Below are 144179 nucleotides of genomic sequence, written 5' to 3' on the forward strand. Positions count from 1 at the left end.
AAAACTGTACGAGAAATGAAACGTGTCATAAATGTACAGGAAAGCATAAAGCAAGTGAATGTAAAGAGAAGCAGAACAAATGTGTAAATTGTATGTTTAAAATAAAAACATATAATTTAAAAATAAAAGATGATCATGATGCTCTGGATCCGGAATGCCCGACATACAAGAGGACTATCAAAGAAGAAAAGAGGAGAGGTGGATGGGAAGCCAAAAAATAGCAATTACAGAAAGAAGAGAATCAGATAATATATACAAACGCGCAAAGTTTAATGGCACATAAGGACGAGATACAGCATCAGATTATGAAGAAATTAAATCCGGCAATTATTGCATTGTCGGAGTCGAGACTGATTGCGGAAATTGAAGACAGTGAAATAAGTGTACCGGGATACAGTGTGGTTAGATGCGACGCGGAAAATAGAAATACAGGGGGGGTTGCTCTGTATGTAAGAGACGATATCAAGTATGAGACAGTAGTATTGAAAAAATTAGAAAGGATTGTGTGGTGCGTTGCAATAGAAGTAAAAGAGAAATTGTTTAAAGGAGTGTTAATGGTAATATATCATTCACCGAGTGCGTCACATGGAGAGTTTATAGGATTCTTAGAGGAGATAGTAGAAGAATTAACGATAAAAGAAGAGTGTATAATATTAGGAGACTTTAATATAGATTGTATGACAGACTCTTATTATACAAATAAACTACTAACGACTATGCAAAGTCTAGGTATGAAGCAGTATGTGGATAAACCAACGAGAGTTACCGAAAATAGTAAAACAATTATAGATCTAGTTTTTGCGAATAAAGATATAAATGTAGAAGTCAAGTACGAACCTAAGATAACGGATCATGCGTGGATAAAAGTTGTGATAAATACGAACAAGATTGTAAATAAATATAAAGAATTCAGTGGCAGGGATTATAGTAGATATAATGCGGATGAGTTTATTAAGCTAGTGGAGAGTAATTTAGAAAAAGGATATGATTTAGATATAAATGAGTTAGATATTAATGTAAAGGCAAAGAATTTAATTAATAGTATTGTAGATGCGCTAGACATCTCAGCACCTAAGAAAATTTTTAGAATACCAAAAATATGGGAAGGAAAAAAATGGTATTCAAAGGAAATAGAAGAGCTAGCGACTAGAAGAGATGAGGCGTATAGAAAAGCACTGTACGATAGCACGGAACAAAACTGGCAACAATTTAAAATAGAAAGAAATGCAGTAGTTAGTTTAATTAGAACAAAGAAAAAAGAATATTATGAAAACATGATTGATCATAATAGTAACAATCCCACAACTATGTGGAAATCATTAAAAGAAATTATTAGAGGAGGACCAATAGGCGCGAAATTTGTAGGAAAAATAGATTTTGAAATATTAGACAATAATATAGAGTGTGATATAGCTGATAAATTTAACTTATATTATATACAAAGTATTAAAGACATAATAAAATCTATAGATAAGAATTATACAACAAGCACAAATAAGAGAACTATTTATTGTATTGAAAAGAAGGGAGAGCTAGAAAAATTTGAATCAATTACGACAGAACAAGTAATAAAAATCATTAGGGAATTACCAAAAAAGAAAGGTACAGAAGAAGGAATAACTAGCGATATATTAAAAACGGTATTTTGTGTCATAGAAGAGGAATATTGTGATATAATAAATAAGTCAATGAGTGAGGGTTGTTTCTTGAAAGAGTGGAAAACATCCACGATAATTCCAATACCAAAAGTAGAGAAACCTAAGAGGGCAAGTGATTATAGGCCTATTAATATATTACCAATATATGAAAAAGTATTAGAGATAATAGTTAAAAAGCAAATTGATGTCTACCTAGAAAGTAATAACATTATAACGGAACATCAGTCGGGCTTTAGGAAAAATTATTCGTGTGAAACAGCAATTCAAACAGTTATAGATGAATGGAAATTGATTATTAGTGAGAGACAAATAGTAGGAGTTATTTTTGTAGATCTTAAACGGCCTTTCGAGACAATTGATAGAGGAAGATTACTAGAGAAATTATACCAGTATGGTATTACAGGAACAGTTCTAGAATGGTTTAGGTCGTACTTAAAAGATAGAATGCAACAAGTTCAATTTAATGATAGATGGTCTAAGATACTGATTACGGAATACGGAGTGCCACAGGGTTCGGTATTGGGCCCATTGTTGTTTATAATATATATGAATGATATTGTTAACGTTTGCTCGGAGGTGTGTAATATAAAAATGTTTGCGGACGATACCTTGATATATGTAACAGGTGAGAGTAGTGCGGAGGTAGAGAGGAAATTGAATATTGCATTTAACGTAGTGGAGGAATGGATGAATATTAATAAACTGAAGATGAATGCGGAGAAAACAAAATATATGTTAGTTAGAGGTATAAGGAAAGAATTGAGAGGCAATACTATTGTGAGATGTTTGGATGGAAATGAGATTGAGCGCGTAGAAACAATAAAGTACTTGGGCATAATTATTGATGATAGACTTAGATTCAGCGGTCACTGTGATTACATGCTAAAGAAAATAGGGAAGAAAATAAGTTTTTTAAATAAAATAGGTAACTTTATCTCGGCTTACACTAGATGTACGATATACAAGACAATCATAGCGCCTCACTTTCTTTTTTCTTTCTTTTTGTATATAATTATTTATTTATATAATCATTATTGCAATTGTTATTTTTAAAAAGTAAAAAACTAAATTGTAACGAACCACGTTACTAGCGGCTGACAGCAACCGCGAGGCCCGGCCGAACACCTGCCGGGCCGAATATCGGGCAAGCGTGCCCGCCATAGAGAACTCCACGCCACCGAGATAACGCGCATCTCGGAGGCATTCCGCCTCCCTCCTCTCGGACCAGCATCCCGGCCCGAGGGGAGATATCCTAGACAGCACACGGATATCCTAACGACATCCATAAGATGTCCTTAACAGATATTGAGGATATCCACAGGACATCTGTTTTACGTCCTTTGGACATTCTATGGACGTCCATGGGATATTGGTTTATGAAACTGGTGGACATGCTATATCCGTAAAATATGTCCGATGGACGTTCTATGGATGTCCTATGGACGTTCTATGGACGTTCTATGGACGTGATAAAAAGCGGCATTCAAAATTAAATTTTACATTAAATAAAAAAATAAAATTAGTATAAAATGTATAATATAAATATTTATTTAACAAATTATATTATTCTTTCAATAGATTATACATTAAACAATTTTAATTAAATAAGTATCATACGTATAATATTAATTAAGCAATCAGCTTAAAGTATTTTGTAATTATCATATATATAGTGTGTATCCATTGTTTAACAACTACCGTGGAACAAATATTCTTTGTATTGCAGACAATGACTGCAGCATGCGAGTGATCTCGTCTAGGCAACAAATGATTGTGACTCGTCAACTATAACAGAAATTAAATTTTATTTTTACACACACGCACACACACACACACACACACACACACATACATATATACATAGGCTACAGAGTAGACTGTATAAAATTTTATTGTGTGCCATTGGCTTTGCCTCTACCTGGTTGATCAATTCGCCAATATATTCCACCACAAACTCACCTTTAACGAAAATGATTGTGCTCGGCTGACACTCGCTTGCTCGTAGGCTCTGATTGTTCCCGTTGCTGCAATCCCTAATCTCGTTGCTGTTCTTTATCGAGACCTTCGTCGTAATCCGCGTACACTTCGCCGTCGTCTATTACCATCTGTAATTATACGTCTAGAATTCGTCGCTGCTACCGTGTACACGTAACCGTTCTGTTTACGTACGTAGATCAGAGCCTACGAGCAAGCGAGCGTCGGCCGAACATCATCATCATTCTCGTTAAAAAAGAATTTGTAGTGGAATATATTAGCGAATTGATCAATCAGGCAGAGGCAAAGCTAACGGCACACAATAAAATTCTTTGCTGGTCTCGTAACTTATAATTTCTGAAAATTTTAAGGATTCTTACCTGACTGTGTAAAACATGCCGATAACCAACGAAAACCTAACCACTACTACGGCCATATTGATTTTAAACGGCCATATTGCTTTTTAATTCACTTGTGCATGCAGATGGTGTTGGCGGAGCGAGTACAAGTAAGGATAGCATATGGACATACAAAGTGGTCCATTTTAGGATATCCCTTCAATGTCCACAAATGTATATCCTATGGATATCTTCATTAGATCCATGGACATCAGGACAAGAAATGGACATAAAACGGATATCCATAGGATATCCTGTGCTGTCTGGGATTACCGAGAGGAGGCCGAGGAGTCCCGAAAACTCCAGAGCAGCTGCCGGGGACCATATATAAGGCCACCCGGCAGCGATAGACTTCATTTCTCGTTATCCCGTCTGACTCGCTCCGACGAGAAGCTTAGACCCTACAAGCCAAGAAAACGGTGGAGTGTTCTCCGTCATTGCCGAGAGTTCTCGGCCTAGCTCGACTCCTTTCCTTCCTCGCTAGCAAGCCACGGGGTAGAGCGTGTTTTGTCTCGGCCGCTAGCTAAGAATCCACACCAACGAAATCCTCACGGCCCGGTAACCGGCACGGAGTGTTCTCCGTCTCCCCCCGAGCATTCTCGGGGCCAACGCCGTTCCCTGGAAAAGGTATCACGTTTCGTGGAACTACCAAAGTAATTCGGGGAAACAGGAGAAACGCGAGACATCCGCGCCCGCACCGCGAGCCCGCCAAATGCGCAACCGAGTCCGAGGATAACATCCCCGCGCCGCGCGCCCTCCGATCACCAAACTCGGAGCACCGAGCTCGAGGCGCGTACCACCCTCCGCCCCGCGCACTGCGATTGTCTCGCCGAGCCAAACAGCTGATCGGCTGGCTGTCACGCGCCCCGTCGATGTCCATTGTAAGATACCTTGTAAGATACATTGTACATAAACGCGCGACCAGACCTTTATATATATTTCACCCGCTGTAAATATTCGCGAACTGAATGTAAAATAAGATAAACAATAAATTGTACTGTTAACCGACGAACACGTTTTGCTATCTCCGAGCCCTATTTCGCCTTGGACTTTTTCCCGACGAGCTAAACAGTCCAGGCGAAAAATGGTCGTTACAAAATAGCGCGCACGTAGCGCGCGCCTGTGTTGTTCTAGTAACTAAAAATAAACCATAACGCACATAAAATATTAATTTATCTCAGAATATTTATTTCCATACAAAATGAAAATTATATTTAATATGTATATTTGATTGTACAATGCATAGTGTTATACTAATCTTTAAATTAGGCACAGCCGTTTTTTCCTCTTCGTGTGTGCGTGCGTGCGTGCGTGCGTGCGTGCGTGTGTGTGCAAAGCATTCTTTGCACCACATAGGTTTGCGACTGTGCGCATTTGGTCCGTGCGCATTTGGTCCGTGCGCATTTGGTCCATTTGCATCTAGTCCGTGCGCATTTGGTCTGTGTCCGTTTCATTCAGCCTGCTGTGTCCGTTCATTACTGTGCGCATTTGGGACTCACTCGGTGGTAATGCTTTTAAAATAAGGTTATATCATTTGTCCTTTAGTTTTAATATTTACGAAAAGAAATGTATACTCTTTCTTATATATATTTGGACAGCCTTTTATCACACACCTTATTATCATTTTATCTTTTTCTTTTATATTACTATAGCAAAAAAAGAATAATGCGTTTAACGCATAAGCACGCATAAGCGTCCAAGGAGAACGCTCTCATAATCACATAATATATTGTATCATACATCTCACTCACTCCTCTAGTAATCCATAGTCGTAGGACTAAAATATCCACATTCCAATCGGTAATTCAATCTGCCGCCTATGAGCTCCTATTTGTACATACTTTTCGGGTACACACTAAATGGAGAACATATAACGAGCCTAGTAGTCTAGTATATTATAAAAGTCTGTGGGCGGACCAGACTAGTCAATTCTTATGTATTTTAATCCGCTAAATTCAAATCCAAGGTTAGAATTGCTGAATTGGCTCATTTTTTCCTAACCTAAAAAAAAACCTGGTAAAAGCAATTTGAGTCACAAATGTATAATCCAGAGTGTGCAAGCTTACATATACGTAAGCCTGCATATTTTACATCATTCTTTCTTTGCTATTGTAATATAAAAGAAAAAGATAAAATAACAATAAGGAGTGTGATAAAAAGCTGCCTAAATATATATAAGAAAGGGTATACATTTTTTTTCGTAAGTATTAAAACTAAAGGACAAATGATATGACCTCATTTTAAAAGCATTTTTGTATAAAATAACCAGCTATTAATAATATTTATTAGTATTATTAAGTATCATTCTTTATATATATATAATGTGTGTGTGTGTGTGTGTGTGTGTGTGTGTGTGTGTGTGTGTGTGTGTGTGTGTGTGTGTGTGTGTGTGTGTGTGTGTATTTATTTGCAACAATATATACAGGGTGTCCCAACGCATGTGGACCACCACTCGTAAAAAGGTAGAAGGGATCGAGATGAACATACAGGTCCAATATTTTCTTGGGTTAGGTCTACAAATAATCGAGATATCAATTTTTTTAATTGTGCGAATGAGAGCACGCCGCGGCGCGCCGTAGGAAGAGCCGAGCCGCTCGAGCCGTAGCGCGGCCCACTGTGTGAAGCATTGGCTGCCGGCGGCGGGGAGAAGGAGGAGAAGCGGCGCCGCTGCCTGTGCTTCGCCTCCCACCGCACCGCGCCTAGACTCGCGTCGTTACGCACATTCGCGATTACTTGACAAATTAGGAGTTAGCAAAGATAGGAACAAATTAAAACCGTAATAAACTTCTGTGATTGAGAAAGTCGAAAGAGAGAAAGCGATGGAAACTTATGGAATCTTAAAATAATCTAATTTCTATCGTAATTGTGAATACAGTAAATTAATGATAGTTTTCGATACATTGACGATATATTCTTTCTTTTTCTTAAATATCTTATTTACAGTATCATACAACTCGAACTTTGTTTCTTATCGAATTGTATCGTACTGTTAAATCCTTGATGAAAACATTGATAAAAATTCGTAAATTCATTCGTAAAATCATTATCATAAATTCACGATTGATTCTCAAATTGATAGTTTTTTTTTCGTCTATTATAATATTTGCTACATCGAGTTCTCTCATCGTTATCTTTTTTCTCTTACACGATATATTCATAAATATTTCTTCATATTTAATCAAAATGATGCAACAATGGAACAAACTTTTCTAACAGAAAATGCGAGAACGATAGAAAATAATATTATTTCTTTAAATTTGTTCCTTTTGATTTAGAGATGGATTATAAAATAGAAATCAATTAGATTCTCGTGTTTCTATTTTAAATAAATCACTAAAAATCTATCGTAATTAATAATGCAATTAAAGATAGAAGAAACTCTAAGTTTTCTATCGTCATGAAAGAAAACTTAGAGTTGTATTGACAATACGTGATGTTGAACGTTAATCTCTAAGCATAATTATCGTAGAAGACGCATCGCCCTTAATCTATTGTTGCACGCGTCGCCCGGCCGCGCGAGTCAGCTGGTTGCTATAGGGAAGAACGTTGTCGTATTGTTGTTTATGTAGGTTCTCGAGCTGTCAAGCTCATGTATCGGAGTGTTTTGAATAAATTCCGTTTTTTTAAGAAAACGTGCTATTCTATTTCGTGCGCACGGGAGTGCGCAATTGTGTACAGAGTTTGTAGAGCTGACGAGTAATACTAAAAATATAAAGAAATGATAATTGTTAAAATTTTATTCAATTTACACACATAATGAAAGTAGAATAGTACAAACTAATGTTGTTAAACGTGGTAATATTTATTGTATTTGTGTACTACGTAGTGCTTGAGAGGGAAAGAGGAAGAAAGAGGGAGAAAGAGAGAGAGAGAGAGAGAGAGAGAGAGAGAGAGAGAGAGAGAGAGAGAGAGAGAGAGAGAGAGAGAGAGAGAGAGAGAGAGAGAGAGAGAGAGAGAGACAGAGAGAGAGAGAGAGAGGTGTCATACTAAAATGCGCGAAATACTTATCCATAGTATGTTACACTCTTTGTAATAACACTGAAAAATATTCCCTCTTGATGTAACGATTTCACGATAGCTTAGGCGCGATGCTACGATAATTATGCTTAAAAATTAATGTTTAATATCATGTATTGTTAATACAACGAAGGATTTTCTTTTATAACCATAGAAAACTTACAGTTTCTTCTACCTTTAATTGCATTATTAATTACGACAGATTTTCAGTGACTTATAATGTATTAACGATAGAAGAAACTCGAAGTTCTCTATCATATACAAGAGAAAATCCTTTGTAGTTAACCATACTAACGATACTTGACATAACATTGATCTCTGATTACCTATAATTACCGTAGAAGTCGCATCGAATAATTTATCCTGAAGTCCTTAGATCAAACGTGAATATTTTTCTATCGTGTTATTTTACAAAGAGTGTATATTAGGGATAGTATTTCGTGCATTTTGTAATTTTCTAATAAGATGGTTACGAAAGGAGAATGTATAAAGAATCAATCGTGATAAATCTTCGTTAATTGAATATTCCATAAAAAACGATAAGAGAATTTGATGCGGCAAATATTATATTATTTGCAGGATTCATACGTTTCCATCGCTTTCTCTCTTTTGACTTTCTTATTTACAGAAGTTTATTACGATTTAAATTTGTCATATTTTTATTAATAATTTATAATCTTGTCATGTAATCGCGAGTATGCGTAGCAGCCATCGACGCGAGCTTAGGCGCGGTGCGGCGAGACGTGGGAACGGCGACGACGCACAGTGGGCTGGATCGCCAACTAAACGGTCAAAAGTCAATAACTTCTTACGTATTGAATAAAAATGATTGCAATTTTGTATTTAATGATTTTTAAGGTCACTGTTAAAGAATATGACAATTGACAAAAAACAAGATGGCGGCTTTAATATGGCGCGCATAAAATTAATGAAAAATGTATTTAAATTACTGTTATGTCCAGCCTTATGGAATTTTAACTCTTTTATTTGATAGGAGGAATATTTCAGAGAGAACAAGTAAGGCAGGGAAGAACGTAACAAACACGTAGAATTCTCGTAGGCACACAAATTAAGAAAGGGTAGGTGCCTCGGGTTGAACGCACTTTTTATGACTCAACAATATAGGTCAACGTGCCGATAAGCCCGCTATAACCCGTTTCAAGTCCTGCGTCCCGGTTCAAGTTTTGAGTCAACGAATTGAATCGCTTTAACTCGGGATCGGACCAAATGCTATCTCTGTTCGGGAGGGGCGAGGTCGTTGAAACTTAAATGAATGATGAAATTAAAATTAACAAAAATGTTTATTCTAATAACAAATAAAAATGAAAATAAAAAGAAAATACAAATAAGCGCTGAAGTCGTGGTTTGACATTTTTGTAATATTAATTGTAATTGTAATTTTAATTTTTTTAACTATGTGGTAGTATAATACACGGCCAACTTGGTGATCAACTTAGCCTTTGCAAAATTGCAATTCAATTATTTTTTAAAGTTGCAAATAATAGCAAGAACTGTTTAATTCTACTGTTTATGTAAAGCTTGAAGAACATTTTGCAAGTTGACTCAGCATGTTAGCTTGTGTTAGTCTTTTGTAATACATTGATTTATATTATGCAACTTAACCTATTCTCTTGAAGTTATAGCGAGTCAAACATTTTTAAACTTTTACGTAGACAATAAAGTAAAATTTTTTATGCCACTTTTGACAACTCTAAAAAGTAATTAAATTTTACATTTGTGATTGGAATCTCGTAATAAGGACATTAGAAAATATAGAAAAAATTATACTCGAAAATGTTTGCGAGAAAAAACTAATGAAACATTTTCAAGAGACTTCTACTTTCTTCCGATCCATATATCTCATAATTAACAGTTGCTAATATTAAAACAAAAAATAATTTATTAAATGATGTAAAACAATTGTTAATTTTGGAACATGAGTATAACTAATTTTATTAAGGTATATAATATAAATATAATGTAATTTTAACAAACTTTCATTAATTTTATGCGCGCCATATTAAAGTCGCCATTTGTTTTTTAACAATTATCATATTCTTAAACAGTGACCTTAAAAATCATTAAATACAAAATTGCAATCATTTTTATTCAATACGTAAGAAGCTATTAACTTTTGACCGCTTATTTGGCGATCCAGCCCGCTGTGCGACGCCACGCTTCTCCTTCTTCCCCCCGCCACCGCCGGCAGCCAATGCTTGAGACAGTAGGCCGTGCTATGGCTCGAGCGGCTCGAGCCCTTCCTTCGGCGCGCAAGGCGCGCTCTCATTCGCATAAATTAAAAAATTTATATCTTGATTATTGATAGACCTAACCAAGACTATATTGGATTTTTATGTTCATCTCGATCCCGTCTATCTTTCCATGAAGTATTGCACACCAGATTTGAGACACCCTGTATATACATATGCATGTGCAAATGCCGTACATGTGCGTACTAACCCAGTGAACAAATTTTATAGCGGCAATATAACATGGAAGTTACATGTAATTTAACATTGTTATTCTTGTGATATGTAGGTGCTATATGACATGGAAATAACCTGTTACGTAATATTTGTTATACGCAAGTGATATAGCTATTATACATCGTTTTGGCGTTACAGTTATTCAACAAAAATTGTATAATCGTAACATAACACGTCGTATCAATGTTATTACGGAACGATGCATCGTAGTTGACTCATAAATCAGACAACATTATAACATCCTGAATGACAGATCTATTTGATAATAAAAAAAATTATTATAAAGATAATGTTTTCAAAAATAACGGTTTGTCTACAATTACTGCGCACAAAAAATGCACAAAATCTAAATTCATCATGTGCTGAACAAAAACAGAATAATAAATGTATACTATTCAATTTTTCTTAGAATTATGATCTATATAGTTAACCATCTAATTAATCATTTGAACGCTTCAAAGATTAGTGCTAAATAGATCGCAATTTCCATCAAATTATTAAGGTTATGGAAAAAGATAAATTTAACAATAAAATTAATAAGTAAATAAATTAATGCTATTTATTTTTAATGTTTTGCAAAATTTAATTGCTTTTATAAAAAATAATATAGTCGCGTCAGTTTACATATAAGTATATGTAGACAATAACAAGTACCCATATCGATGAGTCAAATTGGCGTAGCAGGTAGAGTACAAGGTTCGTAATCCTAAGGTCCCGGGTTCAAACCTAGCAGCGGCAAGTAAGAATAAAATAAAAAATAATATAATTTAAATTTAATTAATTAATAAAAATTTATTCTAAATTTAGTATGTGCTGTTGATAAAAATAATTTTAAAAAAATGAAATTTTTATTTTATTTTATTTTTCTTTGTAACTGTTGTGTAACGGTTAGATAACATGTAATTATAACATGTTATATTGCTGAGTCGGAAATTGTAACTTACATGTAAGTTACGTGTAATTTCAGAGTAACGTAACCTGTTATATTCGGTTACATTGCTGTTACACTGCTGCTATATTACTGTGTTCACTGGGAAGATTGCAGTCGGTAATTCCATCTCTCATGGTAAAAAGTTGGGACAGCCATTAAAACTCACCTTGTATATATGTATATATACATGTATACATACAAAGATATTTATAAATGTAAACGTAATATCAATAACTTTAATTATGAGTAAAAATAAAAATTATTCACAGCGCAAAAAAATTTTTAATCACGTGGATGGATCCAGATATATCTGTCAAAAAGCACTCCTGAGGCACATTAAAATGATGATTTCGATGTCGAATCGATGTCGATTCGATGTACTATTTCTCATTGTAGATATTTAAATATCTATCAATGTCTATATACGTATTTTAACGAACATCTTGTTTTGCGTGGAAAGTGGCAAACCCATGTGGTGCAGATAATTTTTTGCACACACACACACACACACACACACACACACACACACACACACACACACACACACACACACACCACATACACACACACGGGTGGGTGCAAAGAAACCTTCGGCCACCCTCCCACACCCACCTGTCCAAGTCGCTAACCCATGTGCATTGTATTGGAAATCAAGTAAAGTATACGTGACCATTTCGAACGTGGCGGTTTCGAACGTGGGTAAATTGAACTCCGTGCAATATTTCCCGTGGCCATTCCGAACGTGGCTATTTCGAACGTGGCCGTTTCAGACATGGCCATTTCGAACGTGGGCAAATTAACCCCCGTGCAATATTTTCGAACGTGGTCAAATTTACGCGTAGCCATTTTGAACGTGGCCATTTCAGACGCTCCCTTTATGATCAAACAACAAAATTTATATAATATTTTAAAAATATTATTTTAAAATTTACAAAATGTTTAATATTTTTAAAGATTTTTTTAATGTTCGACAATACACTGACGTTTACGTGTACGGTGATGGGTAAGGGGACATGCGTTTTGCTGTGCCCAACCTCGACCATCGAATAAATAAAAAATAAACAGTTTCCGACTGATTTTTGTTTTCAAGTATGGCAATCAAACTGTAACAAACCATTTAGCGCTTGAATTATTCCTTACAAAAGGATTTTGAACGAAATACGGATTAATTAGACGATCGACAATTCTTAATCTCATTCTTAATAATACGCGTGGATGGTGACGTGCGGCAAGAAATACGGAAAAAAGTATATCTAATTATTGTACTTACTCTGCACGCTACAATCCTTTTGTACTGCATGAATTCCGGAATTTTTGTACTTCATTAATAAACCTGTTAATGAATTGGCAGCCTCGTAAACAACGTTTCACGTCAAAGTGGTCGGTCATGAGGACATGGTCGGGAATAGGGACATTTACCTTATGCACAGAGAGAAAAGTTTCTTTGGATTTAATAAATTTTCTTTAAGTCAAACAAATTTGTTTATTGGTATACGCCAATGAAACTGATGTTTGAACTAACAAATACAATTGTTTGGACTTTTAAACAAAGTAATTGTTTCTTTTAAATATAATATTTTTTGAAAGAATTTAGTTTTTTCTTTGATTCAAATTCTAGTGTTATTCAACGATAAAACACTATTTGAGCACATATTTTTCTTACAAGGAAACAGAAGCTCGTGACCGAATAGGTGATTACTACTACATGCAGAAAAAATATTCGTTATCAAAACTAAAATTTAGCCATGACAACTAAGATGTATCCTTAAGATGTAATAAAAAATACGTAGGCCCAAAGAGCTCACCACGATGTCATAGGTTGATGCGTTTTTTGTTACCGTGGGTGGTCTGCTTATATAGCCTTTAAAGTGTAAATTGCATTACGAGAAAGGTGTCACGTACATCGTCGCCTAGTGGCGGTCCGCGAACTACATCGCGGCTGCTGCGACCAAGATCAATAAGATTAAATCTTATTTGAATCAAATAATGTTTTTATTTAAATTAAATATTTAATTAAATTGTTTCAAATAATAGTGATTATTCCGCCAAACAATATGATTTAATGTAACAAAACAATCCAATTTTTGTAAGAAATAAATTTTTTCCAGTGAAACAAATATAATTCAAACAAATACATATATTAAATTCAAAGAAACAGTTCTCTCTGTGTGCGTACGTATGTTCGAATGTCTCTTTCTTTCTCTTTCTCTCATGCGTGTGTGTATTATGTTATACGTATATAATGCCATTACGATTTTGATTGTAAAAAATTGTAATTTTAGTAATTGTTATCAAGTAATTATTATTTTAGTATGTAAGAATTATACTATCTAAGAATATTAGATTATAAGAAAGTGATTTTGTATTAAAACAAATTATTCGGTTTAGCAGCGCCAAGTTTTTGTAGTAAAATGTTTATTTGTAATATTTGTACAAATAATTATTTGTAATAGATTTTCTAGTTCGTATGAACATCCATTTTTATAGTTGGCGCATTTTCTTTATATCATTACTTTTGTAGAGAAAATACATTTTTTGTTCTATTTGGGGAAAAGATTATTTTATTAAAATTTCATACATTTGTAATGCTAAATTAAAATTATTTTGTACAAGAATATAAAGTTTTTAAGAGTTGTAACAAGACATTGAAGTCTTTGGAATATAAAATAACAGAATAACACAGGAAAAAGTATAGTAAATGAATGCATACATATAATAGAAAACGTGTATATTACTTATTTGTTATATGTTATATTTTTTGTTCTAATGTCATATTTGTATATGTTTTATATCAGATATAACACGGTGTAATATTATTTTTCACATGAATTTTCAATCGAATATATAACGTATTTAATAGAATAATAACAAAAGAGGTCGACAAGCAACTACCAGATTGAATATAATGCTAAAGTACAAAGTTCCTTTATTAATATTCAAAAATTTAAAAGATACGTTTCGACTTGCTTAGTCTTTATCAGTCTAACAATCTAAATTTAAATATCTAATTTTACAATATTAAAGAGTATAAATAGGAATGGTGTCAAGTAACAGTGTGAATCGTGAAAGTAGCGCATGTCGATAAATGTTGAAATATTCGTTAGAAATTTTCTAACGAATACATATGTGCATATTATAAGGATGTTTCTAAAGTTCGTAAAATTTTTACATCGTTTCTACCTCAAATCTATGATCACATCCACATAGAATGACCGTTTTGGAGCGGATGTTCACTCCAATATTATTGGGGTTTGTACTTTAGCATTATATTCAATCTGATAGTTGCTCGCCTTAATCGACCTCTCTTGTTATCATTATTCTATTATTTAGAAAAACGAGCGAAAAATATTATTATAAGTATTTAATTAATATTTATTCTATAATTTAGAACATGATTTTCGAAAATCGTTTTATTATAATCAAATGTCACAAAAAGATTATGCGGTATATAATTAATATATACAAGTGTGTGTGTGTGTGTGTGTGTGTGTGTGTGTGTGTGTGTGTGTGTGTGTGTGTGTGTGTGTGTGTGTGTGTGTGTGTGTGTGTGTGTGTGTGTGTGTGTGTGTGTGTGTGTGTGTGTGTGTGTGTGTGTGTGTGTGTGTACACATACACGGTATAGTATAATTATAATATACCTATATACATTATCGTTTTCCGAATCATTATTTCTCAGAAAATTAAACTTTTTCATACATGATCAACTAACATGGATGACTTATAGCAATCTATATATTATAATATCTCTTTTAATAGAACTTTGATCATATGAAAATGTTGCAATTCAAGATCATAATGATTCCGTTCTGTCAGACATGTCACACTCCATGTAATTAAAGTATGACCAGAGGGATTAGTTACTTCATAAAAATCTAAATAACTTTTTACTGTTTTTTACTGTTAATTTTTAAAAAGTAACGTGTTACCGTTGCTTAGAAAGTAATAATTATTTTTCACTGATAAATTAAATATAAAATTAATAATAGTTTTGATTAATTTCAACCATAATCCATACGTTTATAAAATAAAATTCGTTATTGTATAAATTTAACACCATCACTATTATCGTTACAGGTAGAAAAAAAATTACGATTGTTACAAAAAAAGGTAAAGCTGTTACAAGTAACACATTACTTCTCAATTCTTTCGTAAAACTTTACTTTATGGAAAAAATGTGTTTTTTCTACTTGCATCTCTACCACACAATGGAACGACAATGATTGTTCTATCACAGTTGAAATTCGCCTAAAAAAGGCCACAATGACAAATTATTGATTTGATAAAAACGAACTTCTACAACAGTCATTTGAGGTATTTCGCTGCCCAATTTATTCGACCATGAGGTCCACTGCTGGCTTTCGTGTTGAAAACATTCCCAAACAAGTTTGGTTGAAACATGGGCTTATTCGAACTCTCTATCGGAAAGAAATACCATATTAACTGATATTATCAGACTTACAACTTATTAACTATTTCTATATGCAAATAAACTATTATAGCATTTGCATTCCTATTTCAAAAATAGGTATATTAAAAAAATGCTATTTTTCTAAAATAGAAACTAGAATAGAAAGGAACTAATCTTTGCAGTGCAATATTTGATTAATAAGAAAAAATTGCACTATTTTTTAAACCAAGAATACAATAGCAATGTACATAAGTACTTATGTAAAAGTACTTACTGATATTTTGAGTACCATATACGCTAGGATAAGGTAATCTCAAATTTTGTTCGGTGATGTAGCGATTTCGTGCGAGATAATGTTGCCTTGTCTGACTTTCAATATTATTTCTAGGCCTCCAAAATGAGTCTGTAAAATCCTCATATTTATTGGCTGTTGTCTGACCAATGAATCCATTCAATAACAATTTAGATTGATTGATATTGGAGTCTTCATTTCTTGAAAATAAATAGAAAAAAACCATTAAATTAAAAAGCAGCAACATGTATTAATAAAGATGCATAAGCTGTTTATTGCATATTTGAATTTGACCAATAAGATCAATATGAACAATAAGAAATTACACAAAGTTTTAATATAATAGTCATATATGTATAATATACACTTGTCATTACCCATACATTTTAATTTTGAAAAATTGTTCCATTCAGTATACATTTACCGCCATCCAATAAATGCAATGAGCATGTTAAAATTTCGATAATCAAAACAATAATTGCTAAAATATACTAGAATGTATATATCACATGTAGCAGAAATGATCGTATATTCTAACAAGTCTATTGTCATGAAATTTTCAACGACATGTTTGGTAAAGTGAGTCAATAAGGCTCGATTTAGATATAGGTAATGTGTAACATAAAGTGACTTGAAAAATATTACAAATTGACCTAACAAACTTAAACACGTTTAAGATTAACGAAAAGAAAATATTTGGCAATAAAGCAATTAAATTTTGCATAATATTAGTTAAAATATATAAATCAACTTGCACACAATCATATCGTACACTGAGAAAAATTTCCAGGCTTTTTCCAATAGAAAGAATCGGATTGTTCATCGAAAAAGTAACAAATACATATTTTTTATTACATTGAACAGACAAAATATCCGTTCACAGTTTATTAAAAATCCGTGTAGAAATTTCACCTTGCATATGACTATAGAGGTTTCTCGCTACTTCTTGGCTACTGCATAAGACTGAGGTTCGAGGCTTAAAATTTTATTTTTATACCAATTGTCTTTATCAATTCTCGGAAGCTCTCTCAGAGTTGCAGAGGTCCAGGAACTCTCTTCGAGTAATAAAAATAATATGTACTACATTTTGCTGCTAGTGCATCTAGGTAAGCCGTGAGTGGTCTTCTTTTATAAACTTTTTAGTGTAAATCTTCTCACGAGAAAGAGAAGCGCTGCGCCCTCGCTCAGCAGAGATCTTGCGAACTACTCGCTGCTGCTGCGGTCAGTACGGCCGGTACAAAATCCATCTACGTACGGTACCTACCAAATACACGCGAGCTAAATCCTTTCTAGCGCTTAGCTAAGAAAAATAAACTGGAAAAACTAACCAAACGCTAGAACCAAACTAGTTTACTACGGTCAAATTTCCACACGGGAATATCCAAAATAAAATATCCGTTTATTATTTTTTTAACAGATAATCCGATCAAGTGCATTTAGTTTGGGTCAGATCTGGTCGGATATTATTTTATCGGATATTATTTTATCGAACGAAATACTTTCTTTTTATCCTATTTAAATGTAATGTCCTACTAAATTGTCGGTATATCCTATAAAATTTTAACGGATAGACCTATGGCACATCCTTTTTTGTTCACATTTTATTGGAAATTGCATTTTAGCAGTTTAGAATATTGATCATTTTTGTTGAATTTTCCGATTACAAAATGATTGGAAAAAGACTAAAACGGTTATTTCCAATCAAAACTATTGGATATTTTTCTTAAGATATTTTCTTAAGATTTTCTAATGTAAGATTGTTTCATTCGAATATAATTCTTTTCAAATGACATTAAGTTAAGCACATTTATTAAGTGGCTGGAAATTACATTCTATCTGATTTGCAGTTGTATCAAAAAATAACTGATTACTAATATTACGCTTGCAACAAAAATTCTGTAGATTGGATTTCGGAATTTTATATACCTGGATGGCAAATTTGTGCTCTGGCCTGCGACATATCGAGCCACACTAAGATAGTGTTGTTTTGCCGAGACTTTGCGCATGTTCTTGGTTTGGTTGGACTGATTTGATTGATTCCTCGACATTCTCGAAGGTGATTCCTTCCACGTTGGTAAGGACCAATTCGCATTGCTATGCAAATTGTCGGATTGTTGATAGTTTGCATTCCAATTGGCACAATTTTCCTTGCATACACGATTTGGGATTAATGTCGCGTTTGGATTTTCTGGCACAATTTTGCTTCTAAGACGAATCAGTAGATAATTAGATTAGAGCTAATCGGAGAATGACATAATGGAAAATTGTGTGTGCGTGTACGGTGCGTGTGCGTGTGCGGTGCGTGTGCGTGCGTGCGTGCGTGCGTGCGTGCGTGCGTGCGTGCGTGCGTGCGTGCGTGCGTGCGTGCGTGCGTGCGTGCGTGCGTGCGTGTGTGTGTGTGTGTGTGTGAAAAATCGTGCAACGCACCCTAGAAGATCAGCAAAATTGTCCTCGTCCCATTTAGAGGCATTACTGTGATTGTTATGATTTAGCAACGGTAAGACTGCTGCCTGCTGTTGTGATTCAACAAGCATCTTTTCTGGTGCTCTAGAATAAATTTCATTTCACTACAATTCGAACATTTAATAATCGAAAAATTAAAAATGTAGAATTTACGTAATTATAGTTCTTCATATGTATACATATAGTATATTATTTTCTTCATAATAGAGCTGGTATAAATGGTGTGACTGTGTATTTTATATATACTCATATAGATTATAGTAAATTGTCTTACCTCGATTGAATTAAATTATTAATGACATCTTCCTGAGAATAATTGTGTTGCTTGGGCGCAGGAGGTGGAAGATTTATTTTATTCATAACGAAATCTCGTTGAGATACGACACCAATTTTTTTACTATTAATGATATATGGATCGCCGACTTGAAAATATGGATATCTAAAATCATTAATTGTAACAGTAACTACTGGATAATTTTAAATTGTTTAAGATTTAAAAAAATTTTTTTTCAATGGTTTTTAAAAGATCTGATAAATGTTAATAGGGTTTGAAATGTTTCAAAAAATATATCAATGTGAATTCATTTGTTTTAAGGGGTAACATCAGTGTAAAATTTTAAATTATTTTTGGGGGAGTATTAACTTAAAGAGCAAATTATATAGGTTTATTTTATACGCTTTAAAGTACGTCCATGAATTTTTTCAAATGTTTTTGAAACAAAATGGCAGTCGTAGCATGATTCAAGGACAGATAGTTTTTTTTTAGCGCTTTACCCTTAGGAAAATCTACTTTAAATAAAGTTAAAGTTTTTGAAAGTAACCTTATAAATTTAAAAGTTTACTGAAAAAATTTTTAGGTAAGCTAAAGTATATAAAAGGTTACTCTAAAGTGATTTAAAAAATTTTAAAGTACGTAAATATTAACTTTAAGAGAATTTTAGAAGAATCAAAGATTTTAAGAACCGACTTTAAGAAGGATAAAAAAGTATTTTTTAAGTAATCTTAATAAATCTGAAGTGATTCTAAAATAACTCTAAACTTTAAAGTTTTTCTACAATTCTTGACCTTCAGTTTAAAATTCTATGTAAATAAACTTTATAGAACATCCATTTTATGCTTAGTTTTAAATTTTTAATTAATTTTTAATACTATCCTTTTTATTAACCAATATTACATGGAATTATAATTTATATATAAAATTGCAATTAATAATTTAGATAAAATTGCTTATATCAGAAAAATCTATTACACGGATTATAAGAACATTTTATAATATATTTTAGACTTTTCGTACATATATACTTTTTAATAATATGTGTACATATTTTAATTTTAAACTAATTTAACATTGCGCTGATATCACTTAATAAGACAAACCAAATAAATTTACATATACTGTCTGACAATGATTCGTTCCTAGGGACCTTTCACGGGGTAAGCACCATGAGTAATTCTTACGTTTTTCTTAAATACTCCGCGAGGGATGCCCAGGAATGAATCATTGTCAGGCAATGTACATAACAATTCAGACATTTTACTTATGTTGCTCTCCTTACCAAGTTTTTCTTGGTAAGATGTTCAGGAACAGGCGGAACCATTAACAATGGAACAAAATAGCAGCAGCAGGCAAAAAGCAGATGCTTTTTTCTGCTACGTGAAATAGCAGCACAAATAAGTAACCCACTCGGAATGTAATGTTTCTAAAATATTTTATTTGAAATGTTACACTGTATACAGCAATATTACAGAAATATTTCACGACTATTTCTGCAACACTTCTGCAATGTTTCAATGTCCGCGATCATTTCAAGTGCAATCTTTTTGAAAGATTTTAGTAATATTTCGATAATATTATTGAAATATTTCAGAAACATATCTATGCAGATAGCAGAAACATTTCAGAAAATATCTTAAATACATTTTATCCAAGAAATTGCAGATACACTTAAAAAATATTATGATAATAATAATTAAAACAGGATCGATGAAATTGTTAAATGTGAAGATAAAAATGAAATTGTCTATATAATTGGTTTACAGCGGGTTTTGCAAATATGAAAGCAAACTTTTTTATCTTGTCTCAAAGATTTCAGAAATATAGCATTTGCATTATTACAAAAATATAGTGCAGATTTACTTTTAAAATATTTTACATGCAAAGTTACAATTAAAATGTTAACAAAATATTTATGTATCATTTTCAAATATTAGAATATTTCAACAACATTACTTGCCGAGTGGGAATCCAAAACAACAGGAAGTTTTACAACAAATCATACAATCAATTAAATAAAAAGGAAATAAAAATTTACATATATGTTTTGTTCAGAATTCAGTATATATTGAGCTCGCACTATCGTCGCGTCAGGTGGCAGCATCTATCAGACTAGGCTAATCTAGATGATGGAGCGCCGCGCTAGCGTACCTCGCGCATGCGTCAGCTCGTCTCCCGTTTCACTTCGGTAGTTCGGTACGTGTGCTCTATGGCATCGCGTCGGTTTACGTTTTCCATCGACCGTTTCGACATATTTTAAGGAGATCCTAATGTCGTCTGTTTTACCGACAATTTTTACCAATGCCTATCTTTTTATTGCATTTACAGAATTAAAAATCCTTCTCCACAATTAAAGTATAGACGATAACGAACGTAACGAAAAAAATTTTTTAATTGTCGGCGTCTGACGTGAACTCGTAACAAAATGTGCTTGATATAAAAGTTGTGCACCTTGTACGTATAAATCAAGTCAGGTCCGGACACGAGTGAACATTAAAGAATAATACCATGCTTTCAGATTAAGCGTAGGCGTCTTAATAAAAAAGATACGCATTGGTAAACATTTCGTGTCTCAAAAGAGCAATCTGAAAATTTTTTTAAATTCTTGGTATGAAATTCAATTCATAAGCTGATATTAATAATATCTGATATAATAATATTATAAATTTTAATTCTGGAAAAAGATTTCTAAATCTATAAAAGAAATATATACAAAATTTTGTTAATGACGTGCACAAATGACTCTTCAATCGAGGGCGATAATGTAGAATCATTTGTGCACGTCATTAAGAGGATGCTAAAGCCGTGTGTTTTACCGACATTCTGTATTTATTACTTAATTTCGAATTGAATTTACAGAATTGATAATCCTTTTACACTTTTAAAGTACGTACACAAATGAACCCGGGAACGATTAGATAAAGACCAAAAATGCAAAAAAATTTTTAAAGTTTATTTGGTCATAAAAATATTTGCTTCAAAATACAAGTTATGTAGCTTATACGTACAAATGAATGGTGTTCCCGGGTTCGGAATAGATTGAGGAATAAGATTATAATTGTCAATTTACGATTACAAGCCGTACAAAAAAGATATTTTAAAAATAAAAGCGCTTAAATAAATAAAATTTTTGATTACATAAATATGTTTTTTTACGGCTTGTAAACGTAATTTGACAAATATAGTCTTATTCCTTCTATTCCAAACTGCGAGACACTATTTATTTGTAAGTATAAGCTATATAACTTGTATTTTAAAGCAAATTTTTTCATGAACAAGGATAAATAATGACTCTGCATTATCGACCTCAATCAAGTTTGATGGGCAGTTTAGCATCCTTTTAACAAAGTTTTGTATATATTTCTTTTATAGATTTAGAAATCCTTTTCCAGAATTAAAGTTCATGTATTAATATCAGCTTATAAATTGAATTTCATACCAAGAATTAGAAAAAATGTTTTAGATTGCTCTTTTGAGACACGAAATGTTTATCAATGTGTATCTTTTTTATTAAGACGCCTACGCTCAATCTGAAAGCATAGTATTGTTCCTTAATGTTCATTCGTGTGCGGATCTGACTTGATTTATACGTACAGGGTGTTGCAGCAACATATAGGTCAGTATGACGGGTTGCCTATTCATGCAGACGCGCACGGTAATCCACAACTGCGTAATCTTCGGCGCATTATGATGTCATTTTGACTTCATCATGACTTCATGTTCTGCTTCTGCAAATTTACTGTAGCTACTCTCGCGACATAATGCGTCGAAGCCTACGTAGTTGTGGATTACCGTGCGCGCCTGCACCAATAAGCAACCTGTCATACTGACCTATATGTTGCTGCAACACCCTGTACAAGGTACACAACTTTTATATCAAGCACATTTTGTTACAAGTCCACACCAGACGCCGACAATTAAAATTTTTTTTTTATTTTTCGTATAAAATTGTTATATCCGCACATTGTTATCGTCTATACTTTAATTGTGGAGAAGGATTTTTAATTCTGTAAATGCAATAAAAAGTTGGACCTTGGAACAAATTGTATAATTCTGTCGGTAAAACAGACGACTTTAGGATCCCCTTAAGCTCGATTCTACTCGTGGGATCTTTGAATACTGATTCAGAGACTGCTCAACGGAAGGACTCATCTAGCGATGAAGAGAGACTCACTATCATCGCTCAGGTACATCATCAACGAGAGACTCAAGCTCACCACGCTACGCGCACGCCGGCGTCGCGGCTCACGGGTATTCTGATCACCACCGGTAACAGATTAGTATAATCTCTCCCGTGTAAGTGAGCAAGACTTGATATCATTTGTTAAACTCATTATTGTGCTCAGTAAAGAACAAGCGTGTGCATGATGTTATTTTATATCAGTGATCTTAAATATACGACAGCCCAGATTCGGTCTGAGTATTATATGTGACTTCCACGTCAGATCAACGTTGTATTATTTATTTGAGCATTGTTCCACGGCGTCCTCTCATCCTGCTTTTATCCGTAGAGCTAACTAGCAAACTTGTCGCCAAGTCGCGAACATGTTTGAAGTAAATGAAACAATTTAATAGTCGAGACACATTTAATATTTGTACTTAAGTACAAATAGAAAGTATAAATAGAAAATTAGTTTTGGTATTTGTTTGCTGTAAATGCAACAGATTAACGAATGCTAAAACTAATTTTTTATTTATACTTTCTATTTGTATAATACTTACGTACAAATATTAAATAAATCTTGACTATTAAACTGTTTAACATTAAACATATATGTAAATTTTTATTTTATTTTCATTAGTTTTATTAGTCTTATTTTTAGTCTTATTTCTTTAAATTTTACTTTTATTATTAAATATTTTATAAGAAATTTCTTTTATTATTAAAAATTTTATAAGAAAACTTCTTAAGAAGTAAGTTTCATTTTTGAAAGTAATTTTTCTTGAAGTAACTTTTTAGCTTATTTTTAAATAAAGTTTAAAATGTCCGAATTTAGATATTTTTTAAGTTTTTTTTTTTTAAGTATTAGGTTTTTTTTTAGGTTTTGTGAAGTAAATTTTTCTAAGGACACGGCCCGACAAATAAAAGTCATCAATCGTGACCTAGAATAAAAAATTAAAGTTTTTTTTAAAGTTTAGTTCAAAAGCTAAAGAATAGCATAGGAATTTTTCGAAATATTAATTATTTCCTTTGTTATAAATAATTGTCTGCGAAATTTTTACGTAAAATTTATAACGTTTAAATGCGTGCCATTTTCACAAAAATCAATATTTCGAGAAATGCCTACACTTTTCTTTAACTTTTACACTTAGTTTTGAAAAAAATTTTGAGTTTTGGTTATTCTAGATTGCGATTGGCGGCTTTTATATGTCGGCTCTATAAAGCGCTCCAAAAAAAGTACCTATCCAATCATGTTACGGCCGCCATTATGTTATAAAAACATTTAAAAAAATTCATGAATGTACCAAAAGACATAAAAAATTTTTAATTTTAATTTTAATTTTAATTTTATTTTCAATTTAGTTATTAAGTCTTTGTTTCCTTGTTCCTTAAAAAAAACACTATCGTTACAACATTACAAAACTTGTAATTCTTTATTTTTTATTCCTAGCAATTAGAAATATATAACAACTATAAAACAAATATTGATGCTTTACTTTAGATAATAAGAGAAAAGTGCGTGCGTGCGTGCATCATACAGCACATGTAGATGCTAAGAATGTTCGATATTGCAGTAGTACATTCTGAGAACATTCGAGATATGTACTACTATTTTCTGAGAACATACTGAGTACATTCCTATTTCCGCCTTCTTCTGCTTCGTAGAATATACTGAGAATATTTTGCAGTAAATACCAAGAATATCACTAGTATCAACGTAGAACCAATGATAAAATATGCACGGAATATTATGTTAACTGGGCATCGGGTGATGACGACGATGACAATGACAATACTCACGTGGAAATTTCGCCTTGCATATAGCTAGGTTCTGGATAGTTTTTCTAGATTCTGTCTAGCATCTATCTAGAAAAAATGGCTAGTACCAAGCTGTATATGTAACTTTCTGAATCTTAGCCCCTAAATATATAATCTGTCCCGAAAGTAGCTATAGTATTTCTCGCTCTTTCCTGGCCACTGCATAAGACCAAGGATAAAGGGTTAAAATTTTATTTGTATATTTTCTCAATTCTCTGAAGCTCTATTCAAGGCCCAAGGGATTCTGTTCGAGTGACAAAAATTATACTACACTTTGCTGTTAGGTAAACCTATTGAGCTCACTATACACATCGAGAGATAATTTGTTGCTGTGGGTGATTTTCTTTTATAAGCCTTTTGGTGTAAATTTTCTCACGAGAAGGAGAAGCGTCGTGCCCTCGCCTAGCAGCGATCTCGCGAACTACTCGCGGTTGCTGCGGAATAATGATATATATATATATATATATTAGTGATGTAATGAATGTGCGATTTTAGACATTTGCGAATGCGAATGCGAAAGCGAATATTGACTTGCACGAACCTGTCGGTTTGGTGCAGTCAGTTGGCCCGCGCGTAAGACTGCAGCGCTAGTGTAGCAGTAGCAGTGTCTTGCCGGAACGCAGTCATTGTTTACGTTTATGAGTTTTATTTTGTATAGTACGTATTATTTATTTACGTAATATTATTTATTTGCGTAATATTTACATATTACGTAATTACGTATAGTATCTACAGTGCTTACAGGTAAGTTCTTATACTTGCCACTAATTTAATAGGTAATTAACCTCAATTAACCTCAGAGTTTTACTTTAAAGTAATTTATCATGTATTTGTTTATTTTTAACTTTCAGAATACATCATTGAAAATGAGCAAAAATAATTCAAGTCCAATTTGGACTTATTTTTTACTCTCTGATACTGATCATGCAAAATGTAGAATTTGCAACAAATTAATCTCGCGCAAAGGGCGTAGAACTAGTGCAATGCGAAACCATATGAAATCAAAACACAAACAAGAGTTTAGCAATCTAGAAGAGCTCGAAAATAAAAAACGAGAAGAACTTACTATTTTGTCTAATTTATCACCGCATCAGATGTCGAGAAAAAATGAACTTAAACAAAGTTCTATTGTCGAGTGCATAGAAAGGATAAAAAAATGGGATAACAAGAACTCGAAGTCTCTTCAAATTGATCAATTGATCAGCGAAATGATCGCATTGGAAGATTTACCTTTCAATTTTGTCGAAAGTTTAGAATTTCGTAAATTGATACAGCATCTTTGTCCTTCATATAACCTCAAGACACGTCAATATTTTACAACATTTTTGTGTAATCAAATATATTCGAGAGTAGAAAAGAAGGTGAAAGAACTACTAAAACAGTTCGAGAAGATGACATTTACAACAGACTTATGGTCGGATTCTTCTTCTGGAGTGTCCTTATTAAGTTTGACTTGTCATGGAATTACACACAATTATAAAAGAAAATTGATAATTTTAAAAGCAAAGGTGTTCAATGATGGTCGCCACACGGGCGAAAATATAGCCGCGAAAATTGAGAAAATGTTATCTTTCTGGGATATACCTATGAAGAAAGTTCTTTGTATAATAAGAGATTCTGGTTCGAATATGAAAAAAAGTATGTCTTTATTACATGTGAAAGATATAGATTGCACAGCCCACCAAATACAACTTATAGTTAAAGATGGAATAAACGCACAAGAGATGATAGGCGACTTAATAAAAAAATGTAAAAAAATAGCGATGCATTTTCATCATTCAAACACCGCTCAGGATGAATTAAAAGCATTGCAAGAAAAACTTGACCAGCCAAAGCTCCATGTATTACAGGATTGTTCTACAAGATGGAATAACGTGTTTTACATGATACAGAGAATTTTACAAATTAAAGACTCATTATGTCTTTATGCATCTTCTAACCATAAAATCCCTCAGCTTACATCTCATGATTGGAGGTTCTAGAAAAACTGATTAAATTATTAAAACCATTCGAAGAAATGACAAGAGAGCTCAGTAGTGCTAATGTTTCAATTTCGTCTGTGATTCCATTAATATCCTCTTTGAAAAATATAATTGACAGTCTAGATGAAACAGATCGAGAAATTGGCAAAAATATATGTGTTTTAAAGTATGAACTAGTACGGCTTCCGTTTCCGGTGCGACTAGTGAGAACACGCGGTTACTTCGTGAGAGCTTTATCAGGTGCATAGAGAGAAAATAGGAGGTGAGAGTGAGTGAGATAGAAAGAGAAGGACGAGAGGAATAAGTGAGAAGAGAGATATAGGGATAGGGAAAGGGCGTAGGGAGAGAGGAGAGGATAAAAAGTAGGTAGCGAGAGGTGAGTGACGGGTAAAGCATAGAATAAGAGTTAAAAGAGAGAAGGTAGGAAGAGAGTGATAGTTATTAGGCATAGAGAGTAGGTAGATAGAGGGGATGAGTGTAGACAGACGGGGAAGCGTAGAGGGCGGGACAGTGGGGAAAGAACAGGGAGTAGGCAACTGGCTAGAGAGGAAACAGAGAGAAAGATGTAGTAGCATAGAGGAGTATGTGAAAAGGAAAAGAGAGGGAACGGACGAAGAGAAGAAGGAGGAAGGGGGGAGTCCATTCCATAGGAGCAAGAAAACGCCGAGATCACCGACTAGAGCAGGAGAGATAGGGGAAGTGGAAGAGGGAAAGGATGGGTGAGAGGGGGAGGGAAGTATGAAAGGGATAGAAGATTTAAAGAAAATGATGGAGAACATGTGGCAGGACCAAAAAAGAGGGAATGAGGGGGTAAGAGGGGGGTTAAAAGTGTTAGAAGAAAGAATGGAGATGATGAGAAGGGAACAAATGGAAAGAGATAAAAGAGGCAGGAAGAAAGAATAGAATTAATGGGTAGAATTGAGGAATTAGAAAAGAGGGTGGGAGAGATGGAGGGAGGAGAGAGAGATAAAAATAGGGAAGTCGGGGGAGGGATGGAGGAGAGAATGAGGAGGATAGAAAAGGAATGGGAAATGAGGGAGAGAAAAGAGAGAAGGAGGAACGTGATAATTAGGGGGTTAGAGATAAAGGAGGGAAAGAAGAGAGAGGCGGTGAAAAGTTTATTGAATGAGATAGGGGTAGAAGCAAAATTGGAGGAAGTAAGTAGAGTGGGGGGAGGAGAAGGGAGAGACATATTGTTAGTGAAATTAGAGAATGAAGAACAGAAGAGGGAGATAATAAATAAGAAAAAGATATTGAGGGGAAGAAAGGAAAGAATAGGGGAGGACTTAACATGGAGGGAAAGGAGGATGAAATGGAGATTAGAGGAAATAGCAAGGATGGAAAGAGAGAGGGGGAGAAGAACGTGGGTGGGTTATGGAAAGATAAACCTAGACGGAGAGTGGTGCTCGTGGGACGAAGGGGAGGAGGTATTAAGAAGCAAGGAGGGTAGAGTGAGGGAGAAGGGTCAAAGGGAGGAAGGAAAATAGGAAGAGGGAGAGGGGAGGAGGTGGAGTTAGGGGAGGGAGAGAGAGAGGAGGGGGGAGGGGGAACGGGAGGAGAATGGAGAATAAGCTATTGGAACGTGGCAGGATTGGTGAACAAGGACAGAGATTTTTGGAAGGGATTAGAAAGATGGGAGGTGGTAGTATTGCTAGAGACGTGGGTAGAAGAAAAGAAATGGGGAAAAGTAAAGAAGAACTTGCCGAAAGGATACAAATGGGGGGTACAATTTGCCGAAAGAAAGAATAAGAAGGGAAGGGCGATGGGAGGTATTTTGATGGGAATAAAATTGGAATTAGTAGAAAAGGGGACGGAAATAGAAACGGAAGTAGAGGGGATGATGGTAGGGATAGTAAAATTGGAAAGGGAAAGATTGAGAGTGGTAGGGGTATATGTAAATGGAGATATAGAGAGAATTTTGCAGATCTCAAAAAAATGGGTGGTGGAGAGGGAAAAGGGGGTGGAAACGCTTATAGGAGGGGACTTTAACGCGAGAACGGGAGATAAGGGAGGAGGATGGAGGGGGGAGAATGGGAGGGGGAAGAGGAGGAGAAAGGAAGAAGATCAAAGGATAAGAAAATAAATAGAGAGGGAGAAAGATTAGTAGAATTTGTAGAGGAGGGGGGGTGGAGTATATTTAACGGAGGGATTAAAGAAGATGAGGAAGGGGAATTTACGTTCACGGGAAGCAGAGGGAACACGATTATAGACTATGTCATAGGGAATGAAGAGATAAGAGAGAAAATTATTAGGTTGGAGATAGGGGAAAAGATAGACTCGGATCACCATCCAGTGGAGGTAACACTCATAGGAAAAAAAGGGGGGAAAGAAGGAAAAACAAAGAAAGAAGAGAATGGAGAGGATGGTGGGACGAGGAAGGGGCGGAAACTTTTAGAAGAGAAATGGGGGAAGTAAGTTTAGGGGAAGAGAGGGTTCAGGAGGAATGGGATAGGCTAGAAGATAAGGTTAAGAGAACAGTGGAAAAAATAGAAGAGGAGAGAGGAAAGGGAAGGGTGAAAGATAGAGGGTGGTGGGACGAGGAATGCAGGGAGGGAAAGAGGATAGCAAGAAGAAAACTGAGGGAATGGAGAAGGGGGAGGGAAAGAGAGCAGGAATATAAAAGAGCGAAAAGGGAGTATCAGGAATTATGTGGGAGGAAAAAAAGGGAAGAAACAGAAAGGTGGATATGGATGGCTCAGGAGGCGAAAACGGAAGGACAAGTGTGGGAAATAGTAAACAGGGAGAAAAGAAGGAGAGGGGGGGTAAATGAGGGAATTGAAGGAAGGGAATGGAAGAATTATTTTATGGAATTGCTGGGAGGAGTAGAAAGGAGAGTAACAAGAGGAAGGAGGGAGGGAAGAGAGAGGGATGAAGAGGGGGAGATAAGAAGGGAGGAGGTGGAAGAGGTAATAAAGAGGTTGAAAGGGAAAAAAGCGGCAGCGATAGATGGGGTGACAAATGAAGTATGGAAATATGGGGGAGAAAGAGTGAAAGTATGGATTTGGGAATTCTGCAATAGAGTATGGAAAGGAGAAGGGTGGCCGGAGATATGGAAAGAGGGGATAGTGGTTCCGATACTGAAGAGAGGAGAGGGGGTGGTGGTGGAGGATTACAGAGGAGTGACGCTGATGCCAACGACGTATAAAATATACACAGCGATATTAGCGGAGAGGTTAAAAGAAGAAATAGAAGGGAAAGAAATAATACCACATAATCAGACAAGTTTTAGGAAAGGAATGGGAACGATAGACAATATATACGTGCTGAATTATTTGATTAACAAGCAGATAGAAAAAGAAAAAGGTAGATTGGTGGCACTATTTGTAGATTTGAAAGCAGCGTTTGATTCGGTGGATAGGAAAGTACTTTGTGGGGCAATGAGAGAGAGAGGGATTAGAGAAGGATTGGTAGAGAGGGTGGAAGAATTATTGAGAGAGACAAAGAGTAGAGTAAGAGTGGGAGAGGAGGTAAGCAGTGAGTTTTGGACGGCAAGGGGGTTAAGGCAGGGATGTCCTTTGAGTCCAATTTTATTTAACGTGCTAATAGCAGATTTGGAAGAGAAAATGAACAGAGTGAGATGGGGGGGGGGGTAGAGTTGGGAGGGGAAAAGGTATACACATTAGCATATGCAAAATTTATGCTTCTTCAAAAAACATTAGAAAATTTTATCGATTAAAATAGAAATGACAAGCAAATAAATTGTTTGTTTCAACTTTATATTCTTAATTAAAAATTAAATAATTAGGATATTTATATTTTTCCATTTTCGCAATAGTTAACAAGTTAGTGACTTGTAAAATTTTCTGTATTAACCCGGCCTACCGGCAAATGCAAGCGCGCTGAGCGCACGGCCGCGGCGGCCGCCCCTCCCTAGCGCTTGAACCTTGAGATTGCTAGGCGCGCGGGGGGAGTTGTTACAACAAGCAACAATGGGTGCGTTCGGGGAGACACTATTAACGCTACAAATGCTAACGCTATCTGAACTGTTCGTGGAGCCAATAGCGCGGTAGTGATAGCGAGTTCCGTGAACAGCTATAGCGTAGCAAACACTGTTGGGCAGTTGATTAGCCACTGCCAGCAATATTAACAAAATGTTTATATATATATTAATAATTATTTATGTTAACAATGTTACTTAGTATATTTATTATTATTTATATATATATATATATGATACTTATTTGTTTACATTTATTTTATATTCAATATTTTAATAATTATAAAATGATTATTAAACAATTAAATTTTTCAATGGAAATTGAAATTATTGAAGTTCACAAAATAAAAATTATTAAAGTTATTTACGATCTTATTAAATAAATTTTTTAATTTTTAAATAAATTAAATAATAATTAAGAAGTCCTATATATATTTCTCTTTAATTAAAATTATTTTATATGTAATAAAATAAAATAATTTAAACAATTTCCTATAAATTTTTATTTTGTTCCATTTTTCTATCTCAATTCAAAATCAAATTAATTAATTATTAATTTATATTTATTTTACATAATATTATATGTTTAAAGCTTATGCCTAATATAATTTTTTTATGTAAATTTATGTTCTTTTGCACTATGTCGTATACTGTCGCTCTTGAATTGCATTAATTATTTGAACTAAAATTTTAAAATAATATATGATTACGTTATTAATTTAATTGATAATAATGATACTTAAGTCGTTTACATATTTGCAATTGGTACAGAAAAGGATTGCATTTTAAGACAAACAGTACATGCAGTGTAATGAATCAAAATAGCATATATTATTATATACATATTTTGATGAAAAATAATATTAAACTCAAAGATCCAGTCTTGATCATCTTGATAGAAATATATTAATGAAATATTTCACAGAAACTTTTTTATTTGATCCCTTTTTATTATTTATTAAGATTTATTAAAATGCATTAAAATTTATTAAAAATTAATATTTAACATTTATTAAAATTTATAAAATTTATTTATATAATAAATAACAATGTAATAAAATAAATTTTATGAATTTTAAGAAATTTTAACAAATTTAAATGAGTATATATTAAGGAATTTTAATATATTTTAATAAATTTAATAAATTTTAATGAAACAGATCTCCTCTCTCTCTCTCTCTCTCTCTCTCTCTCTCTCTCTCTCTCTCTCTTTCTCAATGAAGAGAGATTTTTAATTAAATATTTTCATTAGGACATATAAACAATTTCTTATTTTATTCTTTCAAGATCACGCATAAATTTTCTCTAACCTTAAAAGAGAGATAGCACGTGATGTTTAAACAGACAATGGTGGGGATTGAGCCAAACGCTATCCATGCACTACCTCTGAAGCAGTAGCATAGATAGCGCGCGTTTATGACCCGTTTATGTCAAACCCTACGGACAGTGACGTCATCATAATTTTGATAGCGCTATCCAGCGTCTCCGCGAACAGCGGTAGTGCTGCGTAGCGCTAATAGTGAACTCCCCGAACGCACCCAATGACTACGCACAAGCGACGCGTAACGCTAAATTCTCCCTTTGAATTATGATAGTTCCTTACCTTTTTTAATAAAAATAAAATTTTCTAACGACAAAAAGTATGTGTGTACGTGTACATACATGTGTACAAAAAATATCAGATCTGATGCTTAAAGAAGTGATTACTAAATTTATTTTTTAATAAATAACGATTATTTTTAATAAAAAATATTTTTTTCATGATAGTCTTAAACGTCGTAAACTGTCATTATAAATTTTAAAAGAAGCTGTTATCATATGCTCGAAATAAAATTTATGCTTCTTCAAAAAACATTAGAAAATTTTATCGATTAAAATAGAAATGACAAGCAAATAAAATGTATGTTTCAACTTTATATTCTTAATTAAAAATTAAATAACTAGGATATTTATATTTTTAATAAAATTAATTCTTGTACATACATACGCGAGCTAAAGAATAATCATTTTGTGACAGGAAAATGATTATGCCTTAGTTCCGCGATTTTATATCACTATTACTATTCACGCTGATTACTATACACGTATACGTAAAAAAATATGATTCTAGTTTTAAAAAAATCAATTATTCACTTTTAATTGTATTTTTTTAAATAATTATTTTATCTTTAATGACTGAAAAGAGTATTCTGTTGATAATAAACACCACACTTTACATAAAACAAATAACGTTTAACATTTTCTCGTATGTACACACACATACACACACACACACACACACACAAATTACACACAAATTACAAACCAATTCTTGAATTAAGGAATAATCATTTTCCTGTCACAAAGTGATTATTCTTTAGCTCGTGTATGATGTATCCCCCCCTCCACACACACACACACACACACACACACACACACATACACACACACACATTACAAACTAAAATTTTCTTAAATTAAATAAATATTGTTTATAAGTTTTCAAACATTTAATAAATTCATATATTCGTAAATTTATACGGAGAAAATTTTATAGTAAATTTATGTATGATTTTATTATTTATGATAGTAACCACGAATTGTAAGTAGAAATTTCAGAAAATTATATCATATAAGTAGTGTAAATATTGTCGTAATTTGATGAAAAACATAATAAAAATTTTCATAATTCCTCCTTGGCCCGCGTTTATTATTTACCATAGTAATTTTTACCATAAAGTTTTTTCCGTGTATTATAAATCTATCACAAGGATTAATTTTATTAAAAATATAAATATCTTATTTAATTTTTAATTAAGAATATAAAGTTGAAACAAATTTTATTTGCTTGTCATTTCTATTTTAATCGATAAAATTTTCTAATATTTTTTGAAGAAGCATAAATTTTGTTTTGAGCATATGATAACAACTTCTTTTAAAATTTATAATGACAGTTTACGGCGTTTAAGACTATCATCAAAAAAATATTTTTTATTAAAAATAATCGTTATTTATTAAAAAAATAAATTTAGTAATCACTTCTTTAAGCATTAGTACTGATATTTTTTGTACACATCTATGTACACGTACACACATACTTTTTGTTGTTAAAAATTTTATTTTCATTAAAAAAAGTAAGGAACTATCATAATTCAAAGGGAGAATTTAGCATTACGCGTCGCTTGTGCGTAGTCATTGTTGCTTGTTGTAACAACTCCCCCCGCGCGCCTAGCAATCTCAAGGTTCAAGCGCTAGGGAGGGGCGGCCGCCGCGGCCGGGTGCTCAGCGCGCTTGCATTTGCCGGTAGGTCGAGCTAATACAGAAAATTTTACAAGTCACTAACTTGTTAACTATTGTGAAAATGGAAAAACGGTAAGGATCTTTCTGTTCAGTTTCATGCGCTCTACCTGCTCATAAAAATCCCATAAAAAAATACCAGACACCCTGTATATATACAGGGTGTCCCAGAATAAATAATTTTTATTTTACAGAGTGAAAGAGAATAAAATTTTAAACTAAAAGTTCCTTAAAAAATTTTGGCTTAGACTATTATTTACTAAATCATTAACAAATAAAGTTGATCAATCAGACGGCGTGCGGCCGGTATATGCAGCAGCGTAGCGTGCCATGTGGCTCCACGGGCTCTCCACGCGCTTATTACACATTCTCTTACTTAAAACTTTATTTTTATTTTTTATATTAATGAATAATTAAATAAATAAATATATTTAAATTAATAAGTAAATAAAGAAATAAATAACTAACAAGGGAACCTTGCGAACCGAAAATTCTGATTTTAATGAAACTTGGCACAAATGTAGAGAGGGTAAATACATGAATTTAGAAATTTTTAGTTGGTGCTTATAAACGGTTTGAAGAAGTGAAACCACCCTTCAAAGATGAGATATTTTTGCGTTTTCTCGATATATCTCGTAAACTAAACAAAATATAAAAAAATGTTTCATACAATAGTTTTTCAGTATAAATATCTCTATTTAACTATGCTATTTATTTTTTCAAACAAAATTTTTTTTAAAAAAAACTTCAAAAAATAAATTTTTTTTTGGAAAAATAAATAGCATAGTTAAATAGAAGTATTTATGCTGTAAAACTTTTGTATGAAACATTTTTTATTTTGTTTAGTTTGCGAGATATATCAAGAAAACGCAAAAATATCTCAACTTTGAAGGGTGGTTTCACCCCTTCAAGCCATTTTTCAACCAAAATAGAGAATTTCTAAATTAATGTATTTACCTCCTCTACATTTATGCCAAGTTTCATTAAAATCAGAAAATTTTCCGTTTGATCTTATAAACTGTTTGAAGAAGTGAAACCATCCCAGTGAACACAGTAATATAGTAGCAGTGTAACAGCAATGTAACCGAATATAACAAGTTACATTACTCTGAAATTACACGTAACTTACATGTAAATTACAATTTCCGACTCAGCAATATAACATGTTATAATTACATGTTATCTAACCGTCACACAACAGTTACAAAGAAAAATAAAATAAAATAAAAATTTCATTTTTTTTAAATTATTTTTATCAACAGCACATACTAAATTTAGAATAAATTTTTATTAATTAATTAAATTTAAATTATATTATTTTTTATTTTATTCTTACTTGCCGCTGGTAGGTTTGAACCCGGGACCTTAAGATGACGAATCTTGTACTCTACCTGCTACGCCAATTTGACTCATCGATATGGGTACTTGTTGTTGTCTACATATACATATATGTTATAAACTGACGCAATTATATTATTTTTTATGAAAGCAATTAAATTTTGCAAAACATATTAAAAATAAATAGCATTAATTTATTTACTTATTAATTTCATTGTTAAATTTATCTTTTTCCATAACCTTAATAATTTGATGAAAATTGCGATCTATTTAGCACTAATCTTTGAAGCGTTCAAATGATTAATTAGATGGTTAACTATATAGGTCATAATTCTAAGAAAAATTGAATAGTATACATTTATTATTCTATTTTTGTTTAGTACATGATGAATTTAGATTTTGTGCATTTTTTTGTGCGCAGTAATTGTAAACAAACCGTTATTTTTGAAAACATTATCTTTATGATAATTTTTTTATTATCAAATAGATCTGTCATTCAGGATGTTGTAATGTTGTCTGATTTCTGAGTCAACTACAACGCATCGTTCCGTAATAACATTGATACGAGCGTGTTATGTTACGATTATACAATTTTGTTGAATAACTGTAACGCCAAAACGATGTATAACAGCTATATCACTTGCGTATAACAAATGTTACGTAACAGGTTATTTCCATGTCATATAACACCTACATATCACAAGAATAACAATGTTAAATTACATGTAAATTCCATGTTATATTGCCGCTATAAAATGTGTTCATCCTTTCAAGGTTGAGACATTTTTATCTTTTCTTGATATATTTCGTAAACTAAACAAAATAAAAAAAAATTTCATACAAAAGTTTTATAGCATAAATGCCTCCATTTAACTACGCTGTTTATTTTCCGAAAAAATTTTTTTTAATTAAAATAAATTTTCAATAAAATTGACTTTTATGTATATAGCATTTATAAAGTAATTATACTATCTTATATACTACGTTTTATTTATAATATCTATGTGTATATTATGTATGTTATATATTATCTATGCACACGTGGCCATTTCGAACGTGGCCATTTTGGACGTGACCGTTTCAAACGTGGTTGTTCCGAACGTGACCGCTTCAAACATGGCCGCTTCGAACGTGGCCGTTCCGAACGTGGCCATTTCGGATGTGGCCGTTTCGGACGTAGCCGTTTCGAACGTGGGCAAATTGAATCACGTGCAATATTTCCCGTGGCCATTCCGAACGTGGCCGTTTCAAACGTGGCCATTTCGAACATGGTCATTTCGGATGCTTCCCTTTGAAATGTATCCTCATTTTTTGGACACAATATCACTCTATCTGGATTTTTTCTTATCCATGGTAATTCTTTCACTAAATACTACTGTGATCAAAAAATAAAGTGAATTTGTTTATAAAATGAAAAAAATCTTTATTTATTCTTCCAAATCAATTTCATCGCCTTCAAAGTATTCCCCGTCCGACACAATACACTTATGCCAACGTTTTTCCAATCCTCAAAACAGTCAGAGAATTCTTTTTCCGGGATGGTCTTCAATACTTTCTTCGATTCGGCTTTTATCTTCTCATTCGAGTCGAAGTCCTCATTCGAGGAGCAGTCTTTTGAGTTTGTTGAACAGCCAGAAATTACACGGTGCCAAATCAGGCGAATACAATGGTTGTAGAACAATATGGGTCAAGTTTTTGGCGAAATGTTCTTGAAGAACCAATGCAGGGTGAGACGGTGCATTATCGTGGTGCAAAAATCAAGAATTGTCTGCCCATAATTTTGGCCTCTTGAGGCGAATAGCTTTACGCAAACAACGCATAACACTCAAATAATATTTCTTGTTAACAGTTTGGCCTGGCGGAAGAAATTCATAATGCACAACACCGCGATAATCGAAAACTCTCAACATGACCTTGATTTTTGAGCAACTTTAGCGCGGTTTTTTTGGTCTTGGTTCACCTTTTTCATGATATTCGCTCGATTGGTCGGTTGTTTCCGGATCGTATGCATAGATCCAAGTCTCATCTCCCGTAATGATGCGTTTTATGACGTCCTGATAATCATAAATCGTTGTTTCACAGATGTCAACACGACGTTTTTTTTTTGTTTTTTTTCAAAAAAATTGAATGTTTATGGAATCAATCGAGATTTGACGCGTTTGAGGCACAAAACATCTTTTAAAATCGTTTGGATTGATCTAAATGAAATGCCCACAGCATCAGCAAGATCTCTAATTGTCAATCAACGATTTTCGAGCACCAAATCTTTCCTTGACGTGGCTTTCATCGATTGATGGTCGTCCGGGAACTGTCCGTCTTGAACTCGTTCTCGGCCTTCTTTCAAGTCTTTGTACCACTTGTAAACATTTTTTTGTGACATTTTTTAGCCTTATCACCAAAGGTCTTCTGCAACATCCTCAACCGCGGCAGAATATTCATTCCGCAAACAAAATTTAATGCAAATTCTTTGCTCAACAAAATCAAACAGTAAAAATCGAAAAACTCACTTTTGAATGTTTACAAAAACACGTGTAGCTTTGTAGCAATTGAATATATTAACATAAAACTCTGAATAGATATCAAAGACAGTACTACCAACCCACAAAAAAATAATTTCATGATTTTATAGTATCCATGAAGTTTAAATGAAAAATTTACCTTAATTTTTGATCACAGTACTATCGCATTTATAAGATATCCCTTTATTACAAAATCCTATGGGATTTCAATTATATCATGATGTAGTCCATCTGTATTTGATAATTTACCATCTCCAAGTTGCATCAACCATTTTGAAAATTTTTTTTCTTTTGCAGTTCTTTGCATATTTTGCTGCAGTTTAACCTCACTTACATTCTTTCATAGTGGATTATATTTTACTGTCAATTCTAGTATAGCTGCTTTATTTACATGAGGCACTACTGATAGATTTTGTCTAAAATCTCCTGCAAATAAAATAACTTTTTCTCTAACATTATTTTAAAATAAGTAATATTTTCTATAAAAATATTTATTCGACAAACAATGTTCAGATATAAAAATATATATAAATATCTTTTTTTAATTCTATAAATTATCTTTTTTTCTATTTTTTACGTCGTCTTCTTTACATATTCGTTTTTTTAATGTATAATATAACTTTCTTTCCTGTTTCTTTCTATCGTCCACTTTTTTTCAAAATTTTGACTTAAAATTAAAAATTTTCCCATCCATCTTCTTTCTCTATAATCTTTTTTTTAAAGACATTTTGATTTTGTACGAATAATTTCTAATTTATTTATTAATGTTTTTAAATTTGCTATATTTTTTTTAGCTTTTTAAAAAATTTTTCCTTGCTTTTTTAAAAATATACAATTAAATTATTAATAATTAACCTTTTTTAATAATCTTCGATTGCTATATCACTCTTTCCTTTTGATTTTTATAAATGTAATTTTTTATACAATTTCTCTAAATTATTTATATTTCTCCTTTTTACATAAATTTACATCGTTACTTTCTTTCCAAGTTGTTCCTTTCCTACTCTTTTATTTCTAATTTATTTATAAACGTTTTTAAATTAGCTAAACTTTTTTCAGCTTTTAAAAAAACTTTTTTTTTAATATACAATCTAATTATTAAGAAATTATCTATTTTTATAATCCTTGATCACTATATCACTCTTTCCTCGTTTATATAAATACTAGCTTTTTCGCCCGCGTTTCGCGCGGGCTCTAAAGCTCTTACTTCATGCACACACATATATAAGTGCTGCGTCTGTTTGTCCACGGTACTTATATAACACTAAAATGTAAGCCTAATAATTTCTATGTCCATCCATTTGCTTTTGGTATTCAAATTTGACATTTTTTGATCAAAAATACACGCCCGTGTGAGTAGTTTGCAAAAATACAAACTAACAAACATGCGTACTTATCGTATAATACAAAATCATTAGTGGTGCTATTTACATCAGTACATCATGCCGTACTCAAGCATGATCTTATCCAATACATGTTTTTACAAAACTTTTCATAATGAAGATTATGTTATAAAACTTTCTCTATAATAAAAATTTTAATCAATTTATCTATATACAGGTTGTTTCATTTAAGGACCTACATTTCTTAAAGTTACGCCATTCATTTATAAAACACCTTCCTGTATATGGAAAATCCAAACCCATAGCTACCATCCTCAAAAAATTTGGAATTAAATGAGATTATTTGCAAGTGGTTCGGGCCACAAATGACGGCGTAGTTTGCGGTAATACAGATAAACGCATATTCGTTACTAATTTGTATAAAGAAAATTTTGGAAAAACCCTGTTTATATAAAAAACAAACCCCTAATTTTAATCCAAAATTTTAAACAAAATGAGACTAATTGCACGAGGATTGGACATCAAATATTGAAAATTATCGCGGACATACAGACATACAGTCAACTGAACTTATATACATAAATTTTTGTAAAACCCTGTATATGTAAATAACACATATTTACATTGATTACTTATGTATTCATTTCCATATTCAGGTTGTTTCATAAATGTTTGGCGTAATTTTAAAAAATGTAAGTCCTTAAATAAAACACCTTGTATAGTGAAAATCCAATCCCATGGTAGCCTTACTCGTTAAGTTTGGAATAAAATGAGACCATTTGCAAAAGATTCGGGCTACAAATGACGATGTTGTTCGCGGTTATACAAACAAACGTTTATCCGTTATTATTCAATATATAATTTTTTGAAAAACTGTATTTCGAAAAACCAAATCCATAGCAGCAATCCTTGTAAAATTTGGAATAAAATAAGATCTTTTGCATTAGAATCGGACCACAAATAACGAAGTAGTTCACAGGCATACAGTCAATCATTTATACGTATATTTTGGCCTATCATTTTTTAAACACCCTGTTTTTGATAAATTTGAGTCCATAGTAGCCATCCCCGAAAAAATGCTAAATTTAGATACCATTTGCATTAAAATCGGACCACAAATGACGGAATAGTTTGCGGCATACAAACTTCAGTCATTTTTACGTATATTTTGGCCTATCATTTTTGAAACATCTTTTTTTTTAATTTGAGTCCATAGTAGCCATTCCCAAAAAAAATGCTAAATTTTGAGACCAGTTGCAAAAGGATCGGACCACAAATGAGGGAGGAGTTTACGGGAATACAGACTTGAGTCATTCATACGTATATATTTTTGCCTATCATTTTTGAAACACCCTGTATTTGAAACATTCGAACCTATAGTAACCATCCCCTGTACAAATGCTAAATTTTTAGACAAATTGCAAGAGGATCGGCCTTCAACTGACGGTGTAGTTCGCGGGCAAACAGACTTCAGTCATTTATACGTATATTGAAGCCTATAATTTTTGAATCACCTTGTTTTTAAAAAATCGGAGTCCATAGGCGCCATCCCCTGAAAAAATGCTAAATTTTGAGACCAGTTGCAAGAGGATCGGACCACAAATGACGGAGGAGTTCATTGGAATACAAACTTTAGTCAAAAAAACGTATATTTTTGCCCATCATTTTTGAAACAATCTGTTTTTAAAAAATTTGACCGCATGATAGCAGTCTCCGGAAAATTTGCTAAATTTTGACACCAGTGGCGTTAAGATCGGACTACAAATGACGAAGCAGTCTGAGGAGTTACGGACATACATACATCACGACTTATATATATAGATATTTTTTAATAAAATTTCTCTAAATTAATTATTATATTTCTTTTTTTTTACATAAATTCACGTCTTCTTTACGTATTCATTTATGCAATCTATAATGTAACTTTCTTTCCAGTTTCTTCCTTTCCTCCTCTTTTTTTTCAAAATCAATTTGGACTTTAATTAGAAAATCATCCCATCTATCTTCCATCTCCATAATATTGTTTTAAAAAATATTTTATTTTTGTATACATTATTTTATATTTATTTTGAAATGTTTTTAAATTTACAAAACTTTTTACAGCTTTGTTTAAAATTCTTTTTAAAATATGTACATTTGAAATATTAATAATTTACCTTTTTTTTAATTCTTCAAAAACTATATCACTCTTTCCAAGATTTACATTTTCGTCATCATCTGTTTCATTTTTTAGAGAATCTTTTACATTAGTACTCTTATTCTCCTTCATTTTAATCAATTCTTCCCTTACGCATTCAAATACAGTTGATTCATTCTTTTCCATTATGACATTTAATATATGAAACTATCTACTTAAATATTTATTTATTTGATTTTTCACGGATTAAAAACTAATTTCATAATTATAGTCAATATTACTCGTTTCGATCAATTTAACTTTGTGCGTGAAAAATTTAATTTAATTTGATTAAAAATATCTTGCACTTACGGCTATTTGCGAGAAAATTTTATTTTCTAAAAGGCATCTTTACTCAAATTTTAAAATTGAATATAAACAACCCAGGTAGCAAGGTGACGTTAATACGACGTCAATAATTCGTCATTTAAGGTCGCAGACGTCATGTTACCAAATTAAGACGTAATAGTAACGTCATTTTTTGACCTATTAATTATGTCAGTCATTTATCCATCCTACAACGTATTTCCGACGTCATATTCTTGACTAATTAATAACGTCAGTTAATTGATCATTTTACGACGTATTAATAAGATTTTATTAGTGACTAATTACTGACGTTAACTATAATTCTTTGTAATAATTGACGATTTGACCTCAAATGACAAATTATTGAGGTCTAGTGGACGACACCTTGCTACTATCATTATTTAAAGATTGATTAATAAACAACATTATTAAAATTAACATAATATTTTATATAATTAATACTATCAATATTTTAGAATCATCCCAGGCAGCACATAATATTTATGATAAATATTTATTAATATTTATTAATATTTATTTTTTCAAAATATTATATAAATATTTTACACATATTTTATATATACGAAGAAAAAAATCTTTATTCAACATATTAAAATATAGATTAAATATTTTATATAATATTTATGGTAAATAAAAGATAAAGATTTGTATAAGTAATATTTTGTAAATATTTATAAATATTTCATAAATATTTTTATAATATTTATGATAAATCTTTATGATTTGTCAAATCTAAGACCACAAAAATATTTATAAAATATTTGGATAAATATTTATAAAATATTTAAATAAATATTATAAATATTTTATAAATATTGCGTTTTGTCTGAGGTATAATTTAGCTTTATCAAAAAAACAGAGCAAAAACATATTTCTATAAGTTATTCCACATGTTATTTTGCATATGTAAAAATCAGGAAAAAAACTGTAAATTTATATTTATTTATAAAAATATTAGTTAACTACAAGTTTCATGTTTCTCGCATCTATTGAACTGATCTATAACAAATATGTATTCATGATCATCAACTGTTCATGGATCATTACAAAGGGCTAGGTAGCGTACGATCTTCGAAGTCAAGCAACGTCGACGGCGGTTCAGAGTTGGATGGGTGACCGCGGAAGTTAGGCAATTCCAAATGTGACTATGGTGTGGTGGGTCGTGATGCTTGTTGAGAAACAACGTAGATTTTTTTTTACATTATAATTATGTTATTTCGATATTTTCATAATGCAAGTACTGCATATATAGGACATGTACCCGAAATATTTTCTAAAACGTCAAAATAACGGCTTTTACTACCTGGAATAGTCATAAAAATGACGTTAAAATGTCGTCTTTATTAAATGTAATCTAAAAACCTATGTTTTGTCATAAAAATAACAATAAAATACCGTCAAATGTACGATATTAGCTTTTTGAAAATGACGTCAATAATATGAAAATAATGATGTATTTTTGACGTCAATATATGACGTCGTTAAGATGAGACAAATGTACGTCAGTTTTACGACATTTAGACGTCATTTTATCTCGACATTATGACGTCTGGTTCGTCATAAAATGACCAAAAAATGCCGTCAATTAGACCTACCTGGAAACATAGTGTAAGGACTGGAGACTAGATTTAAGTCTCCCGCCTAGCTAGGTAATAAGAACTCACAGAGGTTACTAATTCTTTTTTAGATGGTTTATTCCCAAAACGAATTTTACAACTCCAAAATGCCGACGACGACCCAAAACCACCACTATCTATACCACTATTTAAAACGAACGAACACACATATATATATTACGATCGACAATGCAACCAATCGAACTATCGACCGTAATTCACGGACCAATCGGAGATCCTGTAGGCCCGAGGACCAATCACTATGCACGCCTACGGTGGCGCTTGTGGAGAACACTATCAAAGCGCCACCGCCAACAAGACGCGAAAATCAAATCACAGTTACTTCCTTACAATTGTCATTATTCGCTTTAACTTTGCTTTAAACATTTAATCGCGGACATACAGACATACAGATACCCGGTACTTATATATATAGATTAGCTTTTTCGCCATCGCTTCGCGCGGGTTCAAAAGCTCTTTCTTCTTTCCTTTTTTTGCGAGGGTAGGGGGAAATGCACCCGTCTCGTTTACCGTACGGCCGGGTCGTGTGGGACTCCCAAGGTTCTTTGCTTTGCTGCTGTTTCTCTTTTTTTTGTTTCAGTTGCATTTTGCATCGTTGGACTACCCACAAAAACTCCCTCCCTGTATTCTTCTCCTTGTTTCTTTTCCCAAAGATATACTTCATCTTTTCTCTCCTTAGCTGTTTTTAAACTCTTTTCGTCCTTTTTTTCTTTTTTTACATTTTACCTTTTTTTTATTTTATTTTCCTTTAAAAATTTTTTTTTCTTTTTTTTTCTTTTTTCTTTTTTTTTTATATTTAGTTTACTTTATAATACTCTTCTGTATATTATATTTTTTGTATAACTTTTTTCCTTTTTTTCAATTAGTTTTCCTGAATTCCCTTTTTCCTCAATCTTTTTACATTTTCTCTTTTAGTTGCTCTCGAAAATGCCACATATATGTAGTTGTCCATGTACAAATACTAGGTTTGTTAAATATATCCCTACTTTTTCTAAAGTCTGTCCTTGTGATTTATTTATTGTCATTGCAAATGATACTCGTATTGGAAACTGTTTTCTTTTAAATTTAAATGGCAATTTTCAATCATTTTTTATTAAATCTATTCTTGGAATAATGACAATTTGTCCTCGTGCTGGTCCTGTCAGAATTTCTGCATATGTTATATTATTTTTTAATTGCGTTACAATTAATCTTGTTCCATTGCAAAGTCTTTTTTTGTATTTAAATTCCTTATTAGGATTATTGTAGCATTAATTTTTATTTTAAGTTGATGTACTGGCATTCCTGAAAGTGTCAATGTGTTTAAAAATTCACTCAGGTAATTTATTTGCTCTTCAGGACCTTCACTTATAATTAGGGTTGGATAAGTATTATACTCGATGTATTATACGAGGTTTTCTTCATGTATTAAAGCTAGTATAATATGACGTGAGTTCAACCATGTATTATACGTATACTAATATGGTTCCGGCACACAGGCAAGAACCGACGCGGTAGCCAATCAATATACCGTTTTTCTTTAAGAAATGTTTTGGCTGCTACATCAATAATAAAAAGAAGTAAAACAAAGAACCCCGCACAAAACATACGAAAATTTGGTCCCGGCCAATTTCGATAAAACTTTGTTATTTTGTACTTCAAGTACAACATTATGCTGATCAAAAGTGATCATTGAAATGACCCAATCCTATGAGCCATTTTTGAGACAGAAAGGTTCAAAGTCTCAGAAAACACGGCCAATAGCCCACATACCTTAGCGGCTTGTGTTGCTCTAACAAGGGGACCTTACGGGTCATGGAACACCGATTTTTTTTATACTTATAGGATTTTAAGATCAGTACCCGGACTTCAATTTCCTAAAGCAGTACGATGCGCTTCTCAAAAATACTCGAGAAAATCGATTTTGAAGATTTCCGATATCTGTAAGTACAGAAAATTTTAACCTATTGTCAGAGCCGCTCGTAGCCGAGCGCACAGAGCTCTAGTTTCGTAAGCGCGTAGTCGCTGGTTCGATTCTCGCTCTGGCCTCAATTTTTTTTTCATAAGTTAATAAAGTTTTTTTTTTAATCCTATATCTTAACATTTATCAAATTGAAATGCTAATTAATTATTAAATATTTATTCGTTATTTTTTAAATAAAAATTAAATTGGCTCATGTAATACTGACGAGTAATGTCAAATGTATTTATTATTAATATATTTTATAACATACATGAATTAATAACTCATAAAAATTAAACAACCATTTTTATAAATATTATTTTTGTTTTTTATATTATTTTTGTATTTACTCGTAATCTCTTAAAAAGTATTTCATTTTCTTTAATGTTTTCCATTTTTTGTACCAAATTTTAATTTATTATAAATATTCGCAATTTCAATCAAGTAGTAATTAAAAATAAAAAAATGTTAATTTTTATTTAAAAAATAACGAATAAATATTTAATAATTAATTAGCATTTCAATTTGATAAATGTTAAGATATAGGATTAAAAAAAAAACTTTATTAACTTATGAAAAAAAAATTGAGGCCAGAGCGAGAATCGAACCAGCGACTCCGCGCTTACAAAGAGCTCTGTGCGCTCGGCTACGAGCGGCTCTGACAATAGGTTATAATTTTCTGTACTTACAGATATCGGAAATCTTCAAAATCAATTTTCTCGAGTATTTTTGAGAAGCGCATCGTACTGCTTTAGAAAATTGAAGTCCGGGTACTGATCTTTGAAGATCCTATAAGTATAAAAAAAATCGGTGTTCCATGACCCGTAAGGTCCCCTTGTAAGTTGGGAGCGTCCCAGATGCGCACAGTAATAAACGGACACAGCAGCCTGAGTGAAACGGACACAGTAACAAACGGACACAGACCAAATGCGCACAGAGCGAAACGGACACAGTAACAAACGGACACAGACCAAATGTGCACAGAGCGAAACGGACACAGTGCGAAACGGACACAGACCAAATGCGCACGGATCAAATGCGCACACTGCACATGCGCACACTGCACGTGCGCACGGACCAAATGCAATCCATGTACATTGCAAGCAGTGAAAAGTCCACATAGGTTAGCGACTTGGACGGGGTGGGTACGGGAGGGGGGCCGAAGGCCCCCCTTGCACCCCTCCCCGTGTGTGTGTGTGTGTGTGTGTGCGTGCAAAGCATTCACTGCATCACATGGGTTTGCGACTTTCCGTGTATGCATTTGGTCCGTGCGCATGTGCAGTGTGCGCATTTGGTCTGTGTCCGTTTCGCTCTGTGCGCATTTGGTCTGTGTCCGTTTCGCACTGTGTCCGTTTGTTACTGTGTCCGTTTCGCACTGTGTCCGTTTATTACTGTGTCCGTTTGTTACTGTGTCCGTTTCACTCAGCTTGCTGTGTCCGTTTATTACTGTGCGCATCTGGGACTCACTCGTACGATACATCTACTTCATTTTTATGTCAAACAACGCGATTTGGGCCATGTTTGTAATTTTTTATAAATTTACGTAGAAAAATTTATGGAAAACTGCAAACATCTATGAAAATTTACAAACATTTATGAAAAATTAAAAACATCTATGAAAAGTATAATTTTTCATAGATGCGTTGTAATATTATAGAAAATCACAATTTTCTACCCAAATCTATAAAATATTACAAGCATGGCCCAAATCGCGTTGTTTGACATACAAATAATGTATCGTACAAAGTTGTAATTATATCATAAAAATTGTAGTGTTTGCATTTTTTGCGTAAAAAATTTAAAAAATATTTTTATTAGTGGTATTAACGTATCCAATTTTAACATTAGATATGTTGTAAAAATATAAAAATAATGATAAAAATATTTTAAGTATATATATTACATGCGGTCATAAAAATATTCGTAGAATGTTGTAGGACTGTAAGTAACTGTGAATAGTTGTGATTTTTACAACAATGTACAACTTCTACAATTAATTACGTCGCTCATAAAAGTGCTCGTAAAAAATTGTAGAAACTCAAAAATACTACATTAATTACAAATTGTCATGAATTTTTACAATTTTTATTAATTTGTAGAAAGTTTTGATTTGTTGTAAAAAATTTTAATTTTTTATAGAAATGCATAAAAAATTGTAAAAATATTTCCACCAGGGAAGACAATTCTATTTATTGATTATGAAGTGTATTATTTTTTACATATAATAAAAGATTGAGATATATATTTAATTTTAATATTTCAGAATGCTGCAATTTAATCCATATAATGTGATATTTTTACTCGCTATAACTTTGAATGGTTTGGATTATCCGAATACTCCAATAACATCGCAGGAAAGACGAGTAATTGAAAAAATTGAACGTATACTATTAGAAATAAGAAATGAAGAACAATTTCAATTAGAAGAGGAAGAAACTTTAGATTTTTATGATAAGTATGAGGTGCCAGAAGCGGAAAAAGTTAATTTATTAGAGGCGGATGAAGAAAAAAATCTATTTTCCAGAAGAAGTTATTTGTGATTCAGTTGAAAAAACAATATCAAATGACTATAAGAGGCAAGCCGTGGAATACTGGAAAAGTGGTAAGACAAAACCAAGATCGCTTGAAGGAGTTAAGCAAAAATTTAGACAAGTTACATCGATACGGCAATTACGACGATGGGAAAACTATTTCATCCAAGGTGGTAGTAGGCCAGAAAAATTGAAAAAAATTTCTCAATACACATTTTAATGAAGCACTTAAAAGAAAAATCATCATTCATGACAATGACATCGCTGGATGGGCTTCTCAAGCACAAAATAAAGAAAATGTGGCAGCATTCAAAGCTTCAGAGAAATGGGTACAAAGATTTAAAAAAATACATAATATTGTATCTAGAAAAATAACAAAATTTGTTACAAAAAAGTATTATCAAAACCTGATTTAGAAAAGAAATGCGAGACATTTATTGCAAATGTAAAATATTATATTAATCGATTTGGCGTGGAAAATATTTATAATTCAGATCAGAGTGGATTTCAGTTAGAATTTCATTCTGGTCGTACTTTAGCTCAAAAAGGTATTAAAAACGTAGAATCTACAGTACAGTCTATATCAGCAACCACGCATAGCTATATAATTCAACCGACTATTTCGGCTGATGGTAGATTATTATCACCTCTTTTCATGGTATTAAAAGAAATTACAGGAACATTTGGTCCGAGAGTACAAGAAACATCATTCAACGCGCCTAATATCTTTGTTACGGCTTCAAAATCAGGCAAATTAACATCAAATCATGTAAAAACTTGACTAAAGGAAGTATTTTTTTCGAATGTCGAGCCACAATCAGTATTGTTGTTAGATTCGTGGTCCTAACATAGTTTCAGAAACTAAACCAGATTCTGCAACAGATATTGTTTTCCTAACTATTCCAGCCGGTACAGCGGGAAAAATACAGCCATTAGACGTATACGGATTTCGATTGTGGAAGAATTTTATTAAATACTTTTCTGATACTATTATGTTGTTAGATCTGACTTTAGATCTTCATAATAGAAATAATATCTTGAAATTATAGTCATTAACACACCATCAGTGTTGGGTAAGATACTTTTAAAATGTATCTCGATACAGATACAGATACTTATAAAAAAATGTATCTAGATACAGATACAGATACACAAATCAAAACGTATATAGATACAGATACTCAGATACTTCAAAAGTATCTCAGATACGTATCAGATACTCTTAAATTATTCAAATAAAAAAATCTGAAAAATTTAAATGTTTGTGCGCAACACGAAAAGCGCATTATAAAATAAATAATTACATTTTTGTGTTGCGCATAAATACCTGTCGCTGAACTCTTACTGTCTTTTCCAAATTTTTTATTTGTTTGTTAAGTAAACTTGCGTTTCTCGTCTTTTAAATTATATTTTATTGTAATAATACACTTCTCGCAAAAATTAAAGGAACAAAAAAATTTTCTAAATTTTTTGCCAATTTTCAACAGGCTGTATTTTAGTGAAAAATGGTCGTACAGGAAATAAAAAAACGTAGCTTTTGAAGCTTGAAGACTCTAGTTTTAGAATTTTTTGGTTAAAAATTTTTCTGAGCACCGGTAGCCATGCAATTCTTGGATAAAGCACGAAGAAAAAATTTTCAAAATTTTTTACATTTTTTTTTCGCTCTACGGGCATGAAAAAAATTTTTCGAGCTAAACCAATGCATAGGTCGCATAGCCTATTCATTCAGCTTCAATTTGCTTTTTTCGGAAGTCAGATACGACTATTTGTCTTCGAGATATCGAATTTTGAATGCAAAAGGACCCTTTTTCACTCAACTGCCGATATCTCTGAAACTACTGGTCGCCTAGCGAGCTGACGAGCGGTTTCGTTTTCTGCAGAAAATTTCCTACAAAAATCTGTCATGGTTGATTGAAAAAAAAATTTTGTCTCACCTGAAACGGTAACGTGAAAAAAGAGCAAAAAAATGCCATTTTCCCCTTTATTGGTAAATCGACTGTGTCTTCGACAATATTGGGGCAAAAGCTTAGGTTAGAAGAAAATTTTACAGTCTAATGTACCCCAAAGACCCCCCTAAATTTTTAGATCGATTGGTTCAGCGGTTTCCCCGGACCGATTGATTGAAATTTTGAAAAAATTAAGGGAACAAGACTTTGTTCCTTAAATTTGACCTAATCTTTTTAAAATTCAATAATTTCATTTTTTTTTTTTTACTTTTTACTCAATTTTGAGTTTTTTGAAGATTGAGTAACAAAAAAAATCCCAAAAATTTTTTTCAAAAATTTCGAAAATTTCCAAAAATTTTTTTTTGAAAATTTAAAAAAAAATTTGAAAAAAAATTTCTTTTTTTTCGTTTTTAAGAAAATCAAACTTTTTGACGAAAATTTTGATTGATGATTGATTTACCGCCGGCATTAGCGTTATCCAAAGCATACCACGTGGAGGTTGCACGGTCGGATTTACGCTTCTTTTGTGCTTACGCACGTGTGTTAATGATTCTTCGAAAAAAATGAGACCCCGTGGTTCGTCAGCTCCACAGTATTTTGCGACTCCAAACTCATTTTCTAAAGTGTGTGTGTGTGTGTGTGTGTGTGTGTCTCGTGTTCAGTATCGAGTGTTCCCGCCTCTACTCCTAATCACAGCTTGCAATCTTTGTCGCATATTCGAAATGCAATTTCGGATCATCTGTTGAGGGATCTGACGCCAAATTCTTATCAAAGCGTTCTCTAATGCTGCCAAATTATTCAGATTCGGATAATTTTGACGCAATCGGCGGCCCAATATGTCCCAGACGTGCTCTATCGGATTCAGGTCAGGACTCATTGCAGGATGCCTCAACAATGTAATGTTTTTGAATAAAAATTTTTGAAAAAATTTTTTTGGATTTTTTTTTGTTACTCAATCTTCAAAAAACTCAAAATTGAGTAAAAAGTAAAAAAAAATGAAATTATTGAATTTTAAAAAGATTAGGTCAAATTTAAAGAACAAAGTCTTGTTCCCTTAATTTTTTCAAAATTTCAATCAATCGGTCCGGGGAAACCGCTGAACCGATCGATCTAAAAATTTAGGGGGGTCTTTGGGGTACATTAGACTGTAAAATTTTCTTCTAACCTAAGCTTTTGCCCCAATATTGTCGAAGACACAGTCGATTTACCAAAAAAGGGGAAAATGGCATTTTTTTGTTCTTTTTTCACGTTACCGTTTCAGATGGGACAAAATTTTTTTTAATCAACCATGACAGATTTTTGTAGGAAATTTTCTGCAGAAAACGAAACCGCTCGTCAGCTCGCTAGGCGACCAGTAGTTTCAGAGATATCGGCAGTTGAGTGAAAAAGGGTCCTTTTGCATTCAAAATTCGATATCTCGAAGACAAATAGTCATATCTGACTTCCGAAAAAAGCAAATTGAAGCTGAATGAACAGGCTATGCGACCTATGCATTGGTTTAGCTCAAAAAAATTTTTTCATGCCCGTAGAGCGAAAAAAAAATGTAAAAAATTTTGAAAATTTTTTCTTCGTGCTTTATCCAAGAATTGCATGGCTACCGGTGCTCAAAAAAATTTTTAACCAAAAAATTCTAAAACTAGAGTCTTCAAGCTTCAAAAGCTATGTTTTTTTATTTCCTGTACGACCATTTTTCACTAAAATACAGCCTGTTGAAAATTGGCAAAAAATTTAGAAAATTTTTTTGTTCCTTTAATTTTTGCGAGAAGTGTAATAATAATATCAATAATGTATGTAATATGCACAAAATCTAATGATTCTATAGACTAGATAGCAAAGTTATTTCATACATAAGTACTATTTGCGCAAATCTAAATGACGCTATCGACAGTAATAGCAAATCAAAAATGACCTTAAAAAAACATTTTTTTCCCAATAAAGACAAAAAGTACGTGAAAATGTATCTGAAAATGTAACTGAAAAGCAGTTCAGATACTGTGTTTTGTATCTAGATACAGATACAAATACTCTAATTCAAATGTATCTCAGATACAGGTTCAGATACACAAAATGTATCTCTATACATGTATCTAGATACATGTATAGAGATACTACCCAACACTGCACACCATCAATTCTCGTCGCCCAGGTTTCAAAATATATTTAAATATGCGTGGACTAAAAGTGGATACGTAGAGAATGCATACGATAAAAACCTGCAAGCTATACCGAGAATAGCTATAGAATTTGAAACACCAGTAGACTTTTGTTTTAAAAAGAATTCTAAAGTAAAATGCGATCTTTGTGACGAAATAGCCATTATAACATGTTCTTGGTGTAGAAAATCGCTTTGTATAACACATTTTTTCCACGAACATCATCTTTGTAATGAATATGTGCTGTTACGTCCGGCAGGGTTTTAGGGAGCGTACGAGCGGAATAATAAGGAAAACGAACGAAAACGGATATTAATTTAATTCATTTATTTCCGATAACACCAGTCTTATTCGGGCCGGGATTACAGTATCCGACCTTACTGGTTTAATTTCGAGTATTACGGGCCCTCGATAGCCCGATTGGAAAGGAGTGCCTTGGCCTCGGGGCGTCCCGTTAATCGCGTCGGCCGTAGATGGCCTGGCGTCGGGGGCAGCCTCTCCGGAAGGCGGCGTTGGCGGTTTTGGCGGCGCTGGCGCGCGAGCCGAAAAAAGCTCCCGAGGTGTCGGGAGGGGTGCCGTTGGCGCTCTAACTAGCCCCTGAGGGAGTGGAGGCAAAAACACCCGCGGGTCGAACACTCCTCCGGACTCGTATTCTGCCTGGAGCCGCTTCAACTGAATACGGCGTCCGGCTCGCCGTGCTCTGCCCATTCTATACGCAGTAATGCCATTTCTATTATTAGCGCGCGTAAAACGCGTGGTTTGATATCGACAATTAATGAGGATGGGATGGGGATCTCTTTATTTCGAGAATTATTTAATCGCTTGATCGCCTTACAATTGAGATGGCATAAAAGATTCGCGCTGAAATGCTCAGTCGGTCAGAGAGAGAGAGAGAGAGAGAGAGAGAGAGAGAGAGGGTCTGCGCCCGACCCCTCCGAGGAAACGCGGAAAGCGCGTTCTCGCGGGGAGGATCGGCGTGGCCGCGCTATCGGGGAAGACGCGCGGACGTCGCAAGTCCACCCGATGCGCAAGCAAATCTCAATCTCCCCTCCCCAAGACACTATCGCGGTTATCTACTTTGGAAAGAGAAAAAGAAAAAGAGCACAAGAGAGAGAGAGAGAGGGTCAACGTCCAATCCCTTTGAGGTAGCGCGAAAGGCGCGCTCACGCAGGGGGAACCGGAGTGGCCGCGCTATCGGGGAAGACGCGCGGACGTCGCGAGTCCTCCCGATGCGCAAGCAAATCTCACTCTCCTCCGTAGAACTCTTCACTAGGCAAAGAGAAAAGAAAAGAAAAAAAAAATGAATCGCTCAAAATTCGAATTAATCACTCACTTTATATATAGAACAAAGGGGTAACAGCGCTGAACTCTAGCACCTTTACACACTTTTTCGTACTCTTGCTCGCAATCGGATCTATATAATAATATAAAAAAAAAGAAGAAAACGTAAGAGAGGGTTAGGAGCGGAAGTTGCCGCCTCGATTCACACAAATTGAGTATAAACTACAGAAATAATCAAAAATCCGAAATTCACTATTTTAATTGTCACTCGAACGGCTAAGTCCGGGGTATAATCTCGCGGAAATAATCAAAAATCTGAAATTCACTATTTTAATTGTCACTCAAACGGCTAAGTCCGGAGTATGATCTCGCGGAAATAATCTAAGTCCGAACTTCGCGATTTGATTTCACTCTCGAACGGCTAAGTCCGGAGTATGATCTCGCGGAAATAATCTAAGTCCGAACTTCGCGATTTGATTTCACTCTCGAACGGCTAAGTCCGTGATCACGATTTCAATTCTCGCAGAAATATTCTAAGTCCGAAAAGCAACTCTAATAATGACACGCTACGTACTCTCCGTCAGAATCGAGAAGGCAAATCCGGGTTTCGCCCGAAAATCTCGCCTTATATACTTCAAAGTGAGGGTAATCGGGGGTGAAGAGCTATGAGCGGCGGGTCGTAAATTACCGACGCCTGTCAATTATTTCCGCAATTAGTCAATTTTTATGTTTGATTCTACTTCCGTCGGATGGGATTCCGTTCCCGCGCTCATATTCTCCACTTGCGCGGCGCGGGACTGTCGCCCACTCTTTTTAATCGAACAAATTCCTAACTCCAGTTTTTCACTACGGACCTCGGGATACGACGCTCAGCGACCACGGAGGTTCTGCGTGCTCCTCGTCGCGCCCGGAGTCCGCTGGAGTTATTTATCGTTAATTAAGGACGCTCGGCCATCGCCGCCACGCGCCGAATACTTCCCCACGATCGCGGGTGCACAGCCACGCGCAATAGTAGAGTCCGTCTCCTCTCTAACGAATCATTATCAAGTTAATTTAATTAATTAACTTATGCGGTTTATTTTATCAGTCTGGGGCTGAGGTGCCTCAGAATAAATCTCCCCCAAAAAAGGGGTCGCTTCCCTTTGGAGATTTTACGTTTCCCTCGGTAATTTGCTCATAATTAGCGTTTTAGATTAAGCATGCGTGCCATCCGTATGGACCGCATGCTTACGGCGCGTGATGCCCTGAGCCCGGCATGAACGCTAGCGCCTAGCTACCAGGCAACACGATTTTTCGGCGCGGTGCTCCGCATGCTCGTAACGGACGGTGAGAATGATTTAACCGGACGTAACAGTGCCATAAATATAAGACATTTATAAACATGTTTGATAAGATTTTAGCAGTTTTCCTTACCCATCCAATAAATATTGGTATTCTTTTATTTCTGCTTAATAAAAATTTTATATTGGTATAAAATTATATTTGTAACAATTATTTCAATCTTTTTTCACTTTTCCTTTATTCATTCTTTCATTTTTATTTAATAATATTTTTTAATTAATATTTCAAATTTATTAAATTATATATTATATTATCTTTATTATCAGAGCGTGCTACGTGCATATAGTGTAAATAATATAATTATGCAAATAGTTATTGTAGTTTATATTTTATATTTTTCTCTTGATATTATATATTTTGTTATATTGTATTTGCAGTTTTAAATGTTAAAAAATATTTTGCTTCATATTAATTTATATTCGCATTTGTAACAATGAAAATGTACGTAGGCACATACGTATATATATGCTACTTTTGTTATACAAGGTGTCTGGTATTTTTTTATGGGATTTTTATGAGCAGGTAGAGCGCATAAAACTGAACAGAAAAGTCCTTACCGTTTTTCCATTTTCGCAATAGTTAACAAGTTAGTGACTTGTAAAATTTTCTGTATTAGCCCGGCCTACCGGCAAATGCAAGCGCGCTGAGCGCCCGGCCGCGGCGGCCGCCCTTCCCTAGTAGTCTAGTAGAATTAGACTTTTTTTGGGAAAAAATTGGTAACTCAGGTTTGACTGTGCGTAAAGCACAATTAATATGCGTAGATTAAGATAGGTATGTTTGCCACTCGCAAAAAGCTGGGGGTTATTACAAAATTACGGGTTGAAGTAAGGAAAAAGTGGTTTTTTGCTTGCGCCTCGTAAACTAAAAGCGGAATCAAAAAAAGTTTCAAATAAAAGTTGTAGGTATTAAGTAGATCTACAATAATAAATTTGGTTCATTAAGATCGGTCAATTAGTTTGGTTATAAAGTTGAAAAAACCATGAAAAATGGCCATTTCTTAAATTGTTTATAACTTTCTTAAAAATTAACTCAAACATTTGAAATTGTAGAAAAATATAGCTTTTATGACGATAAAAAAGTGTACTAAATTTCATCAAAAAATATTAACAACTTTTCGAGTAATCTCAATTGTTTATCCAAAACGCGCCCCACTAAAATTTAATTTCTACATTTTTGAGACCATGCACAAACCTGAACCAAAGTTTTTTCTCTTCTTAAAAAGTTGCACTATTATATATCGGTATTGCGAAATGTGTGCAATGCAATTAAGTGTCTCAAATAAACGTGTAAAAAATAAGCCTTATTAACAATTATATAACTTTTAAAATATTAACGCTATCAACATGGGGTAAAATGCATTTGAAAGGTGCGATTTTTCTTTAAATTTCAAAAAAAAGAACTTTGTCCTAGGTTACTCAGAAGCCGAGATAATTTTTTTTCTTTGAAAAATCACTGTTGCTACAGTTATAAATATTAAGAGCTGAAATTTTAACAGCGTCTTATTAAATAGTTAAAGTATCCTTTCCAAAAAGTTCGAAGCGATTCATGAAGATTAACCACTGTAAACGTGTTAACAAAAGCAGTATCACTCGAGAGCGGCGGCCGGCGGCATGCGCGCGCGCGCTCGTCGGTTGCTAGCGCGTGGCCAGGCGAGCGCGTACAAAATTGATCTGGCGCGTTCAAATTACTTGAATCGGCAATATCTCGGGAACTAAGCGTCCTAGAAAGACGATTTTTTTTTTAAACTGGGCTATCTCGACGAGACAAGACTAATGAGCTAAACCATTTTCTTATATCTCCTAAAATAAACGTTCTAATTAATTTTTTTCTTTTTTTAATTAATTATTTCACGCGTTAAATACGTATAAATAATTTATATATCTATGCGGCGTATGCATATGCCTTATGTTATTATAATTTAATTTTTTTATTTTTTTTGTTGCAAGGAATATGTATGTTTTTTATTTTTTTTGCTAATTTAGTACAATTAACAAACATTTATATATTAAAAAATTAATGTTATATTACTAATATTTAATTGTAAGTTAACGTTCATTTAATAATAACATTAATGCAAAAATTATATTAAATTATGCAAAAAAAAATAAAGAACATACACATTCCTTGCAACAAAAGTGATAAAAAAAATTAAATTATAATAACATAAGGCATATGCATACGCCGCATAGATATATAAATTATTTATACGTATTTAACGCGTGAAATAATTAATTAAAAAAAGAAAAAAATTAATTAGAACGTTTATTTTAGGAGATATAAGAAAATGGTTTAGCTCATTAGTCTTGTCTCGTCGAGATAGCCCAGTTTAAAAAAAAAATCGTCTTTCTAGGACGCTTAGTTCCCGAGATATTGCCGATTCAAGTAATTTGAACGCGCCAGATCAATTTTGTACGCGCTCGCCTGGCCACGCGCTAGCAGCCGACGAGCGCGCGCGCGCATGCCGCCGGCCGCCGCTCTCGAGTGATACTGCTTTTGTTAACACGTTTACAGTGGTTAATCTTCATGAATCGCTTCGAACTTTTTGGAAAGGATACTTTAACTATTTAATAAGACGCTGTTAAAATTTCAGCTCTTAATATTTATAACTGTAGCAACAGTGATTTTTCAAAGAAAAAAAATTATCTCGGCTTCTGAGTAACCTAGGACAAAGTTCTTTTTTTTGAAATTTAAAGAAAAATCGCACCTTTCAAATGCATTTTACCCCATGTTGATAGCGTTAATATTTTAAAAGTTATATAATTGTTAATAAGGCTTATTTTTTACACGTTTATTTGAGACACTTAATTGCATTGCACACATTTCGCAATACCGATATATAATAGTGCAACTTTTTAAGAAGAGAAAAAACTTTGGTTCAGGTTTGTGCATGGTCTCAAAAATGTAGAAATTAAATTTTAGTGGGGCGCGTTTTGGATAAACAATTGAGATTACTCAAAAAGTTGTTAATATTTTTTGATGAAATTTAGTACACTTTTTTATCGTCATAAAAGCTATATTTTTCTACAATTTCAAATGTTTGAGTTAATTTTTAAGAAAGTTATAAACAATTTAAGAAATGGCCATTTTTCATGGTTTTTTCAACTTTACAACCAAACTAATTGACCGATCTTAATGAACTAAATTTATTATTGTAGATCTACTTAATACCTACAACTTTTATTTGAAACTTTTTTCGATTCCGTTTTTAGTTTATGAGACGCAAGCAAAAAACTACTTTTTCCTCACTTCAACCCGTAATTTTGCAATAACCCCCAGCTTTTTGCGAGTGGCAAACATACCTATCTTAATCTACGCATATTAATTGTGCTTTACGCACAGTCAAACCTGAGTTACCAATTTTTTCCCAAAACGGCCCTTTTTGAAGCTAATTCTACTAGACTATAGCGCTTGAACCTTGAGATTGCTAGGCGCGCGGGGGGAGTTGTTACAACAAGCAACAATGACTACTCACAAGCGACGCGTAACGCTAAATTCTCCCTTTGAATTATGATAGTTCCTTACCTTTTTTAATGAAAATAAAATTTTCTAACGACAAAAAGTATGTGTGTACGTGTACATACATGTGTACAAAAAATATCAGATCTAATGCTTAAAGAAGTAATTACTAAATTTATTTTTTAATAAATAACAATTATTTTTAATAAAAAATATTTTTTTCATGATAGTCTTAAACGTCGTAAACTGCCATTATAAATTTTAAAAGAAACTGTTGTCATATGCTCGAAACAAAATTTATGCTTCTTCAAAAAATATTAGACAATTTTATCGATTAAAATGGAAATGACAAGCAAATAAAATGTTTGTTTCAACTTTATATTCTTAATTAAAAATTAAATAACTAGGATATTTATATTTTTAATAAAATTAATTCTTGTGATAGATTTATAATACACGGAAAAAACTTTATGGTAAAAATTACTATGGTAAATAGTAAATGCGGGCCAAGAAGGAATTATGAAAATTTTTATTATGTTTTTCATCAAATTACGACAATATTTACACTACTTATATGATATAATTCTCTGAAATTTCTTCTTACAGTTCGTGGTTACTATCATAAATAATAAAATCATACATAATTTTACTATAAAATTTTCTCCGTGTAAATTTACGAATACATGAATTTATTAAATGTTTCAAAACTTATAAACAATATTTATTTAATTTAAGAAAATTTTAGTATGTAATGGTGTGTGTGTGTGTGTGTGTGTGTGTGTGTGTGTGTGTGTATGTGTGTGTGTGTGTGGGTGGGTGAGTGGGTGAGTGTGTGTGTGTGGGGTGTGTGTGTGTGTGGTGTGTGTGTGTGTGTGTGTGTGTGTGTGTGTGTGTGTGTGTGTGTGGGTGGGTGAGTGGGTGTGTGTGTGTGTGTGTGTGTGTGTGGGTGAGTGGGTGAGTGTGTGTGTGTGGGGTGTGTGTGTGTGTGTGTGTGTGTGTGTGTGTGTGTGTGTGTGTGTGGGGGGGGTGTGTGTGTGTGTGTGTGTGTGTGTGTGTGTGTGTGTGTGTGTGTGTGTGTGTGTGTGTGTGTGTGTGTGTGTGTGTGTGTGTGTGTGTGTGTGTGTGTGTGTGTGTGTGTGTGGAAGGGGGGATACATACTGTGACGTGGTAGCTTGGCTGCCACGGGTAGCAGCGTCCCTCCCCCGTCACAGGCTGCGGAATCGCGCCGTACGGGGAGAATAAGCGAGAGGCGAGAGGGGATTTCCAGGGGGAACCGCGACGGGACTAGCGAGCGTATTAGTAATGTTATATATTTTTGGTTTCTTTGCGCGGCGACTGCCTCTCGATGGAGGTCGGCGAGAGAGCGAGAGAGGAAGAGAGAGAGCGACGGCAATGCGGGGAAGGAGGAAGGACGCCACCGGTGCCCGGGAGAGACGAACACGCGGCTCGCACGGGAACTCGGCGTGGCCCGGGAAAGCCACGGCCGGAGCCTAAAGCGGCGGTGCCCGCCAACGTCACGACGGAACATCTCGGAGGGCTGTGGAGGAGCCCGGATGAGACCAAACGCATCGGGGGAGGCGTCAAGTCCTCTCGCGGGGAGTGGAGGTCGCCGCATGCGCTGCCCCGGCTCGGGCCGTGGCCCAGCGGAAGAGGGAAAATTTCGCGGGGCCTGCCAGGCCCCCGGAAGGATTGCGGCGCGCACGTCCCTGCGGCCGCAGGACTGCGCGCCTTGCAGCAATTGGGTCGCGGCGCGGAAACAATGCGCATGACTGAACGGGGGGTCGCGGCGTCGATCCGGGATCGACCGCGATCCACCCCGCTTTTGCGTGCGAGCGTTCTAGGCGTAAGGTCGCGTGCTGTGCCCCGAAAGGCGGAATTATCGGTGTGGCGTGTGCGAGGCCTCAGCGAGGGCGACGGGACGAGCCTGGAGACGGGGGAGGACATCGCCTGGACTTTATCGATGAGGTGGCCCGCCAAAATAGTTTCGTGTGAGCGGTTGCTGGCTAGCGGGGCGTCCCCGCGTCCGTTCTGCATCCGTTTTCGTGTTGGTGCGTGATTCGCGTGGGCCGCGGGGCGGTCATACGTTCGCGTGGTTAATTGGGGAATTGGCGGATGCAAGCGGGCGGGACGTCAACGCGCCGAGCCACGGGGAAGACGGGTGTAGCGACGCTCGGGTTCCGTCGGAGATTCCCCTCGACCGTGTGCACCGCAAAGCCCTCGCGCGAGCGAGTATCGTGTCGCGAGTAGCGGGTGGACGGGACTTCCGGTTTCACGACGGGGTAAAGTGCGGCCGCGGCCGGCGATTGCTTTGTGACCCTCGTGAGCCACGCGATCGTGTTCTATAGTTGCCGGGAGTGTCGGCACGTTCGAACGCCCGAAATTCATTGTGCGCGGAAGATTCCGCCGCCCGTCCTTGTCGGCCGCGTGCCTACCGCGGGCGCTTCCCGCGCCTCGTTCGCGTTTCTTTTTGGTTTAATTCGTGCCGGGGCGCCGCATGGTCGGAACGCCGCATGCCGCGTCCCGTGATATTATTGTTCCTCTCTGGCACTTATTTTTAATAAAGTCGTTATTTGTTAAGCTCGGAGTCTAATTTTCTGGTGTGTCGTCCACCCCTTCGTGTTTCTGCCGCCGCCTGCTCCCTTACGATCTACCCCGCCCCTCTACCGTTAGGCAGAGCTGGTCGAGATTGTCGCGCGAGGATCGAGGACACCTTGGCGTAACGATTTTCGCGAATTGACGCGTCGTCGAGCGCGTCTGGCGCCCAGCACTTTCTCGCGATAGCGTGTGGCCGAGATTCGAGCGCGACAAGCACGGCATCGGGGGTATCGGTTACCCTATCGGTTTTGCTGCTTTTTGCCCGCTCATTTTCCTGTCACAAAGTGATTATTCTTTAGCTCGCGTATGTATGTACAAGGATTAATTTTATTAAAAATATAAATATCCTAGTTATTTAATTTTTAATTAAGAATATAAAGTTAAAACAAACATTTTATTTGGTTGTCATTTCCATTTTAATCGATAAAATTTTCTAATATTTTTTGAAGAAGCATAAATTTTGTTTCGAGCATATGATAACAGCTTTTTTTAAAATTTATAATGACCGTTTACGACGTTTAAGACTATCATCAAAGAAATATTTTTTATTAAAAATAATTGTTATTTATTAAAAAAATAAATTTAGTAATCACTTCTTTAAGCATTAAAACTGATATTTTTTGTACACATGTATGTACACGTACACACATACTTTTTGTCGTTAAAAAATTTTATTTTTATTAAAAAAGGTAAGGAACTATCATAACTCGAAGGGAGAATTTAGCGTTACGCTTGTGCGTAGCCATTGTCGCTTGTTGTAACAATTCCCCCCGCGCCCCTAGCAATCTCAAGGTTCAAGCGCTGGAAAGGGGCGGCCGCTACGGCGGGGCGCTCGACGCGCTTGCATTTGCCAGTAGGCCGGGCTAATACAGAAAATTTTACTAGTCACTAACTTGTTAACTATTGCGAAAATGGAAAATAGGTAAGGACTATTCTGTTCAGTTTCATGCGCTCTACCTGCTCATAAAAATCCCATAAAAAAATACCAGACACCCTGTATATATGCATTTATGCTTTATATCGTGTAATACGTTGCGTATTATATAATTAAGATTAATCCATTTTTATGTTTTAATATAAAAATATACGCAGAAGAGACAGTTATTGAGTGTGACGCGACTAAAGAAATAACGCAACACTACTTCTAGCGCGGCACCTATAGAGCGAAATTACTATCTCGTTTTGCTAATAATTGAGAATGATGGAACCCATATGTTATTATATATGGGTGGATTCGGCTTTTAATGCTCTTTAATTTTTGTTCTTACAAAATATTTAAAATGTTGAAAAAAAGGGGTGGGGGTGGGATAAATTAAAAAGTTTGAAATTTTGTAAAAATATAGATATACTATTGTAAAGAGTATAAAATGCCATAAAATTTTTGTATAGAACATTTTTTCATAAACCTTATATTTTCAAAGATATTCGCAAAAAACGAAAAAATAAAAATTATTTTTGAGAGATGGTTTCAAACCCTAAACGTCGAGATACGCAGATAAAAAAAAATATGAGTGTAATATTTTTTTATGTTCTACAACATATCCAAAGTTCATTAAAATCGGTGAGGGACAGTTCTATCCGTTCCCTTGTAAGATATTTCCATCCTCTGTACCATTTTCTTTTATCTGTTTTACAACAATTGCTTAACACGATAAAAATCTCATTACTCCATAGGTTCAATCATTCTGCAAATTCTCGTCTTCGTTTTCTTCATATGGATCATTCACATTCACTATTATATTAAGTAAACTTCTGTCAGGATACTTGACGTTAGGTCGATGCTGAGCATAACCTAAATACCACACAATACTGGTAACGTAAAGCAAGTTCCTAGGGTTCAAGCTCCAGACTGGCAGGTGCAGTAATACCCTAATATTGGCTCTTCATTTTCATCAATAGCCTCATCATTTATGTACGCAATAAAAACCTGATGATTCGTTGCACGACGAAACCTGGAATATACCCTTACTCGAATGAAACCTGTTTCGTTGAATGCTTGATCTAACTGTAATTCCCCATCTCCTCTATCTACTTTGTCCTGTATATATGAAGGAACAAGGTTCACTTGATATATACCAATCGTAAGATCATACACATCATCTAAAGTTAGGATCGGAAAGTCAAGTACTGCGTTTTCATCCATTCTCACCCACTGACCTCGCTTAAATCGAAGATTGTCACCTTCTACGCTTTAACAATGTTTGGCAACGTTGAGGCTTCTTTCAATCATCTCTCTTGCTGCTTCAGCAGAAGCTTGTTCCATAATAAGTGATGGATGATATTTATTGATTATTGCAGCAGCAATTAAATAAAAATCATAAAGATGATGTATATGTGGCATAATGATTGTTGCAGAGAAGAATTTAAAAATCGAACAAAAGTGACCATTACGTACCTCAGCAACCCACCTATTTTTAGTGATCTTTCGAGTCATATTTGCATCTTCAGTGGTTAGTTGATGTTGGCCAGTGTTTAGTTTAAGCACTAATAAAAGATCGAACTTGTTCTCGGAAACAGTAGGACAACAAATGAGGAAAAGAGAGAGAGAATTACTTATTTTCGGCTTCCTTCCTTTATTCACTAAATTAATTCTGATTAACGCTTCACAACTCTCAGGAGGTATCAGCGTTCTTCGTTCTTTTAATGCTCCGGGCCGGAGATCTCGTGTTCAAAGTTTCACACAACAGTTCACCGAAACAATTAAGCGATATCGAATCAGTACAGTAAGGTAGCACGTGTCGTTATTACGAAGGTACATTCCATAGTGACTGACGCCGATTTTCTTCCACGCGGAGATTCGGAGTTATCTCGACGGTTTCGGGGGCGCTTCGGGGCTCCATACACTGCTGTCCTCGCGCGAGAAATTCGTAAGTCGTTGACAGTAGCGTACGAAGAAAATACGTAAATCCCAGTGCTAAATAAAGTTCCATAGAACATAGAATCTTGAACAGCCAGGTTCCAGTAGCGCTGGCATCCAGCAATTGATGCCTACTTGCTCTAACCATGGTACAATATCCCGATACCCTCAATCAACCAAAAAAATATCTCCATTTTGAAACCATTCCCTCACGATTCGAGCATCTTTTTCAAACTCTCTCTGAAGGATAGCTGCATTATTTCGATAATCCGAAAAGTAAGGCCCTAAAACAGTTAATATATAACCGTCCGGTCCAACGATGACGGTCGGCTTTATCAAATGTCTGTGCTTATGCAGAGAAAATAACTGACGCAAAATTCGGAAATTCTTGCTCTTTTGCATGTACCCGTACGTGACATCGACTGCTACAATGGCTCGTGGTATTTCCGGTGAATTGTAGAGCTCATTAGAAAATTCAGTAACGTGTCTTTCAATAAACACTGGCCTTGTTATGGCTTGGAATTCTGTGGAACGAATCTGTGGAGCAAAGATTTTCTGACAATCGCCACCGCTAAACTCACAGCTTGTCTTGTCGTGTAATCAAATATAACTTTCAAAAAATCATCAGATAATCCTTGTCTTAGCTTACAGAGGAACATCAACAAATCTTTCTTCTGTATATATCGATAACCTCTTCTACATGAGACTCTGTTGCAGTACGTAAAAAGTTCTAAGAATTGATCCTTGTTCACGGATGAAATGCATTTAAATTCATTCTCAGAAAAACTGCTTTCGCTTTCAAATTTATTTTGATTTTTGGCAACATTACGAAGTTGCTGAAGAAAGACTTGTAGCTGCGGCCCTTTGATCACATATGGCCTGTTTACCGATTTCAACCCAGCAAGCAACAACCTTGGAAAGAGATTTTCTGCATCAAAATGATAAGCACAAGCCCTAACATTTTCTGGGGGAGCGTCCCAGATGCGCACAGTAATAAACGGACACAGTAACAAACGGACACAGACCAAACGGACACAGTAATAAACGAACACAGTAACAAACGGACACAGTAACAAACCAACATAGACCAAATGCGCACAGAGCGAAACGGACACAGTACAAAACGGACACAGTAACAAACGGACACAGACCAAATGCGCACAGAACAAAACGGACACAGTGCGAAACGGACACAGACCAAATGCACACGGACCAAATGCACACAGACCAAATGCGCACACTGCACATGCGCACACTGCACGTGCGCACGGACCAAATGCAATCCATGTACATTGCAAGCAGAGTAAAGTCCACATAGGTTAGCGACTTGGACGGGGTGGGTGCGGGAGGGGGGCCAAAGGCCCCCCTTGCACCCCCCGCGTGTGTGTGTGTGTGTGTGTGCGTGCAAAGCATTCACTGCATCACATGGGTTTGCGACTTTCCGTGTATGCATTTGGTCCGTGCGCATGTGCAGTGTGCGCATTTGGTCTGTGTCCGTTTCGCTCTGTGCGCATTTGGTCTGTGTCCGTTTCGCTCTGTGCGCATTTGGTCTGTGTCCGTTTGTTACTGTGTCCGTTTCGCACTGTGTCCGCTTATTACTGTGTCCGTTTGGTCTGTGTCCGTTTGTTACTGTGTTCGTTTCACTCAGCTTGCTGTGTCCGTTTATTACTGTGCGCATCTGGGACTCACTCTTTTCTGGTACGTAGATGTTTTGTACCAGGAAAATGTTTACGCGACATGCTATTGATAGCCTGCGCATGTTTCCCACGGCATTGCATATCAAACAAGAACTACTCCTTGTTTGTGATAACATTTAATTGCAGCACAGCTAGATCAGCTTCGATTGCAGCTATCTCGTTCAATACCGACTGATCACAATTCAGACATAATCTTGTTTCATCATTTATCTCAAGAGGTGGAAGATTGTTAGCATCTCTTCTCGTGATAGCGATTTCATGTTTTTACACATTCTGTTCTCCAGTTATTCGATGCAGTTGTTGGGGATTACCAGCTGCATTGCAAATGTAACACCAGAATTGCCGACGAAACATGACTGCAGGGTCTCTTAAACGATCTTATATAAGACTCGTCTGCTTACGTAAAAAAAGAATGATATTGATAAATCTTCATAAATCTATGAGGATGTAAATGTTACCCTAAGATGATAGATTTTCAAAGATAAATAGAACAAGCAGTCTAAATACAAATAGATTATTTGGGTGCTAAAAGCAGCTATCTGTGAAACTCTTAATTATCACAAGTTGAATAGATTTCGCCGTACAGCGGAATAAAGTAATACGTTCGTGGTTTGATTAATTCGCAAGTAGCTAGTCAATGCTGAGAATTGAGAGCTATAATAAGAAGGAATCAATTTCAAATTGTCTTAATAGTCATTAGACTCTGAAATATCTGACACAACAATAACTCGTGGACACATGGACATGTACAATACGAATAAGTACAGTAGACTCTTGATAAGTTGCCACAAACAGGGCTACGCCACACACACACACATACACACACACCCACACACACACGCGCGCGCGCTAAGAACGGGTAACGCTTGCACATGCACACGTACACACACGTGCATATACACATTTATACACACAGCCGTACATATACACGCACTCACACAAAGACATATGTACCAATAACAGCAACTTAAAGCAACACAAGCCGTTAAGGTATATGAGCTGTCGGCTGCGTTTTCTGAGACTTTGAACTTTTCTGTCTCAAAAATGGCTCATAGGATCGGATCATGTCAATGATCACTTTTGATCAGCATAACTTGAAGTGCAGAATAACAAAGTTTCATCGAAATTGACCGGGACCGAATTTCCGTATATTTTGTGCGGAGTTCTTTATTAGTTGTAAAATATGAATCGTGGAGGCAGACCGTGTCCTAAATTTTGGGAGGAAGGTAATTTTGTAAAGTATTATGAAGGCCAGAAGCTTTTTGCACATTACAATTACTGCAAAAAAATTATACGGCACAGTGCCGATTTGCTGAAAGTAGGTTAAGGGACTACAGGTAAGAGCTACAACTACAAGTTTGGGATGTTCTTACCAGATATAAATGTTAGTTAATGTAACATTTTTACAAAGGCTGAATTATGATGTAAATGTAACACAAAGACAAACTTGATTTTTAGAGGTTATAATATCATTTTTTTGTCTTTCTATAACCATAAAGTTTAAACTAATTGTATTGCTCTGGGCCGCTGAATTGAGCAACGCAATTGGTTATGGTGTATAATACGTTTCCTACGTTTTCATACGTATTATACAGTTTTCTACATGAAAATGTAGAAAACTTTTAAAATGGTTAAATGACCCAACCCTGCTTATAATTGTGTCAATTGATAGATATTCTTTTTTTTCTCCTTCTATTTTTTCTAGTATTTTGTCATTTATTTTGAAAGTACCCAGCAAACACAAAGTTACATGTAACGTGCTTGTTAGTTGTAATTTCCCACTCAACAATGTAATTGTAATATAACACGTGTGTTATATTACAATTACATTGTTGAGTAGGAAATTACAACTAACAGGAACGTTACATGTAACTTGGTGTTTGGTGGGTATCTTCATTTTTTTGAAACAATATCGCTCTATCTAAATTATTTTTTATCCGTGGTAATTCTTTCACTAAATATCTCATTTATAAGGGATTTCTTTATTACAAAATTTAGTGGGATTTCAATTGTATCCTGTCCTGTATCCTGTTTGTAGTCCATCCGTATTTGATAATCCGTATTTTCCATCTCCTAGTTCCATCAACTATTTTGCAAATTCTTTTTCTTTTCCTGTTCTCATATTTTGCTTTAGTTTAACTTCTCTTACATACTTCCATAGTGGATTATATTTTACAGTCGATTCTTTTATAACTGTTTTATTTGCATGAAGCATTACTGATAGATTTTGTCTAAAATCCCCAGCAAATAAAATTACTTTTCCTCCAAATGGTTTTTAGTTTTTCATCAAATCCCTTAATAGTTTATCCACTGCTGTTAAAGCGTGTGTGCCCTACTGTCATACTCACTTCATCCCATATAATTAGTTTGTTGAGATCAGTTTTCTTGCTGCCTCCGTGTTTTCTCTTATATTTAATTTGGCCCCTTCATCTATGGGTATTGTTAATTTAGACATGAAATGATATGTTTTCCTCCTTTAAGTAGTGTAGCTGCTATTTCTGTTGAAACACATAATAAAATTTTCTCGTTTCTTCCTCATATTACACTCATAAATGTATTAAATAGGCATGTTTTTCCACTCCCTGCAAATTCATCAATAAAAAATAATCTTTCCGTTTCATTTTCATTATCTAATGCTTTTATAATTTGTTCGTATATCTGTTTTTGCTCTGTATTTAATGTTGTTAATAAATAATCTTCTCGTTTTCTTTCTTCTTCTACATTACATTCTGTTTCATAATTATTTATAGGCGTCGGATTAGGTAAATCATACATTCTTTACAACTATTAGGGGGACCGGAAAGTAATGTCGTTTTTTTATATTAAATTCAAACAGATAAATCTTTATTTTTAATCAATGATGTAATCACCCTCGTTATCAACAACCTTTTGCCATCTAGTGTGCAAATTTTTAATGCCGGATCGATAAAAATCAATTGGTTTTTGAGCAAAATATCTGGAGATGGTATTTTGGACATCATCCGATAAGAGTCGAAAAGATCAAAATTACCGGATTTGAACTTAGAAAACCACCTTTGGCATTTACAAACGTCTAATGCACTTAAATAAACATCGCAAATATTTTTGGTAGCAACTGTTGCGTTACTACCTTTGTGAAACTCAAAAACGATACAATGCCGGATATGTACCTCTTCTGATATGAGTGGCACCCGTTTGGTCATGGTCCCGATTGGCCACGTCAATATTGGCCACGTCAATATTGACCACAATCCCGATTGACCACGGGGTGGATTAGCCACGTCAATATTGGTCACGCGTCAATATTGGCCACGTCAATATTTCCCACGTCAATAATGGCCACGCGTCAATATTGGCCACGTCAATAATGGCCACGTCAATATTGGCCACGCGTCAACATTGGCCACGTCAATATTGGCCACGCGTCAACATTGGCCACGCGTCATTATTGGCCACGCGTCAATATTGGCCACGCGTCATTATCAGCCACGTCATTATTGGCCACGCGTCAGTATTAGCCACGTCTTTATTGGCCACGCGTCAATATTGGCCACGCGTCAGTATTAGCCACGTCTTTATTGGCCACGCGTCAATATTGGCCACGCGTCAGTATTGCCCACGCGTCAATATTGACCACGTCACTATTGGCCACGCGTCAATTTTGACCACGTCATTATTGGCCACGCGTCAATATTGCCACGTCATTATTGTCCATGTCAATATTAATCAATTTTTTTTTGCTTAGCGTGGAAAGTCGCAAACCCATGTGGTACAGAGAAATGCTTTGCACACACACACACACACACACACACACGCGGGGGGTGCAAGGGGGGCCTTTGGCCCTCCTCCCGCACCCACCCCGTTCAAGTCGCAAACCCATATACAATAATATTAACGCGTGGCCAATATTGACGTGGCCATTATTGACGTGGGCAATATCACGCGTGGCCAATATTGACGTGGCTAATCCACTCCGTGATCAATCGAGATTGTGGTCAATATTGACGTGGCCAATATTGACGTGAGCAAACGGGACGCTCCCTTTTGGTATTTGGCTGACCATTTTACTATAAATTGCAAAAAAAATTTAAGATTTAATTACTTTTTTTAATTAAAAAAGACATGTTTGGTTTTCATGCGATACAAAAGGTTCACAATTAACAAATCAAACTTTCGCCTTGGGATTCTTAAAGTAGAGTCTTTGCCCTTTAATTTAAAAAACAGTACATGTAATTTGGATGATTTTTCGCAAAGTTGCATTACTTTGAAAATTGCCTAAAAATCGGTCAAAATTTTTGTCTCAAAATTTTTTTTTGCGCCAGTGTATTTGGTTTGAAGCCATATTTTTAAGATTGACAATATTTTTTTGTTTATAGTCCTCCAACATTTAATCGTTGTATTTATTCCACATTTTTAATATAATTGTATATTTCCATATATGCATATGTATACAAATAATTCTCTTATTTGTTCTGGCATTTTTGTTTTTATAGCCTCCTCTAATGTTTTTTCCATAGATCTTCTGTTTTAACTAATTGTTTTGCAATTGCTGCTTCCTTAAATGTCTCATACCGTTCTCCATTTATTGTTTGTATATCCTCAAAACTTTTTGCTCCTCTTAAGTGTAGTAGTAGTAGACGCATATAAAACCTTTCCAAATTTTTAATACTTACTTGTATATAGTCTTGCAATTATTTTCTCTCCGCTATTTTTCCGTGTATTCCACTTTGTTTCTTTTTTATCAAATACATAATGATAAGGAATATCTGTGTAACGCAACCTTTATGAATATATTTATATATGTATTTTACACTTTTTATTAATGAACATATTTCTAAATTAATATATCGATCATATTTCATAATTAAATATGGTGAATATAATTAAATATGGTACCACCCAACGATTATCTACTTCCTGCCCTCTTACGATATATTTTTTTCCCAAATTCCTCCGTTGATATATTGGATATCCATTTACATTCACATTTGTTTCTTCACTCCATCCCTTTGGAAAGCCTTTGAACATTTTCCATCTTTCCCTGTGCATGGATACATCTTGTATTTTTTACTTCATGGTCCATGAATCATATGTTTTAATAATTTTGCATTCAGTTCAGGATATCTTTCCTCGTCTGGTATTTCTGCCCAGTCTAGTATTTGTTTCACTGCTTCTTCTACATCTAAAAAATAAAGCTGTGCATAGCGCGATGTTTGTCCTTCCGCAGGGCGCATTGCTGTGGTTGTCAAATGATAATATTGCCCATGTATCTTGAAACAATATGGTTCACTACATTTATTGGATTTCTATTTCCCGGGGCACCCATTAAAGCCATTGCTAATGCACTGTTAAATGATTGTATTTTTTCTTTGAATTTTTTTGATTCATTATTATTTCCCATGTATAATTGTTTAAGATATTCTTGACATTTTATTGATTTAATTTGTACTTTGCCCTTTTGGCAACAATATGTAAATTTTCCATTTTTTGGTTTTTCACTTACAAAGTTTATTGATTTACAAAATTGAGATTCAATATTTATTTGTCCTAGTGTATGAACTGGCACATTTATTTCTTCGCCCTTTGCTATTAATACTCTGTGATAATTTATTTCTTTTTCTTTTTTTCTTTTTTCTGCCTTTTTTGTGCATCTTTCTTATATCTTTGGATTTTTGCTTTCACATTTTCTTTAGCTCTTATTTTATTAATTCTAAGTGCATTTACTTCGTATTTTTTTGTCCGTTCTTCATAATTTTCTTTCCTTCTTACTTGTGCATGTTTATATGCATCTATTTTTATTCTTTTTTCCCTTTCCTCGTCATTTTTTTTGCTCTTTTTTTGATATTTCTAATTACATTCAAATCGAATCTTTTTTCCTTTCCCCTGAACTCTCATTCTTACGTAATAGCCTTTGTCGTAATTTTTCGCGTCTTTCTTTATTAATTTTTTCGTTTTTTCTCATCATGCTTTGTTATTTCATTTTAGGACGTTTCTGTTTATGGTTAATCCAAAACCAAAAACTTTTCATATACAGGGTGTTTCATAAATAACTGAGGGATCTTTTAGAAATGTACGTCCTAAAAAGAAACAAATTCTGTTTTTGGTTTAACCAAAACCTTAAACTTTTATGAATAAATATCATATTTGGAAACCCCTCTATAATGATAATCCAAATCTATGAATCCATATACAGATTGTTTCATTTTAGGACCTACATTTCTTAAAGTAACGCCATTTATTTTTAAAACAGCCATATGGAAAAACCAAACCCATGGCAACAATCCTTGTAAAATTTAGAATAAAGTGAGACCATTTTAACATTAAGTTCGGGCCACAAATGACGAAAGACATATGTACATACAAACGCATATCCGTTTGTTCTATTCTTTTAAAAGAAATTTGGTAATTATTTACAATAGGTACTTTTCCGAATTTTGATATTTTTTCATAACTTTCTTGGTAAACAGCTTTGTTGTGACTCCGACAACGATAATCAATTGGGGAAGCCCAAAAAATATGTAACTACTAATTTTTTTTGCCATTTTTTTGAAATAATTTAGTATTTATTCACATTAGCGATTCCTCACCGATTTTGATGACCTTTAAATAGGTTGTCAAAGTCATCATTCTAAACAACTTTTCCCTATACATGTTACCACCGCTCGGCCTTAGTTTTTGAGTTGTACACAAAAAATTATTAACACAATAGTTTAATAAATACGATACTTTTTTAATTTGCATTAGAACGTTTTAATAATACTTAAGGAGAACTCATTCCTCACCGCACAAAACGAACGAATCTGGCAGAAAAAAGCGTCGCTCTGCCCCGCAAAGGGAGATATTAACAGTTAAAGTTGACGAAAAAGTTTAATAAATATTATTATTCTTAAAATTTAAAGCATGGAAATTCGCAAAGGGTTATGTAGAGAACGGACTGTACACCCTTCCCGTAATTTTTCCTAACCTAAACCTAACCCAAACATTTTAAAGTCGCTATTTGGTTAATGCAAAAACATTGAAAACGAACAGCGTGGGAAGTCGCAAACCTATGTGGTACTGTACAAGTGTGGACGTCGTTTACTTTACGTTTCATAAATACGATACATGATATCAGTGCCTTACGTAAGGTAAACGACATCCACACTTGTACAATACCACATAGGTTTGCGACTTTCCACGCTGTTCGTTTCCAATGTTTTTGCATTAACCAAATAGCGACTTTAAAATGTTTGGGTTAGTTTAGGAAAAATTACGGGGAGGGGGTGTAACTACGAAGGGAGGGGCGGAGCCTCTTTCCCGCCCACGCGTTCTCTGCTGTATCACATCATTTTTTAACTATTCACACAAAACAAGATCCTCATAAATACATGCATATATTATTGCACCGACAGATGTAACTTTTTGGTGTAACTTTTTTTGTTGTAAACTTTCAAATAAATCACAAGCGACGGCTAAAATCTTTTCAAGGTCACTCAGGAGGGTGATGACGACATGTTATGGTCAAGGTTATCAGAGCTACCTGTAAGTATCGCATTTATTAAATTTTTTTGTTAATAATTTTTTGTATATAACACAAAAACTAAGGCTGAGCGGCGGTAACATGTATAAGAAAAAGTTGTTTAGAATGATGACCTTGACAACATATTTGAAGGTCATCAAAATCGGTGAGGAATCGCTACTGTAAATAATTACCATATTTATGAAACATTTCATCAAAATCTTTTTCGACTTTTTCAGTAAAATATTTCAGAAATACTTTGAAATATTTTAAAAATATTTCGTATGTCATGTCTAAAATATTATTAAAAGTTTTCGAAAATGTTATTTTTAAAAGCTATCTGAATGATATCTTTGAAATTAATATTGTAATCATTCAGAATTATTTGTGAAACATTTTATTAAAATTTCCGACTTCTTCAGCAAAATATTTCAGAAATATTTTGTATGTAATATTTAAAATATTATTAAAAGTTTTTAAAAATGTTATATTTAATATGAGTCAACATTGAAATAATCCTGAATGTTATTAAAATATTTAATACAAATATTTTTTATTTAATTTCTAAAGTAAAAAATTAAAAAATTTCTAAAATATATTATTAAATTATTACTTTTGATTTATTAACATTATTAATTTTTTTCTTGCATTGATGTGATCTGACGTACATCCCATACAGCATATTTGTTTAGAGCTCGAGCTCTAAACACGAGTTTTCGCTACTTTATTTCGTGCGTTGTCGACGTGCCGTATCAACGGCTTTCGGCGAACAGTAACACAGCGATCACTCGCTCCCGGCATGAACCGAGACTCTGTGAATCCGTGCGTGTCATCCGAGGACCGCATAATTTTCTGCGTTTAGGGATCGCTTGGCGCGATCGCCGATCGTCAGTCTTGCGCCTGCTTGTGCCAACCAAGCAATTCACAATTTTCTTTCGGCTTTTCACCTTCTCTAAAACTCTAACATCCGCTACTCGGCGGTATTCCTCGTTTCAAGTATCGAACTTGAACTCAACTCATTTTGAATTTAAGACTTCCTTCTTTTGTATTGTAAATTTGTCACGGATCGCGAGTGCGAAGTGCATAGTGCTAACTTTCCGAGAAGCGAGATTGATCTCGCGTTCGCGATCGAACGTCTGCCTCGCGATCAATCCTTCCGTCTCGTTCGCGCTCAAGATTTCCGTCCCGTTAGGGCATTTTGACACGCGCCCGGCAAGATTTCCGTCGCGACGACAATAGACAGGAACCGAGCGTTCGACTAGAAGATTTCCGGCTATCCGAAACGATATGTCGCTCCCGAGCGTTATCGCGATCCGTGACCCGGTCACTATAGCACTGCTGTACATTGACATTTTTTTGTGTGTTATTACCAATAAAAAGAGTGACTGTGAATTAAATGAAACAACTTCTGAGTGGTCTACATTTTTTATGCTTATCCTTTCCTTCAGCGAGTCCCCGGATTCGCGCAACAAGCCCTCCGCGCTCAACTCAGCGGTTCCGGCATTCAGCGCGAGCGTACGCCGTCAGCAACGCATTCGCGCGCACAATATCTTTCAAAAAGCTTTCTAAAAGATATCTGGCAGTGTACTGTGTCGGAAATCAATAAAAAACTGTAAAACTTTATATTTATTTGTAACGAGCCGTTCCTCCGCCACGTTAAGGCATACGGATACGAGGCCGTTACCCTCCTACCTCGTGTAGTCCCCTCCGCTTATCTCGTTCTCCCCGCACACCTCCGCTCCTCTTGTCACCAAACGGGGGCTATAAAAGCCCTCCGCTGGTGATAAGAAAGCAGATCTCCCCGGTCTAGCGTATTGAGCCGACCGATCCACTCAGCGAATTGAGCTGAGCACCCAGAGCACGCACTGAGTGCCGAACTTAACCTAAAACCCGGCTTCCCGCACTAGCGCGTACTGAGCGCTTCCTCGCGCCACGTAGTGAGTGGCAGAACACCGCCCCGCTCGTCACCCGGATCCCGGTACGCGTAGTGAGCTACCGATCCCGACCGCACACGGGGACCCCGTACTGAGGGGAAACCGCCGACGCGGAGGATCATCCACGCGGGATGATCCTCGACGATAATAACAGCTGATCGTCGAACAGCTGATCACCGTGGCTGTCGAGCCGAGCTCCGCACCGTACCGCGCAGTCGCGCACCGCCGCGGCCAATCGTGACGCCGCACCGACCGACTCGGCAAATGCGAACGCCGCACCGTACCGCGCAGCCGCGACCGTAACGCCGCAGCCAATCCGGCTACCACCGCAACCGACACGAACGCCGCCACGCATTACACCGCCGCGATTACACCGCCACGAGTACTGTAATCCGTAAGACCGGCCGCTAACGCCGATCGACGCACCGACCGACACACGGGCCGTACGCCCGCCGCAGCCAATCCGGCACCGAATACTCGACGCGCACATGCGCCCCGCGACACACGTCGCCATAACCGATCACCCGCGACTCGCATAGCGAGACATTAGTTGTAAGTACTAGAGTAGGGACTTTGTATATATTAGCCAGGATTTAGTAGAATAAATATTAATTGTCTAAACGTATACCGCTTGCCTACATCATTCATTCAACCAGCCCGCCGCCCGAACCCTGAATTAACCGCGGCTATCCGTAGCACATTACGATAGAAAATTCACGGTTACAAAATGGCGCCCGAACAGGGACTGGTTGAATGAATAGGCAAAATACCGCGATAATGCCGACCACAAGCGATAAACTCCGCACCGGCGGACCAGCCAAACAGGAGATAATGGACGGAGGGACCACGGCCGACGACAGCAGCGCAGACGAAATCGAAACTGTCCGAGGGACCCCCCGAACACGACGCCGGGGTACCTTCTCGGACACCGCCGCACTACTCGATACCGTCCGCAAGTGGGGGTGCCAGTTTGACGGAAAGGACGGCGTCGCCTTCCTAGAGCGTCTTGAGGATCTACGCCTTAGTTACGGGCTGACTCAGGCACAATTGCAACGGTGCCTTCCGCTGCTTTTCAAAGACCAGGCGCTACTCTGGTACCGCAACAACCGGGACGACTGGAGGAGCTGGGCGGATTTTGAAAAAGATTTCCGGCGATACTTCGTGCCTACCAAGACCCGCTTCGAACTAGAGGCCGAGATCGCCCGCCGAACCCAGGGGCCGAACGAGACCGCACGGGAGTACGTGACGGCGCTCCAGACTCTGATGCGCCGCCACGGAGGGATAACCGCGGAGGACCGCCTGGAGCGCATCTATCATAACTTGCGGCCGGAATACCACCTATATGCGCGCCGCAATGACTTCCTCGACCTCCCGGGACTACTAAGGCTCACCGATGACTACGAGCGCGCCAGGCGCTACGAACGGGAATACCAACCACCGAAGGGCAAGGAGAAGCCGAAGACCGCCGCCGCCGCCATCATCCCCGCGTACGACTCCCGCGAGTGCTGCTGGGGGTGCGGACAACGGGGGCACACCCGCCGCTTCTGCAAGAGACCCCCAAAGCTGTTCTGCTCACAGTGCGGAAAAGAGGGGGTACTCACCCGGAACTGCCACGGCACGCCGGGAAACGCCAAGCAGGCCGAGGAGAACGAGGGGGCCTCCCGGTCTACCGCCAGCCCGGACACCGGCACGTAAAAGCCCAGCTACCGAGCATTAGCCCCCGAGACAAACAGACCGATCCGCGACCCTGGGGGACCATCGAGATCGCCGGGCAGCAACACGACGCTCTACTAGACTGCGGCGCAATTCTGTCGTACGTGGCCGAGGATACCGCCGAGCGCATACGACCCTACGCTCAGGTCCGCCGCATCGCCGCCGCCGTACAACTGGCCGACGGACGAACCGGCCAGATCAACGAGGAAATGCGCGTCCACATACGCCTGGGGCACTATCACGGACTGCAGACTTTCCATGTGCTGCCAGGGCTGACCTCCACCGTGATCGCCGGCGTCCATCTGCTGCACAAAGCCGGGTTCCGCTGGAGCCTCCCTACGATCGCCGCCTTACGACCCGCCGAGACATCTACCGCTGAACCAACCACCGGACTCACCGCCTGCTCCGATGAACAAAACGCGGAACTACAAGCACTGCTGGACGAGTTCTTGCCGAAATTCACACAACTAAGGGGCACCACGCCGCTCACCGAACACCGCATCCGCCTAAAAAGTGACCAGGAACCAATACGGCAGCGATACCGAACGTTTAACCCCGCTCTACAGGGGATCGTTGACAAAGAGATCGACGAGATGCTGCACGAAGGACACATCGAGCCTACCAGCAGTCCCTGGAATTCCGGCGTGGTCTTGGCAAAGAAGAAAGACGGACGGTACCGCTTCTGCATTGACTTTCGTAAGGTCAACGAAGTCACGGTACGAGATGCCTACCCGCTACCACCAGTGCAACACATTCTCGACCAACTACGAGAAGCCCGTTTCTTATCAACCATCGATCTCAAGAACGGCTACTGGCAAGTCGCCCTGCACCCGGACAGCCGACCGATGACCGCCTTCGCCATACCAGGGAGGGGGCAGTTCCGTTTCACAGTGATGCCCTTCGGACTCCACGCCGCACCAGCTACATTCCAGCGACTGCTGGACCGCGTTATCGGCCCGGACATGGAGCCGCGAGCTTTCGCCTACCTCGACGACATAGTGGTGCTCGGAAGGACATTTAACGAACACCTCCGCAATCTCCGCGAGGTACTACAACGGTTACTAGACGCAAACCTGAAGATCAACACGGACAAGTGCCACTTCGCGCGGCCCAGCCTAAAGTATCTCGGACACGTCGTCGACCAGGAGGGACTAAGAACCGATCCTGACAAGGTAAAGGCCATCATGGAGATCCCGCCGCCCGCCTCCCTGCCGGCCCTCCGACGATTTCTAGGAATGACTTCCTGGTACCGCCGCTTCATTCCCGGCATAGCAACACTGGCCGCACCGTTAAACGACCTCCTCCGGAAAAACAGGCGATGGGAGTGGACCGCCAGCCAGCAACGGGCCTTCGAAGACATACGGAACAGCCTCGCCTCCGCACCAGTACTCCATTGCCCGGACTTCTCGGCCACTTTCGTTCTGCAGACGGACGCCAGCGACGCAGGACTAGGGGCAGTCCTAACACAGACGATCGAGGGACAGGAGCGCGTGGTCGCATATGCAAGCAGAGCACTGAGACAGCCTGAGAAGCACTATTCCGCAACCGAGAAAGAGTGCCTCGCGGTCGTATGGGGCATAGAGAAAATGCGGCCGTACCTGGAAGGATACCGGTTCCGTGTCATCACCGACCACTTCTCTCTCCGCTGGCTCCGCTCGCTAGAAAACCCGACCGGCCGCCTGGCACGATGGGCGGTGGCCCTACAACAACACGACTTCGAGGTAGAGTACCGGAGAGGCGCCCTAAATTACGTGCCCGACGCCTTGTCACGTCAGCCCCTAGAGGAGGGGGAGGATGAAGAGGAAAACGACAACACCGGACAAGCACTGGCAGCCGTGACACCGACTTGCAAGTGGCACCAGCGTACGATGCAGACCGTTCGGGAAAAACCAGAGAAGCTGCCAGACTACTCAATACAGAATGGCAACCTGTACCGCCACTTCCACGAGCGCCATTCCACCGATGACAATGACGAACCGACCGCATGGAAGCTCTGCATACCGCAACAACAAAGACAAGAAGTCCTGAAGGAGTGTCACGACGCCCCTACCGCCGGCCACCTGGGAATCGCGAAGACGCTGGCCCGACTGGCACAAAAATACTACTGGCCAGGAATGTTTCGACAGGCAACACAATACGTCCGCCGCTGCGCGAACTGCCGGGAGCATAAACCATCGCAACAACAAACGGCCGGACGCATGCACCACGCCAGTGTGGATGCACCTAACGTGGTCATAGCCATCGACCTCATAGGACCGCTACCAAGATCCTCCGAAGGCCACACCTGGATCCTAGTGTGCCAGGACATTTTTACAAAATGGCTAACAACGAAGCCACTACGGCAAGCCACCGCCGCCGCCGTGACAAGGGCCGTCGAAAAGGAAGTCATACTACAACACGGATGCCCCCGCCGGATCATCACAGACAACGGCCGCCAGTTCATCAGCCGCGAATTCACGGACCTACTCGCGCAAGCCGGCATCGAACATCGAAAAACGCCGCCATACTCGCCGCAATGCAATCCGGTCGAGCGAGCCAATAGAACGCTCAAAACGATGGTCGCGCAATTCGTCGACCAAAACCACCGCCACTGGGACCGCCATCTACCACAACTAACGTTCGCCGCCAACACCGCCGTTCATGAAAGCACCGGGTATACACCAGCGATGCTCACATATGGCCACGAACTTACCGCACCCGGCACGCTACGAGCCCGGACCGAACAAACCCTGGAGGAGGACCTGCCAGCCGGCCGACCTACCGCGCGGGCGCAACAAATTCAAAAATTGCGCGACCGATTCGAAATCGCCACACGCCGCCAGGAAGAAGCAACCGCAAGGCAAGCCCGATACTACAACCTGCGAAGACGCGACTGGAGACCCGAGATCGGCCAGCAAGTCTATCGCCGCGAACATCCGCTCTCCAACGCGCAGGAAAACTTCGCGGGAAAACTGGCGCCTCGATACACCGGGCCATACACGGTCGACCGCCACATGTCACCTGTCATCGTGCGACTTCGCGACAACAACAACAGAATTATAGGAGCCGTACACGTAAAGGATCTGAAGGAGAGTCCGGACACCGAATAACAACAAAAACGGAGGGTATAAGAAGGAGCGATGAGCCCGCCAGATCAGAGAGTGATCGATAGCAGCAGCAGGATGCCGAAAGCAAAGAGCTCTCTTCGAGACCGCCTCGCCCGTGCCATCGCCGGACCTCCTCGAATCCCGACGAGCAGCCGACCGTTCGAGGCCTCCGTCCGGACATCAGCGCGCGACCAACGGCGCAAGAACGAGCCGCACAGCACCGCCGCACCAGCTCCGGCACCGCTCCCGTCACCGTCATCCGGACCGCGCCGACCGGCAGTAGCCCGCCAGCGAACCACGCGCTCGCGCCAAGAGCGCTTATACGCCGAGACACCGCCGGCCACCGACAACGGGCGGAACATATTGCTCGCGACATTCGGGTCCACACTGTCGGATCTAGACGACGACGACGACGATAACGGTGAGCCAACCGCCGCACCAGAGGGACGTACGACACCCGGGCCGATGCCCGACATCGCGTCGCTCCGTATCGCGGGCCCCGCCGCCGCGACTCCACCAACACCGGCCGCACCGCCACCAGCGGCAATGCCAGCGCCCGCGCCGCCATCCTCCGCCGTCGAGACGCATCGACAGGTCGCCGCACCGCCTCCACCGGCCCGACCACCATCCGCCGCTACCGAGACCGCCACCGCAGAACTGGCGCAGCCGCCGCTGCCAACGCCACCGCCGACGCCGCCCGCCTCACCCGGGTATTTCACCCGGCCACAGCCGATACCGACGCCGACCGGGTACTCCACCCAGCCACCGCCGACACCGCCATCACCAGCGACCGTGACGTCAACGCCGCCGACTTCGCCATCCGCCGGCCGATCCGTCATCCCTGGAGACGTCCTGCAAACCATCCCTTGGGACCGGATACAGCCGGGACAGCGTTACCGCCACCAGGTCCGCGGATTCAGAGTCGTGGTGAAGCACCAGCAAGACGGGTCCTGGTACATTAAATAAAGCATCCGTTTTTCTTTGTAAATAGAGACGGGGTCTGCCGAGGGGGAGGTGTAACGAGCCGTTCCTCCGCCACGTTAAGGCATACGGATACGAGGCCGTTACCCTCCTACCTCGTGTAGTCCCCTCCGCTTATCTCGTTCTCCCCGCACACCTCCGCTCCTCTTGTCACCAAACGGGGGCTATAAAAGCCCTCCGCTGGTGATAAGAAAGCAGATCTCCCCGGTCTAGCGTATTGAGCCGACCGATCCACTCAGCGAATTGAGCTGAGCACCCAGAGCACGCACTGAGTGCCGAACTTAACCTAAAACCCGGCTTCCCGCACTAGCGCGTACTGAGCGCTTCCTCGCGCCACGTAGTGAGTGGCAGAACACCGCCCCGCTCGTCACCCGGATCCCGGTACGCGTAGTGAGCTACCGATCCCGACCGCACACGGGGACCCCGTACTGAGGGGAAACCGCCGACGCGGAGGATCATCCACGCGGGATGATCCTCGACGATAATAACAGCTGATCGTCGAACAGCTGATCACCGTGGCTGTCGAGCCGAGCTCCGCACCGTACCGCGCAGTCGCGCACCGCCGCGGCCAATCGTGACGCCGCACCGACCGACTCGGCAAATGCGAACGCCGCACCGTACCGCGCAGCCGCGACCGTAACGCCGCAGCCAATCCGGCTACCACCGCAACCGACACGAACGCCGCCACGCATTACACCGCCGCGATTACACCGCCACGAGTACTGTAATCCGTAAGACCGGCCGCTAACGCCGATCGACGCACCGACCGACACACGGGCCGTACGCCCGCCGCAGCCAATCCGGCACCGAATACTCGACGCGCACATGCGCCCCGCGACACACGTCGCCATAACCGATCACCCGCGACTCGCATAGCGAGACATTAGTTGTAAGTACTAGAGTAGGGACTTTGTATATATTAGCCAGGATTTAGTAGAATAAATATTAATTGTCTAAACGTATACCGCTTGCCTACATCATTCATTCAACCAGCCCGCCGCCCGAACCCTGAATTAACCGCGGCTATCCGTAGCACATTACGATAGAAAATTCACGGTTACATATTTATAAAAATATAAATTAATTATACATATTTCGTCCTCCTGACAACATTTATTGAAATGATTTATAACGAATTTATGTATGCATAAACATAAAGTATTCGTGGATTGTTATCACTCGTTGCGTACGATCATCGAACGATCATCGACGGTCGAGCAACGTCGACGATGATTGAAACTTGGATGAGTGACCGCCCCAATAAAACAATTACGTGACATCCACGTAAAATCCACGTGATTTACATAGATTACGTGGATGCAAATTTTTCCACAAGTTATCCATGTGGTTGCAATGTTCTTTTTTCATAATTGCATCGAATTCTTTTATCTTCAAAATATCTATTAAATTTTCTCTGGATATATCTGTTAAGAAATATTTACAGAGAATTTACATGGATATTTCGAGAAACGCCGCGCGCTCGTCCGCCAGTTAATGCATAGCGCCGTCGACAGGCGGCGTAACTCTCTCGGGAGTAAAGTGCACTCGACGCGCTATATAAAGACCACCCGCAGCACGATTAAGACAAGCAATAATTAGTTTTCATCCCGATGTGACAGAAGACCACCACATAATACTTTTATAATTTACTCATTTTAATTGAGTGAATGATTTGCTACATGAAAAGTGACCTTCACTCTAGTCAAATAAAGAGATCACTTATTGAGCAAAAAATTCATTCTTATATAAAGTAAGGGTTACTCTATTTCGAGTGGTCGTATTTCACTATCATTTAGAGTAAAATTCCATTCTTTTGGAGTTTTATTCCAAGAAATTTAGAGAGTACGTATATTTTACGAGGATGTTTCTAAAATTCGTAAAATTTTACGTTTCTACGTCGAATCTATAATCGCATTCACATAGATTCTAATACTGTTTTTGAGCGGATGTCCACTCGAATATTCACGTAGATTTCACGATGCCGATCCATGTAGCATTAACATGGATATCACGTACTGTTTTATTGGGGCGTTTTTACACAGCACCGAAAGTTTCAGAAAGCTGTCAATAAAATATAAAATATTTTTTAAAAATATTTCAGTTGCGTGTTTCAGATATGTTTCAAATACATGAAATGTCCGCTTTCATATAATGTCAGAAGGAGAGAAGGCGGTTATGGACTAAATGTAAGGTTATGAAATTCACGATATCTCGTATACTTTGTGTTGAGTTGTGGGGATAACTGTCCGAATTACTTCTTTACATATTGTTTAGATATTATAACATGATCACTACCCATACAGCACAAAGCTCCGATTAAGCTCCCAGGGAGTTCATTTTGCTGAGCTCCCGAGGAGCTTACAAAATTCGACAAAACAAGCTCCCAGGGAGTCCGTTTTGCTGAGTTTCCGAGAACCTTACAAAATTCGACAAAACAAGATCCCAGGGAGTTCATTTTGCTGAGCTCCCGAGGAGGTTACAAAATTTGACAAAACAAGCTCCCAGGGAGTTTGTTTTGCTGAGTTTTCGAGAACCTTACAAAATTCGTGTGGGTATAGTCATCAGTGTTTGTTTTGTTGTCATAAAAGCTGAATTTCAGTATTGCAAGTCATATAGGTGTCTATTCTTTACTTTATTTTGAGAAATATGCCGGGTGTTAATTTTTTAACATTTATATAATTTGAAGGAGTTGAATGTAGCTTTTAAATAACGTAATTGCATATAATGTGTTTGACATAATGTGTGCATGCATTTGATGTGTAAAATTATATTGCTCGCGTTCAGGATTACTCCTGAATTGGACTCTTGCAATTGTCGCAAGTCTGAGTCCCATAATCTCTTTCTTCGTAATATTTTTGACAATATTTTTACAATACTTAGCTAATATTTTATTTGTTATAATATTTTTATGGTATTTCCATGATACGCAAAATCGCAAAAACCAAAGGTTTTTATATTTATATTTTTGATTCTTTTATGAAATCTACGTGAATATTCGAGTGGACATCCGCTCAAAAACAGTATTAGAATCTATGTGATACTATGTACAAGATATTGATACTTCTGTCATACTGATATGTAAGAACCGCCAAAGAACATTAATTTTTTGTGAATAAAAATAATTTTATGTATATTCGTTAGTAATGTTCTATATCTCCCTACAGGTTCCATAACCGCAATCTTTTTTCTCTTTTTAATAAATTGTTAATTATGTACGTTACGTGTTTCCAAACAACTTCTACTTATAACATGATTGATAGAACTTTATGGGTAATAAACTTGTACCAACAAGAATTGTGTCACACAAATTTTTACTGAGTTATTTAAATAAAACAAAATGGTGGTTCATAACTCCCTTCTTTCCTCTATTTGAAATATCTCTGAAAAGTTTCAAAAATATACAGGAAATATATTTTTGAAACTTTTCAGAAATATTTCAGATATAATGTCAGAAATATTTCAAATATATTTTTGACATTACATGAAAGCGAACATTTCATATATTTAAAACATATCTAAAGCCTTCGGCACACAATACGATTTTTCATGCTAAATCGCATACGAGGCATCTTAATGTGTGTCTTGATTGGCTCGGATGATTATGTCAACTCACAAGCCAATCACAAGCCAATGAGGATACGTAGTAAGACGCCTCGTATGCGATCTAGCATGAAAAATCGTATCGTGTGCCGAAGGCTTAAAACATATCTAAAATTTTTTTTTTTAATATTTCATATTTCATTGACAGCTTTCTGAAAACTTTGAGCTTTTTGTCTTTGATTTTCATGGGCTATATGATGGTATGAATATTATGCGGAGGTTTATTACTCTGTGTGCGCGCGCGTGTGTGTGTGTGTGTGTGTGTGTGTGTGTGTGTGAGTTGCTCTTGAAAATGATTTTTCTCAAAAAGTTTGCATTAATAATAACAAAATATTTGCTTTACATTCAGAAAAATTATCTCTTCTACTGCTTGTTAATTACATAATTTATTAAAGATCTCATATAAATTGAGTGAGATAAAAAAATTAATTGTTTAATCAATTAACGATTGACATCTTTTAACGAGAATTTAAAGGAGATGCAAATATTTTTATTAAAGTATGCACTAAAAAGTGTGCAACCCGTGTGAATTAGGAACAAAACATGTGCTTGTTTAATTAATACGTATGTAGTAATTAGTGCAATATATACTCATTAACGTTCACATAAAAACAACAGTGTTACCTCAGAAAGAGACAAACAATCTTTTGAACTTAATTATTATTCTTATTTTACATTATTTATAAAAATTGACATACCTAAGCGCTTGTTGCGCCGTTGGTCTTTTTATAGGATTCCACTGTAACATATCTTCCATAAGAATGACCGCCTCTTGACTGGCATTTGGTATCAACACAGTCAATGATGTACGCGTAAAATTTGGGAATTTAAAATTCATAGCTGTAGCCAATTGATACCCCTCTGGCCAATCTTCTTTATCAGGTGTTCCGATTACAGAACATATTTTAAATATTTCGTCAATCTCACTTTTGCCAGGAAATAAAGGTCTGAATGTATATAGCTCGGCCATTATACAGCCGACTGCCCAAATGTCAATCGGACTGTTGTAAGTCGTGGAATGTAGCAGCACTTCCGGTGCCCGATACCTGTACAGATATTTATCAACAAATTCAATAGAATTAATTAAATAGATTTGAGTATTGAGCCAAAAATATTAGGGAACATTACCCACTCGGCATGTAATGTTTCTAAAATATTTTATTTGAAATGTTACGCTGTATACAGCAATATCACAGAAGTATTTCTGCAACACTTCTGCAATGTTTCAATGTCCGCGATCATTTCAAGTGCAATCTTTTTGAAAGATTTTAGTAATATTTCGATAATATTACTGAAATATTTCTGAAACATATCTATGCAGATAGCAGAAACATTTCAGAAAATATCTTAAATACATTTTATCCAAGAAATTGCAGATACACTTAAAAATATTATTGTAATATAATAATAATTAAAACAGGATCGATGAAATTGTTAAATGTGAAGATAAAAATGAAATTGCCTATATTGGTTTACAGCGGGTTTTGGTACTGAATAATTTGTGTAATTTTTACTATTTTTTATGAACTATGTCGCATTCTTGTCAGTCCATATTTAGTGACTGTTTCAAGACCGATAAAAGGCGCACAGTTCATATATATGAGTTAGAAATAATAAAAATTATACCAAAATTTTTTAGCACCAAGATCTGTTATGGATCAATATAGGCGATCTTATTTGTACATTTATTTTTGACAGTTTTATCGGTCTTATTTCAATTATTATTATTGTATTACAATAATATTTTTTTAATGTAAGCAATCTTATTTTTATGTAATACAACAGTTTTAAAATAAATATATTTAAAAAATATTTAATACATTGATTATGTTAATAAAGGTTTACTAAGTAATTTTTTTAACTTATATGAATGAGAACACATCGAGGAAACTATAAGTTTGAAAAGGTAATATCTCAATAAATATTGCAATAAAGTATTAAATATTTATAAAATATTAAATAAAATAATATCTGCACATTAAAATAAGGTATTTGTTTTATTGTTTATTTCATGTATACTTTAATAGTTTAATGTTATCATTATTAACTATATAATTATATAAAGAATATGTTTTTATGTCAATTTTAAACATTCAGAAATGTTTCTGAATTATTATATTTGCAATATTTTTTATGCAGTATTGCAGAAATTCTTGTTCAGCAATTTAAATTTTTATTACTTACACAGTCGTTCAGAAATTTTTTAGAAATAATTTAAATGCAATGTTGCGTTTGATATTTTGCAGAAATATTCATTGTGTAAAAAATATTAATATTACTTTATAATTTTCCAGAAATATTTTTGTAATCATGTATTTGTCACATTTTTTTTGTAATATTACAGAGCCATACAAATATGAAAGCAATCTTTTTTATCTTCTCTCAAAGATTTCAGAAATATTGCATTTACATTATTATAAAAATATGGTGCAGTTTTATTTTTAAAATATTTCACATGCAAAGTTACAATTACAATATTAATAAAATATTTATGTACCATTTTCAAATATTACAATATTTCAACAACATTACTTGCCGAATGGATAATGCATTAAATTCTTAAATTATCAGCTAATATTTACGACTTGTGATTAGACTATTAGAATATTATTACCATCTTGTTGATACATAGTCCGTATATGGCGGTCTCGATCGGATCTCTCTCGCTAATCCAAAATCAGCAATTTTTACTAATTCAGGGCCCATACATAACAAATTCTCTGGCTTCATATCACGGTGAAAGAAACCATGTTTATGCATGAAAGCAAGACCTTGTAATACTTGATACACCATATTTCTTATTACCGGCTCCGGAAAAAGTTTGTCTCTGCGATTTAAAACATCTCGAATAAGATTATACAAAAGATTTCGAATACTATCCTGTAATAAAATTATAACAGAATAAGATATACCTATCTTTCATTAGTTGATAGAGATTTTCCTTCATGTATTCAAATACGAAATACAACACGTCATTTTCTCGTATAACTTCTTTCAGTTTTACAACGTTTGCGTGACTAAGTTTTTTCAATGACTGCAATAAATTAAAAAAGAAAATCATAAAAATTATTTATAATAATTATTGCAACTGTTAATTTAACTAGGAGATGCAATCGAAAAAAGAAAAAAATGATAGTCATTTCCCACACAGCACATATCTTTCAGAAAGCTTTCTGAAAAATATCTATTAATATTGAAATTAATATTAAAATATAACATTGTAATCATTCAGAAATATTTGTGAAACATTTTATCAAAATCATTTCCGACTTCTTCAATAAAATATTTAAGAATATTTTGTGAAATATTTTGTACGTAATGTCTAAAATATCATTGAAAGTTTTAAAAAATGTTATATTTAATATGACAGCCAACATTGAAATGATCCTGAATGTTATTAAAATATTGGTAATTATTTAGATTAAGGGACACCGCGCCGATAACCTTGACTTTGACAACATATGTCAAGGTCAAGGTCATTGGCGCAATGTTTCTTAATCTAAATAATTATCAAAATGTTTAATACAAATATTTTTTATTTGATTTCTAAAGTAAAATATAAAAAAGATATTAAATATTATTAACATTACTACTTTTGGTTTATTGACATTATTAATTTTTTTCTTGCGTCAACCTGAGCTGATTACAGCCCCATACAGCACATCTTTCAAAGAGCCTTTTGAAATATATCTGGCAATGTGATGTGTGGGAAATCAATAAAAAACTGTAAAATTTTTATATTTATTTATACAAATATAAATTAATTATACATGTTTTATCTTTCTGACAACATCTATTGAAATGATCTATAATAAATTTATATATGCATAAACATGAAGTATTTGTGGATCATCACTACGCGTTAGGTTGAGTGCAATCATCAAAGTCAAGCAACGTCGACGATGGCTAACACTTTGATGGATAACCGTTTTTACACAGCACCGAAAGATTTCAGAAAGCCGTCAATAAAATATAAAATATTTCAAAAAAATATTTTAGACATGTTTTAGGTACGTTTCAGATACATGAAAACGGACATTTCGTGTATTTGAAACCTATCTGAAACATGTCTGAAATATTTTTTTTTTATATTTCATATTTCATATTTAATATATTTCATATTTTATTAACAGCTTTTTGAAAACTTTCTGAAATCTCTCGGTGCTATGTGGAATGTATATAAGCTCACAGACACATTTCAATTAAATTTTAATACAATTAACAATACAGTTGACTGTTGATGCTGCATTGCTCAAGTCTTTCCGTGAATTTTTTTTCAGAGAATTTTACAAATCACACAATAACATTTTTTAGTTATTTATCTAATTTGAATACATACATACCTTTACTTCTCGCAGATTCATAGCTTCCTCCCAAGAATAATATTTTCTTTTCATTCTCTTTATAGCCACTTTTTCACCTGTATCGATACGTTCTCCGAGAACAACGGAACCAAAGGTTCCGTCACCCAATTGATTCAAAGTTATATATCGATTCATTTTCACCTGTTACTTGATACTCGACAATTTTTATATCACTTGTTCTTATCCATAGTGGACTTTCGCGTTATAAAGGTGCCGCTAGGATCGTCAGTCTCACTTGTTTTTTGCATTCGCTGTAATCATACAAATGAATAATGTCATAAGAAGTTACAAAATTTTTTTTCAAAATTTTTTGCAGCAAAATACACAAATTTAACATATAGAATTATTTTAAAATAGTTTAAGCAACAAAAAAGCTATTTAAAAAAATAAAATTTTCTAATATTAAACTCAACTTAAGAGTACTAATTAATTAAATGTTAACGAAACAATTATTGAAATTATCAATTTGCGCAATTTTATTTGGCATAATTGTTAGAGATTGAAGAAAGCAAATTGCAAATTTTGCGAATAATAATATATTTTTTTGCTGTACTTATGGGTTTTGAATATAAATAGACATATGTTTATTTATATTCAACATCCAAAAAGGAATTATGAATAGGCCATTTATTTTTAAACAATGTAAACTTGATTTTTTATTATAATTAAAAGACCATCTCTTTATAAAAATTTATATTATAAATCTGTGTGAATATAAATGTGTGAAAAAATTTAATTTTATTTATAAATTTATCAGATAATTTTATTGCTACTTCCATAAGCGCATAATATTATTTAATATTAAATAATATTTTAAGTATATTCTTAGAATATTTAAATCACATTTAATCTTACAATATATACATACTTAAAATATTATTCAACATTAAATATAGTGCTTTTAGTAAACTTAGTTACAACATTTAAAAAAGTGCTTTTAGTAAACTTAGTTACAACGTGTAAACAAATAGTGGATAAAAAGATTCGAGTTATTCAAAGTATTGATTTTACAGCAGAATGAACATTTTATAATAAATATACTGCTGCATAAGATTTGAAAATAATGGATGATAGAACTTGCATTCATCTATTTCAAGATCGAGCAAACAGTTCATCAGTCAATTATTTTCGCGTTTCTATATTAAACTTGTCTGGTAAATAATGATAAATCGCACATGACAAAGTCAAAACGCTCTACACTATTCTCAAACGTATTGGACTATTCTACGATAATCCAATTCTACTTTTGACACATAATTGGAACAAAGCACTTAAACACAATCTAGGCCACCAAGAACTATATTATCGTGCTAAGATTAACATTTTCTTACGGTCGCATGCGAAAGGTCTTCGTGCGGGCCAGACATGCAAGAATATAGATTTTCTCAAATGGCATTACTCGCGACGCGATCGCCGAATCACCCTACACACAGAAAAATAATTACTAATTCCAAGTAAATATTATTTGTTCTAAGTAAATGGTTTCTTTCAATATCCGCAAATCTATAATAAACTTGCTGTAAGTATCACATTTACTTAAAACATATTCTCAATCTTAGTAATACTTCAAACAAGAATATTCGCTTCAAACAAATATTCGGTTTACTTACTATCTAGAGTCCAACGAAGAAAAACGTATATTTGAATTAAAATATTACAATTTCTTTAGAAAAGTTTATCCGTTGTTTGAATCAAATATAAATTTTACTTATCTGAAATAATTATTTACTTGGATTCCAAGTTTGGAAGAAGATATTAAATTCTTAGTTAAATTAAATTAAAAGCGAAATTTACTTTCACAATTATGTCCTTCTTATTTTTCTTGATTATTTTTAAAGATTGACATTTTAGTCTAATATTTGTATGTCGATGGCGAAATCTTACTTCCTTTCACGCTCTTGGCGAGCCTCTTTTATTATTAAGGAAGTGCATTTTGTTTACGAGAAAACACGCCACTAGCGCTACGTAGCGATGAGTAGTGAAAAAAATAGAAGAAACATTTTCTTAAGTTGAGAAAATAAACTTACTTGAAAGAAGAAATTTTTTTTAGATTAATATATTCAAATTAAGTAAATTCAATTTTTTTGAATACAGTTTTACAATATTCTTGAAACAAGAATAAATTCTTGATTTAAGTAAAAAATTCTGAGATTTTCTAATACTTGTGACAAGTATATCTTAAAACTAATATTAAGAAAATATTCTTGATTATAAAAAAACTATTACTTGAACGAAATAAAATAAAATGAGTAAATACTTTTATTGGCTGAAGAATGATATTTTTCTGTGTGTAGTAGCACAATAGATTGGTGGAATTTTGACAAATATTGGTTAAATATTGGTTTTCTTTGGAATGCATTGGCCAATCTTTTCCCAATGTAGCGTCAATATTGATCATACAATATATGCAAATATACTGCCAATATTATACATTAATATTAAATACATTAATTGCATTTTAATATGGGTTTATGTTAAAACGGTATTGGCCAAGATTTTCCAATATAATTTCAATATTAAATATGGAATAAATGTTAATGTACTACTAATATTGCATACCAATAATTATACGGTATTGCATTTACATTGAAAATGCATTGACCAAGATTTTTTAATAAAAAGCGAATATTAATTACACAATAAATGTTAATATACTGCCAATATCACAATATCACGTATCAATACGTGTAAATTATTTACATTTGCAGTTTTGTATTTTCCGAAATAGGCAATCTTAACTTTATGTTTAAAACATTTATCAGTCAAATAATAAACTTATTATATTATTGTATTTACATTGGAACTGCATTATACAAGACTATAATAGCGTTTTAATTGGATTAGCTGCGTGCGTGCGTGCGTGCGTGCGTGCGTGCATGTGTGCGTGTGGATGCGTGTTTATTTTGTATTTATATGTATAAATATAGTTTAACTATATATGTTGTTTATTTCTCTGATAATATCTATTGAATTGATCTATAACAAATATGTATTCATAAGCATCAAGTGTTCATTGATCATCATGATGTTAATTTGCGTAGGAATTTCGAGGTAAAGTATCATCGGCAGCAGCTAACAATTGGATGGGTGACCGTTTTTCCGTTTATAGAAATTAAATAAAGGATGAATACGTGTAACTAGGTTTGAGTAAACATGCTTACACAAGATTATTGTAGAAATTAAGTGACGCTAGATTTGTGAGTTTAGATATTTGCACGGAAACAGTACGAATTTTTTCAATTTTTTTTTTTACTAGATTTTCTATCCTAAAATTAAATGAATATTGTTTCTTAATAGTGGTTCAATATTATTGAATCAATATTGGCTAATTAAAAATAACGTCTACTTTACAATATTGGTCCAATATTGAGAAACAATTCATACCCAATATATTTCCCATTATTTTCCAATATTGCGCCAACGTTTTGTGCTACTAGGGCACGTACACTGATGCAAAAGCATCGAATGCTGCTTGTTTAAAGAAGGATATTACAATTCGAATTTCATGTAATTCTCGATGTTACGCTGATGAATCGCAATAGATGATTTTAATATCAGATTTTTTGGCAGATATTGATTGATTGAAGTTAATGAAGATTTTTTGTTTTTGCGACCGTACATAAAGAAATGTTTTAATTATCGCTTTCGTTTTAGTTACATATATATACGAGAACATTAAAATGTTAAAAAGGACGATGAATGATAATTTACTCCAATATATATAATACTTCCAAAAAAAACTTTGGAACAAGCTAGTTAATAAAGATTGTGAAATGTTTCGTACATACAGATATGATAATGTAACAATGTCCATGCAGCATACATCTTTCAGAAAGCTTTCTGAAAGATATCTTGCATTTCAGCAAATTTATTTCCGACTTCTTCAGCAAAATATTTCTAAAATCTTTTGTATGTAATGTCTAAAATATAATTAAAAGTTTTTAAAAATGTTATATTTAATATAATAGCCAACATTGAAATGATCCTGAATGTTATTAAAATATTTGATACAAATATTTTTGATTTCTAAAGTAAAAGATAAAAAAATTGTTTAATATTATTAACATTACTAGTTTTGGTTTACTAACATTAATTTTTTTTTTCGCGTCAACGTGAGTACAGCACATCTTTTAAAAAGCTTTCTAAAAGATATCTGGCAGTGTATGGGAAATCAGTAGAAAACTATAAAACTTTATATTTATTTATAAAAATATAAGTTAATTATACATTTCACTCGCCATGTAATATTTCTAAAACATTTTATTTGAAATATTACACTTCTACAGCAATATCACAGAAATATTTTATGACCATTTCTGCAACATTTCTGCAATGTTTCAATGTCTGTGATCATTTCAAATGCAACTTTGCCAAAAGATTTTTGCAATATTTCGGTAATATTTCTGAAATATATCTATTTAAAATATAATAAATATAATATATATTTAAAATATAACAGAGAAATATTATAGAAAATGTTTCGGGTACATGTCTCGTCTAGCTTATACTCACATTGCACAAATCTTTCACTGCAATGCATTATACATATCGTAACCACCCGAACCATAGTTATTATCTCTCTATCATCTATTATAGCTTAATTTCTACAATCGAAAAATCGGCCACCCATCTAATTGTTAGCTATTGATGTTACTTGACTTTAAAGATCGTACGCGGACTGACATTTTGTGATGATCTATGAATACTTTATGTTCACAGATTTTAAAATATTTTAAGAATACTTCTGAAATATTATATTTGCCACATTTCTTTTGTAATATTACAAAAACATTCAAATATAAAAGCAAACTTTTTTATGTTTTTAAACGATTTCAGAAATATTACATTTAGAATTTCATAAAAACATGAAGCAAATATATTTCTGAAATATTTCGGATAAAAAATTATAATTAAAATGTTAATAAAATATTTCTATACCATTTCCGAACATTACAATATTTCAACAATGTTACATGTCGTGTGGGATGTTTATCCTTATGACAACATCTATTTAAATAATCTATAACAAATTTATGCATGCATAAACATGAAATATTCGTGGATTATCACTCGTTAGGTTGCGTATGATCATCAAAGTCAAGCAACATCGACAATAGTTGACACTTGGATGGCTGACCGTTTTTACACAACACCAAAAGATTTCAGAAAGTTTTCAGAAAGCTATCAATAAAATATGAAATATTTTAAAATAATATTTCAGACTATTGCATGTTTCAGGTATGTTTCAGATACATGAAATGTCCGCTTTTATGTAAGATCAGAAATGCATTTAAAATATCTCTTAAAAGTTTCAAAAATATATAGGAAATATATTTTTGAAACTTTTCAGAAATATTTCATATGTAATTCTGACATTACATAAAAGCGGACATTTCATGTATCTGAAACATATCTGAAACATGTCTGAAATATTTTTCTGAAATATTTCATATTTTATTGACAACTTTCTAAAAACTTTCTAAATTCTTTCGGTGCTGTGTGGGTGACAATCTTAATATAAAATTACACTTGATAATTTACAACATAATATAATAAAATTCTAGAAATAAAAAAATTCTTTTTCAACTCTAGAGAGAAAAAAATTCTAGAGAGAAAAAAAGGTCTTCTAGAGATAAAAAAAATATTTGCTTTGACACTTATCAACAGATTTGAGAATTTAATTATATAAAAGGCACGCGCGTTTATTTGTATAAAATAATTATATAATTTAATATAATTTGCACTTCTTGTAATAATGTTTTCTTAAAATTAAAACTTGGCTTTAAAAGAAAAAAAAGAAATTATGATTATTTTGATATTCGTAAATCGTGATTTTCAATTTATAGTCGAATCGTTTCCTATTCCAAATCGAAAAAAAACTGCCCGTATGAATAAATGGCGCACAAAATTTGCATTGCACTAAAATTACAATACATATTCAAGAAATTATTTGGAAATTACTTAAATGCGAACGAAACGCAATTAATCATCGGACTAATGGCCAAGTCACAGTCATCAAAGCTAGATACTAGAAAATTGACAAATAGACAAATTTTTCAGTCTATCGTTAATTTTAACGAACCTCACAGAACGAAAATCAGAAACAGGCTTCTTAATTGGTTAACTTTCCATGTATCCTCAATTATTCTTTTACGTAGCTGTCATTCGCAGCAAACTATTAATCGAACGGTCGACCAGTCATTCTTCGCATTTCCTCGCGGTCGCTATGACTACGATTGCTAAGCCAAACTGCCGCGCCACGCAAGCCGTGCTGAGGGCTAATAAACTCATATTGTTTTTGCGTTACCATAGAGATCTTAAGCCGGTACTCACAGTCGGGTCTTATCTTTGATTATATAAGTATGGACTGCTAGTCATATATGTAATACTACTATATTGCTAGTCAAGCTGAAATATGAGCGCAACACCACGGTGCAGCATATATCAATCTCTCACTTCCACTATTCGTGTACTATGAATCACATGCGCATGCGCGCGTTTTGATGAATAAACTTCCAGCGCCACAAATTTAAACACGACGTAAGTGTAGGTTAAATCATTTTTGTCTTACTTTTATTAGAGATACTATAACAGAGATTCGCCAATGCGTTAACGATTTCTGATTGGCTCCCGTCGCTTGGGGTATAACCGGAAGTATGAGAGAGAAAGATAGATATAACTGACAGAGAAAGCCTAGCCGACTTAACCTGTCACCTGTCAAAAGAAAACAGAGTGTCTACGTGTCTACCAAATAGAATATAAAATCAGAGAGAAACCTAAGGTTGCACATATTTTTCTATGAGTCTAAATACAATGCTTAAATTATATTTATAATACATAATGTGTATATAAACATAATATGTATTTATATATAATAATATATAATTTCTTAATAATCAATTTATATTACTTAACCTTACATGGGAAAATTAATAAAATATGCCTAAATCTTTTTTTTTAATATATTGTGTTTTAATATTTATTTTGTTCACGATTATTAAATATCAATAACTACAAATAAAAAAAAATATATATTGTATTCTTGCATTTACAATCAAAAAAGCGCCATCGAAAACGTCATATCCGATATCCGGTTTTACCCCAAGACGGCACATTGGCGAATCTCTGTTATAGTATCTCTAACTTTTATTACATGTATGTGCAATTAGAAACAATGCGATCGTGTTACATATGTGGAAGATTTACATCAAAAGCGGAAAATATTTCTTTACACAAGTAAATTAACTGACAAATAATAAAATCAAGTATATGATTACTTAAAAAATAAAAATTAAATTAATTTTCTTTCCAAAAAGACCAGAAATGCGTAAAAAATAGGTTGAAGCTTGCGAATTGCAGGAAAGAGATGATGTATCTCGTTTATTTATTTGTTCACTTCATTTCAAGTTACCTCAAAATTTAATTATACAGGAAAAATGGAAGTTACCTTCTGAAATTGTACCGAACAAAAAGATCTCTGATATGACAACAATAAACATAACAACTTCATCAGAAATATCTTTATTAAATCATCCAACAACTACATTTTCAAATGCGCCAATAATAGAAAATACTAATATATCCAAATTAGTTGAAATAAAAAGTACATCCTTAACTACCCATACAGCACAACATTTTTCAGAAAGGTTTCTGAAAGATATCTGACAGAAGATATCTTTCCGATATCTTTTAGAAAGTTTTCTGAAAGATGTGTGCTGTATGGGTATATTTGATGATATAGATTGTGATAATATTCAATTAATATCAAAAGCTTTCTCTTCTCATTTAGGTAACCCAAACAACACGCATGTCTAAAAGACATCTTTAAGACGTCTTAAAAGAGACGTCTTTGAGACTTTACCAAAAGACGTCTTTATGACGTCTTAAAATCGTCTTATTTTAGACGTCTCTCTTAAGACGTCTAAAATACGTCTTTTTAAGACATATTCTTTGAGACGCCATTTAGACGTCTTTACGACGTCTGAGAAAGACGTTTTTAAGACGTCGAATGACGCACATAACCAAATTTGCCGTGTGATGCGATCAAGTCGATCGACGTGCTTATCCCGTATCAATTTTTGAACTCTTGTACGTATCGCGTGTGTGTTAGGACGTTTTGTCCCGGTTTGCTGTGTAACGCAGCCGAGTGTGGATACGTTAATACAACACAACTTTTTAACTCTCGTACGTATCGCGTGTGTAGGCTGTTATTGGAAATAATTAACCTTTCTGACAACATTTCTGACAACAGTTTTTGACAATTAATAAACCGGACGATAATAGTGTTGCGCTTAAGTTGCTGTAAAATATGTGACTGAATTCAGTATCTCTGTAAAATTCTGTAATTTCCAATCACGAAAACATGAAATAAAATTGAAATATATAATATAAAATTTTTTATTTATAAAAAAACTTATCTTAATAATAAAATAAAAATAATGAAATATAAATATAAAGTATTTTGTTTAAAATAATAAAAAATAAAAAATAATAAACCTAGATTTTGGAATCCTTGGCGGAAAAATTTTCTATAAAATTCTAAAAAACTACAAAAATTTACAAAAGTGTGTTTCAAATTTAGCATGTTTCTGTAAAAACTACAAAAAAATGCCAGAATTGGAACACTTTTGTAAATTTTTGTAGTTTTTTAGAATTTTGTAGAAATTTTTTCGCCAGAGATGTCTAAAATAATTTTTATATAAGACGTCTCAAAAACGTCATAAATAAAAAAAATTAGACGTCTTTTAGACGTCTTAAAAACGTCTTAAATCGGGTCATAAGACGTCTTAAAGACGTCTAAAAGACGTCTTCCTGATAGTTTTATAAGACGTCTTATAGAAATATAAGACGTCTTTTAGACGTCTTTAAGACGTCATAATGTTCTCTGGGTAAGTTATTATACAGAAAAAAAGTATATACTATTATTACAAGGAAAAATAATAAATGTTATTTTTTATAACAAATATTTAAATTCTAAAGAGGATTTTTCTTCCCCTCCAAAAAAGCGCTGTTTTGTAAAGTCTAGATATGTTTCAGAAATTAATACTTCTGATGTTAGTACACCGAGAAAAGCAAGAAGAGTAATTAGTTTTATTAAAAAAGAGAATGAAAAAAAACAAACAAACAAAATCCTTACACAACATCAAAACAGAAGGCTTTTAATGCAAATTGCTACATTAAAAAATTTAATGTCATTTTAAAAAGTCAAATTTAATTTCTGATGATGCTGGAGATCATTTAATGGTATAGTATATTTTGAAATAATAATCACATATTTCTGTAGAATTCACAGTTGTTATTATACGTTATTAATGTACAATTGTATATTGTATATAATTAATTTAAAAAATTAAAGTATTACAAGTATTGTTCAAATTTAACTTTATAAGCAATTAAATAAATCATGTAAAATGTTTTAAACATAATGTTAACATTAACATAATATAATATTTCTAGTTTTTATTTAGAATATGCTTCCAGAACCTATAAAAGCAGTAATATATATCAAGAAAATTGAATAAATGTGGTACTTATTCTCCTGAAATCCGTGGTTTTGCATTAACGTTGCATTTTTATTTACCTAAAGCGTACAATTATATACGAAGAACGTGGGATAATTTATTACCAAATCCTTCCACGATACGGAATTGGTATCGCGTAGTTGATGGATCTCTCAGATTTTACAAATGAAAGCCGAGAACACCATCGCCATGAATCTAGATGAGGTTATGGACGGTTTCGAAAAGATGTACGTTCAAATACCACCGTCCGGCACGCGTAACTCTGAGAATAAAATTCGAGGCGAGAGAATGGAAGTCATCCGAGAGTTTTGCTCGCGAAAGACGTTCCCATAAATGAAGAAGAAATGGTTGACTACTTGATTGGTGGCATTCCGAGCGATTATCTTCAGGATTTGGCAAAAATGAAAGAATTTTCCACGAAAAAAAACATTCCAAATAGCACAAAAATATACAATGTATATACACTATATATATGTTCATGGATATTGAATGTCCATTGGATATCCACATGTACTTAAATTAGCATTATATCCATTGTATATCCATTGTATCAGCAAATGCACTCCATATGAGATCCATTGTTTATCCATGAAACATACAGCTGCACGTTCCATGTATATCAAGAGACACGGTAGTGGCTCGCGCCAAGTGAAAGCGCAGCGCGAGCCCGACCGTGCTCTTTACGCGAGTACGCGACTTGCGAGCACTCGAGATTATTGAATCTCAGAAACGGTTAAATTGATCGAGTTTCTAAGTAAGCTCAATCGAAAGCTTGGGGTCGATTTATATTAGAAAACTATTTTTATTTTTTCTCTACATGTCCTATGAATGGAGATATCGCGACGCAAAGTCCGAAAAGCCAAAATTTCATTTAAGATACGTCGTCGTCATCGTCAACCTTGTTGGTATCTCTGCGGGTAGTGCGGGTGCCGAAAATGAGGGACGAAAATCCATTTCGCTCATCTACTACCGTGTGGCGTTCGCATCGTCACTATAGCACCGTATATGGCAATGTATAAGTCACGTGGTCACCAGTGGCTCGCTCGCGCCGTGAATTAGTTGTGTGAAGATGATAGGTTATATATGAGGTTTTATTATTATTAATCATTGACACCAATATAAATTAATTAATTAATCAGAGAGTAACATAGCTCAATTTATCGATGAGGTAGATGAGATGTTGCGTGATGTAAAATGTGTATTATTGTTGTAATTGTCAATGATAATGTTGTAAGGATAAAGTAAAGAATAAAAATAGTATAATATTGATTGACAATTACAGCAACATTTTTTATCCAATACACAATTCTTCTACATCATACAATATTTAATCTCTCATCGACACTAATATAAAATTACAGAGCTATTTTATTTTAACAGGTCACATAAGTTGCTTCGGCCACAGGTCAGCTCCTGTCAAGTGACATGTGTAGTGGAGGTTAAATTATTTATTTAATGATTTTAATCATTGACACCAATATAAATTAATTAATTTCAGAGAGTAACATAGCTCAGATTTATCGATGAGGTAGATGAGATGTTGCGTGATGTAAAATGTGTAATTATTGTTGTAATTTCAATGATAATGTTGTAAGGATAATAAAGTAAAGAATAAAAATAGTATATTGATTGATTGACAATTACAGCAACATTTATCCAATACACAATTCTTCTACATCATACAATATTTCATCTCTCATCGACACTAATATAAAATTACAGAGCTATTTTATTTTTAATTTTAACCGGTCACATAAGTTGCTCCGGCCACAGGTCAGCTCCTGTTAAGTGACATGTGTAGTGGAGGTTAAATCATTTATTTAATGATTTTTAACATCTCATCTATTTAATCATCGTTCATTAAGATTTTCCACTTGTGTCGATGAAATAAATGAGATTGACACAAATGTAAAATTAAATAATCAGAGAATAACATAGCTCAGATTTTATACTGGTGTTGATGAGGTAGATGAGATGTTGCATGATGTAGAAAATGTGTATTATTGCTGTAATTGTCAATCATGTTATAAGGATAAAAACTATCATCATCACCAAGGTATTACTTTTGTCACCAAGATACAATTATATGTTACTAGTAAAGAATAAAATAGTATTGTTAAAACCATTTATTTGATTTGAAATTTTGTTAGATAATTAATATTGATTGACAATTACAGCAACATTTAACCAATACACAAATCTTCTACATCATACATCTCATTTCTCATCGATACTAATGTAAAATCAGAGAGCTATTTTATTTTAATAATCGGTTACGCAGGTTGCTCGGGCCACGGGTCAGCCCGTGTCAAGTGACATATGTAGTATTGGTTAAATCATTTATTTAATGATTTTTCAGGAAATATATTATTTAAATTAAATTAGTGACCAAACATAATTACCTTTTTAAATAAAAATGTAAAAAGGGCTCCAAGTGTGTGGGCTTCTTTAAGGGAAGACAGAAATTCAAGATAATCGTTTTCATCAAATTCAACTTAGGCATGGTTCCAAAACATGCTCTAAAGAAAAATTTTATTTAAAAATTTATAGTATTATATCCGTTATATAAACTTTATCTTCTTAGTAAAATTTTTCTCAAAGAGAAAGTTTTAGAGTGTAACCTTAAGTGGTCTATAAAACTAAGTAGTTTATAAAAAAATATAAAATGCGTGATATCCAAACAAAATTACCTTTTTAAAAAGGGTAAAAAAAGCGCCAAGTGTGTGATTTTCCTTTAACAAAAAATTTACAAAATTCAAGATATTCAATCTAAGTGATAGATACATTAAATTCAATCTAAGTGGTCTATAAACATTACAAAATGCGTGATATCCCAACAAAATTACCTTTTTAAAAAAGGTAAAAAAAAGCGCCAAGTGTTTGGTTTTTCCCTTAAGCAAAAAAATTATTGGATGTTTTAACCTAAGTAATATAAGAAAGAAATCACAAATTCAAGATAAAATTTTTAATCAAATTCAACCTAAGTGGTATATACTTTTGGATGGTTCAACCTAAATATTATACTCACACATAAATTAACTTCTCTACAATAATAATGATATCTAAATATTTTGCGCCAATTATAAGAACAAATATTTTTATAAAAACTAAAACATTATTACTATTCTTTAGCCAGTTTTTATAATACAAAATTTTTTAGATTTGACACTATAAAATTAAAGTATTACGTTTTTTTTTTCTACAAAAGTAATGATATATATAGAAAATGCGCCAACTATAAAGTAGATGTTTATACAAGCTAGAACATCTACTTTATTATGCTTTGGCTGACATTATAGTTTAATTTTTTATTAAGCCCGTATCAGACTAGAGATTGATATTGAGATTGAAATGAAATATAACCAATTAGTTAGTCAAATTCTAATTCAATCTCAATCTCAATCTCTAGTCTGATATAGCTTTGATTGTCTTAAGTTTGTCTTTAGATACAATTTCGTTAATTACGAAGTATTTTAACGATAAACTTAAGAAGATTCTTAAATATAAGATTAAACTATAAATATTAGCCTTTTGTATTAAATATTGGCTGCTGTGCGCCGATACGAGGCTGCTGTGCGCCTGCAAAAAACAATTGTCAGGAAGTATATTGGCAAAGAGTAAAGAAAATAATATTGAGCTGGTAAATAAGTTTTAATACAAACAAATTATAAATATTACAAATAAATATTTTAATACAAATAAATATTTTACTACAAAAACTTGGCGCTGCTAAACCGAATAATTTGCTTTAATACAAAATCATTTTCTTACAATCTCACTTACATATTAAAACAATACATATAACATACACGCATGCATGAGAGAGAGAAAAAAAAAGAGAGAGACAGGTATTCGAACGTATGCACGCATAAGAGACAGATACTACTTTCTTAAAAGTAAATCGCTTCCTTATAAACTAATAAGTTATATTATACTAAACTTAAGTAAATCGCTTCTCTATAAACTAAGTTATATACTAAACACACACACACACACACACACACATTCAGATGCACATACAAGAGAAAAAGGAAGAGCTGGCAAATTATTCGGTTTAGCAGCGCCAAGTTTTTGTAGTAAAATATTTATTTGTATTAAAATATTTATTTGTAATATTTATAATTTGTTTGTATTAAAACTTATTTACCAGCTCAATATTATTTTCTTTACTCTTTGCCAATATACTTCCTGACAATTGTTTTTTGCAGGCGCACAGCAGCCTCGTATCGGCGCACAGCAGCCAATATTTAATACAAAAGGCTAATATTTATAGTTTAATCTTATATTTAAGAATCTTCTTAAGTTTATCGTTAAAATACTTCGTAATTAACGAAATTGTATCTAAAGACAAACTTAAGACAATCAAAGCTATATCAGACTAGAGATTGAGATTGAGATTGAATTAGAATTTGACTAACTAATTGGTTATATTTCATTTCAATCTCAATATCAATCTCTAGTCTGATACGGGCTTAATAAAAAATTAAACTATAATGTCAGCCAAAGCATAATAAAGTAGATGTTCTAGCTTGTATAAACATCTACTTTATAGTTGGCGCATTTTCTATATATATCATTACTTTTGTAGAAAAAAAAAACGTAATACTTTAATTTTATAGTGTCAAATCTAAAAAATTTTGTATTATAAAAACTGGCTAAAGAATAGTAATAATGTTTTAGTTTTTATAAAAATATTTGTTCTTATAATTGGCGCAAAATATTTAGATATCATTATTATTGTAGAGAAGTTAATTTATGTGTGAGTATAATATTTAGGTTGAACCATCCAAAAGTATATACCACTTAGGTTGAATTTGATTAAAAATTTTATCTTGAATTTGTGATTTCTTTCTTATATTACTTAGGTTAAAACATCCAATAATTTTTTTGCTTAAGGGAAAAACCAAACACTTGGCGCTTTTTTTTACCTTTTTTAAAAAGGTAATTTTGTTGGTCATATATATACAGGGAGTCCCAGAGCATACTGGTCACTATTCATAAAAAGGTAGATGGGATCGAGATGAACATAAAAGTTCAATATTGTTGTGGGTTTGGTCTGCTAATAATCGAGATATAAATTTTTTAAATTATGCGAATGAGAGCGCGCCTTGCGCGCCGAAGGAAGGGCTCGAGCCGCTCGAGCCATAGCACGGCCTACTGTTTCAAGCATTGGCTGCCGGCGGCGGCGGGGGAAAGAAGGAGAAGCGTGGCGTCGTCGCCGTTTCCACGTCTCGCCGCACCGCGCCTAAGCTCGCGTCGATGGCTGCTACGCACACTCGCGATTACATGACGAGATTATAAATTATTAATAAAAATAGGACAAATTTAAATCGTAATAAACTTTTGTAAATAAGAAAGTTGAAAGAGAGAAAGCGATGGAAACGTATGGAACCTGCAAATAATATATTTGCCGCATCAAATTCTCTCATCGTTTTTTATGGAATATTAAATTAACGAAGATTTATCACGATTGATTCTTTATACATTCTCCTTTCGTAACCATCTTATTAGAAAATTACGAAATGCACGAAATACTATCCCTAATATGCACTCTTTGTAAAATAACACGATAGAAAAATATTCACGTTTGATCTAACGACTTCAGGATAAATTATTCGATGCAACTTCTACGGTAATTATAGGTAATTAGAGATCAATGTTATGTCAAGTATTGTTAGTATGGTTAACTAGAAAGAATTTTCTCTTGTATATGATAGAGAACTTCGAATTTCTTCTATCATTAATACATTATACGTCACTGAAAATCTGTCGTATTTTATATTATTATAATTAATAATTAATAATGCAATTAAAAGTAGAAGAAACTGTAAGTTTTCTATGGTTATAAAAGAAAATCCTTCGTTGTGTTAACAATACATGATATTGACCATTAATTTTTAAGCATAATTATCGTAGCATCGCGCCTAAGCTATCGTGAAATCGTTACATCAAGAGGGAATATTTTTCTGTGTTATAACAAAGAATGTAACATACTATGATATTTCGCCCATTTTAGTATGAAACCTCTCTCTCCCTCTCTCTCTCTCTCTCTCTCTCTCTCTCTCTCTCTCTTTCTCTCTCTCTCTCTCTTTCCCTCTCAAGCACTACGTAGTACACAAATACAATAAATATTACCACGTTTAACAACATCTTTAGTTTGTACTATTCTACTTTTATTATGTGTAATTTGAATAAAATTTTAACAATTATCATTTCTTTATATTTTTAGTGTTACACACGATCGAAAAAAAAATTATCAAAAGTTATCACTAAAACCGCGATAAATAATCAGCACGATACTTTCTTTCTCAGTGTCGTATCGTGTTTAATGTTAAAAATGTATAAAAATAGTAATCTTGTTAAAAAAATTTTATGACATTTAATGAAACTCTAATAATATTGATTGGAACTGTTGTTGAAAATGTCGTTTATCGTGTTTCTGTAAATACTTTAGAGGGAAAGATATTCCTGCTAAATTACAAAGTATAAAAGTACAAAGTTCAATTTTACATACGAATCAAGAGTAAATAAAAAATTCAATAATGAATAAAAGAATTCAGAGTTTCTTCTACCTTTAATTGCATTATTAATTACGACAGATTTTCAGTGACTTATAATGTATTAACGATAGAAGAAATTCGAAGTTCTCTATCATATACAAGAGAAAATCATTTCTAGTTAACCATACTAACGATACTTGACATAACATTGATCTCTAATTACCTATAATTACCGTAGAAGTTGCATCGAATAATTTATCCTGAAGTCGTTAGATCAAACGTGAATATTTTTCTATCGTGTTATTTTACAAAGAGTGCATATTAGGGATAGTATTTCGTGCATTTCGTAATTTTCTAATAAGATGGTTACGAAAGGAGAATGTATAAAGAATCAATCGTGATAAATCTTCGTTAATTTAATATTCCATAAAAAACGATGAGAGAATTTGATGCGGCAAATATATTATTTGCAGGTTCCATACGTTTCCATCGCTTTCTCTCTTTCAACTTCCTTATTTACAAAAGTTTATTACGATTTAAATTTGTCCTATTTTTATTAATAATTTATAATCTCGTCATGTAATCGCGAGTGTGCGTAGCAGCCATCGACGCGAGCTTAGGCGCGGTGCGGCGAGACGTGGGAACGGCGACGACGCCACGCTTCTCCTTCTTTCCCCCGCCGCCGCCGGCAGCCAATGCTTGAAACAGTAGGCCGTGCTATGGCTCGAGCGGCTCGAGCCCTTCCTTCGGCGCGCAAGGCGCGCTCTCATTCGCATAATTTAAAAAATTTATATCTCGATTATTAGCAGACCAAACCCACAACAATATTGAACTTTTATGTTCATCTCGATCCCATCTACCTTTTTATGAACAGTGACCAGTATGCTCTGGGACTCCCTGTATATATATACAGGGTGTTTGGTAAAGATTTATGCAATTTTTATAAGCAGGTAGAGCGCATTAAGCTGAACATAAAATCCTCATCGTTTTTCCATTTTCACAATAGTTAACGAGTTATAGACTTGTAAAATTTTCTGTATTAGCCCGGCCTACCGGCAAATGCAAGCACGCCGAGCGCCCGACCGCGGCGGCCGCCCCTTTCTAGCGCTTGAACCTTGAGATTGCTAGGCGCGCGGAGGGAGTTGTTACAACAAGCGGCAATGGCTACGCACAATGTGTACGTGTACATACATGTGTACAAAAAAATATCAGTTCTAATGCTTAAAGAAGCAATTACTAAATTTATTTTTTTTTTAATAAATAATGATTATTTTTAATAAAAAATTTTTTTTGGTGATAGTCTTAAATGTCGTAAACTGTCATAAATTTTAAAAGAAGCTATTATCATGTGCTCAAAAACAAATTTATCCTTCTTTAAACAACATTAGAAAATTTTATCGATTAAAATGGAAATAACAACTAAATAAAATGTTTCAACTTTATATTCTTAATTTGTTTCAACTTTATATTCTTAATTAAAAATTAAATAACGAGGATATTTATATTTTTAATAAAATTAATCCTTGTGATAGACTTATAATACACGGAAAAAACTTTGTGGTAAAAATTACTATGGTAAGTAGTAAACGCGTGCTAAGGAGGAATTATGAAAATTTTTATTATGTTCTTCATCAAATTACGATAATATTTACACTACTTATATGATATAATTCTCTGAAATTTCTTCTTACAGTTCGTGGTTACTATCATAAATAATAAATCATACATAATTTTACTATAAAATTTTCTCCGTGTAGATTTACAAATATATGAATTTATTAAATGTTTGAAAACTTATAAACAATATTTATTTAATTCAAGAAAATTTTAGTATGTAATGTGTGTGTATTTGGTGTGTGTGTGTGTGTGTGATACATACACGAAAATGTTAAACATTATTTGTTTTGTGTAAAGTGAGGTGTTTATTATCAATATAATATTCTTTTCAACCATTAAAAATAAGATAATTATTAAAAAAGAATAAAATTAAAAATGAATAATTGATTTTCTTAAAACTAGTGTAACGTCCCAGCGTCCGGAAAATTTTGTCCAAAAGTTTTCTCACGAAACTTGTCCAGATGCATGCGCGCTGAGTTACCTTACTCAGTAATACGTTTCTATGGCTCATTCTTACTTTCGTTTAAGTCGTCATTATATAATAATAATTCAAATATTAAGCACTTAATCGTACTTTAAAATTACGTACATATATATATATAAAAATCATATATTACATATATGTATACTTTAAGTTATCTAGCATTATTTTAACTCTCTTATCGGTACGAACGCATAGGCAATCGGATCGTTTAAACTTCTAAATTCTTACTCTCGTATTGCTTATGGGTTCGTCGAGGATTAATTAACTGTAAGATAAATAAGAACCGGATATTTGTAAAGGCCCTTGCACGTGCACTGTCGGATGATTAAAGAAATGATATCTCGTCAACTGAATCCTCAAAGATTCAAACGGAACGGTTCTAAAACAAAATCTGCTATTATCAACACGACGGCGACAGGATGTCGCGCCTAAAGAAATAAAATACGAAATTAATCCGCGTAATATCCGGACTGCGTGTCGGAAGATCAGGTGAACCATAGCTAGGCATTTAACATAAACAGTTCGTAAGATATATCCATTTCACGTTGGCGACGAGATGTCGCGCCCAAGAAATAATTAAGATTGATAAACCGGCGAGATATTTGGTAGTGAAAGCGATCCTAGCCGAAAAATATCCCGGATCAAATGATCAACGAAATCCTAGACGAGATATCTCCGATAAACATCCGCACACGTGCAAACGGTCTCACGCGCCTTATCAGCGACCCCCGAAACTCGGTTCCCGCCAAGCCGCCGAATCACTCCCACTCTTACCGACTCTTGCGCTTCGCGCGTGTTCCCTACTCCGGAGCGCTAGCGGCCGCTGAGCGCAGCGCCGATTTTGCTCGATCCCTTTGTCCGCGCCCTATTTAAATCCGCGCACAGACGCCGGATCATTTATTCAATTCATTCATTTCACTCAGTATTTTTTTCGACACTCGTTCAGTACCAATTCAGCGATTAAGTCAGTCATTAGTTCTCGGTCACGCGTCACTCTTCAATCTTCAAGTTATCTGCAACCTCTCTCGTACTTCGCGATCAACTCATTGTTAATTAAGTTAACCAGTGCGTGCTCCGACAGACTGCTATCACCAACATATCTCTGCGACCATCTTCAACTGTCAACCCACATCAACCATTTAATTATTAGTGGACCAAACTATTGCTTCAAACCATATTATAACTCGTGAGTACTAATTAATTATTGTTTACTATCGCTCCCTAGAATATTTTCCGAAATTGAACTGTGCCATATTATAAAGAATCCTTTCGATAAGGATTAATTGTCGGCTTCATTTTCCAAATAATTATAAACAACTCCTCTAGGTACAACCCTCTCCCCTCCCTTGTGCCGCGATGAATTCTACAACACCTAAAGTGAGTAGACTCAGTGATTAAAACATCGTCGGTGAAATTAGAAAAGCCGGTATATTCGTGCTCAACGAAACTGTAGATTCCGCTAGCGAGCGTTCTATCGCTTGCCAGCGACATAAGTGAATAAAACTGTAGATTCCGCTAGCGAGCGTTCTATCGCTTGCCAGCGATATAAGAACAAAACCGTAGATTCCGCTAGCGAGCGTTCTATCGCTTGCCAGCGATATAAGTTAGTTAATCATTCACAAGCACGAATATACTCGACGGCCCTAATTTCCCTTGACGCAGAAAGATGCTTAACTAAGCGTTCACTCGCTTAACCAAGCGTTTATTTGTAGACCATCAAGAAGAATCGCCACCGCGCTGGGAAAAAGAAAAGAGCAAAAATCCTCAAGGCTCAACAAAAAGCCCTAGAGCGGGCTTTCGAGGAGATTGAGAATTTCGTGGGCTACCCGCTGGAACACACCCCCCTTCCTCCTCCAGTCACAGACGCTCCGCCAGGAAGAGCAATCTCTTCCCTTGATCTGTTCCAAGAAGACACCGTCCCTTTGGAAAACTATAACCAGTTAACGTCTAACGCGCCCGAAATAATCACGCTTAGCGATTCCGATCACGATTCTCCGGAGTTGGAACCTTTAGATCCAACTGCGGAATACCATAGCGATGCAGTAGCACAGATTATTATATTTCCTCCAGAGAATTAAATAATACATGTAATAATCCTATACGTTGTTTTATTAATAAATATATACATATATATATATCCAGATTCATTAATCTTAACTACATCAAGGTCATACTAACCAAATCCTACAAGGTTTTCCATCGGCAACAAGCTCTCGCCATACCCGGGTAGAGTTCATGTAAGCGGGCTGCCCGAAATTTGAAAGGAGAGCTCCCGCGTCGGTCAGGCGACCGAGGCGTCGCGACGCACACATTGAGAAGAAATATCCCTAGACCCGGACGTTACACTAGAATCATATTTTTCTACGTGTGCGTGTATTGTATAGTAATCAGCATGAATAATAATAGTGATATAAAATCGCGAACTAAGGAATGATTATTCATTTTCCTGTCACAAAGTGATTATTCTTTTCTCACGTATGTACGTACATACACCACACACACACACACACACGCACACGCACACACACAAACACACGCACACGCACACCAAATACACACACATTACATACTAAATTTTCTTGAATTAAATAAATATTGTTTATAAGTTTTCAAACATTTAATAAATTCATATATTCGTAAATCTACACGGAGAAAATTTTATAGTAAAATTATGTATGATTTATTATTTATGATAGTAACCACGAACTGTAAGAAGAAATTTCAGAGAATTATATCATATAAGTAATGTAAATATTATCGTAATTTGATGAAAAACGTAATAAAAATTTTCATAATTTCTCCTTATCACGCGTTTATTACTTACCAGAGTAATTTTTACCATAAAGTTTTTTCCGTGTATTATAAGTCTATCACAAGGATTAATTTTATTAAAAATATAAATATCCTCGTTATTTAATTTTTAATTAAGAATATAATGTTGAAACAAACATTTTATTTGGTTGTTATTTCCATTTTAATCGATAAAATTTTCTAATGTTGTTTAAAGAAGGATAAATTTGTTTTTGAGCACATGATAATAGCTTCTTTTAAAATTTATGACAGTTTACGACATTTAAGACTATCACCAAAAAAAATTTTTTATTAAAAATAATCATTATTTATTTAAAAAAAATAAATTTAGTAATTGCTTCTTTAAGCATTAGAACTGATATTTTTTTGTACACATGTATGTACACGTACACATTGTGCGTAGCCATTGCCGCTTGTTGTAACAACTCCCTCCGCGCGCCTAGCAATCTCAAGGTTCAAGCGCTAAGGAGGGGCGGCCGCCGCGGTCGGGCGCTCGGCGTGCTTGCATTTGCCGGTAGGCCGGGCTAATACAGAAAATTTTACAAGTCTATAACTCGTTAACTATTGTGAAAATGGAAAAACGATGAGGATTTTATGTTCAGCTTAATGCGCTCTACCTGCTTATAAAAATTGCATAAATCTTTATCAAACACCCTGTATATATATATACATATATATATACAGATTTGGGACACCCTGTATATATATATATATATATATATATAATACACCCAGTGAACAATACCCACACAGCACACTTTATCTTAAGGATATCCCAAATTATCCCAAACAGACGAAGGCGATCTCATAGATATCTCAATGAGTAGCTCCCGGGATATCTTACAAAAATATCTTAAAATATCGTAAAATATCTTAAGATATCATATGATATCTCATTAATATTTCGATATCCCCCAAAAATATCTTAAAATATTATAAGATATTGTAAGATATTGTAAGATTCTATATTATCTTACGATATCTTATTACATCCAGATAATATCCCATCATATCTTTTATCTCTACAATTAATAGAGCGTAAATCAAGTGTAAAGAAAAAGTGAATTATAACGTAATAAAAGAGTGACAAAAACTAATTAAAGTTAATTAAATCTCTAAGAAACGTAAATTAAAACAGAACATAAAGAAAGTACACTTATCGAAACAATGTGGTATATGTTAATCATACTAAAAATCCTCCTTTCCTCCTTTCTAAAAAAAGGCATGTTAAATCGATACTCGCATCTCTCGAAGTCTTCTCGAAAGTCTCGAATTATTGTTGACTCTTTTCCGCGATGATCTGATTGGTTCTCTCGCTTAGCTCACTTCGTGCTGCGAGAGTTGTCAGCGCGGGGATCATATGTTATGTACATGTAACGTGTGTGCCGCGCTAGGTTATTATATACTTTTTCCAAAAGTAAGTAATCTTTTATTACTATAATAATAATCTGATTATTAAAGAAGTTGTGACGGAAGATTATTGATGGAAGATTGATGAGAACTTGGTCTGTTATGGAAAACGTGTCATCATCGAAAATAATTCCAAGATAGCCTTAGCTTTAGAAATTATTCTTTTTAATTACAGTTTATGTAGACTGCTATTTACGAAGGATGGTTCTGAAAAGTTTGCTATTTAAATTATACAAAAGAATAATTTTAGCACGGAGAATGGGAATGTTTTTAATAATCCAGCAAATGTCAAAAACAAAGTTGAAATATTAAGGAAGCTGAGTTCATGAGAAACATGTAAGTTCAGGCGAGCATTGCGGTGTCTCTCTATTGTCGCTGTAGTTTGAATGTCAATGGAGTTTTGTATTTTTTTAGTTTTGTTGAAACCGCGGGTGTTCCGGGACTTGCGCGATGGCAGTCTTGTCGACTCGTGGCGGCGCTCGCGGGCGCGGATTCCCCGCGACATCTGTGGTGTCTCTGTGGGACCCCCCCTCCTTTGGTTCTCAGGTCCACCGTTCTAACTATATTTTTCGTACGTTGGCACCCGTGCGCGTTTTACCCTCCTTCTTCTCGGTAGCCGCGACGAACGAACGCATTCGAGCCTTCTCCCTGCCTTCTTTACTTTCGCGCTCTACACCGCCCTCGACAACAGGTTATGGGCCCAGGACACGCGGTCGCGGAATAACACGTAACAGTATCTCCCGCCTCTCTCGTCTCTTACTCTCGTCTTCGCGCGATTCTCGTGCACGTGCGTGGGACGCCATCACGAACCTGAAGAAACGTTCGTCGAAAGCATGGCTTCGTCTCAAGCGATAAGATTCGAGTCCTTGAACAAAGAGAACTACGACACGTGGAAGATGTTCATGGAAGCCCTACTTGTGAAAAACGACATGTGGCAGTATGTGAACGGTACGTGTGTGAAGCCCGAGATAGTGGCCGGCGACGCGGCGTCGGCAGAAGCGGCGCGAAAGTGGGAACAGAACGACGCCAAGGCACGTTCAGACATCATCTTGTCGATCAGTTCGACCGAATTAAAACAGATCAAGGGACGCGTCACATCCCGCGAAGTATGGCTGAGGCTTAAGGATACATATCAGTCTAAGGGGCCGGCGCGGAAGGCAGCTCTTCTCAGGCAGTTAACCACATTAAAGATGCAAGGTAACAATGACGCCCGCGCGCATCTAAATCGGTTCTTCGACGTCGTGGACAAAATTAACGAAATAGGGGTCGAGATCGACAGCGATCTACTTGCGACATTACTATTGATTAGCCTGCCGAGCGAATTCGAGAACTTCCGTTGTGCGATTGAAGCGCGTGACTCGTTACCCCCCTTGGACGTACTTCGTGTAAAGATTACGGAAGAGGCGGACGCGAGGAAAGGTATCGCCGGCAGCGATACATCGAACGCCATGTTTGCGAGAAGAAATTTCCAGAAGCCGAAAAAGAAACCGAAGGACGCACCCGCAGATCCCAATGCCGGCACCTTTCGATATAAGTGCCACAAGTGCCGCACGGTGGGACACAAGGCCGTTGACTGCAAGAAGCGAGAAAAGAATTCGCAGCCCGGAAAGGAAAGCTCAGAATCGACCGGAAGCAAGGCTGACGCAACAATGCTTACGTCGGAAGCATACCTAGCCGGAACGGGCACGGCCGGTATGTGGTGCCTAGACAGTGGGGCCACCTCGCATTTCTGCCTTGAAGAACGTAATTTCGATGCGAATATAAGCATTGAAGACGACAGATTGAACCTCGCCAGCCAAGATTCAATTCAAATCAAGGGAAGAGGTACAGCCAGACTCAATACAAGTGTTCTCGGAGAGACCCAAGCCATCCGTCTCAATGATGCACGACTGGTTCCCGATCTCCGCATGAACCTCCCCTCCGTCTCTAAGATTACCGACCACGGTTATAAGGTTATATTCAGCAAGGACAGAGGGCTCGTACTTGACCCAAACGGTAATGTGAAGTTAGTCGCGAACAAATATAACCATCTGTACGTCGTCGAGGAGTTGATCAGCGAAGCCGCGGTTGCCGAGGGAGAGCGCGTTAGCAGCGCGGCGGATTCGACACCGGATTGGCATCGGAGGTTTGGCCACTTAAACGCCAAGAATTTTCGAGAAGCCGTACGCCAGGGACGAGTGAAGGGAGTGGCACCAGGAAGCCCTACAAGCGACAACTGCAGCATCTGCCTCGAAGGGAAGATGACAAGAAACCCGTTTCCGGTAAAGTCCGACAGGTCGACAGACATACTTGATCTGGTTCACACGGACTTGTGTGGTCCGATGAAGGAGGCGTCCATAGGCGGAGCTAAGTATCTTTTACAACTTATTGATGATAGCTCTAGGTGGGGACAAGTCTACTTCCTGAAGCATAAATCCGACGTTTTTCAGGCGCTCCAGGATTTTGTTACAATGGTGGAAAATCAGACGGGCAGAAGGATCAAGGTCATCCAATCTGATAACGGAAAGGAGTTCGTAAATACCGCCATCGACGATTTCCTCAGGAAGCGCGGGATCCTCAGGAGATTAACCGTCCCGTACTGCCCGCAACAGAACGGCATCGCGGAAAGAAGAAACCGCACCTTGGTCGAGATGGCCAGATGCCTCCTACTGCAAGCCAACCTCCCTCCGCGCTTCTGGGCGGAAGCCGTAAACGCGGCGAATCATATTCGTAACCGATGTCCGTCAAGGTCATTAAATGGAAAAACTCCTTTTGAAGTGTTCTCGGGAAAGGTTCCCGATGTAAGTCATTTTAGAGAATTCGGGCAGCGTGCGTTCGTCCTCAATAACGGACCCGGCAGCGGAAAGTTTGATTCACGTGGAGTCGCCGGAATCTTCGTTGGATATTCGGATATCTCAAAGGGCTACAGAGTATGGATCCCGGAAGAAGCTAAAATCGTCATATCACGGGATGTGAAGTTTCTTCCCAACGTACCGCCGACGAAAGAGACATACGAGGATTTCTACACGGACCCACCAGAGAGAAACGACCTCGACACCGAATGTCAAAATTTTGATCACGATCAAGTCAACATGGAGCTGGGGCCCGCTGCAGATCGTCCGGACGAAATAATTCTAGAACCCGAAGCACCGGCGAGGCACGTTGAACCAGTCGACGATAACACTGAAGAGGAATCTTTAGACGACCACGAAGACGAAGTTGACCTACCTTTGGCACAGCAGTCACGTGCGGAGGAACGTCGAAGAGCGCCGGGAAGACCGAGGATCGTGAAGACAGGACAAAGGGGGAGACCCCGAAAGGAATTCCATTATTACGATGAGCAAGCCACACAGCTGGAAGAAGAGATAGCTCACCTGTCGGAGATTCCAATGAAAGAGGTTATGTCTAGCCCAGAGGCTCACGAGTGGCGGGGAGCAATGCTCGAAGAGATGAGATCGATCATTAGAAACGGAACGTGGGAATTGGTCGATCAAGCTGACGGCGAAACGACCATCGGGAGTCGGATGGTACTCAGAAATAAGATCAACTCTGACGGATCGATCCAGCGACGAAAGGCAAGACTCGTTGCCCAGGGATTTACCCAGAAGCCTGGCATACATTTTAATGAAACGTTTGCCCCTGTGACACGCATGAGTTCAATCCGACTGATGGTGAGCTTGGCCGCTCGCCACAACATGCAAATCCATCAATTGGACGTTACCGCTGCATACCTCAATGGCCATTTGGAAGAAGAGGTCCTGATGAAACCGCCGAGAGAGTTGACTGTATTGCTGAGAATCCTGGCGGATTCAGAAAAAGACGATGTCATTCGAAGCAGAGCAAGGGAGATGCTTCACCAGATGTCTACTGGGAACAAGGTCTGCAAGCTCAGAAAGGCACTGTATGGATTGAGGCAGGCCGGGCGAAGCTGGTACCTCAAGGTAGATAAGGCGTTAAAGGAACACGGCGCCATAGCTACGAACGCCGACGCCTGCCTGTATCGCATCGGAAAAGGACCGAACATTACCCTGATAGCCGTATACGTTGATGACATACTCATAGCATCGCAAGACGAAAGGGACATAAACCGGGTCACTGAATTTCTTTCGCGACAATTCTCTATAAGAAGGCTTGGAAGAGTTCAACAATGCCTTGGGATTGAATTCAGCTGCAAGGAGAATTCCATCTCCATGAGCCAGGGAGGCTACATCCGGGAAATACTCAAGCGCTTTGGAATGAGCGACTGCAACACAGTTAGCACCCCGTTCGATCAAGGCCAGAAATTGGAAAAAGAGACCAACGAATCTTCAGGCGACGACTTTGCTTACCGGGAATTAATAGGTTGCCTTACATACCTCGCATCCTGCACCAGACCGGATATAGCTTTCTCTGTAAGCTATCTCGGACAGTTCAACAACTGTTTCGACGATTCGCATTGGAAAGCTGCAAAGAGAGTACTTAGGTACTTAAAAGGGACCATGAACTGGGGCCTGATATACCGATCTGATTCAGAGCCATTGATTGGTTACACCGATTCGGATTGGGGGAATTGCCTCGTGGACCGACGTTCACACTCCGGATTCCTATTCAAGCTGAGCGGATGTGCCATCACTTGGGAAGCCAAGAAGCAGAAGACCGTGGCACTATCAACCTGCGAAGCCGAATATATGGCACTGGCCCAGTGCACCAAGGAGGCTGTGTTCTTGCAGCGCTTCCTACAGGAACTCGGATTCGAAGGTTTAAGTAATGTTACCATTCATGGAGACAACCTCGGTGCAATCAGGCTTGCGGAAAACCCCGTTTTCCATCAACGTAGCAAACACATCGACATCAGATACCACTACGTTCGAGATGCTCTCCGCACCGGAAACTTGAAAGTCAGCCATGTACCGACCACGGATATGGTAGCTGATATGTTGACCAAAGGACTAACGAGGAAGAAACACGTTAGCTGTCTCAATAAGGCTGGGATGCAACTCATCCACTTCGAAAAAGGATCCCCGACACGATTCGAGGGGGAGTGTTGAAACCGCGGGTGTTCCGGGACTTGCGCGATGGCAGTCTTGTCGACTCGTGGCGGCGCTCGCGGGCGCGGATTCCCCGCGACATCTGTGGTGTCTCTGTGGGACCCCCCCTCCTTTGGTTCTCAGGTCCACCGTTCTAACTATATTTTTCGTACGTTGGCACCCGTGCGCGTTTTACCCTCCTTCTTCTCGGTAGCCGCGACGAACGAACGCATTCGAGCCTTCTCCCTGCCTTCTTTACTTTCGCGCTCTACACCGCCCTCGACAACAAGTTTTGTATTTTTGTTTTAGCCCTGTATGATTTATTTGGTTGACATCTATGACATGACTGAAGCCATGAACATCATTTTTGAATTAATGGAAGGTGGTGAGCTCTTTGATGATAGAATAAAAAGCAGAGGTAAACTGTCTGAACCATGTGCAAAAATGATACTGACTCCCCAAAAAAGCGGTACTCTAAAAATGTGGAAAAAATTTTGCATATTTCAAATGATTATAACTTCCGCAATGCTCGTCTGAACGTATATGCCTCAGTTTCTTTAATATTTCAACTTTGTTCTTGACATTCGCTGGATTATTGAAAACATTCCCCTTCTCTGTGCAAGTAAAATACATAAACTGTAATATAAAAGAATAATTTTTAAAGTTAAGGCTATCTTGGAATTATTTTCGATGATGACATGTTTTCCGTGACCGACCAAGTTCTCATCAACAAATCTTCCATCAATAATCTTCCATCATAACTTCTTTAATAATCAAATAATTATTATAGTAATAAAGGATTATTTACCTTTGAAAAATCTCGTTAAATGTCACTATCTTCTAATAAACTTTTTAAACACATTTTATAAGTTATTATGTCATTTTATATCTTATTTATAAGCATTATTTGAAAATTATTATCAACGTGCTGTATATCTCATACATAAATGGCCATATATCGCACCCTTTTTTGATATATGGTAAAAATGCAAGGATTTTTTAAAGTTTTTTTTTTCAAGTATTAGAAAATAAATATCTCGTATTTCTATTTTTTTTGTAGTGGTAGATAGTATGAAGTTTTTATTGGTATAGTTAATTTCCCTTAAATAGTAAATAATACTTGATAAATTAAATTTTCGTTAGGTGCGGCGTATATACCGGAGTTATCCTAAAATAATATATAATAATAATAATATAATTATTATATATTATAATTATTAATAATATATATATAATATTAATAAAATATATTTATTATTATTTTTATTTAATAAAAAAATATAAATATAAGGCAATTTTAATTTTAATGTTAATATTAAATTATTTAATTGATTTTTAATTAATAATTAATTAATATATACAGAAAATAGAAATAAAAAATGTACATAATATTAATGAGTCAGGTGTAGAAAATCAATATATCGTTTGGTATTGGTTGTAATTAACATTGACTTCAAACTGTAGGTAGACTAACTGGTAGATATATTGATTTTCTTATAGCTGTTTCAAAATCAATTAATACAGCTGACGTATGGACGTAAAACCATATTCACTGCAAAAAATGTAATGTATCCAATAAAATATTATGTAGTTGAGGACTGCCTACTTAATACAATACTATATGTTATTGCAGTATCAACATTGTACTTGCGTTAACAGTAAATATTGTATTGAGTATTTTATGTAGTTGGCAGCCCACAATTACATATGTTATTGATTTTTTTTCTGTGTATTTTTTTATGTGTGCGTGCGCGCACGCGGGCGCGCGTGTGTGTGTAAAATTATGTAAATTTATAAATAATTATTGCACATAATATTATATGAAAACATGTTTTTATATAATACACACATGTATGTATGTATGTATTTATTTACAAAAAGTTAAATAATTAAGTAAATAATAATTTTTAATAAAATATGTTTTTATATAATATTATGTAGTTATGTATAAAATTACACTTACACGTTTTTTATTCAAAATTGTAGAAGGATAGATGATAAAGGATAGATTGAAGAAAGGGAAAGAAATAAAGAAAAGAAAGAAGAATAGGAAAAGAGAGAGAAGATTCAAGAAAGCATAATTCTTTTAAATTAGTAAAGATTAAGACATTTTCTTATAAAAACGGAGGGAGAAAGAGAAAGAAAGGCAAGAAAAGAAAGAAAGAAATTACCTAATCTATATAATAATTATAGATTAGGTGATGGTTGTGCAGGAGGAGTTGCAATTTTTATAAGGATATAAAAGCCGATACATTACATATTACTAATGGAAAAAAACATTTTAAATAATCTGGATATTTTAGGTATTAAAATCAATTTAAAAAATAAAAATAAACTCCAATATAATGGGAATTTATAAAAGACATGGTAAAATAGAAGACAAAGGAACATTGAAACAAATCATGAAGTACATTGGATTTTGAGACAGCTATAAGAAAATCAATATATCTATCCGTTTGGAGTCAACGTTAATTACAACCAAACGATATATTAATTTTCTATACCTGACTCGACTTAATGATCATTAATATTATGTACCTTTTTATAATATGATATAAAAATAGATTTTATTAAAAAATATTATTTATTTAAATTTTTTTAAACTTTATTTTTTATAAATATCTCTATACAAGATGTTTGGTAAAAATTTATGCAATCTATATAAACAGGTAGAGCGCATTAAACTGAACAGAAAAGTCCTTTACCGTTTTTCCATTTTTGTAATAGTTAACGAGTTATTGATTACACAGGTACACAAAAAAGTGGTGTTTCTTTTTGAAATTAGGAAAAAATAAGCAATTCTGATCTTGGATTTGAATTCAGCGAGTTAAAATACATAAGGATTAATTAGTTTTGTCTGCCGAACCAACCACTTTTTTGTGTGCCTGTGTAATCAACAACTTATTAACTATTCCAAAAATTGCAAAATGCTAAAGAACTTTTCTGTTCAGTTTAATGTGCTCTACCTGTTTATAAAGATTGCATAAATCTTTACCAAACACTCTGTATATATATATATATATATATATATATATATATATATATATATATATTATATAAATGTACATATACATATGCATGTATATATGATATCTATGTTTTTACGTACATAACATATATATGTTCATAACATAACATGTTATTTTATAAAAAAATAAGGCATAAAAAAACAACGCAACAGCTTTTTAAACAATTATTATATACTTTTTTCGTCTTTCTTCCTTTTTTCTCTCTCCGTTTTTTTATGAAAATGTCTTAATCTTTATTAATTTAAAAGAATTACGCATTCTTGAATCATCTCTCTCTTTTCCTTTTTCTCTCTCTCTCTCTTCTTTATCTCTTCCTTTCTTTAATCTATCCTTTATCTTTTGTAATTTTGAATAAAAAACGTGTAAGTATAATTTTATAAATTATTACGTAATATTATATAAAAACATATTTTATTAAAAATTATTATTTACTTAATAATTTTAATTTTTGTTTTTTATAAACACACACACACACACACACACATGTATGTATGTATGTATGTATGTATGTATGTATGTATTTATTTAAAAGAAGTTAAAGAATTAAGTAAATAATTTTTAATAAAACATGTTTTTATATAATATGTCCAATAATTATTTATAAATTTACATAATTTTACACACACACGCGCGCCTGCGCGCGCGCATGCACACACAAAAAAATACACGTAGAAAAAAAAATAATACAATCAACATATGTAATTGTGGGCTGCCAACTACATAAAATATTCAATACAATATTTACTGTTACTACAAGTACAATGTTGATACTGCAATAACATATAGTATTGCATTGAGTAGGCGTCCTCAACTACATATCTTATTGGATACATTGCATTTTTTTGCAGTGTATATATGGTTTTACGTCCATATCAGCTGTTTTAATTGATTTTGAGACAGCTATAAGAAAATCAATATATCTACCCGTTTGGAGTCAATGTTAATTACAACCAAACGATACATTGATTTTCTACACCTGATCATTAATTATTATGTACCTTCTTTATTTTTATTTTTAGATATACCTTTTTAATATTTCTTTCTTTCTACTCTTACTTTCTACTCCCTTTATTTCTTTCTTTCTTTTTTAAATATAATGCTTATTTTCTTTAACCTTGAAAAAAACATTTAGATATGATAAAAGTAAAAACGCAACTAAGTCATATTAAAAATTCGAAATTTTGACAAAACAAGCTTTATGTTGTAAAAAAAAGGAAAAAGAGCAAAAAACATTTCAAAGAAAAAATTTAGAAATTATTTTCAAAAATTATATATATATATTATTGTTTATAGAAATAAAATACTTAATGTTATAAAGAATTAAGCTTTCTTACTTCTCCGTCTCTCTCTCTCTCTCTCTCTCTCTCTCTCTCTCTCTCTCTCTCTCTTTCTCTCTCTCTCTCTCATACTTTATCGTATTGACATGTATTTTTTTTTAAATTGCTTAGAAAAGAATGAACTTTAAGAATCTGGATTAATATTAGCCAGATTTTAACGAGAAACTTGTGAAAAATGATACTAAACTTTTACTTTTCTCAATTAAAAAATACATGTTTGGTTTTCATGCGATACAAAAGATTCGCACTTAACAAATCAAACTTTCGCCTAGGGATTCTCAAAGTAGAGTCTTTGCCCTTTATTTAAAAAGAAGTACATGTAATTTAGATGATTTTTTGCAAAGTTGCACCACTTTGAAGATTGCTTAAAAATCGGTCAAAATTTTTGTCTCGTTTTTTTTGCGCCAGTGTATATGTAGATATTTATAAAAAATAAGAAGTTTAAAAAAATTACAAGAATTAAGTGATAGGTAGAAGGAAAGAGAGAGAGAGAGAGAAAAAGAAAGAGAAAGAGAGAGAGAGAGAGAGAGAGAGAGGAGGGGAGAAAGAGAGAGAGAGAGAGAGAAGGGGGGAGAGAGAGAGAGAGGAGGGGGAGAGAGAGAGAGGAGGGAGAGAGAGAGGGGGAGAGCGTGAGAGATAAAGAAGAGGATTAAATAAGAAAGTAAAGTGTGTAAGAGTAATATTGAACAATATGAAAATAATATAATTAATATAATTAATAATATAATTAATAATTTAGAGAGGGGGAGAGGAAAAGTGAGGGAGCGTGAGATAGAGAAGAGCATTAAATATGATAAAGTGTGTGAAAGTAACATTACAGAAGGAGAATAAGTGCAATGTTCAATATAAAAATGGTAAGTGGCGCGCGCGAAGCGCGCGCAATGTTGTGTTCTAGTTTATAAAAGATGACATTAAAAAATTTTTTTAATTTTATACAAACAGAGCAAAAACAAACTTTTTAATGAGTTATTCCACATGCTATTTTGCACGCATATGTAAAAATAAATAAAAAACTAAAACTTCATATTTATTCATAAAAATGTAAGTTAACTATACATATTTCATCCTTCTGATAACATCTATTATAATGATCTATAACAAATATGTATACATAGACAAAAAGTGTTCATGGATTATCACGTGTCGTTAGGATGCGGTCTTCGAAGTCAAGCAACGTCGGCGATGGTTGACACTTGGATGAGTGACCGTTTTTTCAGATATAGAGATTAAACATGCTTTAACGGGTACGACTGTGGCTTGGCTGAAACATGTTGTTATAATCTTCTTCCTCTTACAAGATTACCGTAAAAATAATTAGAATTTTTTATATTTTGTTCAAGTTTTTTTCAATTCTTAGAAACTCTCAAAAATACTTAGAAATATTCAAAAATTTTCTAAATAATCAAAATTTTTCATTTTTAAAGTTTTTCCGAGAAACGTTTCAATTTTTATAAAAAATCAGAATATTTATCAGAAGTCCTGAAAAAAATTTTTTTTATTCTGACAAATTTTTTTACTAGTGTATATTACGATATCTTAGGAAATCCCTTGGACATCCTCTGGATCTATCGTTTGAGATATCTACTACTAGGATGTCAAATCGGTGGACATTTGTGCATCCCTTGAATATCCCTTGGATATCACAGATGGTCCACGGATATCCAACGATATTGTGATATCCCAAAATGACATCCCTAGGATAAAGTGTGGGTATGTTGTCAAAAAGATCTCTGAAAGATATCCTGTTTCTGAAAGTGATAAGAGACTTCTAAAACATAACATAATGATGTCAGAATGTTAAGCAATGCGCCGTTTTTTGAGAACAGAAAGATATCATGAAACTGATATCTAAAAGATTTCTTAAATCGGATATCTTTAAACTGCAACTAGAGATAAAAAAATAAAATAAAAATTTTATTTTTTTTATAATTATTTTTATCAACAGTACATATTAAATTTAGGACAAATTTTTATTAATTAATTAAATTTAAATTACTTTATTTTATTCTTACTTGCGCTGGTTTTGAATCCGAGACCTTAGGATGACGAACCTTGTACTCTATCTGCTACGCCAATTTGACTCATCGACATGTGTACTTGTTATTGTCTACATATACCTATATGTTATAAACTGACGCAATTATATTATTTTTTATAAAAGCAATTAAATTTTGCAAAACATTAAAAATAAATAGCAGTAATTTATTTACTTATTAATTTCATTGTTAAATTCATCTTTTTCCATAACCTTAATAATTTGATGGAAATTGCGATCTATTTAGCATTAATACTTTGAAGCGTTCAAATGGTTACCCAGATAGCACACGGACGTCCAGGATGGACTTCGTGGATATCCTGAGGACAGTCCACCGGATGTCCTGAGGATACCATAGGATTTTCTCAGGACATTCTCAGGAATAGCAATGACCACTTTTTGTCAGATTTTTTAGATTTTTTTTTTAGGATTTTTGATAAATGTATTGATTTTTTATAAGAATTGAAACGTTTCTCAAAAAAAATTTAAAAAATAAAAAATTCTAATTAATTTAGAAAATTTTTAAATATTTTTAAGTATTTTTAACAGTTTTTGAAAATTGAAAAAAAACTTTTAACAAAAAATTAAAAGTTCAAATTATTTCTACGATAATTTTGTAAGAGTAATAAGACTATACATGTTTCAGCGACAGTTGTACCTGTTAAAGCATGTTTAATCTCTGTACCCGAGAAAACGGTCACCCATCCAAATATCAACCATCGCCGACGTTGCTTGACTTTGAAGACCATACGCTTCGTGATGATCTATGAGTACTTCTTGTTAATGCATACATATTTGTTATAGATCATTACAATAGATGTTGTCAGAAGGATGAAATATATATAGTTAACTTATATTTTTATAAATAAATATAAAGTTAAACAGTTTTTTAAAATTATTTTTACATATGCGCGCGAAATAGCATGTGGAATAACTTATTTAAAAAACTGTTTTTGCGCTGTTCGTATAAAATAAAATAAAAAAATTATTTAATGTCACCTTTTATAATTTTTTAGTATTGTTAATATACCATATTGTTTCAATAAGCGTAGACATTCAATCTGATTTTGAAGTCAACATTTTTACACATTTGATTTTGCAATACATTCTAGAAATACGTACGATATTCAAAGATTTCTCATTTGCTATATTAATTTACCCGTCTTTTTCAAAAATTACTACCCACACAGCACACTTTATCCGAAGGATATCCCAAATTATCCCAGACAGACGAAGGCAATCCCACAGATATCTCAATGAGTAGCTCCCGGGATATCCTACAAAAATATCTTAAAATATCATAAAATATCTTAAGATATCATATGATATCCCATTAATATATTTCAATATCCCCCAAAAAAATCTTAAAATATTATAAGTGTTACGTCCAGCCTTATAGGATTTAACTCTTTATTCGGTAGGAAGGATATTTCAGGGAGAACAGGTAAGGCAGGGAAGAACGTAACAAAACGTGTAGAATTCCCGTAGGCACACAGTTTAAGAGAGGGTATGTGCCTCGGGTCGAACGCACTTTTTATGACTCAAAAATATAGGTCAACGTGCCGATAGGCCCACTATAACCCGTTTCGAGTCGTACGTCCGTCGGTCCAAGTTTTGAGTCAACGAATTGAATCGCTTTAACTCGAGATCGGACCAAATGCAGTCTTTGTTCGGGATAGGCGAGGTCGTTATTAATTAAAATAAATGATAAAGTTTTACATAAAATTAACAAAAGTATTTATTTTTGTTGGATATTCAACACGGCCGCCCTCATCACGCGGTATCCACTTGAGACCTCCCGGCAGGGGTTCTCGACTGCACCATTGGTAACACTGGCGACGTGGACCAATAATCGATCGCGGCACTCGCGATACCGAGTGCGACTCTATCGATTATACTCATATTACTCGAACCGTATACACACATTCTTTTTCTTACTTTTCTTTCTTCAGTTAATACATCCAAATATATCTCTCCACCGTCGAGTATTCAACCGTAATTACTTTTGTACTCATCGACACCTTGTAATACTGTGCTTTACTAAATACACGAATTCGTGTAACATTGTCTAAAGTGTTTATTTTCTCATCGTCACCCACTACCTCGAGCTTATAGGTTATGGGCCCAGACTAACGCACTTCTTGTCGCACAGCGAGAGATCCGTTTTTCTGCATCGCGTCACTAAGACAGCGAACTGCCTTGTGAAGTTTAGTGTCGGTCGCAACAATCGCAAAAACCGTACAGTCAATCTCGCACACACGGACAAAGACAATGGCATATAGCACCATAAACTCGACTCGCCTAGAACTCCTATCTAAGGACAATTATGACACGTGGAGGATACAAGCGGAAGCCCTACTGATAAAAAACGATACCTGGGGCTATGTTTCTGGAGAAAAACCAAGACCAGTCGTGTCAACCGACCCGAACACGAGAGCGTCATCCCAAGCCGCATACGACGCGTGGACTACCGAGGATCGCAAAGCCAGGTCAGATCTCATCCTTTCTATACATCCGTCTGAATTAAAGCAAATCAAAGGTTGTGATACTTCCAAAAGCGTCTGGGACAAGCTGGAATCAATCTACGCGTCCAAGGGGCCTGCGCGCAAGGCAGCCCTGCTGAAGAATCTCATGCTGCGGAAGATGACAGAGGATGGGAACGTAAAGGATCATCTAAACGACCTTTTCGACGCAGTGGACAAATTACAATCCATGAACGTCGAAGTCAATGGAGACATGCTCGCCATCATCTTATTGTATAGTCTTCCAGACAGCTATGAAACCTTCCGATGTGCCATAGAGTCTCGTGACGATCTGCCAGACGCCGAGACATTAAAGATAAAGATAATTGAAGAGAGCGAAGCCAGGAAACGACGATCACCAGAACGGACGTCCAACGTGCTGCTCGCAAAACAGTCTAGTCGACAAGTGCCAACGCATAAGAATAAGACGGGAAAGGAAAACAAGCGCTATTCCCCTTCCAGGGAAAAACGAATAAAATGCAACTATTGCAAGAAGAGTGGACACAAGGCTGCAAACTGCTTTGCCAAACGGAACTCCGAATCTAAGACGAGTCACGCGACAGAAACGGCATTATTAACGGATGATACAGGAAAATCAAAGGGATGGTGCTTGGATAGCGGCTGCACCTCCCACCTTTGTAACGACAAAGAATTGTTCGTCAACACCGCGAATATCTCCAGCGGATTGAAGCTTGCGAACAACGAGGTCACAAAAGTCCGAGCGATGGGAGACGTCAGGATAACGGCTTCAGTAAGCAAGGACGAGAGGAAGATAAGGCTCAAGGACACCCTATTTGTCCCGGATATAAGAACCAATCTTCTATCAGTGGCTAAGATTGTCGACAACCAACACGAAGTGCTCTTCACCAAGAATCATGCCGTTGTTCGGGATACCCGAGGTAACACAACTATGATCGCCAAACGTATTAATAATTTGTTTTATTTACAGGAGAGTCCACACCATGCATACGCGGCCACCGACAACGGGCATGCGCGAATCCGAACGTGGCACGAACGGCTCGGACACCTGAACGCAAGGGACGTCGCAAAGATGTACAATACTCAAGCGGTCATCGGCATGAAGCTCGATTCCAATCTCACTACGATCGACTGCAAGATATGCGCTGCGGGAAAGCTTACACAAGCACCGTTTCCAACGAGAGGCCCAAGAACCTCCGGGGTATTGGACATCATACACACAGACGTATGCGGACCCATGCGACAGGAATCCGAGGGCGGAGCTCGATACTTCGTCACCTTTATTGACGACTACAGCCGCTGGTGTGAAGTCTATTTCATACGAAGCAAGAGCGAGGTCCCCGAGAAATTCAAAGAATTCATGAACTTAGCTGAGAGGCAAACCGGACGAAAAATCAAGGCCATTCAGTCCGATAACGGGAAAGAATATTGTAATGCCACCATGGACGCATTACTCAAGGAACATGGCATCACCCGTCGTTTGACAGTGCCTCATACGCCCGAACAGAATGGCACAGCGGAGCGCAAAAACAGAACGCTCGTGGAAGCAGCAAGATGCATGATCATTCAATCGGGACTACCTCCATCACTATGGGCTGAAGCCATCGCGACCGCCAACTACATACGGAACCGGTGCACCACAAAGAGCATAGATTCAGGGACACCCTTTGAAAGATGGACGGATCGACGTCCGAACATCGCACACATGCGGATATTCGGAAGCAACGTATTCATTCTGGACAAATCCCCAGGGAAGGGAAAATTCGACCCTCGAGGACAGGATGGTATCTTTGTCGGTTATTCCGATAAGTCTAAGGCGTACAGGGTATGGAGTCCCAAGGACAAAAGGATCTACGTCTCCCGGGACGTCAAATTCTTCAATGAATTTAATACGAAAGAAACATTCGAGGACATCGTAACGTCAGAAACGAAGAGCGGTCGTTCCAGGATCTTGAGATTCGAAGAAACGGAAGTAGGACCGAACCAATCAGATACAACAACCGACCAATCAGGCGATCATGAACCAGTCGAAGCAATTACTGAGGACGATGGAGAGACAGACATCGTCGACACGCCCAAACGAAAGGCCGGGCGACCAAAGGGAGCTGTGCGAAAATTAATCGTTCCGACCAAAGATTACAATCTACGGAGTCGTACACAAGGTCAAGGACCGACGTCTACGGCCATCGAGCTATCTTCGGACGATGACACGGAGCCACATGAATCCATGTACGCATTTTTGGCCAGTGAAATCCCGCTGTCACAAGCAATCAACGGCGAGGATGCCTCTGAATGGAAGGACGCCATCCACGACGAGATCGAGAGCCTTGTAACCAACGACACGTGGGAGCTCGTTGATCGACCCGATGACTGCAATGTCGTAGGATGCCGAATTGTCTTGCGAAACAAATTCCGTGCGGACGGAAGCCTAGAGAAGAGAAAGGCAAGGATCGTGGCAAGAGGATTTTCTCAGCGGCCAGGAATCGACTTCCAGGATACCTTTGCGCCAGTGGCGCGACTGAGTTCGTTGAGGATGCTTGTCGCCATATCAGCTCAAACAGGAGCGTCGATATCCCAGCTAGACATTACCTCAGCATACCTACACGGAGACATGGACAATACGGTATACATGGAAGTACCAAAGCTTCTAGACGAGATGCTTGCAAGAATCGCGAGAGACGTCTCCGACAGAAACACGCAGAGCAAGGCAAGGAAGATGCTGTCCAGCCTTCGACAGGGACATAAGGTCTGCCTATTACGGAAGGCGATATACGGGCTGCGTCAATCCGGCAGACAATGGCACTTTAAGCTCAGCCGAGTACTCAAAGGCGCTGGCCTAATCCCGACGAACGCCGATTCGTGTGTTTACGTCGACAAGTATAAAACAATATTCTTATTAGTTTACGTCGACGACATCTTGATCGTTACCAAAGATAGCAAGCGCAAGGACGATATCGTCAAAGCATTAAGCGAACAATTCGCCATCAAGGATCTCGGAGTGGCGAAATACTGCTTGGGTATTGAGATCATCAGAAACGGAGATAATATACTTCTCTCCCAGGCAGGTTACATCAAGAGTCTGCTGGCCAAGTTCGAGATGACAGATTGTAAAGGCGCTGCTACACCATTGACTCAAGGCTTCAAACCGGTTGCAATAAACCAAGACAACGACATGTCATTGCCTTTTAAGGAGCTTGTGGGGAGCTTAATGTACGTGGCGGTCGCCACTAGGCCGGACATTAGTCATGCTGTAAGCATGTTAAGCCAATTCAACCAACGTTACGATCGAATCATTTGGAAGGAAGCTAAGCGAGTGCTTAGATATTTGAAGAGCACCTCTTCCTTAGCCCTATGCTTCAAACCAACCACAAGAGGTCTGTACGGGTACGTCGACGCGGACTGGGGAAATTGCCCACTCGACAGGCGATCGTACACAGGCATGGCATTTATTCTCGGCGGAGCTGCAATCTCGTGGGAATCCCGCAAACAGAGAACGGTCGCCCTTTCGTCCACCGAGGCGGAATACATGGGGCTAACAGACGCAGCGAAAGAAGCTATCTACTTCATCGGATTCTTAAAGGAACTAGGTCTCGACGACCTGACCAACGTCGTCATCTTTAACGATAATCAAGGAGCAGGGGAACTGGCCCGCAATCCGGTATATCATGGCAGAACGAAGCATATTGATGTGCGATTCCATTTCATTCGTGAAGCGCTCCGCAATTGGTCCATACAACTCAGATACAAGCCCACAAATGAAATGCCTGCCGATGTCCTCACCAAGGGACTGACCAGCGGAAAACATGAACTTTGCGTCCGAGGACTGGGGCTAGACAATGTGTCCGTAGAAAAACATCCACATTGAGAGGGGGTGTTGGATATTCAACACGGCCGCCCTCATCACGCGGTATCCACTTGAGACCTCCCGACAGGGGTTCTCGACTGCACCATTGGTAACACTGGCGACGTGGACCAATAATCGATCGCGGCACTCGCGATACCGAGTGCGACTCTATCGATTATACTCATATTACTCGAACCGTATACACACATTCTTTTTCTTACTTTTCTTTCTTCAGTTAATACATCCAAATATATCTCTCCACCGTCGAGTATTCAACCGTAATTACTTTTGTACTCATCGACACCTTGTAATACTGTGCTTTACTAAATACACGAATTCGTGTAACATTGTCTAAAGTGTTTATTTTCTCATCGTCACCCACTACCTCGAGCTTATAATTTTAATAACAAATAAAAATAAAAATAAAAGAAAGTACAAATAAACGCTGAAGTCGTGGTTTGACAATTTGTCATAACGGTATAATCGAAATTAAAATGCATAGTGAGTATGTATATAGTTGTACAAATATTAAATAAGTATGTGGTGGGCGGAGAAAGAGAAACAAGAGATTTTTTTTTTTTCTATAGTATTAACGGTAAACGCGGAGCAAAGAAATAGACGAAGGGTTTATTAAATGGTTACATGGAGAAAACAGAAATGCTTGAAATTGTAAGAGGATAAAGAATAACGTAGGAGAGAGTGAGGGTGGAACATCTTCGGATTTTAGAGAACTGATCTAGGAATAAGTAAGAGAAACAAGAGGAGCGGGCACGTTTCGAGGATCACACGGGGGTTCCTCGAGATTGTGGCATGGTGTCGGGATATCTGAGGATCACACAAGGGTTCCTCAGGGTTGTGGTATGGTGACGGGATATCTGAGGATCACATAAGAGTTCCTCAGGGTTGTGGTATGATGACGGGATATCCTGAGGATCACACGAGGGTTCCTTAAGGTTGTGAGGTGGTGTCGGGAACTTGAGATTCGCACACGGGAGCCTCAGGTTCGTGTAAGTGTGAGGGAATTATTTATAAATAATAGGAGGGTGTCTTAAAGAATTAAAACGGAAGGGAGCAGATGAGTAACGTAAAAACAAAAGAAATTATGATTGTGGGACTTACTGATTGTTGGTTCTCGAGCAAATCTGAATCAAAGGGATTTCTTGACCGGATGGAACGGCACTAAAGTTTACTTGCGCACTGATTCTACATGATTACTAACTAACTAACTAACTCTAAAAACGTAACTCTAAAACTTTAAACTGAACTCACAACTAACTACTCTCAACTGACTATTACTGACCATTACTATTTTCTGACTCTCTTCAAGATTTGGTATTATATATACAGAGTTTTACGAGGGGAGGATCCAGATGTAGGTGACTCAAATATTCTAATTGGTAGGATTCTTTTTCAAGATTGTGTAATGGGTGAATTCTAAGTTTTCTTATTGGAGAAATAGTTTTTCCTCTTTGCCCAATCATACGTTGAGTAATCTGTCGAAAGTTTCTCTGTTTCCTCCCACATTCTTTCAATTTTTATCGAAGGGATCCGACCTATCGCGTAGGTTATCTTCCCTTTGGGTTTAAGAGATAAATAATTTTTTCTATCGTGCTAGACGTGCTACGATATGGGTTGCAGATGGAGGAAACGGTTATTAATTTTTAGCTTATGTTTAAATACTTTATTGCTTATTTTTTGTGAGGAAACGTGAAACTTTGCTTAGATCCCATGTTTGTTTTTGAATTTCTATCTTCAGAATTTATTATTTGTTGACTCAATATTCAAAAGGAGTCGGAATTATCTACTTGGTCGTTTCGTCCATCTACGTTTGTCATTACGTTTCTAACAGACTAATCCTAGACGCATAAAAAATTATCGGAGACCGTTGAAACGGAATTTCTTTTGTAAATTATTAGTTTTTCTGACGAAGCGAAATCGTCGAGTCTGCCGGACGTAACAAAACAATACCCATATTCGAAATAAAAAACATTCAAGATGTCTTATAAAGATAAAAAGCAGGCAAACTTAACTTCAGAAGCAAGACGATTTTTATAATAACAATGTAAAATTACAACATGAGAAGAAACGTTTGAAAAGAGTAATTTCCCGGTTAAAATTTAAAAACCCGTACGGGTTTTATTTAATTTTAAATCCTGAGGATTTATATATTATACTTGGTTGGGATGAAATAGCAATACAACCATTTCTTACATATGATATCAAGAAAAACAAAAGTTATTGGCTTTGGGGGCTACGGAACAAAGAGAAGAAGGAAATTGAGTGATTATGCAATATTATTTTATATAAAATGTCTTGCATCTGGAAAACACATGCCTATCGGATATGGTTTTTCTAATAGCGCAACAGATTCGATACAACTTACTGAAAGTGTTACAGAATGGCTATTAATTTTACAATAATGTGGATTTAAACCTGTAGCAACAGTTTGTGACCAGGCTAGGCCAAATATCGCTACGATTAATACATTGCTTACAAAAAATCGTAACCATTTAAAATGTAGCAGCTATAGTAACAGTACTAGTAAGTAGGTGGTTATATATATTTGTACACACGGAACAAGAGAGAATTTATTAAATAGTATAATAATAAGAAATAAAAATAAACAAAATACATTTGTATGTAAGAAAATTGCCAAAATCACACTCACGGCGATACATAGTTACAACAACGATACTCGCACGAAAGTCAGAACTAACGCACGAACAGATAGCCGACAAGAGACTAAAGGGCCGGATCGTCCAGAGAAGAAAAGACACACGAAAAAAGGTGTAAATAGATAACAGGATGCAACGCTAAGCATACGATAAAAAATGAGGAATCAACAAGATACACAGGCAACGGAAACGAAAATATGACACATTTCGAAGCGCGAAATGATAAACGATACAAATTGGAGAATTCTTTTCCGCTCCCATCTGAACTTGAGAATCCTTTTCCGCTCCCACGGTCCCACAACGATCACATTATAAAAATACTTTTGTAGCAATTAAAAATAATATTAACAAAAAAAAAATTTTTTTTTTAAATAAAACAAAATAATTACAGATTTATAATCTGGGTGACGCTAAGTTCCGCAGAAGATTCGGACATGAAGGCACCGTATGAAATAGAAAAATTTACGCACCATCCAGGGATATATTTTGAAAAGCTAGGAGGATTACATCAGGTTGAATCCTTCTGGAAAGTGGTTATCAAGATAGACGTGACGACACTATCAAAACGACTCGCACAGGTAGAAAAATACGTACGCAAAACGGATAATCTATGCATAATGATAGCAGTCATAGGGAAAGAAACATGCGAAAATTTACACAGCGTTATTGCAAAAGGGTGTGAAAGAACTAATAAATTAATAGAACGCATAAACTCAACATACAATACAAGAATACACAAAAGAGGATTAATCGACGGGATAGGATCAGTCGCAAAATCATTGTTTGGTACGATGGACGCAAATGATGAAAAATTAATTAACGAACAACTAACGGTATTACACGACTCACAGGAATTAAACAAACACGCAATAAAAAACCAAATAAAAATAATGCAAGCCACTATCGCTCACATTGATAACAGTGAAAGAACTATTCGACAAAACGAAAATACTCTCGCGGACGCGACAGACAAACTAAGAACAAAATTATTAGAAGATGAACGCCAAAGTAACCTACACGAAAATTTTATAATAATTAACGCGGTACTGTCTGATCTAACACGCGACGCGGAAGACGTACTAGAATATTTAACGTTTTTAAAAGAAGGAATTCTGCATCCTCGGTTAAGACCAATTTCAATAATAATAGAATCACTTAAAGACGCTAGCTCGCAATTGCCCGAAGGACTCTACTTCCCATTCAGAATAAAAGAGAATGAATGGTCGACAATAGAGAAATTTGCGACAGTAGGCGCATACTGCGATCAAATAAATATATATACTATTTTACGATTCCCTCTAATTTCGATGCCAAAATACGAAATACTAAGTGTAATTCCGCTACCTATCCCAAATCAGAACAACATTTTCTCGTTCGTAGAAATTAACAATCCCCTGATTGCAATAGACGCAGAACAACGTACTTACATAATCCTCGCAAAGAACGACCTGCAGAAATGCATAGAGATAAATACCGAATACCTATGCGCGGAAAATCACCCCGTATATCGAATAAACCCAGATTCTATCTGCGAAATAAAAATGTACCTAGAAACTAAAGATCATTATAAAAATTGCAACATAAAAAATGCGACGTCGAACCACAGCCTTTGGATAGCGCTAAGTAATTCACACTCGTGGCTATACTCGTCACCACGAAAACAAGTAATTACTCTACATTGTAAAGACCACGGAAAAATAAAGGAAACAATTGAAAAAGTAGGTAAAATTACATTAAAAAATAACTGTAAGTTAGTGACAGAAAATACAATTATAAGATCACCCAAGATGTCACATGAGACAAGAGTAGAATCATATCTTCCTCAGTATAATATTTCACTACTACAGAAGCCTGGTTTAGAAAACGATACAGGTCTCAAAGAAATAAAATTAAAAAATATTATACCAAATCCGACGGAATTAAAAAATTCCAAGGATAAATTAGAGGAGATAGACAACGAACTAGATAAAGATTCAAGTTCAATTTTTCAGTCGCCACACTTTATTTTTCCAATGGCAACAAGCGGAACAACAATTGTAATAATAATAATAGCCGTAGTAATAGAATTTATTATAATAAAAAAGAAAAAGCGGAATAACAATAAGCGGGTCACATTAGATATAGATACAGAATATACGATACCGAGATCTATCCTAAAACGAAGCAACAGCACACGTTTCTAACACAAAAAACATATATATATATATATATATATATATATATATATATATATATATATACGTAATAGTAATTAATAACTATATGTAATAGTAATTATTATATATATCATATACAATTTGATCCATTGTTTCCTGCGGGAAAGAACGTGGCATTAGTTTGCACAGCTCTACGTCTCGGATTAACAAAATCAAACCACACGATATCGCGTTACACCGGAACCAAAGAATCAAAAAACTTCTTTCTGCAAATTTCGCTCACACACCGGATGTGCATAGCTGAATTGACTATGACCATATATGGCCCGATTTAGGGAATTACACCCCACCACTTCCGTTTCTTACGGGATTATAAAAACAGACGACCCAATCGAGCCCCAAAGACTCGATACTGTCGTTACGATAAACAAAGTTCAAGCTCAAGAACAAGAACAACAGCAGCCAGGCGGAACCAGCCCGCAAATTACCCCGGTGACATAGAGTTTCCAGCATACACACCAACTCCAAGGACAGGATGAAAATTCCTGTGGAATTTGAACTCAGTCAGCCCATAGATAGAGTGCGCCCATTGGACCACCCAGAAAGGTACGAGAGACTTCTACGAAGCATCTGCCTCCAACCAACAGAGAGATGTCTAGTGGAAACAGAGTTTCCTTGGAGAAGATGGTGCCGAAGCTGTTATCGCCGGCTTTATTGCACCATACGAGATCCATCGGCACACGGATACCGGACGCAACTCTCACCTGACGAACATTGGGAAACGATCACCCAGTGCTTCAAGTGCGGAAAAGTGCAAATGAACGTGCGCCCTGCCAGAGACTGCCGAAAGTGCATCGAGATATTCCTCGACGAAGAAGAGGCCGTAAACGAGACCCTGGACATGAACATGTTCAGTTTTGAAAGATTTTAAAACCTGTGTGTACGCGAATCTGAGAACAAGAAATACCAGCTACGAATGGTATGTAATTATTAGTGTAAAACAATAAAGAAATAGCGATTAGTATATAATTTTTCACTACGGAAAAGCGATAAGATAGCGTAAACTATTAGTTGCGAAAACTCAGCCCCTCGTTTTCTTTTCAATAAGGGGGAGGGATGTTGTGAGTGCGCGACACTCACACAAACTTTACTTGTAATAACGATAAGGGTGTCGAGTGACACCTCGCGCGACGACACCGTCCGGCCTTGCTACCGGGCATCGCACCGGCCTTCACACCGGACATCACACCGAGCTACATATCCGGTTACTCATTTTGCCACCCGAAATCTCCTGATTTCCGGTGGAATGCGCCTAGCTAGCAATTGCTGGCTAAGCTAGTGCACGGGCCAAAGGCCCGTGACCGCGAGTGACATCCCTTGGTAACAAGCCGAAAGGCTGAGTATATAAAGACCGCGGAAAGAGAACAAGTGGGCTCATAATCAATAATAATAGCGACGAGTATATGTCGCTCGTCGAAACTACAAACTAGACGTAGTAACACATCTTTCGGGTTCGCTAACGAAAACTGTAAAGGAAGAACAAATATATATCTCTTGTTATAAACTCTCGGCGTTATCTATTGGAAACCTGATCCCGAGGAGTCATCGGCAGCGGTCCCGCACTGTATCCCGAGACCAGGGATACAACAATTTCACAAAAATAAAACAAAAAGTATGTTCTGTTCTAATGACAGAAATGGATACCATATACTTTCATTGTTCAAATACAAAAGATCCCACATAGAAATTGGCATCCAGTGGATGTCCAATGTACGCCCATTAAACCTCTATAGATCCATGGGACGTCTATGTCCATGGTAGAAGTCAGATGGACGTCCATTAGAGGTTTACCTCCATTGCGGAAGTTAGATAGACGTCTATTAGAGATCCAGTAACCCAGATAGCGTGATTAAGCATTTTGAAGAAACTAATGCACAAAACGTGTTGTTAGATATTTGCTGTATATTTGCTGACATCGAAGTAGAACACGTTACGAATACAGCAATATGTCTGCTTATATATGCAAACAGTTGGCGAAATTTTCCGAGCAAACGGTTCGCAATACTTGTATATTATGTTGTCTACAACATGACAGCAACATGACGGCAATGAATGATTCAATCGAATGAATGATTATATCTTGAGCATCATGATGCAAATTTGACAGCAACAACACATATATAATAATTTTCATTTGTTATTGCATATATGCCTTCAAATTATAAAGTATTTTAATTGTAGCTTATTGTTTACAAATTGCTGACAATATGAACTTGTCACACGTTTACGACAATTTTTCAATAAAAAGACGTCTATATTTTTGAAATTTAAATATAATTAATATATAGATATTAATTTTTATAATTATACATGCTGCAAATATATATTATCCCAGGTAAACCAGGTAGACTATGATATATATATATATATATATAGATAAATAGAAAGTATTAGTATTATCAATAATGTATTCCATCAGGAATTAGGTACACATAATTAAAAACAATAGTAAATATCAACCTCAGCTTTTTTTTTCTTGTATGAAACCACCAACATTAGAATAAATATGATTATAAGTTAAATCTCTTGATTTATTTATTAGTCGACCTACCCTCATTCCCCAACTAAAGACTGTATCGGGTCCGATCCCGAGTTAAAACAATTAAATTTGTTGACTCGAAACCAGGACCAACGGACGCACAGCTGAGAGATAGGGGTTATAGTGAGCCTACCGGCACACTGACCCACATTTCTGGCAATAAAGAGTGCGTTCGATGGAAGTCAGATGGACGTCCATTAGAGGTCTAGTAAACTTCCTTAGCTCCATTAAGGTGGAAGCACATAAAATTACAGGAGCCATAGGCAGAATGCAGGAGCCATAGCGCATGCGCTGTGATATTACTTTATCTGTCCATGGCAGAATGACAGATATCATAGCGCATGCGCTATGGTTTCTGCATTCTGCCCATGGCTTCTGAATTTTCAATCTACATAAAAATACATAGCCATAGCCACGGGCATAACCAGGCATAACTCATCGTAGCCGGTAGCCGGTCCTAAAGACAAATATTTTGCAAAGAAGGGATTTATATTGATTAACACGTAAGTATTCTCATTATTTAATTATCAACGCAATGAAAATACAAACTGACAATGACCGTATATATATATACATATAATTATTAGTATGAATTGTCTCAGTTTTATAATGTTTTGAGGTTAATTTGATATTGTACACAAATTTCTGAAATTGTAATTTATTGCAAAATAAACGCGTCTTTTCATAATTTTCAGTAAATTTTATGTACAGTTTAGGTGTAAAAATTTATTATTAAAACATTCTCTTGATTTGGTTAATTTTCTCGAATAATACTTTATTATTTTTTATGTATGATTGAATATTTTTCACTTATTTTGATATTTGATGTTTGCGCTGTTTGGCCATTTTTTAACATTTTTGCAATTAGTTTATACAATTCTGAATGTGATTTTAATTCGAGAAGACTTTATTGGATTGAATTACATTATCTTTTCACAGAAATGGATGATTTCGATTTGTTGTTAATTGCTCTGGTCAACATGGGAGCACTTTTGGTGCAACGTCGTAGAAATAGGATCAACCGTGAACGTCATCGTCGCCGTCGGCGTATCTGGGTACGACCAGTTAACACAAGGAGAAGACAGCAAGGAGCGTTTTACAATCTTTTTCAGGAGATAAAAACAGATCAACAAATGTTCCACAAGTATACACGTATGACACTGCCAACATTCCAGCACTTGATGGACATTATCAATCCGAGCTTAATAAAACGAAGTCCACGAGCACTTGAACCAGAGCAAAGAGTTGCTTTGACATTACGGTATATGTTTGGATTACTGGTAGTCTAACAATACGTATGTGTAAAAGCCGTTTGACAATTAATATTATAATATTGATACTGATTATAATATTGTTACAGATTTCTGATTGGAGACAAAGTTCCAGCAATTGCTTTTGCCTATCGTGTTGGTTTATCAACAGTGCATAAAATAATTAAAGAGACGTGTGACATATTTGGAAGACTTCTTGGTCCTATCTATCTACGAGCTCCTTCGAGAGAAGAATATTTACAAATTGCTGAGGGTTTTTGGAAACTATGGAATTTTCCACATTGCTTGGGGGCACTTGATGGAAAACATGTCGATGCTCAATGCCCCCCCAATTCTGGTACGCTGTACTTTAATTATCACAAACGATACAGCATCGTACTTTTGGCTATATGTGATCACAATTATCAATTTATTTTGGTCGATATTGGATCAATGGGGAAGAACAGTGATGCAGGAATTTATGCAAACAGCGACTTGAATATGGAAAATGGGATGCTGGATATTCCAGAGGGAACCAGTTGCTTAAGCGGAACCGATATACAAGTGCCTTATTTTTTTATTGGGGACGAAGCATTTCCCATTGGAAAGCATTTGATGCGGCCATATTCTGGACGGTATTTGGGGGAACGCAAGAATATATTTAATTACAGACTTTCGCGAGCCCGGCGTATAATAGAAAATACATTTGGAATTTTAGTAAAAAAGTGGAGTATTTATAACAGACCGATTGCTGCGACTCCTGAAAATATCAATAAATATATTTTGGCAACTGTATGTTTGCACAATTTCTTAAGAAACAGAGAAGGTAATGTTATACAATTTAAAAACAATGATGAAATTATTGAAAATAACGAAAATGATGCAGCATTTGCGACGCACATTAGAGACTCTCTTTGCAATTATTTTATAACTCCAAATGGAATGGTCGATTGGCAGCATGACTATGTAACAAGAGGACAAAATCAAGACATCATCTAAACATAAACATTTGATCATTGATTACTCACGTGTCATATTGTAAAATGTAATGCTAATATGTATTTATTATGTAAATATAAAATAAATAGTACAAAATTTCTTTAATATTATTATTATTATTATATACTAGTACATATATTTTTTATTAGTAAATTTAATATCACACAATCTTAAAACACGAGTATTATATATACGAATAAATGCAAATTATTTATTTTATCACAAAAATCACTTTGCTTATAAGTTTTCTTTTCTCCACAAAATTTGCATAATTTCTTGTTTCTTGACTTGTTTTATATGATTATCCAGTTGTTTCAATTCCGCCATAATCAGATTGCAAAATGAAATGTCTGGATCATTCTGCATTTGTGCACCATCTTTTTTGGAATTCAAATGATCTGTAACTGCTTGATTCAAGCTAATAAAAGACGCTTCCAAATGATCGTTTTCATATTCTGCATTTTTAGCGTTTCTTTTATTTAATATATTAGGATTAAATTTACCCTTCATATATGGCGGCTTTTTCAAAGTGCAGGTAGATTTTACGCTTGTTGGAGAAAGGAATGTAGAATTACTTGTATCGGGTGATGATCGAGCTGACAACAATTGATGTTCGAAATCGTTTGTATTACTTTCTGTCGTCGAAGGAGAAGATACGCATGACGCATTATCAAAATTACTGGTAGTGGGTGATGTTTCCGGTATTGCGCATTCTTTTATTGGTGAAAATATATTTGCATCAATTTGTTCCAAAGGAGTTCTTTCTTTTTCCAGAGTTTGTTTGCCATGCTGCACCCAATTTGAAATTTCTTTATTTAGACTCTTGTCTTTTGAACAATCAAAAATATTAGATTTTTTGGGAAACTTGATGTTGGTTATCGATCTGAAACCATATCATATTTGATCAAATTTGTGGATTAATAAGTGTAATAAAACAGGTCAATTAATTCTCCTTAACAAACACACATAATCAAGAAAAATTGGAATATAAATATAATAAATCTACTACAAATTATGAATTCTGATTCTATTATAAATTTCAGTGAAATCTCAATTTCTTTAAAATTATAATGTTCTACTGTATACCATTTTGCTAATAAGAACACAGAATCGAATGTAATAAATTCTTACTTTTTAGTTTTGACAAATTTGTCAATATATTTCATAGACTCGAAGTATACAAATCCTCGTCTTTTGGAAGCTCCACTTCCACTTGTTGTTTCACTTTGTCTTTTTTTCTTTTCTTTAGAGAAAGATTCTCTTAGACGGGTCCACCGAGTGCAGCAAATATCCGCTAAAATATATGTACAATACAGTTACTTATAACGTCGTTACCGTCATCGTTATACCACTTTTTATAATAACCATTTGGTAATAAAGTTACAATTTTTCATAACGCTAATAGTAACCTCAGAGAATTTCACTTTTTGAAAATAACTTATTACCGTTACTCATTACTCAATAAAAAAAGTAATGTGTTATTTTATTCGTTACGTAACGAGTAAAGTAATAAGTTACTTTTTACATTGAGTATAACGCGAAACGATAATGAGTTTTAAAAGTAGCATTCCTATTATGGTGTCATCATTAGCGTTATAAAAAATTGTTACGTTGTTACCAAATAATTATTATAAAAAAGTAACGGTAATGACATTACAAGTGAACGACCTTACGAATAACGTGTTACTCTTTTCCCTGGTTAAATATACCAATTTAACAATCAAATTTAATAATTGATTGAATTTAGCTTCAGTACAAATGCATGTTAATGAATTGAATAATTCATTTTTAATATTGTTAAACATTAAAAAATAAAACTTACGAAGCGTGGCCAAAATTTTAGAAATCTCTATCCAAGAGTTCTCTTTTTTTATTACATCCCGATAATCTTTACAGCTGCTATCATATAAATGTGGATATTCTTTCACAATATTTATTAACAAATCATCAAAATTTCTATCTTCGTCCTGCAACATCACTTCAGAATAGTTTTCATTTTCTTCATTTTGGGACATGTTTATGCTATTACGGCAGTAATCCGTGTGATCGTACGCCATGAGAATCGATTCTATAAATAAAACATAAAACATAAAACATACCGAAAATTATAAGAAAATGCGTTTATTTTGCAATAAATTACAATTTTAGAAATTTGTGTACAAAATCAAATTAACCTCAAAACATTAAAACTGAGACAATTCATACTAATAATTATATATATATATATATATATATACGGTCATTGTCAATTTGTATTTTCATTACGTTGATAATTAAATAATGAGAATACTTACGTGTTAATCAATATAAATCCCTTCTTTGCGAAATATTTGTCTTTAGGACCGGCTATCGGCTGCTACCGGCTACGATGAGTTATGCCTGGTTATGCCCGTGGCTATGGCTATGTATTTTTATGTAGATTGAAAATTCAGAAGCCATGGGCAGAATGCCAGAAACCATAGCGCATGCGCTATGATATCTGTCATTCTGCCATGGACAGATAAAGTAATATCACAGCGCATGCGCTATGGCTCCTGCATTCTGCCTATGGCTCCTGTAATTTTATGTGCTTCCACCTTTAGAGGTTTACCTCCATGGCAGAAGTTAGATAGACGTCCATTAGGGATCCAGTAAACTTCCACGGCTCCATTGAAGGTTTACCTCCATGGTGGAAGTTAAATAAACATCCATAAGCGATCTATTAAACATCCATAGCTTCATTGGATGTTTTCTTTCATGGTGGAAGTTAGATGGACGTCTATTAGGGATCCACTTAAATAAACTTCCATAGCTCTATGAAACATTATTTCCATGATGGAAGTTAGACAGACGTCCAGGATCCATTAAACTTCCATAGCTGTATGGAACATTTATTTTCATGGTAGAAGTTACCCAAACAACACGCTCAGAATGAAAACTTTAAGAGAACTTTTCTAAGAAAACATTTAGATATCGTGGAAATAATGTCCAAATGGTAACATTTATCAGAAACGTCTACTAAGTGAGATCTTTGAGATATCTCATGGAAGAGTTTCATTTAAGTTTCTTGAAAATGTTATCCTTATGATATCACAGCTAAATGATATCAGCTTAATGTCTCATAAAAGATATTACAATGCTGTCCGATTTTTGAGCTGTCCATGCGCGTTGTAGTTGACTCAGAAATCAGAAAACACTATAACATCCTGAATGAGAGATCCATTTGATATTTAAAAAAATTATATGTATACATATTGTTTTATATATATACATATATACATAATGTTTCCAAAAATAACGGTTTGTCTACAATTACTGCGCAACAAAAAATGCACAAAATCTAAATTTATCATGTACTGAACAAAAACAGAATAATAAATGTATTATTCAATTTTTCTTAGAATATATCATCTATATAGTTAAAATCATCTAATTAACCATTCGAACGCTTCAAAGTATTAATGCTAAATAGTTCGTAATTTCCATCAAATTATTAAGGTTATGGAAAAAGATAAATTTAACAATGAAATTAATAAGTAAATAAATTCATGCTATTTATTTTTAATATGTTTTGCAAAATTCAATTGCTTTTATAAAAAATAATATAATGGTGTCAGTTTATAACATATAGGTATATGTAGACAATAACAAGTACTCATATCGATGAGTCAAATTGGCATAGCAGATAGAGTACAAGGTTTGTAATCCTAAGGTCCCGAGTTCAAAACCTACCAGAGGCAAGTAAAAATAAAATAAAATAATATAATTTAAATTTAATTAATTAATAAAAATTTGTCCTAAATTTAGTATGTACTGTTGATAAAAATAATTTTAAAAAAATAAAATTTTTATTTAAAATTTTTATTTTGTCAATCATCTATCGAGGCTCCATGAAGCCTCTATTAATGATCCACGAAACATCCGTCAGTCATCCATCGAGGCTCCGTGAAGCCTCTATTATTGATCCACACAACGTCTAATAGACCTCTTTGACGACCTCTAATGGAGGTCTAACGGACGTCCACAATGCGGAACTGTGGATTTCTAATGGCTCTATATTGGACGTCTAATGGACGTCCACTGGAAGTTTAAACTTCCATGGCAGACGTCCATTAGACGTCTACTGGAGGTTTTATTTCTATGTGGATTATTTGAAATAAATAATTAATGAAAAACAAATGTTTAATAAATATTAAATAAATATTATTTATACAATAAACGCTAATAATGTAAAAATAATAAAAAATAAATATTTAAAAAACGTTAAAAAAATATTGTTGCTCCTTGGGGGGGGGGGCAAGAGTTGTGTCTGCGACAAACAGTAATTTTACAGCAACATGATGGCAACATATGTTTAAATATTAATAACGTGCATATGACATTAATACCTTGTAAACCGAATAGAAATGTGTAATAACTCACGTCAACAAAAACCGTATTTTTAATTTTCTGAATAACGTATACGTTATTCAAAATTATTTAATTATTTAATTCAAAGTATTTTTTATTTTTTTAATTTAATTCAGCAAACATAATAATTTATAAAAATAATACAGTAAATAATTATTTATGTAAGTTATTTAAGTTTCTAGATTTAATAGTAAAAAATAATATAGATACATAATTGTGTGTGTAATTTTTTTTTACGTAATTTTGTAATTTGCGAAGGTATAGACAATAAAAAATGTTGTGATTATTTTCGTGCAATATGCTGCTTTGTTGTTGGCAAATTGTTGTAAACATTTAATACTTACACATTGTTTCAACTTTGTTAACAACGAGAATCAATTACAAAACTGCAACGATTGAGAACAAATATGCGATACATGAAGGAAAACATTATCTCTTTTTCGTTGCCGTCACGTTGCTATCAAAATGCTGTTGACCGCTGTTGACGCAACGACAAGTCATCAGTTGTCGTCATGTTGCCGTCACATTGCTGACAACCTACCGTACTAATATTGCTGACCGCTTGCTCTTAAAATTTTATCAACTGAACTTTATCACCTTTTATAATCACTCATGTTGCTGAATACGATTGCATTCCTAATATGATGACGACAACCAAACAACAACTATTTGGCAACGCATGCAGTGCATTAGTTTGCTTAATCACGAAATGATTAATCACGCTTGGTTATCTGGGTGGCTCCATTAAAGGTTTACCTCCATGGCAGAAGTTACATAAACGTCCATTGAAGATCCAGTAATCTTCCATGGCTTCATTGGAGGTTTATCTCCATAGCGGAAGTTAAATAGACGTCCATTAAAGATCCAGTAAACTTCCATGGCTCCATTGGGGGTTTACCTCCATGGTGGAAGTTAGATAGACATCCATTAGAGATACATTAAACATCCATAGCTCTATGGAACATTTACTTCCATGATGGAAGTTAGACAGACGTCTATTAAGGATCCATTAAACTTCCATAGCTGTATGGAACATTTACTTCCATGGTAGAAGTCAGATAGACATCCATTAGGGATTCACTAAACTTCCATAGTTCTATGGAACATTTACTTCCATGGTGGAAGTGAGTGAGTCCCAGATGCGCACAGTAATAAACGGACACAGCAAGCTGAGTGAAACGGACACAGTAACAAACGGACACAGTAATAAACGGACACAGTGCGAAACGGACACAGTAACAAACGGACACAGTGCAAAACGGACACAGTAACAAACGGACACAGATCAAATGCGCACAGAGCGAAACGGACACAGACCAAATGCGCACAGAGCGAAACGGACACAGTGCGAAACGGACACAGACCAAATGCCCACACTGCACATGCGCACGGACCAAATGCATACACGGAAAGTCGCAAACCCATGTGATGCAGTGAATGCTTTGCACGCACACACACACACACACGGGGGGTGCAAGGGGGGCCTTCGGCCCCTCTCCCGCACCCACCCCGTCCAAGTCGCTAACCTATGTGGACTTTACTCTGCTTGCAATGTACATGGATTGCATTTGGTCCGTGCGCACGTGCAGTGTGCGCATGTGCAGTGTGCGCATTTGATCCGTGTGCATTTGGTCCGTGCGCATTTGGTCTGTGTCCGTTTCGCA

At 35.7% G+C, this 144179-nt stretch overlaps 4 protein-coding genes and 2 long non-coding RNA genes across 11 annotated transcripts; 4 read left to right on the forward strand and 2 right to left on the reverse strand.

Annotated features, from left to right (window-relative positions):
• Positions 1–14028: 14028 nt before the first annotated feature.
• Positions 14029–95067, reverse strand: LOC105831284 (serine/threonine-protein kinase dyf-5). 2 transcript variants are annotated; one of them, XM_028189740.2, is made up of 10 exons: positions 89705–90379; positions 88353–88624; positions 86922–87043; positions 86624–86836; positions 84708–85055; positions 18902–19066; positions 18592–18711; positions 18091–18369; positions 16147–16364; positions 14029–15879 (listed from the first exon to the last, which is right to left on the reverse strand). In XM_028189740.2, the coding sequence occupies exons 2-10, from the start codon at positions 88506–88508 to the stop codon at positions 15767–15769; spliced, it is 1734 nt and encodes a 577-aa protein (XP_028045541.1). In that variant the 5' UTR covers positions 88509–88624; positions 89705–90379; the 3' UTR covers positions 14029–15766. The 2 variants fall into 2 exon arrangements, with proteins under 2 accessions (XP_028045541.1, XP_012526753.1); XM_012671299.3 differs by lacking the exons at positions 18592–18711; positions 18902–19066; positions 89705–90379 and adding an exon at positions 94456–95067.
• Positions 95068–98502: 3435 nt separating this feature from the next.
• On the forward strand, positions 98503–100359 carry LOC118644754. Its single transcript, XR_004962520.1, has 2 exons — positions 98503–99062; positions 99275–100359. It is a non-coding gene; the product is annotated as an uncharacterized LOC118644754 (long non-coding RNA).
• A 6052-nt stretch (positions 100360–106411) lies between these two features.
• Positions 106412–108632, forward strand: LOC118644748. 2 transcript variants are annotated; one of them, XM_036284076.1, is made up of 3 exons: positions 106412–107681; positions 107822–107872; positions 108208–108632. In XM_036284076.1, exons 2-3 carry the CDS (start codon positions 107852–107854, stop codon positions 108571–108573), a joined length of 387 nt encoding a protein of 128 aa, XP_036139969.1. In that variant the 5' UTR covers positions 106412–107681; positions 107822–107851; the 3' UTR covers positions 108574–108632. The 2 variants fall into 2 exon arrangements, with proteins under 2 accessions (XP_036139969.1, XP_036139968.1); XM_036284075.1 differs by lacking the exon at positions 106412–107681 and having other exon boundaries at positions 107727–107872.
• Positions 108633–110414: 1782 nt separating this feature from the next.
• LOC118644755 lies at positions 110415–116562 on the forward strand. 2 transcript variants are annotated; one of them, XR_004962522.1, is made up of 3 exons: positions 110415–110723; positions 110892–111052; positions 116011–116562. It is a non-coding gene; the product is annotated as an uncharacterized LOC118644755 (long non-coding RNA). The 2 variants fall into 2 exon arrangements; XR_004962521.1 differs by lacking the exon at positions 110415–110723 and having other exon boundaries at positions 110814–111052.
• Positions 116563–136277: 19715 nt separating this feature from the next.
• LOC118644745 (protein ALP1-like) lies at positions 136278–138228 on the forward strand. Of its 3 annotated transcripts, none has more exons than XM_036284072.1 (3): positions 136278–136380; positions 136817–137138; positions 137238–138228. In XM_036284072.1, exons 2-3 carry the CDS (start codon positions 136819–136821, stop codon positions 138124–138126), a joined length of 1209 nt encoding a protein of 402 aa, XP_036139965.1. In that variant the 5' UTR covers positions 136278–136380; positions 136817–136818; the 3' UTR covers positions 138127–138228. The 3 variants fall into 3 exon arrangements, with proteins under 3 accessions (XP_036139965.1, XP_036139963.1, XP_036139964.1); XM_036284071.1 differs by lacking the exon at positions 136278–136380 and having other exon boundaries at positions 136681–137138; positions 137238–137485; positions 137585–138228; XM_036284070.1 differs by lacking the exon at positions 136278–136380 and having other exon boundaries at positions 136680–137138.
• LOC118644746 lies at positions 137708–140853 on the reverse strand. The gene is made up of 4 exons (XM_036284073.1): positions 140421–140853; positions 139949–140194; positions 139258–139420; positions 137708–139009 (listed from the first exon to the last, which is right to left on the reverse strand). The coding sequence occupies exons 2-4, from the start codon at positions 140181–140183 to the stop codon at positions 138364–138366; spliced, it is 1044 nt and encodes a 347-aa protein (XP_036139966.1). The 5' UTR covers positions 140184–140194; positions 140421–140853; the 3' UTR covers positions 137708–138363.
• Positions 140854–144179: the final 3326 nt, after the last annotated feature.

The sequence above is a fragment of the Monomorium pharaonis genome, chromosome 3, assembly GCF_013373865.1.
Source record: "Monomorium pharaonis isolate MP-MQ-018 chromosome 3, ASM1337386v2, whole genome shotgun sequence".
Classification (NCBI taxonomy): domain Eukaryota; kingdom Metazoa; phylum Arthropoda; class Insecta; order Hymenoptera; family Formicidae; genus Monomorium; species Monomorium pharaonis.

Excerpts from the sequence above, each read along its gene's own strand:
- LOC105831284 (XM_028189740.2), bottom strand. The coding sequence starts at position 88,508 with ATGAATCGATATATAACTTTGAATCAATTGGGTGACGGAACCTTTGGT. Across the intron at positions 87,044-88,352 it reads TGAATCTGCGAGAAGTAAAG|TCATTGAAAAAACTTAGTCA; the intron begins GTATGTATGTAT and ends AATTTATTGCAG. Across the intron at positions 18,370-18,591 it reads AATTTTGCTGATCTTCTAGG|AAGCAAAATTGTGCCAGAAA; the intron begins GTGCGTTGCACG and ends GATTCGTCTTAG.
- LOC118644748 (XM_036284076.1), top strand. The coding sequence starts at position 107,852 with ATGAATTCTACAACACCTAAA. Across the intron at positions 107,873-108,207 it reads TGAATTCTACAACACCTAAA|ACCATCAAGAAGAATCGCCA; the intron begins GTGAGTAGACTC and ends GTTTATTTGTAG.
- LOC118644745 (XM_036284072.1), top strand. The coding sequence starts at position 136,819 with ATGGATGATTTCGATTTGTTGTTAATTGCTCTGGTCAACATGGGAGCA. Across the intron at positions 137,139-137,237 it reads AGAGTTGCTTTGACATTACG|ATTTCTGATTGGAGACAAAG; the intron begins GTATATGTTTGG and ends ATATTGTTACAG.
- LOC118644746 (XM_036284073.1), bottom strand. The coding sequence starts at position 140,183 with ATGGCGTACGATCACACGGATTACTGCCGTAATAGCATAAACATGTCC. Across the intron at positions 139,421-139,948 it reads TAAAATTTTGGCCACGCTTC|CGGATATTTGCTGCACTCGG; the intron begins GTAAGTTTTATT and ends CATATATTTTAG. Across the intron at positions 139,010-139,257 it reads AAATTTGTCAAAACTAAAAA|ATCGATAACCAACATCAAGT; the intron begins GTAAGAATTTAT and ends ATATGGTTTCAG.